General features: G+C 47.1%; 1 protein-coding gene across 1 annotated transcript; it reads left to right on the top strand.

The window, feature by feature from the left end:
* The first annotated feature begins 35,410 nt into the window (after window positions 1-35,410).
* Window positions 35,411-117,021, top strand: CRLF3 (cytokine receptor like factor 3). The gene is made up of 8 exons (XM_063960871.1): window positions 35,411-35,660; window positions 54,321-54,528; window positions 86,401-86,485; window positions 86,632-86,809; window positions 90,546-90,768; window positions 91,340-91,472; window positions 97,524-97,636; window positions 116,722-117,021. The coding sequence occupies exons 1-8, from the start codon at window positions 35,541-35,543 to the stop codon at window positions 116,976-116,978; spliced, it is 1,317 nt and encodes a 438-aa protein (XP_063816941.1). The 5' UTR covers window positions 35,411-35,540; the 3' UTR covers window positions 116,979-117,021.
* The last annotated feature ends 27,158 nt before the right edge of the window (window positions 117,022-144,179 follow it).

The following is a 144,179-nucleotide window of genomic DNA, read 5'->3' as shown; positions in this document are numbered from 1 at the left end:
CTGTATGGTATTGGCCTGGTGATGAGCGGTGCCCGGTTTCAAACATGACGCCTGGCATTCACGTCAAAGAGTTCATTCTTTGTCTCATCAGACCAGAGAATTTTGTTTCTCATGGTCTGATAGTCCTTCAGGTGCATTTTGGCAAACTCCAGGCAGGCTGCCATGTGCTTTTTACTAAGGACTGGCTTCCGTCTGGCCACTCTATCATACAGGCCTGATTGGTGGATTGCTGCAGAGATGGTTGTCCTTCTGGAAGGTTCTCCTCTCTCTACAGAGAAATGCTTTAGCTCTGACAGAGTGACCATCAGGTTCTTGGTCACCTCCCTGACTAGGACCCTTCTCCCCTGATTGCTCAGTTGAGACGGCTGGCCAGCTCTAGGAAGAGTCCTGGTGGTTCCGAACTTCTTCCATTTACGGATGATGGAGGCCACTGTGCTCATTGGGGCCTTCAAAGCAGCAGATATTTTTCTGTACCCTTCCCTAGATTTGTGCCTCAAGACAATCCTGCCTCGGAGGTCTACAGACAATTCCTTTGATTTCATGCTTGGTTTGTGCTCAGACATGCACTGTCAAATGTGGGACCTTATATAGACAGGTGTGTGCCTTTCCAAATCATGTCCTATCAACTGAATTTACCACAGGTGGACTCCAATTAAGCTGTAGGAACATCTCAAGGATGATCAGTGGAAACAAGATGCACCTGAGCTCAATTTTGAGCTTCATGGCAAAGGCTGTGAATACTTATGTACATGTGATTTCTTAGTTTTTTATTTGTAATAAATTAGCAAAAATCACATTGTTATTATGGGGTATTGTGTATAGAATCTTGAAGGGAAAAAATTAATTTATTCCAGTTTTAAATAAGGCTGTAACATAACAAAATGTGGAAAAAGTGAAGCGCTGTGAATACTTTCCGGATGCACTGTAATTAATACGTTTGAAACCTCACATTTGACAGGAAAAACATCAGGCATTTGAATCGCTAAATAGTATTAAACTTCACATAAAAATTAATACTTAGAGGTGTATCCAATTAGCAGCGATCATTTTTCGGGCGATAAACCAGCCTGACTAGTGGTCATTATCAGGCTATCTAATTATAGTATATTTTTATCGGCCGAAAAAGGATTATTGGTCGACATTTACATGGTTGACACAGGAAAAATGTCGACACATTAAAATGTCCGTCACAGGATAGGTTGACACATGAAAAAAAATGGTTGCAGGGTTTTCAGCTGTGAAAACCCTGTGGCACGTGAAAGAAAAAAGATATCTCTCCGGTGGTCTTCCCTACATCTTCTGCTGGGGAGGGGGCTACTGGGAGGCTCAAGGGCTGCAGGGAGAGGTAGTTCTCCCAGCTGCTGCCTTGGGAAGAGGGGGGGAGGGAAGACACTAGACGAGGGTGAGGGGGTCATACACTCACAGACACTCACATATCCATTATACTCACCGGATCCCAATGCTGGAGAAGACAAAGCTTTGGAAGGTGAGTAATTACAGACGAAATAAGTGATAATGTTGATATTATCTTAAACCATAAAGCTATACCTTTAAACACACCTTTACCATGGAGCTGCTGCGGTCACTAGCTCACGCTACGTACTTTGTACGCTATTTGCGCACAGAGTCCCGTACCGTATACGCACTCAGCGTACAAACGCCGCACTGTGGGTACAAAGCACACACAGCGTGCGCACACACAATTAATACACCTTTAAACCTTGTTAATGATACAATGTAATGATATGCTTACACTTTAAACCTTAGCAGCAAAGTACTGCAACGATGTAATACCTTTAAACCTTAAGTAGCGCTGGCGGTATAAAGTACACGCAGTGCGTACACCTTATCAATACCTGTACACCTTATACAGATAAATACACTTTAAACTCCCTTGCAGGAAATTGAAGACACCACACCGATTTGTAGTTGAAACCACAGGGTTCTAAGGCCACTGTGGATTGATTCCAAAAAGGTAAACAATACAATTCTTACACTACAGGCTAACAAGTAAATCTAAACAGAATAATGGCTACAGAGAATGTACGTACGTGAGAATATTCGCAAGCGCAACCTGAATCCGGTCCTCCGCTGGTCATACAGATAGCGTTTAGAGTCTTCTGACCGGCCAGGCAACAACCGTCTTTTTATACACAACATGCATACACAATACAATGGTCACTGTAATCTCATTGTTCATTGGACACAGGGTCATGTCTCTACATTACAGCAAAGGTCATAGGTGGATTTGAAAGGGTGGGCGATGTCTTTCCCCAACTGCTCTTGTGGGTGGTATCCTCTGGATTCCCGCCGCATGTGTAATTTACAGTAAATACAGTTAATGTTCATATTCTACTTTTGTACATAACTATATGCAGGAGCAAGCGATCTTTCTCTAACTAACACCGGAATGTTACCCTCAAAATACCCTACAGCTGGATACTAGACATCACCTTCCAACCTTTATCTGACCCTTCCTATCATGCAAAGGCGAATCCCTTTATCCAGGAACTGTTTAAACTAATAATACTCGCTGACATGGTCTAGGGGAACTATATCTAAAATGTACGCTATTTGGGTTAAATATGCAATGTTCTAATAACACGCTACACGCTCACAAACTCCGCCGTAAATACCCATATCATGCGCATGATCGCCGGAGCGATCCTACGCAAATAGCAGATATGTGCACGCACGGCGGACTGAGTGCACGAGCAGTGGGCATGTGCATGGGGTTAGTACAAGGCATATGCATTATGATATTTTTCGACTTTGACATAAGCTATTTGGAAATTTCCAATTGCTTAATTAGTCCCCAGGAGGTGCCGCTGGGGACCCAGAGCTAGTCCTGGTGATTGTTCCTAAAATTGCTGTTTTTAGGAAAAAATCAGACTTGCTCTGGAGGTGTGAGAAAAATTAAATCAATGCATCGCATTTTCAGTCCTCTAATTGCATAGCAAAACCTAAACCCCATGCTGCAGGGTTTTTTTTACATTTACCACTGGAAATTTAATTCCCTCTTAAGTGTTTAATCCAGCAATATATTGAATGAGAGAGATATGTTTTAAATCAAGTGTTTTGTGCTCTGACGGCCACTAGATGGCACCTAACGGAGCAATTCAAATATTGCTCCGTTTGGGCACGCACAGCCACCGCTGCTGACATTACTGTTAGGCAGTGATGTGCGGTGGGGTGAGGCAGGTGAGGCAGAGCCTTTCCTGTCATACTAACGTTTGGACCAGAGTTTTTACTGTATAAAGTATTTGAAAAATGTAAAGAACATGTTAGAAATATCTTCTTTGTACTATTCTAATAATTGTTATAGGCCCTCATTCCGAGTTGATTGCTCGCTAGCTGCTTTTAGCAGCAGTGCAAACGCTAAGCCGCCGCCCTCTGGGAGTGTATCTTAGCTTAGCAGAAGTGCGACCGAAAGGTTAGCAGAACAGTGCTGAATTTTTTTCGAGCAGGTTCTGAGTACCTCCAGACCTACTCCTTCCTTGCGATCACTTCAGACTGTTTGTTTCCTGGTTTGACGTCACAAACACGCCCTGCGTTCGGCCAGCCACTCCCTCGTTTCCCCAGGCACGCCTGCGTTTACACCTGTCACGCCTGCGTTTTTTAGCACACTCCGGAAAACGGTCAGTTACCACCAGTGGCGTAAGTTCGCCCCAGTCGCCCGGAGGCATGATAAAATGTTGGTGCCCCCACCCCCACCCCTATACATATAGGGAGATATATATATATATATATATATACATACATACATACATACATCATACATATACGCCATATGTAGATATCTGGTACACAGGGTGAACAGTAGCAGCATACTCAGGTGCCTTTCACAATAGTATAGATACACACACACCTTTCGCTTACACACACATTCCTCTTTTCCTTGCACACACATGCCTTTTTCACTGAAAACACACACCTCTTTCACTTGCACACGCACACACACACACACATCTTATTCACTAACTCACACGCCTCTTTCACTTACACACATGCCTCTTTCATTTACACACACGTCTTTTTCACTCACACACACACACACACAACCTCTTTCACTAACTCACACGCCTCTTTCACTTACACACATGCCTCTTTCATTTACACACACGACTTTTTCACTTACACACACACACACCTCTTTCACTAACTCACACGCCTCTTTCACTTACACACACACCCCTTTCACTTACACACACACACACGCCTTTTTCACTTACACGTGCCTTTTCTCTTACTCACAATTACACACCCACACCGCTTTCACTTACGCACGCCACTTTCGCACAATTACACACACACACTTCACTTACACACACAATTACACACATGCCTCTTTCACTTACACACACACACACACACAATTACACACACACATACACACCACTTTCACTTACACACACGCCACTTTCACTTGCACACAATTACACACACACACACACACACACACACACACACACACACACACACACACGTCACTTTCACACACAATTACACAAACACACACATGCCACTTTTACTTACACACAATTACACACACACAATTACACACACACATGCCTCTTTCACTTAAACACACAACTTTCCTTTAAAAAACAAAGACACACACCTCACTTAAAAACATTCACACACACAAAAAAAACATTCACACACATAAACGCAGTGCTGCCAACATTTATTAAAGATACACCCAGTAATCCCCCCCCCCCCCCCCCCCACACACACACACACACACACACACACACACACACACACACACACACACAATGCAGTAGCTTGAGGCAGGTGGTGCCAGTGCCTACCTGTTGTTATCCTCATGATGGAGGAAGAGAGAGCTTCAGCCGGCCAGCTCTATTGGAAGTCCTGTGAGCAGCTGTGCGCTGGAGCTCCCCCTAGCTGCAGCCAGCTGTCAGCTGAGCTCACTCTGCGCATACGAGGAGACAGCTGCTGCTGCCGTGTCACGATAGTGACACCGCTCCTTTGTCCACTCCAGTCAGATGCGGTGATGGATTGTCGGGTGGGAGGCAGGGGTGTCAGAACGTTTTTAGGTTGGGGGGGCAAGATATAATCTCAATTTGGCGCCCCTAAATTGCTGAATCGCTAAAGGCCAGATCAACACTAAATTCCCACAACCAGAAAAGCATACTATTGTTTTGGCTTCCTCATGTACAGATGTAGCCACACTCATCATCACGACATGGATGGCGTGCCTAGTGTGCCCGCATCTATGGCGTGCACTCCATAGGCTTCAATGGTGCAATCGCCGGCTGCGACTAGTTGCAGCACGGCGTATACTGCAGCTTGCGGCGATGCGTATATCCATGCATATGCATCGCGGCAACGATGAGTATGGCTATAACCGTAATTAGTGACCAGAATGTCTGATTGTATGATGTCACTTCAGCTCTCCCATGTCACTCTAGTTTTCTACCACGTGCCCAATGTAGCAGGGAGAGTATATCAAGCACTAGCAGTGACCAGTGCAGTGCTGGCGCCGAGGTGACTGATAGTAGTGGCCGTGGAGTTACAGGGAGGGCGAGGGCAGGGGTGCTGAGGGAGAGTTACAGGGAGGGCGAGGGCAGGGGTGCTGAGGGAGAGTTACAGGGAGGGCGAGGGCAGGGATGCTGAGGGAGAGTTACAGGGAGGGCGAGGGCAGGGGTGCTGAGGGAGAGTTACAGGGAGGGCGAGGGCAGGGGTGCTGAGGGAGAGTTACAGGGAGGGCGAGGGCAGGGGTGCTGAGGGAGAGTTTCAGGGAGGGCGAGGGCAGGGGTGCTGAGGGAGAGTTACAGGGAGGGCGAGGGCAGGGGTGCTGAGGGAGAGTTACAGGGAGGGCGAGGACATGGGATGCTTAACTGCTGTGGCAACCCCCCCAATGACTAATTAAGAAATTGGAATTTTCCAATTACCTTAATTAGTCTTTAATTACTCACCTTCCGCAGCACTGCCTCTCCTGCAGATCTCCTCTTCTTCTCACAAAGCGATCTTCCAGGGACCTGCCAGGCACAGGACAGGTACGTACTACCCCTGCACCCCCTCCACGCACACTACACTGCAGCCACTACCCTGAACCTCCCTCCCCCCCCCATACCCCCCATAATTGGCACTAGTAAAGGGACAAATATGTGCGCGGCGAAGGGGCGCGCCGCCAAAAAGGGGTGTGGCTTTGTTGAAATGGGTGTGGCTTCACATAAAGGGGCGTGGCATTGCAGGAAAAGACTACCTTATACCCCAGTTTTGCAACCTGCACGCCCAGACGTTAGCCTCCACAGGAAAGAAAAATAATCCTGATTCATGCCCCTTACATTATTTGCCATTTTTCCTCCTTATAGAAATGCCCAGTATACATTATGCCACATACTGCAATGGCCCTTAGACATTATGCCACACACAATAATGCCCATGACACAATATGCACACACTGTAATGCCCCCGACACATTATACCACACACCGTAATGCCTGTGACACATTATGACAGAAATCGCAATGCCCGTTATACATTATGCTACACACTGCAATGCCCCTGATACATTATAGCACATACAATGCCTGTGACACATTGACACACACCGCAATGACCCTGAGACATTATACCACATATCACAATGCCCGTGATATAGTATACCATACACCGTAATGCCTATGACACATACCGCAATGCCCGTTATACATTATGCCACACCGTAATGTCTGTGACACATTATGACAGGAATCGCAATGCCCGTTATACATTATGCTACACACTGCAATGCCCCTGATACATTATAGCACATACAATGTCTGTGACACAGTATGACACACACCGCAATGATCCTGAGACATTATACCACATACCACAATGCCCGTGATATAGTATACAACACACCGTAATGCCTGACACATTATGGCACACCGCAATGTCCGTGATACATTATGCCACACACCGTAATGCCCATTACACATTAAGTTCTACAGTAAGGCTTCTAATTACTTTTAAATTACCTGCTCGTTGCCAGGGGTTTCATGCTCTTGGTTCCATGCACGGTGCCAGGGATTTTCATGCTCAGGGTGTCATGCTCGTTGCCAGGGGTTTCATGCACTGGGTGTCATGCTCGTTGCTAGGGGGTAGTGCTTGTTGCTAGGGCCGTGCTCCCAGTGCCACATATGCCCCCAGTGCCAGATATTCCCCCACAGTGCCAGGTATATGCCCCCAGTGCCAGATATTCCCCCACAGTGCCAGGTATATGCCCCCAGTGACAAATATACCCCCCACCCAGTGCCACATATGCCCCCAGTGCCAGATATTCCCCCACAGTGCCAGGTATATGCCCCCAGTGCCAGATATTCCACCACAGTGCCAGGTACATGCCCCCAGTGCCAAATATACCCCCCCCCCAGTGCCACATATGCCCCCAGTGCCAGGTACATGCCTCCAGTGCCAAATATACCCCCCAGTGCCACATATGCCCCCAGTGCCAGATATTCCCCCACAGTGCCAGGTACATGCCCCCAGTGCCAAATATACCCCCCCCCCCCCCAGTGCCACATATGCTCCCAGGGCCAGATATTCCCCCGCAGTGCCACATATGCCCCCTCAGTGCCTGCTCCCCCCAGTGCCAGATATTCCCCCACAGTGCCAGGTATATGCCCCCAGTGCCAGATATAACCCCACAGTGCCTGCTCCCCCCCCCCTCTCCTTTGTGTTGGAGGGACACTGAGGGCACAGCGCGCGCCTCTCCCGTGTCCCTCCTGGCTCTCCGGACGGTCTAATAAAGGAAGTGCTGGTTCGTGAGCCAATCAGAGCTCACGAACGGCACTTCCTTTATTAGACTGGCCGGAGAGCCAGGAGGGACACGGGAGAGGCGCGCGCTGTGCCCTCAGTGCCCCTCCAACACAGCAGCGGGGGGAAGGAGACCGCAGATTGACATGCGGACGCTCGTCCGCATGTCAATCTGTGCAAAGTCAGTGGCGCCCCCGCAGCCCCCAAGCCACCGCGAGGACTGCGGGGGCAGTAGTTACGCCACTGAACTTGGAGGCAATGGAGAAGTGCCCCCTGCAGGTCAGGAGCCCGGCGGCAGCCGACTCCATTGCCTCCCACAGTTCCGCCCCTGGTTACCACCCAGAAACACCCACTTCCTGTCAATCACTCACCGATCAGCAGAGCGACAGAAAACTGTCGCTCGACCTTGTGTAAAGCTACATAGTTTTGTGTGAAAGTACTTTGCGCGTGCGTACTGCGGCCCGCAGAAGTGCCGATTTTTAGCCTGATCGCTATGCTGCGAACAACGGCAGCTAGCGATCAACTCGGAATGAGGGCCATAGTCCAAACTCTGTAAGTACAAATTTTATCCCCTGCTTATATTTTCCGCAATTTAAAACTCACCAAATTATAGGAGTTTATACGCTGCACTTTTGCATAATGGGGGTCATTCCGAGTTGTTCGCTCGTTGCCGATTTTCGCTATGCTGCGATTTGTTGCAAAATGCGCATGTGCATGGTACGCAGCGTGCATCCGCTTAGTTATTTAACTAAAAACTTAGCAGTTTTGCTGTTGTTCGTGCGGCGCTTTTCAGTCGCACTGCTGATCGGTGAGTGATTGACAGGGAAGGGTTGTTTCTGGGTGGTAACTGAGCGTTTTCCGGGAGTGTGCTAAAAAGTGTCAGGCAAAAACGCAGGAGTGGCTGGGGAAACGGGGGAGTGGCTGGCCAAACGCAGGGCGTGTTTGTGACATCAAACCAGGAACTAAACGGACTGAGGTGATCGCAATCTAGGAGTAGGTCTGGAGCTTCTCAGAAACTGCAAGGAATTATTTAGTAGCAATTCTGCTAACCATTCGTTCGCTATTCTGCTATAATAAGATACACTCCCAGAGGGCGGCGGCCTAGCGTTTGCAATGCTGCTAAAAGCAGCTAGCGAGCGAACAACTCGGAATGACCACCAATGTCCATATGAACCTTTTGGCTCATATATTGTGTGTAAAGTTGGCTCTGGTACTAGCCAGTGCCTCCTGAGCCATTTACCTCACTGCACATCCCTGCTGTTATGTTGTTCTGTCATTTTGATGGGCTGGTAACTATATAATACCGTATAGCTGCAAGCCATTCATTTACATCCTCCAAATCTATAACAACCATTAGGCTTTATGGGAATTTCTATGTGATATTTCTTTCTAGCCCTCGATTTAAATAGAGATATAACTTCATTTTGGCACCCCTAAATCACTGAATGCCGCCTCCTCAGAAGCAGCTGGACTTTTTTTTATCCACACCACCAACCTGATGATAGAGATAGTTATATATCATACCTCCCAACTTTTCAGAGGACAGGGTCAGGGCGTGGCTTCTGATGGGAGGGGCGTGACCTCGACTGAGTGGGCATGGCTGCGGGTCATGGACCCGTTGTCAGCATTTTGGGAGCGTGCCCAGCGCTCCCCTCCTAGCGCACAGCATCTATTCAGAGATCACTCGCTGCTTTGCAGAGCAGAGCAGCGTGTGATCGAAGCCTCCCCCAAGTTGCCTCCCCCTGATCGCGGACAATGCTGCCCACGGGTGGGACAGCGGGACAGTATCCGAATAGCGGGACTGACCCGTTGTAAACGGGACAGTTGATCGGTATGATATATCAATATCTTTATTTATATAGATCGATATATCTACCTATCTATTTATTTCTGTGGGGCTGCGATGTGCCCATATGTAACAAACTCTTTCCTGAGCTTGTGCCCGACTGCCAATGCCATCTATAAATAGCATCAGTGGCGGATTTTACCTATGGGTTGCAGGACTGCAGCTCCCCCAGGTAGACTCTTAGCACAGAGTCTGTGAAGCCAGATGCAGTCCATGAGGCTGCACTGGCCTCACTGTGACTGGCAGTGACTTCCTATTGGACTATCTGGGACTGCCAGACCGGACTGCGAATATCAGGGCTGGCTTCATGTAGGAAGCCAGTCTCTGCCTTTCGGTCAGCCCTAGGCGGCTTCTACGGGCTGCAGCTGATGCAGTCATAGAAGCCGGGAGTTTGCGCATGCGCAGTACCATCGCTGATACTGCTATCCATAGAGTGGAAATATGACCGCGGGTTTTGAATTCCATATAAAAAGCCGCGCCTTGCCGCCATTTTCACTCCGGACTTGGAGAGTGAGGGAGACAGGCAGACCTCTATCTCTGTGTGGGTGGTGGCGTTGGGTGGGGTCAGTGTGTGCTCTGTAGGGGTGCTGCTCCTGTCACTGTGGTGTACCTGTGCTGTCCTGGCTGCCACTGGTGTTTCATGTGCTGTTAGGGGTGCTGCAGCTGTACATGGGTGTTGCTGTCCTGGTTGTCACTGTGTTGTACAGGTGGCAGGGACACTGTCCTCCTGTATGCTGTAAAAATTCACGGGTGCATTTGTTAAAATAAAAGCACAATGATCCTGTATGATGTGAAAATACAGAGGTGCTGGCCCAGTCTTGTATGCTGTAAAAATTCAGGGGTGCTTCTGTTGTTCAAATAAAAGCACACTGGTCCTGCGTGCTGTAAAAATTCAGTTGTGCTGCTGTTAAAATAAGATTACACTGGCCCTGTATACTGTAAACATTTAGAGGTGCTTCTGTTATTCAAATAAAAGCACACTGGTCCTGTATGCTGTAAGAATTCAGGAGTGCAGTTGTTCAAATAAAAGCACACTGGTACTGTATGCTGTAAATATATAGGGGTGCAGCTGTTAAAATAATATTACACTGGCCCTGTATGCTGTAAAAATTCAGGGGTGCTTCTGTTTAAATAAAAGCACACTGGTCCTATATACTGTAAAAATATAGGGGGCTGCTGTTAAATTAATATTACACTAGCCCTGTTTGCTGTAAAAATTAAGGGGTGCAGTTGTTCAAATAAAAGCATACTGGTCCTGTCTGCTGTAAAAATGAAAGGGTGCTGCTGTTAAAATAATATTACACTGGCCCTGTATGCTGTCAAAATTATGGGGTGCAGTTGCTCAAATAAAAGCTCACAGGTCCTGTATGCTGTAAAAATATGGAGGTGCTGCTGTTAAAATAATATTACACTGGCTCTGTATGCTGTAAAAATTCAGGGGTGCTTCTGTTTAAATAAAAGCACACTGGTCCTGTATGCTGTAAAAAGTCAGGGGTGCAGTTCTTCAAATAAAAGCACACTGTTCCTGTATACTTTAAAAATATAGGGGTTCTGCTTTTAAATTATATTACACTGGCCATGCATGCTGTAAAAATTCAGCGGTGCTTCTATTGTTCAAATAAAAGCACACTGGCCCTGTATGCTGTAAAAATCAGCGGTGCAGTTGCTCAAATAAAAGCACACTGGTCCTGTATGATGTAAAAAAATATAGGGGTTGTGCTGTTAAAATAATTTTACACTGGCCCTGTATTGTCACAACTGAGGGTTTTGGCTGACAGGAGAAAGCCTCAGTTGTAGGGGCTGAGAGGAACTTAAACCGGGGAGGTTTAATCAGACCCCTGGACATGTAAGTGTTAAAAGGAAACCCGAAGGTGTGACCATGACAACCAGGTAAAAGTCAAAATAAAAGTTTATTAACAGACTCCGTTGTAAACAAACAGCATTCAAGGTAAATAATGGCAATGATAAATAATATGATTCCTGGAGCACTCTGACCATGAAATGGTTACACAGGACACTGGTAGGTAAGAACAGCTGTTACAGTCCTTAGATGGAATAACCTTACCAGGCCTGGCTGTAGTAGTGAAGATATCCAAGGAACATGCCAGTAGATGGAACAGATGAAGTTGGTAACTTGAATCAGCTGTTGTAATTGCTGGATGGAACCAGCCAGGTGGTAAGACACGGAGTGGATGCGGAATGGAATCAGCCAGATGATAAAGTCACTGAATGAATGCTGGGTGGAACCAGCCAGGTGATGAAACACGGAGTGAATATAGTAAGATGCTAGGGAGCGTGGAAACAGAGGAATTGAAGGATGATTACCGGTGGTAGTGGATACTGCTGGAAGCAGATGAAATAGCTGGAAGCTGGAAACTGGATCAGCCACGGAGGACTGCAGAGTCAGGCTGCACCGCAGGATGGTAGGCAGGTGCGGGTCTCTTTGGTGGATGCTGGAGACAGGAGCTGGAACCTGGACACACAACCACAGGAGAGAGACTGGAACAAGGTATGACAAACAAAGCACTGACGATTTCCTGGCCCAGGCACAGGATACTTATACCTGCAGCAATGCAGGTATTGGCTGGGCAATTATGCAGATTTCCAGGCAGTGGATTGGAGGAACTGAAGCATGTGATTAGATCCAACATGGCTGCGCCCATGTTAGAACTTGGAGGGAAAACTGGCTTGGGAAACCATGTGGAAACATAACTGTAATGGCGGCGCCGGCCACAGAGGACAGGAGACGCCAGACTGACAAATGTATGCTGAGACTCGTGGATGACAACGGAGGCCGCGGCAGGCATGGAACACCACACTGACAACCTGCACCTATAACACAGGAGCGGCGGCGGAGGCCGCGGAGAACAGAAGAGACGCCATGCAGGATTCAAACATGGCCCGCTGTGAAAGTATCTCAGCGTGACAGGAGGAATGTGCAGTATGTGGACACAGATGAGATCTGGCCTTGGAACGCTGAGCGAGCCTCAGGAGACATCTGAAAGGCAGGTAATGGCGTCCAGATACCCGGATCGTGACAGCACCCCCCCCTTTAGGAGTGGCCCCAGGACGCTTCTTAGGCTTTAGAGGAAACTTCGAGTGGAAATTCCGGACCAAGGCAGGAGCATGGACATCAGACGCATTGGTCCAAGAGCGTTCTTCAGGACCATAGCCCTTCCAGTCAATAAGATACTGCAACTGACCGTAACGGAAACGTGAGTCCAGAGTCTTGGCCACCTCATACTCGATTCCCCGTTGAGTCTGAACTTTAGGAGTTGGAGGAAGTGCAGAATGAAACCGATTCAGGATCAGCGGTTTTAACAGGGAAACATGGAATGTCCTGGGTATTTTCAAGAAGGGAGGTAACTGGAGTCTGTAAGCAACAGGATTGATGACTTGTTCAATTTTAAAAGGACCGATGTAACGAGGAGCAAATTTCATGCTGGGAACTCTCAACCTCAAATTCTTCGTGGACAACCATACTCGATCACCCACCTTGAGAGCAGGAACCGCTCTACGCTTCCTATCGGCAAACTTCTTGTACCTAAATGAGGCTTTAAGCAGGGCTGCGCGGACATTCTTCCAGTTGTTTGAAAACTGACACAAGGTGACATCCACTGCTGGAACAGAAGTTGCTGGAAGCGGTTGGAATTCTGGAACCTTAGGGTGAAATCCATAGTTGATGAAGAATGGTGTTGAGGAGGATGAGGAATGGTATTGATTGTTGTAGCTAAACTCGGCCCAAGGAAGGAGTTGAACCCAGTCATCTTGGGAGGAAGACACATAAATGCGGAGGAAGGCCTCCAAGTACTGATTCACCCTCTCGGTTTGACCATTGGTCTGAGGATGGTAAGCTGTAGAAAACTTTAACTTGACTTGGAGGGCTTGACACAAACTTCGCCAAAATTTGGCTACAAATTGTACTCCACGATCGGAGATGATCTCTTCAGGAAGACCGTGAAGTCGGAAGATCTCTTGGATAAACAATTGGGCCAACTTGGAAGCTGACGGGAGACCGGTGAGGTGTATGAAATGTGCCATCTTGGTGAACCGGTCAACTACCACCCAGATGGTATTAAACTTATTGCATATAGACAGATCTGTAACAAAGTCCATCGACAAATGGGTCCACGGTCGACTGGGAACAGATAATGGAACCAGTTGCCCCGCAGGAGACTGGCGGGGAACTTTGTGTTGGGCACACTTTGGGCAAGAGGCAATAAACTCCTTGACGTCCTTCTTCAGAGTTGGCCACCAGTAGGATCTAGAGATAAACTCGAGGGTTTTCTGAATGCCTGTATGTCCGGCAAAACGGGAAGCATGGGCCCAATGCATGAGCTTCTTCCTTAACACCGGCTTCACAAAACTTTTCCCTGGTGGGGGCGTAGAGTCCATCCCTACCGTGGAGAATGCCAACGGATTAATAATAGGATGCTTGTCTGAAGACTCTGACTCGTTTTCTTGCTCCCAAGAGCGGGAAAGGGCATCGGCCTTGCGATTCTGAGAGCCCGGAACGAACTGGAGTTTAAAGTCGAACCTGGAAAAGAAAAGTGCCCATCTGGCTTGACGGGGGTTAAGACATTGTGCGCCTTTCAGGTATAAAAGATTCTTGTGGTCGGTAAGTATCGTGATTGAATGAGAAGCTCCCTCCAACAGATATCTCCACTCCTCAAGAGCGAGCTTGATGGCTAGCAACTCCTGGTCGCCAATGGCATAGTTGCGCTCAGCTGGGGAGAACTTCTGGGAGAAGAAACTGCAGGGATGTAGATGACCATCTTTAGCCCTCTGGGATAACACCGCTCCTACTCCAACGGAGGAGGCATCCACCTCTAAGATGAAAGGAGAGTCGGTGTCGGGCTGTTTCAGAACTGGTGCAGAGATGAAACGTTGTTTTAGAAGATGAAAAGCTTGCGTAGCTTCTTCAGACCACTTGAACGGGTTAGCACCCTTCTTGGTTAATGCAGTGATAGGCGCCACAATGGTGGAAAAGTCTCGTATGAACTTTCTGTAATAATTGGCGAACCCTAAGAACCTCTGGACCCCTTTGAGGGTTAAGGGTATCGGCCAATTCTGGATTGCTTGTAGTTTCTCAGGATCTATCTCTAGTCCGGAACCGGACACAATGTAACCTAGGAACGGAATGGATTTAACTTCAAAGACACATTTCTTCAATTTGCAATAGAGATGATTGACACGGAGACGGGACAGAACCTCCTTTACCCAGAAACGATGTTCCTCTAGATTATTGGCAAAGATGGGGATATCATCTAGATAAACCACGACATGGCGGTATAAGATGTCTCTGAAGATCTCATTCACGAAATGCTGGAAGACAGCTGGAGCGTTGCTCAATCCGAAGGGCATGACGAGGTACTCATAATGTCCATCACGGGTGTTAAAAGCGGTCTTCCACTCGTCACCCTCACGGATCCGGATGAGATTGTAGGCACCCCTCAAATCCAACTTTGTAAAGATGGTTGCTCCGCTGACTCTATCGAAGAGCTCTGTAATCAAAGGTAAAGGATACCGGTTCTTGACGGTAATGTTGTTCAGACCTCTGTAATCGATGCACGGTCGCAGACCACCGTCCTTCTTCTTAACGAAGAAGAAGCCTGCGCCAGCTGGAAAAGAAGAAGGTCGGATAAAACCTTTCGCCAGGTACTCTTTGATGTACTCCTCCATGGAGTGCGTCTCAGGCAGAGACAACAGGTAAGTTCGGCCTCGAGGTGGAACCTTCCCTGGAATGAGATCAATTGGGCAGTCCCATTCTCTATGAGGAGGAAGGATATCAGCAGAAGCCTTACTGAACACGTCCGTGTAGTCTTGATATGGAGGAGGTGGAACATCAGACGACCTGGGGAAAGAAGAACAAACAGGAAGCACTTTGGACAAACAAGTCTTAGCACAGGAGGGACCCCATGCTAGTATTTGCGTAGTCGTCCAGTCAATCGACGGATTGTGGAGACGGAGCCATGGAAGGCCCAAAACCACTGGATGTGTGGCTCTTGGAATCACTAGGAAGGAAATAAATTCTACATGAAGGACTCCCACTCTCAGACAAACTGGTAGAGTCCTTAGAGAAATAACTGAATGTTATGCACACCAGTGCCTGCAGGAATGTACTGGTGTTTGAACTGTTATGCAAAACAAATGGACTCACAGACAGACAGACTGGGGAATATGACATAACGTACACAGAAGGTGATAGGGTAACAAAATACACTCAAAGTGAACAGAGAAGCCCAGAGGCTAAGGAACTGGGTGTCTCCCTTGTATTAGTAATGCTCAGATGAGAAAAGCAAGATGTTGTGTTTTAATACGTAGAGAACCCGAAATGCTGTTGCTAAGGGCAACAGCAAAACCCTAAAGGGTTACCAACGGGTGTGGCAGTAAACTCCTTGGTCAGAGATGGAATGATAGACACAAGGAGAGTCTCCACAATCCTAATTCTCACTTGCAGTGCACAGGTTCAGCTTACTGCCACTAAACTGACCCCTGACACCTAGCACAGTGAGACAGGATTAGACAGGCAAGTCTTAGAATACAGCCGCAAACTTGCTAAGTTCACAGAGTAGTAACAGAACCCCAGCAAGCTAAACGACTGACTCCAGTCTTACTGCTAGGTCTGGATTGGCAGAGTGTAATACCAAATCCCCAGGCCTATTTGCAGTAAGCAACAAACAAATACAAAGCTACACAGTACTGGCTAACTTTCAGGAACTGACTAACCAACAAAGATTCAGCAGCATCTGCTTACCCTAAGAAGAGGCCTTATAAAGCAGGTGCTGTCCACGCCCCACTCAGACCTCACAGACTGTGAGCACAAAAACCAGCACCGGATCCCCTACCGTGCACAGAGCCTGTAACCACTGCACAGCAAAAGACCCGAACCGGAGTATCAGCTGCGCTGAGGTTACTCTGCTAGCACTTGTCTCCCGGTTGCCATGACGACGTGGCAGCACAGGGCAGGAGACCCTAACACTGAATCAAAAATCTTGCTGCCATCTACTGCAGTTAAGGAGATGGACGAAGGAAGTCTCTCGGTGGGTAGGGACCACCGTTTAACATAAGCTTCGGTTATGAAATTCCCAGCTGCTCCGGAATCAAGGAGGGCAAATGACGTTCCTGTAACGTTGAGCAATTTGGAGCGAGACTGGGAGATTACAATCATGAGGAGATGGAGAGGAGATCATTACTCCTAGCCGGCCCTCTCCTTGGCGAGCTAGGATTTGGAGTTTCCCGGACGTTTGGGACAGGCATTGATAATGTGAGACAGAGCTGCACAATATAGACAGAGAGACTCAGAGAGACATCTTCGGCGCTCAGCGGGAGATAGACGGGAACGGCCAATTTGCATGAGCTCATCCTTGGATGGAGACGGTTGACAAAGAGGAGGAGCAGAATATTTTGGAGCAGACGATCTTCCTCGCTCGGTTGCTCTCTCTCTGAAACGTAGATCAACCTTCGTGCAAAGAGAAATTAGCTCATCCAACTTAGAGGGCAAGTCTCTGGTAGCTAACTCATCCTTGATGTGTTCTGATAAGCCATGCCAGAATGCAGCATACAGGGCCTCGTCGTTCCATGCCAGTTCGGATGCCAGGATTTTGAACTGTATGAGATACTGTCCCACAGTACGTGTTCCCTGGCATAAACGGAGAATCTCAGATGAAGCAGAGGTTACCCGGCCTGTCTCGTCGAAGATGCGCCTGAATGTTGCCACAAAGTCCGTATAGGAGGACAGCAGGGGATCAGACTTCTCCCATAAAGGTGATGCCCAGTCAAGGGCTGAGCCGCTGAGAAGGGAAATGATATAGGCAATTTTAGTACGGTCGCTGGGGAAATTGCCAGGCTGAAGCTCAAAGTGGATTTCCCATTGGTTAAGAAATCCCCTGCAGAACCTTGGAGATCCATCAAACTTTGCTGGCGTTGGGAGATGAAGACGTGGAATGGAAATGGGTAAGGTGGGTGGGTTACGGATGGTGTCACTGTAGTGGACGCACCGGACGTGCCAGGTCCACGGAGGGTCGTTTGAATCCCATACAGCCGCGTAGAGAGATCCTGGAGACAGCGGATGATGTGGCCTTGTGTAGCCTCCTGATGTTCGAGTCTGGCTGCCAGTTCTTGCATCGGCCTAGCCGCTTGATCCTGGTCTCCGGCTGGATTCATATGGTCAGTGCTTACTGTCACAACTGAGGGTTTTGGCTGACAGGAGAAAGCCTCAGTTGTAGGGGCTGAGAGGAACTTAAACCGGGGAGGTTTAATCAGACCCCTGGACATGTAAGTGTTAAAAGGAAACCCGAAGGTGTGACCATGACAACCAGGTAAAAGTCAAAATAAAAGTTTATTAACAGACTCCGTTGTAAACAAACAGCATTCAAGGTAAATAATGGCAATGATAAATAATATGATTCCTGGAGCACTCTGACCATGAAATGGTTACACAGGACACTGGTAGGTAAGAACAGCTGTTACAGTCCTTAGATGGAATAACCTTACCAGGCCTGGCTGTAGTAGTGAAGATATCCAAGGAACATGCCAGTAGATGGAACAGATGAAGTTGGTAACTTGAATCAGCTGTTGTAATTGCTGGATGGAACCAGCCAGGTGGTAAGACACGGAGTGGATGCGGAATGGAATCAGCCAGATGATAAAGTCACTGAATGAATGCTGGGTGGAACCAGCCAGGTGATGAAACACGGAGTGAATATAGTAAGATGCTAGGGAGCGTGGAAACAGAGGAATTGAAGGATGATTACCGGTGGTAGTGGATACTGCTGGAAGCAGATGAAATAGCTGGAAGCTGGAAACTGGATCAGCCACGGAGGACTGCAGAGTCAGGCTGCACCGCAGGATGGTAGGCAGGTGCGGGTCTCTTTGGTGGATGCTGGAGACAGGAGCTGGAACCTGGAAAAACAACCACAGGAGAGAGACTGGAACAAGGTATGACAAACAAAGCACTGACCATTTCCTGGCCCAGGCACAGGATACTTATACCTGCAGCAATGCAGGTATTGGCTGGGCAATTATGCAGATTTCCAGGCAGTGGATTGGAGGAACTGAAGCATGTGATTAGATCCTGCGCCCATGTTAGAACTTGGAGGGAAAACTGGCTTGGATAACCATGTGGAAACATAACTGTAATGGCGGCGCCGGCCACAGAGGACAGGAGACGCCAGACTGACAAATGTATGCTGAGACTCGTGGATGACAACGGAGGCCGCGGCAGGCATGGAACACCACACTGACAACCTGCACCTATAACACAGGAGCAGCGGCGGAGGCCGCGGAGAACGGGAGACGCCATGCAGGATTCAAATATGGCGCCGCTGTGACAGTATCTCAGCGTGACAGGAGGAATGTGCAGTATGTGGACACAGATGAGATCCGGACTTGGATAGCTGAGCGAGCCTCAGGAGACATCTGAAAGGCAGGTAATGGCGTCCAGATACCCGGATCGTGACATGTATGCTGTAAAAAATCTGGGGTGCTTCTGTTGTTCAAATAAAAGCACACTGGTCCTGTATGCTGTAAAAATATAGGGGTGCTGCTGTCAAACTAATATTACACTGGCCCTGTATGCTTTAATAATTCAGGGGTGCAGTTGTTCAAATAAAAGCACACTGGTCCTGTATGCTGTAAAAATTCAGGGGTGCTTCTGTTTAAATAAAAGCACACTGGTCCTGTATGCTCTAAAAATTCAGGGGTGCAGTTGTTCAAATAAAAGCACACTGGTCCTGTATGCTGTAAAAATATAGGGGGCTGCTGTTAAAATAATATTACACTGGCCCTGTATGCTGTAAAAATTCAGGGGTGCAGTTGTTCAAATAAATGCACACTGGTCCTGTATGCTGTAAAATTATAGGGGTGCTGCTGTTAAAATAATATTACACTGACCCTGTATGCTGTAAAAATTCAGGGATGCAGTTGTTCAAATAAAAGCACATTGGTCCTGTATGCTGACAAAATATGGGTGTGCTGCTGTTAAAATTATTTCGCTTACGTCCTAGAGGATGCTGGGGTCCACATTAGTACCATGGGGTATAGACGGGTCCACTAAGAGCCACTGGCTCTTTAAGAGTTTAATAGTGTGGGCTGGCTCCTCCCTCTATGCCCCTCCTACCAGACTCAGTTTAGAAAATGTGCCCGGAGGAGTCGGTCACAGCTAGAGGAGCTCCATAGGAGTTTTTTTAGTTTTATTATTTTCATTACAGTTTAGGCACAGGGAGGCTGCTGGCAACAGCCTCCCTGCTTAGTGGGACTTAGGGGGGGAGTAGTTTCCAACCCTGAGTGGTTAATGGCCACTATCTTCGCTGCCAGAACACTGTTAGGCTCCGGAGCCTTACCTCCGGCGGGAGCTCCCGTGGGTTACCGTCCCGCTGGTTGACGCGGCTGCGGGTCCTTCTGGACGGATGTGCAGCTGCCAAGGGCCAGGGGCCGAGGGTCTGGAGAGCCGAGCGCTGTGGCGGGGATCGCTGCAGTAAGGTCCTCTAGTGGTGACACAGTATAGTGTGTCAGAGACAGAAGCTGGCTAAAGCTGTGTGCTAACAGCTAAGTATGTCTCCTGTGCTGGGGGCAGCCATGTTGGAGACCAGAATATTACCAATGAAGTTCCCAATCTGTGTCCAGCCAATCCTGCATGTTCTCCCCTTACAAAAGGGGGCTGGCTCAGAGGGAGAGTGCCAGTGCTTCAATTTACCTCCTTGTGAAATGTATTTCAGCTCTGTGCTCCCAGGTTACTTCTGGTTCCCTGGTCCTGGTTGCTCTAATCCATCGGTTACATAAATGCTGCTGCAGTCCTGCTGTCTAAGTCCGTTGCCACTCGTGGAAGCGCTTACGGGGTCTCAGGTCATAGAGGAGCTCCAGGTGCTAACGGCAGTTCCCGCAGACGTCTTCATTTCTTCAGAGTCCAAGTTCTTCAGCCTCGTCTTTAAATCACAAACCACAGTCTTCATTTCTTCGAAGTCCAAGTTCTTCAACCTGGTCTTTCAGTCACAAACCACAGTCTTCATTTCTTCAAAGTCCAAGTTCTTCAGCCTTGTCTTTCAATCACAAACCACGTCTTCATTTCTTCAATGTCTAAGTACTACAGCCTCGTCTTTTAATCATAAAACACAGTCTTCAGTTCTTCTTTACCAGAGTTCTTCAGCTTCACTCTTCAAGTCATTTAACCATAGACTCTAATTCTTCCAGTTTCTTCAATTTCTCCAATATTCGTGTACAGCCTGATTATTCATTAAAACTACAGTTATCTTCTTACGAAGTCCTCCTTTTCTTTACGCCCTCCTGTCAACGTTAACACTTAGTTTGGCTTCCACCCCATGAGGAGGAATTACATTCAGCCACCTCATTTACTCTCCTCACAGGTAGCTGTCCCTTCAGCCAAAACTCGGTTGTCGGAACCCCAACTTATGCCAAGCGTGACAGACAGTGAGCTCCTGAATATGATTATCGTTAGCTGCCAGAGGCGACCGCTCACTCATGCAGCATGCCGCCACCCCTAACAGAGCAAGAAGATTCCGGTGGTGAGTCACCGGAGACCCGACAAGCGGGGAGCCAGTGTGAATGGTGGCTACAGGGTAGGAGTGCAGTATTAACTGCGCTCCGGAGAGCTCAGCTGTACACAGTACGGCGCTATGAGGTGGCGCCCTGAGCCAGCGCAGTTACCCTACACTGGTCACTCAAGGCTATCAGGGACCTCGGTAACGCTGCTAGCAAAATCCTCAGGCGTTCAGCGCCATTTTCCCCCTGCAGATATATCACCAGAGACGCTGACAGGGAGTGCTGTCCCTCCACACTACTCCAGCTATCCTGTGTGGTACAGGGGGTTGTAGAAGGTAGGGGGGGGGAGACTGTGTATTATCTGTGTGTCCTATTAAGGTACACAGTCAGCGCCAGGTTAGTTATACTACCTGATTGGGCGCTGTGTGTGTGCTGGCTCCAAGCTCTGTGTTTCTCTGAAGGTACTTGGGGGGGAAACTGTGTCTGACATTTTCCTGTGTGAGTGTGGTGTATGTTTTCTTACATAGCCATGTCCAGGGACTCTGTGTCTTATGCTGCAGAGGACGTTTCTCCCCCAGAGGAATCCATTCCATGTACACAGGAATGTAATGTATTGTCTCAGATTCCTATTACTGAGCCAGAATGGCTGACTTCTATTAAGGGGATGATCTCTCAGATCTCTACTAGGGTAGCTCATACTGAGAATGATATTCGGGTTTTAAAGAATTCTATGGCAGTTTGGTCAGGTTCTGTACCTATTCCTTCTAAGCCCCTAGCATAAACCCGAAGAAACGTGCACTTGCCCAGATTATGCAAGATGACACGGATACCGACTCTGACACTGCAGATGGTGACGGGATGTGCTGAGGGAGGCGGCATCCCTGGCTAAGGGGGAGCAGCTCATGATTGAGGCCATTAGAGATGTGTTAAACATTACTGACACACCACCTGAGATGGTTGAGGAAGCTTACTTCACAGACAATAAGAAAGCCTTGCTAACCTTCCCTGCGTCTGAAGAATTAAATGCTTTATTTGAAAAATCCTGGGAAACCCCGGAGAAAAAAATCCAGATCCCCAAGAGGGTTTTGGTTGCTTTTCCCTTCCCTGAGGAGGATAGAAAAAGATGGGAAAACCCACCCATAGTTGACGCATCTGTCTCCAGACTGTCAAAAAAGGTGGTTTTACCTGTCCCTGGATCTACCGCATTAAAAGAACCGGCTGATCGTAAGATTGACACTACGCTCAAATCCATATACACTGCTTCAGGGGTGGCGTTAAGGCCTACTATTGCCTGTGCATGGATCTCAAAAGCTATAGTAAAGTGGTCAGGCACGTTACTAGAGGACTTAGATTCAATGGATAGAAGTGACATTGAACTGTTTTTACGAAACATACAGGATTCTGCGGGATTCATGGTGGAATCCATGAAGGACCTGGGTACGCTGAGTGCAAGGATATCTTCCATGTCTGTCTCAGCTCACAGGGGACTCTGGCTACGCCATTGGTCGTCAGACGGGGAATCCAGGAGAAGTGTGTAGAACCTACCCTACACAGATCAAGCTCTATTTGGGGAAGCGTTGGATGCGTGGATTTCCGCGGCAACCGTGGGTAGGTCACCTTTTCTTCCCTCAGCTACACCTTCCATGAAGAAACCCTTTTCTTCATCTTACATAGAAACATAGAATTTGATGGCAGATAAGAACCACTTGGCCCATCTAGTTTGCCCCTTTTTTTTATCCTTTAGGTAATCTCAACCCTTCATCACATTCCTTTCGGAACGCTAAAACAAACAAGTCCAAGCCTCCTACCACCTTCTTTAGAGGTGGGCGTGCAAAATCCAAGAAGCCTGCTTCTGGTTCCTCAAAATCCTCAGTATGACGGTGGACCGCACAGCCTGCAGGACAGACTGGTGGGTGCGAGGCTCAGACGTTTCAGCCATGTCTGGTGTCGTCCGGCCTGGATCCCTGGGTACAGGATATTGTGTCTCAGCGGTACAGACTGGAGTTTCAAGAACTCCCGCCTCACCGATTCTTCAAATCAGGCTTGCCAGCTCTACTGACAGATAGGGCTATCCTACATGAAGCCATCTAAAAATTGGAAAAATCAGAGGTCATTATTCCAGTTACACCTCATATGCAACACATGGGTTACTATTCAAACCTTTTCGTGGTACCGAAACTGGATGGTTCGGTCAGACCGATTTTGAACTTGAAATCGTTAAACCCTTATCTGAGGGAGTTCAAGTTGAAAATGGAGTCTCTGAGAGCGGTGATCTCAGATCTGGAGGAGGGAGAGTTTCTGGTATCCCCGGATATCAAGGATGCTTACCTCCACATTCCGATTTGGCTGCCGCACCAGGCTTATCTCAGATTTGCACTGTTAGACAGTCACTATCAGTTTCAGGCACTACCATTCGGTCTCTCCACAGCTCCGAGGGTATTCACCAAGGTGATGGCAGAGATGATGGTTCTCCTTCGCAGACAGGGAGTGAACATAATTCCATATCTGGATGATCTACTGATAAAGGCATCAACCAGGGAGACGTTGTTGCAGTCCATTGCTCTCACGGCTTGTCTGCTCAGGGAACATGGTTGGATCCTGAACTTTCCAAAGTCACATTTGGAGCCGACAAGGAGATTGTCTTTCCTGGGGATGATCCTTGACACGGAAGTGCAGAGGGTGTTTCTACGGAAGGAGAAAGCGTTGGTTATACAAACAATGGTCCGGGATGTCCTAAAGCCAGCCCATGTTTTGGTTCATCAGTGCATTCGCCTTCTGGGGAAGATGGTTGCCTCCTATGAGGCTCTACAATATGGAAGATTTCATGCTCGATCCTTCCAACTGAAACTCCTAGACAAGTGGTCGGGTTCTCATCTACATATGCACCTGAGGATGCGATTGTCGCCGAAAGCAAGGATTTTACTCCTCTGGTGGCTGCAAATACCTCACCTTCTGGAGGGCTGCAGGTTCGGGATTCAGGACTGGATCCTTCTAACCACGGATGCAAGTCTCCGGGGATGGGGCACAGTCACTCAAGGGGAAACCTTCCAAGGAAGGTGGTCAAGTCTGGAATCCAGTCTTCCAATAAACATTCTGGAACTAAGAGCCATGTTCAATGGTCTTTCCAAGCAGCACATCTTCTGCAAGATCGAGCCATTCAAGTACAGTCGAACAATGTAACGACAGTGGCCTAAATAAACCGAGAGGGCGGAACGAAGAGCAGAGCTGCAATGTCAGAGGTAACAAGAATCATCCTCAGGCCAGAAAAACACATGCTGGAGCTGTCAGCAATCTTCATTACGGGAGTAGACATCTGGGAAGCGGACTTCCTCAGCAGACACGATCTCCATCCAGAGGTGTTCACGGAGGTAACAAATCTTTGGGGGTTCCTCAAATAATGGCCTCCCGCCTCAAGAAGACGCTTTGGAGGTATTTTTCCAGGTCAAGAGACCCGCAAGCAATGGTGGTGGAGGCCCTGGTGACTCCGTGGGTGTTCCAGTCTGTGTACATGTTTCCTCCACTACCACTCAGTCCAAAGATTCTAAAGCTCACAAGGAGAACAAGAGTTCAGGCAATCCTCATTGCTCTGGATTGGCCAAGAAGGGCTTGGTACGCGGCTCTTCTGGGTCTACTGCTGGAAGATCCAAGGCCTCTTCCTCTTTGGGAGGACCTGCTACTACAGGGGCCGGTCACTTATCAAGACTTACCGCGGCTACGTTTGACGGCATGGAGATTGAACACCAGATATTAGCTCGGAAGGGCATTCCGAACAAGGTTATTACTACCCTGATACAGGCTAGGAAAGGAGTAACGTCTAAACATTACCATCGCATCTGGAAAAAAGATGTCTCTTGGCGTGAATCCAAGAGGTTTTCTACGGTGGAGTTTCAACTGGGATGGTTTCTTCTCTTCCTGCAAGCAGGTGTGGATATGGGCCTGAGGTTGGGATCCGTAAGGGTCCAGATTTCGGCCTTATCCATTTTCTTCCAGTAACAGCTAGCTTCCCTCCCTGTGGTTCAGACTATTTTGAAAGGAGTTCCAGCCTCCCTTTGTGCCACCTACGGCACCCTGGGATCTTAATGTGGTGTTGCAGTTCCTTTAATCGGATTAGTTCGAACCTCTACAGGAGGTTGAGGTCAAGTTTCTCACGTGGAAGGCTGTCACTCTGTTGGCCTTAGCTTCTGCTAGACATGTGTCGGAGCTGGGGACTTTGTCTTGTAAAAGTCCCTACTTGATCTTCCATGAAGATAAAGCTGAGCTCCGGACATGTCTGCAGTTCCTTTCAAAGGTTGTGTCGGCTTTTCATATCAACCAACCTATTGTGGTGCCAGTTGCTACTGACTCCTCAATTCCATCAAAGTCCTTGGATGTTGTAAGGGCGCTTAAAATCTATGTGAAGAGGACTGCTCATCACAGAAAATCGGACTCCCTGTTTGTCCTGTATGATCCCAAGAAACTTGGGTGTCCTGCTTCTAAGCAGACAATCTCTCGCTGGATTAGGTTCACTATTCAGCATGCGTATTCTACGGCAGGATTGCTGTTTACAAAATCTGTTAAGGCCCACTCTACTTGTAAGGTGGGTTCTTCCTTGGCGGCTGCCTGGGGTGTCTCGGCTTTACAGCTTTGAGCGTGTCAGGATTCTGATTTAGTATGTCCCCGGAGGGGGCACTAGTGGGTCAGTGTAGGAGTGATAGAGGAAACGGACAAAAAGTTCCGCGCATGTGCGCTTGATATTTATTATCACACAGGGATAACCGATGACAGGAACAATGAATAATAACTTAATCCGATAAATGAATATTTCAAAAGTCACTGGTAACAAATAAGCAATGAAGATGAACTTGAAACTTGATATAAATGATAAGGCAATAATGAAATCAGATGCAGCAAACAAAACTCTGGTATATAACGAATAGCCATCAAGGCACACAGTCTCTGTAGAAGCATACGTCTTTAAGCCAAGCAAGGCCCTAGCAGGAGACAGTCCTAACACAGCAAGATGTTAAGTGCTAAAGGCAATGCACAGTGTGGAATGCTGGTAATTAGGTGAAGAGGCTGAGAACTGAGAACACACCTGAGGAAAGTCTCTTACTGCAGATTGGTGTAGCAGACTGTGGCTGGAGTTTGTAGCAAACTGGAACAATGAAGACTGGAGACTGGAACACAGGAACTTGCACACTGAATGTGACTCGCAGGAGAGCTGGAGTGGTTGCTGCTACTTGTAGTTCCACAGGAACACTGGAACAGGGAAACAACTTGGAGATGCCAGAAATAGGAGATTGCTGGAAACAAAGAATTGAAGACTGGAACCTGGAACTGGAACGGAACTGGAACTGCTGGGACCTGTAGTTCCACAGGTCCAATACACAGGGGTATCTCTGCAGACAGAGGACTGCAAACAGGAGACGCCTGTTCACAGAATGTGACGTGTTGTCCAAGGCTGGAACCTGGAACTGGAAACTGGAACGGAACTGGAACTGCTGGGACCTGTAGTTCCACAGGTCCAATACACAGGGGTATCTCTGCAGACAGAGGACTGCAAACAGGAGACGCCTGTTCACAGTGACGTGTTGTCCAAGGCGATGAGACTGAGCCAGGAACTGGAGTTTAAACACCTTGGTCTGTGATGATTGGATGATCTCTGTGAGAACACACCCTGCTGGATTAGGTGTTCAGATCAGCTGTGAGTTAGCTGAAGCACTGTGTACTCCAGGCTGCAGTAGACTGAAAACTAGAACTGGAACAGAAATGAACTGCTGGAACCTGTAGTTCCACAGTAGTGATGCGATGGAGAATGCAGATTCATGACAGAGCGGTTACTTGGTCTGGATTGAACACGTTTGCAAAATTCTACAAGTTCAATACTTTGGCCTCTGAGGACCTAAAGTTTGGTCAATCAGTTTTGCAGGAGCCTCTGCGCTCGCCCTTCTGTTTTGGGAGCTTTGGTACATCCCCATGGTACTAATGTGGACCCCAGCATCCTCTAGGACGTAAGAGAAAACAGGGTTTTAATTACCTACCGGTAAATCCTTTTCTCGTAGTCTGTAGAGGATGCTGGGCGCCTGCCCAGTGCTTCGTTATCCTGCAGTGGTTACTTGATTCAGTACTGCTTTGTTCTTAGTTAAGTACTGCGTTATTACGTGGTTCAGTAATGTTATTCAGCTGTTGCTGAGTTTTCAAGCTAGTTAGCTTGGTTTGCCTTGTTTGTGTGAGCTGGTGTGAATCTCACCACTATCTGTGTAAAATCCTTCTCTCGAAGTTGTCCGTCTCCTCGGGCAGTTTCTAGACTGAGTCTGGTAGGAGGGGCATAGAGGGAGGAGCCATCCCACACTATTAAACTCTTAAACTCCCAGTGGACCCGTCTATACCTCATGGTACTAATGTGGACCCCAGCATCCTCTACGGACTATGAGAAAAGGATTTACCAGTAGGTAATTAAAATCCAATTATTACGCTGGCCCTGTATGCTGTAAAAATTCAGGGGCGCGTCTGCTGTTTAAATAAAAGCACACTGGTCCTGTATGCTGTAAAAAATCAGGGGTGCTTCTGTTCAACTAAAAGCACACTGGTCCTGTATGCTGTAAAAGTTCAGGGGTGCAGTTGTTCAAATAAAAGCACACTGTTCCTGTATACTGTAAAAATATAGCGGTTCTGCTGTTAAAATAATATTACTCTGGCCCTGTATGCTGTAAAAAATCAGGGGTGCAGTTGTTCAAATAAAAGCACACTGGTCCTGTATGCTGTAAAAAATTCAAGGGTGCTGCTGTTAAAATAATATTACACTGGCCCTGTATGCTATAAAAATTCAGAGGTGTTTCTGTTTTAAATAAAAGCACACTGGTCCTGTATGCTGTAAAAATTCAGGGGTGCAGTTGTTCAAATAAAAGCACATTGGTCCTGTATGCTATAAAATTATAGGGTTGCTGCTGTTAAAATAATATTACACTGGCCCTGTATGCTGAAAAAATTCAGGGGTGCTTCTCTTGTTCAAATAAAAGCACACTGGTCCTGTATGCTTTAAAAAATCAGGGGTGCTTCTGTTGTTCAAATAAAGGATAAATTGGTTCATAGTGCAATAGAAGATAATAAAAGAACTAGTGTTAGGACTCAAGGTTTTCACAGGTGTGGGATATGTGTGATGTGCCGTAATGTGAAAGGGGTAAGTAAGATTAAGGAATTTGAGATTAATGGAGTGAAGTACCCAATACGGGATTTTGTCACATGCAACTCGAAAAATGTTGTGTATGTGATGGAATGTGTATGTGTCATGTTTTATGTGGGCAAAACCACAAGGCATCTGAAAACACGTCTCGCTGAGTACATCTATAATGTTAAGAAAGGTCTTGAGTCCCATACTTTTTCAATGCACTTTAAGCTTAAACATAATTATAACCCGAATGGAATAAAATCTTTTTGTGGGATACAAACTATTTCAAGAAATTGGAGAAATAGGGATCTTGAATCAAGGCTGGCTAAAGCGGAAATTAGATGGATTTTTAAGTTAAAAACATTGGTCCCTAATGGGTTAAACGGGGATTTTGAAATGAAATGGTTTTTATAATTTTTTATGGATGTACTTTTAATAGCATTTTATCTCTTTCTCTTTTTTATGTATATGTATGGACATTATATGGACTTTATGTGGACGATTTCTCTATTTATTTATTTATTTATGGGGTACACTGCACTTTGAAGGATCTGTCGGAACGCATTAGATTATTTCCGGCATAGACATTGTTCTGGCCGGAGAAGGTTAAACACTCCGCTGGAACGCAATGATTGAACTCTGCTGGAACGCAAAGATCATTTCCGGTTTCGCGTCATTTCCGCTGGAGAACGGGATCCGGAGAAGTAACGTCATTTCCGTTGGGAGCGCTGTTTGGTGGTTCCCAGTTATGGATTTTGGAGGAAAAGGAACTGATATGAAAGGACTTTGGGACAGGAAGTCCTTTTAATGTGACGGACTTTTAAGTGATGACATTTCCGCTGACGTCATGTATGACGCGGTGGCGGGAAAATTAAGAGTAATCTCACCCAATTAGAAGGGGTATAAATAGAGGAGGTTTAGTTTCACTCACCATGCTTCTGATGAAGGACCTGGCGTCCGAAAAGCTTTAGGCTGCTGGTGAAGATACGCAAAGGGAGAGCTCAATTTGTCCAAGATTTACCAGAGGATACTATTGTTTTATTTTTTGATTACTCTCGCTGTTTATTTTAAAATTGTGGTTTCTGTTGGACGTTGGGTCTTATGACCGCCTGTCCCTTTTGTCAATGTAATGTTTGCCCATTCTGTTTAACCACGTAAAAATAAAGAATTAAAAAAAAAAAAAGAATTACTAGAGGAGGTGAAGGAATCCCGGGCCTTCAGTCTCTCATCCCTATTCGATCTGGGATGGGTAATAAAGATGAACTTCGAGCTTCTGTGATCCCTAACCACTATGTGTGGTGATATGCTCGTTTATTGTTGTTTTATTGTGAGTCTAATGTAATAAAAATAATTTTGTCTTGTTTATCAGACAATATTGCACTAGATTCCTTTTTAATTTTATCTTTGAGATTGGGAAACCTGGTGGAAGTCTCATATGGAAATCTCCATGATGTATGATTGAGAACATCTCTACTTCATGATAAAAGAACTTGGAGTCCCTTATCTCTCAAATTAACTGGAGTAAGAACTCTTATATTTTTTATAAAGTGATGTGCACCATTGTGAGAATCATTTTTGGAGGTTCAAATAAAAGCACACTGGTCCTGTATGCTGTAAAAAATCAGGGGTGCAGTTGTTTAAATAAAAGCACACTGGTCCCGTATGCTGTAAAAATTCAGGGGTGCTGCTGTTAAAATAATATTACACTGGCCCTGTATGCTGCAAAAATTCAGGGGTGCTTCTCATTTTCAAATAAAAGCACACTGGTCCTGTATGCTGTAAAAATTCAGGGGTGCAGTTATTCAAATAAGAGCACACTGGTCATGTATGCTATAAAAATATGGGGGTGCTGCTGTTAAAATAATATTACACTGGCCCTGTATGCTGTAAAAATTCAGGGGTGCTTCTGTTTAAATAAAAGCACACTGGTCCTGTATGCTGTAAAAATTCAGGGGTGCAGTTGTTCAAATAAACACACTGTTTTGGTACATTGTAAAAATATAGGGGTTCTGCTATTAAAATAATATTGCACTGGCCCTGTATGCTTTAAAAAATTCAGGGGTGCAGTTGTTCAAATAAAATCACACTGGTCCTGTATGCTGTAAAATTCAGGGGTGCTGCTGTTAAATAATATTACACTGGCCCTGTATGCTGTAAAAATTCAGAGGTGCTTCTGTTGTTTAAATAAATGCACACTAGTCCTGTATGCTGTAAAAGATCCGGGGTGCAGTTGTTCAAATAGAAGCACACTGGTCCTGTATGCTGTAAAACATATAGGGGTGCTGCTTTTAAAATAATATTACACTGGCCCTGTATGCTGTAAAAATTCAGGGGTGTTTCTCTTGTTCAAATAAAAGCACGCTGGCCCTGTATGCTGTAAAAATTCAGGGGTGCTGTTCAAATAAAAGCACACTGGTTCCCGTATGCTGTAAGAATACAGGGGTACTGTGAAAATAAAGAGGCAATGTTCTGTCTGCTGTAATAATAAAGGAGTGCTATCCTGTGATAGGGAGAACAACAATTTGGAGGAAAAAAGTAGTGGAAGATCAAGCGTCACTTCCAGTTCCTAGTACTAGTGCTGAAGCTGCTGATGCCACCAGTCATGACATTGACGATAAAATTCCATCAAAGTCTGCTAAGACCAATGCCCAATGTCATAGAGGGCATGTAAAATCCAATAAGCAAACATTAATAATCGGAAGAAAAAAAGAAATTATCTGACGAGAAATGTAAACTTGGCAATATGCCATTCACTGACAAAGTGGCAAGGAAAGGCTAAGGCCTTAGCCTATGTTAATGACTGGTGGTTCAGTCATTGTCAAGTTCAGAAACTTTGGGTAAGAGCGTAAGCACCACTGACACATAAATCCCTTCTTCCTGTTGTACCCAAGCTCCTGCAATCCACACCACCAACTCCCTCAACGTCAATTTCCTCCTCAGTCAGGAACGTAAGTAGTCCTGCAGACCATGTCACTGGCATGACTGATGAGTCCTCTCCTAACCGGGATTCCTCCTGAGGAGCCTTGAGTGGTATGCCTACTGCTGCTGCCGCTGCTGATGCTGCTGGGAGTCGATCATCATCCCAGAGGGGATGTCGAAAGACCACTTGTACTACTTCAACTAAGGAATTGACTGTCCAACAGTCCTTTGCGAGGAAGATGAAATATGACAGCAGTCATCCTGTTGCAAAGCGGATTACTGAGGCCATAACAACTATGCTGATTGTTAGACGTGCGTCTGGTATCCGCCATTAGTGCAGTGGGATTTAGACAGTTGATGGACGTACTGTGTCCCCGGTACCAAATCCCATCTAGATTCCACTTCACTAGGCAAGCAATTCCCGGACTGTACAGGAATATTAAGAAAAGTTTCAGTGTCCTGAAAAATGTGATTGTACCCACTGTCCACTTAACCACGGACATGTGGACAAGTGGAACAGGGCAAACTAAGGACTACATGACTGTGACAGCCCACTGGCCTCCTGCAGCAACAGCATCAGCAGCACCAGTAGCAGCATCTCACAAACACCAACTCGCTCCTAGGCACGCTACGCTGTGTATCACCGGTTTACGTAAGAGGCACACCGCTGACAACCCTTTTACGGAAACTGAGGGATATCATCGCACAATGGCTTACCCCACTTAGACTCTCCTGGGGATTTGTGATATCAGACAACACCACCAATATTGTGCATGTATTACATCTGGGCAAATTCCACCACGTCCCATGTTTTGCACATACAATTAATTTGGTGGTGTAGAATTTTTTTAAAAATGACAGGGGTGTGCAGGAGATGCATGTTGGTCTCCCGAAAAATTGCGGCTTACTTTCGACATTCAGCGACTGCGTGCCAAAGACTGGAGCACCAGCAAACACTCCTGAACCTGCCCTGCTATCACCTGAAGCAAGAGGTGGTAACGAGGTGGAATTCAACACTCTATATGTTTCAGAGGATGAAGGAGCAGCAAAAGTCCTTTCAAGCCTATACATCCACCTATGATATAGGCAAAGGAGGGGGAATGCACCTGACTCAAGCGGCATGGAGAATTATTTCCGTGTTGTGCAAGGTTCTCCAACCCTTCGAACATGCCACACGTGAACTCAGTTCACACACTGCCAGCTTGAGTCAGGTCATTCCCCTCATCAGGCTTTTGCAGAAGCAGTGGAAGTAATTGAAGGGGGAGCTAAGATGGAGCGATTTCGCTAAGTATGTGGGACTTGTGGATGTAGCCCTTCATTCGCTTTGCCAGGATTCAAGGGTGGTCAATCTGTGGAAATCAGAGCACTACATTTTGGCCACCGTGCTCGATCCTAGGTTTAAAGCCTAAGTTGTATTTATCTTTCTGGCAGACAGAAGTCTGCAAAGGTGCAAAGACCTGATGGTGAGAAAATTGTTAACTCAAGCTGAACGTGACCCGTCAACACCCCCGCCTTCATTTTCTCCCGCAACTGGGGCTGCGAGGAAAAGGATAAAATTTCCTAGCCCACCCGCTGTCGGTGGTGCAGGGCAGTCAGGGGCAAGTGTTGACATTTGGTCCGGACTGAAGGAGCTACCAACGATTACTGACATGTCTACTGTCACTGCATATGATGCTGTCACCATTGAAAGAATGGTGGAGGATTATATCGGTGGCAGCATCCAAGTAGGCATGTCAGACAGTCCGTTTGTATACTGGCAGGATAAAGTGGCAATTTGGAGACCCTTGCACAAACTGGCTTTATTTTACCTAAATTGCCCCCCCTCCAGTATGTACTCCGAAAGAGTGTTTAGTGCAGCCGGTAACCTTGTCAGCGATCGGCGTAGGAAGTTGCTACCACAAAATATGGAGAAATACTGTACATCAAAATGAACTATAAATTCCTCCAGGAAGACCTTTACCAGCATTTGCCTCCAGAAAGTACACAGGGACCTGTGATGGTGCCTCTATAGAGCCAGTTTGTGCAAGGAGAGATTAATTGTTTCTTTTTTGGTGGGGGATTAATTGCTTCTTTTTTTTGGGGGGGGGCCTAAACAAACCAATCATTTCAGCCATACTTGTGTTGCAGACCCTGTCGCTGAAATGATTGCCCTGTTAAAGTGTGCATGTCCTGTTTATACAACAAAACTGTGGGTGGGGGGGGGGGGGGGGGGGCAAGGTCAATTCCATCTTGCACCTCTTTTTTTTTCTTTGCATTATGTGCTCTTTGGGGCCTAGTTTTTAAATCTGCCATCCTGTCTGCCACTGCAGTGCCACTCCTAGATGGGCCAGGTGTTTGTGCCGCCCACTTGTGTCGCTTAGCTTAGTCATCCAGCGACCTTGGTCCTTGGTGCAACCTTGTGGCCTATAAACAATATTGTGAGGTGTTCAGAATAGACTGGAAATGAGTGGAAATAAATGTCATTGAGTTTAATAATACAGTAGGATCAAAATTACTCTAAAATTCTATGATTTTAGCAGTTTTTATGTTTGTTTTTTTTTTTTAAATCATCAAGATCCAAAACCAAAACCCGAAAAAGTGGTTTTGGGGGTCATTCCAAGTTGATCGCTCGCTAGCAACTTTTGCTGTGCTGCGATAATATAGTCGCCACCCACGGGGGGGTGTATTTTCGCATTGCAAGTGTGCGAACGCTTTTGCAGCCGACGGCACAAAAAAGTTTTTTGCGGTTTCTGAGTAGCTCAGGACTTACTCAGCCGCTGCGATCACTTCAGTCTTTTTGGTCCCGGAATTGACGTCAGACACCCGCCCTGCAAACGCTTGGACACGTCTGCGTTTTTCCAAACACTCCCAGAAAACTCTCAGTTTACACCCACAAACGCCCTCTTTCTGTCAATCACCTTGCAATCGGCTGTGCGAATGGATTCTTCGTTAAATCTATTGCCCACGATCCTCTTTGTACCCGTACGACGCACCTGCGCATTGCGGTGCATACGCATGCACAGTTTTGCCGAGATTTAACCTGATCGCAGCGCTGTAAAAAGTTGCTAGTAAGCGATCAACTCAGAATGACCCTCTATCTCTGCTTCATAAATAAGCCCGTAACTAACGTAACACGCACAGTGGCGGTTTTAGGTGGGGGCTAGCAGGGTAAATTGCGTGAGCCAGCGCCAGTCGAATTGTGTGGGCCTGCCCGCACCGCGCTTGCCGCCTCCCGCTGCCCACATCCCTGCTACTCACTTCTGCCCAGCGTGTGGGTAAGAGAGCTGGAGGTGAGGGACCTACTACTACCGCCTGATGGTGAGTAACGGGGACACAGGCAGTGGGGCGGATGGCACACAGACACACACATATGCATACATAAACACACAGACACACACTCACTCTCTATAAAGAGAGGCACCACCTGGTGCAATGTGTATAAGATGCTCTGCCTGGCACAACGTGTATAAGGGTCTACCTGGTGCAATGTGTATAAGGGGCTCTATCTGGCGTGTATAAGGCATACTTGCCTACCTGACCCTCTCCATGAGGGAGAACATGCTCTGTTCCTGGACTTTCCTGGTAATGTATGATTGCCATCACCTGTGGTGAAACACCTTTCTTATCAATTAACTAGCTCACCACAGGTGATGGCAATCTCACATTACCAGGAAAGTCCAGGAACACAGCATTTTCTCCCTCGTGGAGGGGGTCAGGTAGGCAAGTACGGTATAAGGGGTACTACTGCGGGGTATAATGCGACTGACCGACACTACTGTACAGTGTAATGTGAATTGGTACTATTTTGTGATCACACCCCTTCCCCATTAAGCCACACCCCTATATTTTTGATGCACGCCCTTAGGGCGCACTGACCCTGTTTTGAATGGAGGGGCGCCAAAAGAAATGTTTGTCCTGGGCACCACAAGGTCTAGAACCAGCCCTGGCTAATTGGTGGGTACTTTATCTCTCTCCAAGTTTTGATAACCCCCCTCCCCGAGCTGTCCCCACCAGTATTATTTATACCAGCGTTAAACAAACCCACTAGAATGCTATCCAGTTGCAATGCACAATTTATCCTACCCAAGTATTAACAATGCCACTGGTTATTATTCATTAAGTAACTGAGCTTCTACTGTACTGTTCACAGAAGCCTGTCCTCACTCTCTTTCGTGTCAATGACTCAGTGTTCTTGCTAATAAAGTTTGTGAGTACAGAAATAATGACGGCTATACCGCAGGGCATGATGGGACTGGTAGTTCTAGGAGTTTCTGCTTCCGCCGTTGCTGAGAGCAGCTCAGGGCAGGCGGCAGAGCGGGTTGTTTCACACACGGCTTAGAGCTGGCGGCTGCAGTTTGTTCGCGGAGTTCGGAGGGAGCGATGGAGGAGGCCGAGCTGGATGACCTCCTCCTGGAGGCCAAGGAGAGCATGGAGGCAGCCAAGAACTACAAGAGAGAGTTGCAACAGAGACTGCAGGGGCTAACCCAGGCCAGGAGACAGGTGAGGCACCCAATGTGTAACACAGACTGCCTTTGCTGTACAATATCACATACTGTCAGGAAGTATTAGAGACCGTTCTAACAGAGACTACAGATGTGACAGTTTAGTAGCCAAGGCCGTTTCAGAGATTCACAATTTTATTGGAAGATCCTATTATCAAAATTCACCCTCCAAAACTACATGGCATGGCTTGACTCTTTTGGCGATATTGGAAAGATACCCTAATCTACTTAAAAGGCACATAGTGTTATTGGATAAATCCAGTACCACAGACCCGTACCCCGAAAAAAACACAGTTGCAGCAGAAGTTGCACTAAAATCTAGGTAAATCATCCTTTTTCTTCGTCAGAGAACCACAATATCAGAGCTCCCCAAAAACTAAGATACAGCTGAAGCACAGACTACAATGGAAACGCAGGAGTCAGGTGAGCGACTGCCATCCATGCCAGAGCCCCCTTTATTACAAAGATCCCTTCTCCAAAGGAGACTGTTAAGGGGGGTACTCCCAGAGCGATAATCTAAGCAATCTGACTAGATTGCTCAGATTTTAAGGGGTATATTCATGAAACAGTTAAAATGTGGAGAAGTGAGCCAGTGGAGAAGTTGCCCATGGCATTGATGTAACATTTATAATTTGCATACTATAAAATTATACAGAGCAGCTGATTGGTTGCCATGGGCAACTTCTCCACTGGCTCACTTCTCCACACTTTTCACTGCTTCATGAATAGACCCCCAAGCATGATCGCTCCGTGTGTACCCCCTACAGCGATAGCGATGCGCAGCCCCGCCTATCGCTGGTGCTAGATTGGCCTGCTATGCAATCTAGCAGGTCGCTCACTTCACCCGCTGGGTGAAATGAGCGCCGCCCCCGTCCCCCCCCCCCGCATGCTCAGCACACATCGCACTGATGAGCGGGGGGAGAGATGTGTGCTGAGCGGTTCGCTCAGCACACATCTCTCCCACATCGGCCCGTGAATTCGGGCCTTTACACCAGACACTGCGAGATGTACATGTGTAAGACCCTGAATATTAAAGGGTTTTCCCATTTCCACACGCCTGGGATGCAGTTGTCTGTATACTGACGGACGGCATCCTGACCGTCTGTAATTCATACTGATCCCTCCTGCAGCTGCCTTTTGTGATTTCAATATTGGAAGGTTAACTTCTTACATAGGGGATCTCTGACACAAACTGAGGTGCATCTGTCTCCTATTAGTTACTGAGGAGGAGATGGGGACCCCCAAGGCAGCTGCAGGAGGGATCAGTATGAATTGCAGACTGTCAGGATGCCATCCGTCAGTATACACACAACTGCATCCCAGTTGTCAGTATGCCGGCAGCGGGGCAAGTGCTAGAAAGCCCCTTGCAGGCTTGCTACGCTCGCCACAGGTTCTATTCACACTCTATGGGTATCGTGGACACCCACAAATGGGAATAACCGCTGTGAGCCCGGATTCCGGCTGGCACCATTGTCAGCAGTCGGGATTCTGGCGCGTCTGTATCATGACCGCCAAGATCCTGACTGCCGGCAATTTAACTGCATCCCATGAGGAACTCTCTGTGGTATGCGTAGTCCTGTCCTTGCTTTCTCAGTCCATTGACACTAACCTGCAAGCATATTTAATGCTGATGTTTGGTACTTGGACAAAGCTGGATAACCACCTGAATGAACTGGCAATGGGCCTATACGATGTAACGATGTATTGTATCCAACTAATCCGCTCTTGTAAATTCTGTATGGCCGTGCATACACACTACATTCATCACCTCCCATCTGATGTGCAGCACATGAGATGAGACGCTATAATGTCTGTTTTTTTTGTTTTTGTACAGTTTACTGATGTACATGGTGAATTGTTGATACCATGATGAAGATATTGGAAAGTGTATATGCCCATCTGTGTTACTTCCTAGATCAAATACCTTTTCTTAAATATGGAAATTGGTATGTTTGAATTTTACTATTTATTCCTTTTAGCTTAAATTGATGTGGTTTTACTGGTACATATTTATGAGCATTTGTAGACGGAAAAAATATATTCCAGCCATAAATGCTAGTCAGTATGTATCAGTAAAACAATGTTTAATTTAAAAAAAAAAAGGAATAAATATATTTGTATAATGCATTTGTCTTTATAATACATAGGATTTTTTATAGTATTCTAAGGGCATTCAAGTTGGATCACAGTAACCGCAAATTCTGAGACAAGGATGAGGGCGCATGCACAGCGCCCGTCTGTGGCCCCGCCGCAGAAAGTGCGATCGCCCCTTCCTGTCAATCAGGCAGAGACGGGCGGGGTTACGTGCAACGCTCCGTTTCCAGGGAGGAGACGGAGCGTTTCAGTGGGTGGTGCGGTGCGAACGGGGGGGTACACAGCTGCCGCGATCGGGAAGAGGCTTCCTTAGTTTCTGCTAACAACTAGAAATTGCGATGCGTTCGCAATTTCTGCTTGTTCAATGAAGGGAGGCTTCGGTCAACATGCTGGGATCCAAAGAATTGCAAATTCTGCTAATTAGCAGACTTTGCAATCCTTACTGAATTAGGCCCTAAATCTTTATTATTTTTCCTTTTGTAGTCATAAAAGACTGCTAGGACTGTGTGGCTTATCCACAAATTAGTCAGCAACAGCCTCATTTTTTTCTTTTAATGGGTGATTGTTACCATTATACATGATTCAGCTGAAAGTTAATTGCATTCTTAGCCATAGGCTCCAATAGGACACCGCCCCTTGTATTCAGTTTTGTATGGGAATGATAGAATTTTTGTCATTACCAAATAACTGTTTTCTCAAAGCTCTCAGACATGGTGAGTAAATCTTAGGTTATTATCTAGAAGAGCACGGTAAAATCTATGATGCAAGATTTTATCTTCCCTGGAGGTAGTTTGCCAGTAATTTCAAAAATGTCTTCCTTGCTATATAAACTTTAGCCTAACATCTGCGAGTTGAGAGCAGCCACAGGATTTTGGCGATTTAGTTGCTAGATTAAAAGTGGCAATTTAACAAAAAAAAAAAGGAGGCGGCATAACTAGCCTGGCTTTTGCTATTTAAAAAATTGCTGCTTCAAACCTCTTGGCTACATCGCTGAAATCTCATGGATGCCTTCAGGTTGCAGGCTTTTCCATTTGGCAGATCAGTAACTGACTTGAGGTTACAGACAGAGCCCCTTGTGTCAGAAAACTGTAACCAGATTTCTCTAACGTCCTAGTGGATGCTGGGGACTCCGTCAGGACCATGGGGAATAGCGGCTCCGCAGGAGACAGGGCACAAAAGCAAGCTTTTAGGATCACATGGTGTGTACTGGCTCCTCCCCCTATGACCCTCCTCCAAGCCTCAGTTAGGTTTTTGTGCCCGTCCGAGCAGGGTGCAATCTAGGTGGCTCTCTTAAAGAGTTGCTTAGAAAAAGTTTTTAGGTTCTTTATTTTCAGTGAGTCCTGCTGGCAACAGGCTCACTGCATCGAGGGACTTAGGGGAGAGAAGTGAACTCACCTGCGTGCAGGATGGATTGGCTTCTTAGGCTACTGGACACCATTAGCTCCAGAGGGAGTCGGAACACAGGTCTCGCCCTGGGGTTCGTCCCGGAGCCGCGCCGCCGACCCCCCTTGCAGATGCTGAAGATTGAAGAGGTCCGGAACCAGGCGGCAGAAGACTTTCAGTCTTCATCAGGTAGCGCACAGCACTGCAGCTGTGCGCCATTGTTGTCAGCACACTTCACACAGCGGTCACGGAGGGTGCAGGGCGCGGGGGGGGGCGCCCTGGGCAGCAATGTATAATACCTGTATGGCGAAAAATACATCACATATAGCCCTTGAGGCTATATGGATGTATTTAACCCCTGCCAGATATCACAAACTCCGGAGAAGAAGCCCGCCGAAAAGGGGGCGGGGCCTATTCTCCTCAGCACACAGCGCCATTTTCCCTCACAGAAATGCTGGAGGGAAGGCTCCCATGCTCTCCCCTGCACTGCACTACAGAAACAGGGTTAAAACAGAGAGGGGGGGGCACTGATTTGGCGATATGAATATATATTAAATGCTATAAGGGAGGAACACTTATATAAAGGTTGTCCCTATATAATTATAGCGTTTTGGTGTGTGCTGGCAAACTCTCCCTCTGTCTCCCCAAAGGGCTAGTGGGTCCTGTCCTCTATCAGAGCATTCCCTATGTGTGTGCTGTATGTCGGTACGTGTGTGTCGACATGTATGAGGAAAATGTTGGTGAGGAGGCGGAGCAAATTGCCTGTAATGGTGATGTCACTCTCTAGGGAGTCGACACCGGAATGGATGGCTTATTTATGGAATTACGTGATAATGTCAACACGCTGCAAGCCGGTTGACGACATGAGACGGCCGGCGAACAAATTAGTACCTGCCCAGGCGTCTCAAACACTGTCAGGGGCTGTAAAACGCCCATTTACCTCTGTCGGTCGACACAGACCCAGACACGGACACTGATTTCAGTGTCGACGGTGAAGAAACAAACGTATTTTCCTTTAGGGCCACACGTTAAGGGCAATGAAGGAGGTGTTACATATTTCTGATACTACAAGTGCCACAAAAAAGGGTATTATGTGGGATGTGAAAAAACTACCTGTAGTTTTTCCTGAATCAGATAAATTAAATGAAGTGTGTGATGATGCGTGGGTTTCCCCCGATAGAAAATTATTGGCGGTATACCCTTTCCCGCCAGAAGTTAGGGCGCGTTGGGAAACACCCCTTAGGGTGGATAAGGCGCTCACATGCTTATCAGAACAAGTGGCGGTACCATCTACAGATAGGGCCGTACTTAAGGAGCCAGCTGATAGGAGGCTGGAAAATATCCTAAAAAGTATACACACACATGCTGGTGTTATACTGCGACCAGCGATCGCCTCAGCCTGGATGTGCAGAGCTGAGGTGGCTTGGTCGGATTCCCTGACTAAAAATATTGATACCCTTGACAGGGACAGTATTTTATTGACTATAGAGCATTTAAAGGATGCATTTCTATATATGCGAGATGCGCAGAGGGATATTTGCACTCTGGCATCAAGAGTAAATGCGATGTCCATATCTGCAAGAAGATGTTTATGGACACGACAGTGGTCAGGTGATGCAGATTCCAAACGGCACAAAGATGTATTGCCGTATAAAGGGGAGGAGTTATTTGGGGTCGGTCCATGGGACCTGGTGGTCACGGCAACTGCTGGAAAATCCACCGTTTTTTACCCTAAGTCACATCTCTGCAGAAAAAGACACCGTCTTTTCAGCCTCAGTCCTTTCGTCCCTATAAGAGTCATATCTGCCCAGGGATAGAGGAAAGGGAAGAAGACTGCAGCAGGCAGCCCATTCCCAGGAACAGAAGCCCTCCAACGCTTCTACCAAGTTCTCAGCATGACGCTGGGACCGTACAGGACCCCTGGATCCTACAAGTAGTATCCAAGGGGTACAGATTGGAATGTCGAGACGTTTCCCCCTCGCAGGTTCCTGTAGTCTGCTGTACCAATGTCTCCCTCCGACAGGGAGGCAGTATTGAAAACAATTCACAAGCTGTATTCCCAGCAGGTGATAATCAAAGTACCCCTCCTACAACAAGGAAAGGGGTATTATTCCACACTATATGGTGGTACTGAAGCCAGAAGGCTAGGTGAGACCTATTCTAAATCTGAAATATTTGAACACTTACAAAAGTTCAAATCCAGATGGAGTCACTCAGAGCAGTGATAGCGAACCGGGAAGAAGGGGACTATATGGTGTCCCGGGACATCAGGGATGCTTACCTCCATGTCCCAAAAATTTGCCTTTCTCACCGAGGGTACCTCAGGTTCGTGGTACAGAACTGTCACTATCAGTTTCAGACGATGCCGTTGGATTGTCCAAGGCACCCCGGGTCCTTACCAAGGTAATGACCGAAATGAGGATTCGTCTTCAAAGAAAATGGACGACTTCCTGATAAGAACAAGGTCCAGAGAACAGTTGGAGGTCGGAGTAGCACTATCTCAAGTAGTTCTACGACAACACGGGTGGATTCTAAATATTCCAAAACCGCAGTTGTTCCGACGACACGTCTGCTGGTCCTAGGGATGATTCTGGACACAGTCCAGAAAAAGGTGTTTCTCCCAGAGGAGAAAGCCAGGGAGTTATCCGAGCTAATCGGGATCCTCCTAAAACCAGGAAAAGTGTCAGTGCATCATTGCACAAGAGTCCTGGTAAAAATGGTGGCTTATTACGAAGCGATTCCATTCGGCAGATTTCACGCAAGAACTCTTCAGTGGGATCTGCTGGACAAATGGTCCGGATCGCATCTTCAGATGCATCAGCGGATAACCCTATATCCAAGAACAAGGGTGTCTCTCCTGTGGTGATTACAGAGTGCTCATCTTCTAGAGGGCCGCAGATTCGGCATTCAGGATTGGGTGCTGGTGACCACGGAGGCCAGCCTGAGAGGCTGGAGAGCAGTCACACAGGGAAAAAATTTCCAGGGAGTGTGATCAAGTCTGGAGAATTCTCTCCACATAAATATACTGGAGCTAAGAGCAAATTTATAATGCTCTAAGCTTAGCAAGACCTCTGCTTCAAGGTCAGCCGGTATTGATCCAGTGGGATAACATCACGGCAGTCGCCCACGTAAACAGAAAGGGCGGCACAAGAAGCAGGAGGGCAGTGGCAAAACTGCAAGGATTTTTCGCTAGGCGGAAAATCATGTGATAGCACTGTCAGCAGTGTTCATTCCGGGAGTGGACGACTGGGAAGCAGACTTCCTCAGCAGGCACGACCTCCACCCGGGAGAGTGGGAACTTCATCGGGAAGTTTTCCGCATGATTGTGAACCGTTGGGAAAGACCAAAGGTGGACATGATGGCATCCCGCCCGAACAAAAAACGGGACAGGTATTGCGCCAGGTCACGAGACCTTCAGGCGATAGCTGTGGATGTCCTGGTAACACCGCGGGTGTAACAGTCGGTGTATGTGTTCCCTCCTCTGCTTCTCATAACCAAGGTATTGAGAATTATAAGACGTAGAGGAGTAAGAACTATACTCGTGGCTCCGGATTGGCCAAGAGGGACTTGGTACCCGGAATTTCAAGAGATGCTCACAGAGGACTAATGGCCTCGGGAGCTAAGAAGGGACTTGCTTCAGCAAGTACCATGTCTGTTCCAAGACTTACCGCGGCTGCGTTTGACGGCATGGCGGTTGAACGCCGGATCCTAAGGGAAAAGGCATTCCGGAAGAGGTCATACCTACCCTGGTCAAAGCCAGGAAGGAGGTGACCGCACAACGTTATCACCACATGTGGTGAAAATATGTTGCGTGGGTGAGGCCAGGAAGACCCCACGAAGAAATTTCAACTAGGTCGATTTCTGCACTTCCTGCAAACAGGAGTGTCTATGAGCCTCAAATTGGGGTCCATTAAGGTTCAAGTTTCGGCCCTGTAGATTTTCTTCCAGAAAGAATTGGCTTCAGTTCCTGAAGTCCAGACATTTGTCAAGGGAGTATTGCATATACAGCCCCTTTTGTGCCTCCAGTGGCACCGTGGGATCTCAACGTAGTGTTGGGATTCCTCAAATCATATTGGTTTGAACCGCTCAAATCTGTGGATTTGAAATATCTCACATGGAAAGTGACCATGCTGTTGGCCCTGGCCTCGGCCAGGCGAGTGTTAGAATTGGCGGCTTTGTCTTACAAAAGCCCATATTTGATTTTCCATTCGGACAGGGCAGAACTGCGGACTCGTCCCCAGTTTCTTCCTAAGGTGGTGTCAGCGTTTCACCTGAAACAACCTATTGTGGTGCCTGCGGCTACTAGGGACTTGGAGGACTCCAAGTTGCTAGACGTTGTCAGGGCCCTGAAAATATATATATATATATTTAATTCCAGGACGGCTGGAGTCAGAAAGTCTGACTTGCTGTTTATATTGTATGCACCCAAAAAGCTGGGTGCTCCTGCTTCTAAGCAGACTATTGCTCGTTGGATTTGTAGTACAATTCAGCTTGCACATTCTGTGGCAGGCCTGCCACAGCCAAAATCTGTAAATGCCCATTCCACAAGGAAGGTGGGCTCATCTTGGGCGGCTGCCCGAGGGGTCTCGGCTTTACAACTTTGCCGAGCAGCTACGTGGTCAGGGGGGAACACGTTTGTAAAATTCTACAAATTTGATACCCTGGCTGAGGAGGACCTGGAGTTCTCTCATTCGGTGCTGCAGAGTCATCCGCACTCTCCCGCCCGTTTGGGAGCTTTGGTATAATCCCCATGGTCCTGACGGAGTCCCCAGCATCCACTAGGACGTTAGAGAAAATAAGATTTTACTTACCGATAAATCTATTTCTCATAGTCCGTAGTGGATGCTGGGCGCCCATCCCAAGTGCGGATTGTCTGCATTACTTGTACATAGTTATTGTTACAAAAATCGGGTTATTATTGTTGTGAGCCATTTTTTTTTAGAGGCTACTTCTTTGTTATCATACTGTTAACTGGGTTCAGATCACAAGTTGTACGGTGTGATTGGTGTGGCTGGTATGAGTCTTACCCGGGATTCAAGATCCTTCCTTATTGTGTACGCTCGTCCGGGCACAGTACCTAACTGAGGCTTGGAGGAGGGTCATAGGGGGAGGAGCCAGTACACACCATGTGATCCTAAAAGCTTGCTTTTGTGCCCTGTCTCCTGCGGAGCCGCTATTCCCCATGGTCCTGACGGAGTCCCCAGCATCCACTACGGACTATGAGAAATAGATTTATCGGTAAGTAAAATCTTATTTAATCCATGAAATAATCAACATTAATGAATCATAGGTTTACCTACAGTCACAATCTTAATAGATCTATCTTTATCTTATCATCCAGTGTTTCTGTTGCCCTTATGTACAGGGATTTAGTTATAACAGATGCAGTCAGTCGTGTTTCTACAAGCGCTCTCCGTTACAGCATGATAAAAGCATGATTGTGCAAGGTTAGAAAGATTTTATAGTATCTGCTTTATATTACATGGTTATGGAAGAATGTACCGTTTGACTGTCTCATTCCAGGTGCTTTGGTTGTTAAAATCTATCTAATCTAATCTATCTATCTATCTATCTATCTATCTATCTATCTATCTATCTATCTATCTATCTATCTATCTATCTATCTATCTATCTATCTATCTATCTATCTCTCATAAACTCACTTGGATAAAAATACCCCATTCCTAACTAATCGCTGTGTTTTGGTTTTGATACACACGTTCAAGTAAACTAGTCTATATATAGTTCAGCCAGTGTAGGTTGAGAGATGTTGAATAACCACGTAATTCACTCAGCTTGCTTCCTGTCTACTGGTGTCACTCTGAATTGTTTAGACAAACTTCTCTTTGTGTTTTCCTGTCAGTTGCTTCTGAATACTTTATCTCACCATGCGCACACTATATAAATGAGCAGTGTATGGATCCCGCTGTGTTCTGTTATCACACTGCTTCTGCTAAGAGCCACAAAACACAACCCCCAGTGTAATAGTATCAGGACTTGTCACTCCTGTCAAGCTGGTGGGTTCTCTGCAGAATTAACAGATCCACATACAGTAAAGGTCCATACACACTGGGCGTTTTTGCCCAGCATGTATGCATTGCGATGATCGCTGACGTAGTTGGCCTGAAAAGCGTTCAGTGCATACACACTGAGCGCTTCCTTCCCCCCCCCCTCTGCCCTGTGCTATGGAAATCCGCTCACCTCGCTGTTCATCTACTGGTAATAGCAGGATGCTATGGTAAGCCGCTCACCCCGCCGTTCATCTACTGGTAATAGCAGGACGCTATGGAAAGCCGCTCACCCCGCCGTTCATCTACTGGTAATAGCAGGACGCTATGGAAAGCTGCTCACCCCGCTGTTCATCTACTGGTAATAGCAGGATGCTATGGAAAGCCGCTCACCCTGCTGTTCATCTACTGGTAATAGCAGGACGCTATGGAAAGCCGCTCACCCCGCTGTTCATCTACTGGTAATAGCAGGACGATATGAAAAGCCGCTCACCCCGCTGTTCATCTACTGGTAATAGCAGGACGATATGAAAAGCCGCTCACCCCGCTGTTCATCTACTGGTAATAGCAGGACGCTATGAAAAGCCGCTCACCCCGCTGTTCATCTACTGGTAATAGCAGGACGCTATGGAAAGCCGCTCACCCCGCTGTTCATCTACTGGTAATAGCAGGACGCTATGGAAAGCCGCTCATCCCGCCGTTCATCTACTGGTAATAGCAGGATGCTATGGAAAGCCGCTCACCCCGCTGTTCATCTACTGGTAATAGCAGGATGCTATGGAAAGCCGCTCACCCCGCTGTTCATCTACTGGTAATAGCAGGACGCTATGGAAAGGCGCTCACCCCGCCGTTCATCTACTGGTAATAGCAGGATGCTATGGAAAGCCGCTCACCCCGCTGTTCATCTACTGGTAATAGCAGGATGCTATGGAAAGCCGCCCCCGCCGTTCATCTACTGGTAATACCAGCAGGTGAACGGCAGCCACTGGCGATGAAGTGGGAGCGCGCATCAGCGCTCACCGCTCATCGCTTGTACATACACACTGGGTGGCTTTGAGCTGAAAGCAGCTCAACACACAAAAAGTGACCTGCTTTCAGCTCAAAATCGCCCAGTGTGTATGGGGCTTAAGTAAGAAGGAGAAAAGTGCTGAAGAAAATGAGCCTCAAACTATGTAGCTGGTTACAGAATATTATATACTAGGTGATTCTTTGCGTGCTACGTGCGCTCTTCACACCGTCGTAAGGGGCTACACCCCTTTAACCCTTGCACGCCCTTGTGGTGTGTAATATTTTTATTATATGGAGTATTGCCTCCAATCATAGTTGTGTGAGTGGTTAAATATTGCACGGACAAAGGGCGTGCGATGGTTATGGGGTCGAAGCCCCTTGCAATGGCATGAACAGCGCACGCAGAGCCTGATGAATCACCTAGTAGGTGCTGTGGTTGGGTGAGTGGCGGGTGCAGGGGAGACGCAGATGGGGTGCTGCGGGTGGGGGAGGGGCTGGTGTGGTGGTGCTGCAGGTGGGGGAGGGGTGGGTGTGGTGGTGCCGCTGGTGGGGGAGGTGGTGGTGGTGGGGGGTCCGGAGTCTTCGCGGGTGTTGGGGGGGTCGTGGATTGGGGCCTGGAGGTACTGCGAGTGAGGGAGGGGTGGGTAATGCTTCTCCTGGAAGCAGCTAAGCTACTGTCCTCCCTTTGGCAGTGGCTCTCTGGGAAACTCGCACAGCAGCCAAGCAGCTAGTCACTATTGTCAGCGCTGGTCTCCCAACGTGCCGCATTACAGGGAAGAAGATGCACTCAATAAACTACAGCTCCCAGCAGCCCTTAGCGCCGGAATGCTTCGGCGCTAAGGGCTGCTGGGAGCTGTAGTTTATTTAGTGCGTCTACTACCCTATAATGTGGCACGTTGGGACACCGGCGCTAACAATAGTGACTGGCTGGCAGAACTGACTGACTCGCTGAATCAATGTACTGTACTGTACTGTACTGTACTGTACTGCACAGCTCTGTCACCTTTTACATTGATTCAACGTCCAGACTTTACCCTCCGCGATATCACCCACTCTATCCATTACATTAGCCATCTCGGGGCTTCCAGGCCGCAGGCCAGGTGCTGTGTTGCGGAGTCAGGGCCTCTGGGGATCTGGGCGCAGCTGTGACAGGGAGGCACTTCTGTGACATCACGCGCAAAGGAGGCTTCGGGGCTCGGAGAGTATGCGGCGCAGGGAGGACTATGAAAGCCTTCCGCTGCGCCGCTTTCATACACACATATGCCAGTGGCCGCAGCAGCTTTTGTTCCACCTGCGCCGCGTCTAGGGAGTGGGGATTGTTGATGCTGGAGGGGGCAGGCGGACTGGCAGCAGGACATAGGACGCTGCAGTAAAAGGATTTTTTTTCCCCTATCTACAGTGCAGAGACTTGCTGCAGATGCAGTGGCATACCCTCCAGCTGTACCTTTTTGGCAGGTACAGTACCCTTTTTTTTTTTTTTTTTTTAATGGTCTGTACCGATTTTTGGCTCTCTAAACTTCCATTGAAAGTATAGGAAAAGTGGCGTGGCCACGTCCCCTTTTTAAAATTTGTTACGATTTTTATGTGTAAATTGTTGGAGGGTATGTTGCTGCAGATGCAGTGTGGGCCTATTTTGGGGTGTGGACCTAGAGCTGCAGCTCCATCAGCCCCATTATAATCCTGGTCTGGGAACACACAGCAGCCAAAAGGCAGAGCCTCCCATTGGATGTAACCTGTGTGGGAGGGCTTTTCTCGACCAATCAGCTGTGGGCTAGGTGTGATAGACCTGCTGCTAACCCAATGAGAGCTCATAGGCACGCCCAGCGTTATACACACAGGCACAGAGTCACAGATCTGGGCTATTATATAGGAGATTTTTAAAGGGGACCTAAGCATTTGACGTTATATGGATCACCCCCATCCTCAACTGCTGAAAATGTGTGCGGTCAGCTGTGGTGCTCTAGTCTAGTAGTAGCATCACATGACTTAGCACTTGGACAGTAAACACTGCTTTTGTGACAAATGTCCTTCCTTCTTTTTAAATGTATCCTGGAATTGGTAGCAGCATCATTTTCTGCTTTGAGCTAAATCAAGAGTACCATGAGAAGGCTAAATTCGCCATTGATTCACACAAACAACATGATTAATGGTTGAGGATGCAATTAAGTTCATTATTGTAGCAGAATTCAATCCCACTGATTGTCAGATAAGTGTGTCCATTTAATGATGTCATTGCCAAGAATGTATTCTCTTTCATGTAAGTGATGCCTGCGTCTCCTCGGTGGCTATGATAGCAGACTACCCCAGAATCGTGTTTTGTTTTACTATCTGTTCAGTGATTGAATTTTCAGGCAGCTTGTTTTTCGACCTTATACTTATTTCATTATTAATTTTTCTGATCTATTACCATGGGCTGTGGAGGCTGGCTCAGGAGCTGGACACTTTGGAGTCCACTATTAAATAAACTGGAAGTTGAGTGGTCTGCCACTGGACTGCTTTAGACAGCCATATTTAAGACTTATTTCATCTCTTTACTAGGATGGAGCTGGATAAGTTGCTCTCTGTCCTGAGCTGAGATGCTACTGTGGCTTTCTATGTATTGCAAGAAGAGAAGGAGGTTTTATACCTCTATACCCTTCCCCGTGCTGCTAGGGGAAGGCTCTGGGGGGACCGACTGCTTACAACTTCCTTAATAGTGAAGTAGGGTCCTGAAATAGACGAGCAGCAAAAGGTGCTGGTTTCCAAATGGGCGGTCATGCTCCAGTGCTGTAGGCAACTATGGAAAAGATCATCCACTCAATAAGAGAAAGTAGGAGGATGTTTGAAGCGGGCAGACCTGGCTTCTAAATAAGAATGGGCCAGGACTACTGTGACAGAACATGATTCAAAGAACACCCTGCATTGAGTTGGAATAAGATTAGATTTTTTGAAAGTTTGATCCACACCTGTTATCTGGAGGTGGCACTTTATAGCAAAGGGAATCACAATCATTCCATACTTAGATGATCATCTAATAGTGCTTTTAAAGGGGAAATTAAAAGGCAGGGGCTGGCACTCATAAGATTTACATACCACTGAAAATATCTAGAATTACTATATTTTAAAATTTTTGTAATGTTTGCAACATATTTTTCCTGGCAGCTCTGATGTATGGTTAAACATTGGTCAGCTGAGCACTGTCTGGAAAAGCGAACACCAGCTGGTATGTATATATTGTGATTCCTACTTCCATCCTTTTTCCTGCCTCTTCAGCTAAGCAAGGCAGACAGTCAGCCCAAGGAGAGTTTGGGAGCAAACTTATCAAGCGTAGAGGATCCGAATGGTTATGGTGTCCAGTTATTTTGCCCACCAGCACAAGTATTGGCTACCTGGGACTGTTCTCGCCTCCTAGAGGTAGTAGGCACAGTAAGCAGGCCTCTTGAAATTTTGAAAAGCCAGTGCAGTAATGTGGTGAGGCAGATCTTGGCACTGACTGGCGTCATAAGGATGACTCTGCGTATAATAAAGAGCATCTTGACATTCTTTAGGCCTGCAGCATTGCAGAGTACTACTACAGCCTGCAGTATGGAGCTGGAATCTATCTCTGAGAAGTATATTGGGAGAGATGTACTAAGCAGTGATTAGAGTGGAAGCGTGAGCGAGTGGAGAAGTTGCCCATGGCAACCAATCAGCTGCTCTGTATACTTTTATAGTATGCAATTTCTAAATGTTATGTCAATGCTGATTGGTTGGCATGGGCAACTTCTCCACCTGCTCACTTCTACACTGTTTTCACTGCTTAGTACATCTCCCCCATTGTTCCAGAGGCAGTTTGGGAAGTCACTCAAAACAAAGTCACACTGTATACTTTCCAGATGTGTGTTTTTTTTTTTTTTTGTCTCAGCTGACCAAGGATACAACATGGCTGCCATGGAGTGCTAAAAAAAAGAAAAAGAAATGATCAGGTAAACATAATTCAACAAGTTTTGCTACCTTAACCACATGTAACCTGTGCAAAATAGCTGTAACAAATTATTCCCAGTTACAGTACATTAGACCCATAATTGAAATTGTCAGTAAACTTATTTCAGTTGGGGCTTAATGGAAAATGATCTGTTCAATTGTTCATGGTGACTTTGACATTCTTCTTCAGCTTTTTTTGAAGTAGTATAATATATTAATGCATTCTCCTATGCATTACTAATGGGAACGGCTACAAGTTAAAAAAAAAAAAAAAGAAGAAAAGAAAAAAAAAGTTGACACTGCTGTAAGTTAAGGTACTGCGACATCTCTGCTGCCACCGCATGTACCTCTGCAGAGCTGTCACTTAATCATAGTATCTGAGGTTGAAAAAAGACAATTGTCCATCGAGTTCAACCTATTTGTGGTGTCCTATGCATGATGATTTGACTAAAATTTCTGACTGATGCTGCTGTCAGCCATTGCATTTTATCCCTATTTATAGTAACTATAATGCATGACTATGCACCATACCCCTGGATATCCTTATCCATTAGGAATTTATCTAACCCATTCTTAAAGGTGTTGACAGATTCCGCCATTACAACTCCCTCAGGCAGGGAATTCCAAACACGTATTGTCCTTACCGTGAAAAAGCCTTTACGCCGTATTGTGCGGAATCTCCTCTCCTCTAACCTGAGCGAGTGTCCACGAGTCCTCTGTGTTGATCTAACCAAAAACAGGTCCCGCGCAAGCTCTGTATATTGTCCCCTTATATATTTGTAGATGTTGATCATATCCCCTCTTAGTCTCCGCTTTTCCAATGTAAACATGCCTAGTCTTTCAAGCCTTTCCTTGTATTGCATCGTCTCCATGCCCTTAATTAGTTTGGTCGCCCTCCTCTGTACCTTTTCAAGCTCCAGGATATCCTTTTTGTAGTACGGTGCCCAGAATTGTACACAGTATTCAAGGTGTGGCCTCACTAGTGATTTATATAACTGGAGTATAATACTCTCGTCCCTAGCATCAATACCCCGTTTTATGCACGCTAATATCTTATTAGCCTTCTTTGCTGCAGTCCTACTTTGGGTACTACTGCTTAGCTTGCTATCTATGAGGACACCTAAGTCCTTTTCCAGTACAGAATCCCCTAATTTGACCCCATTTAGTAGGTAGGTGTAATTTTTGTTCTTGTTACCACAGTGCATTACCTTACACTTGTCTGTGTTGAAGCGCATTCTCCATTTGGCTGCCCATGCTTCTAATTTAACTAAGTCGTTCTGAAGAGACTCGGCATCCTCCTCTGTATTTATAGCCTTACACAATTTGGTATCATCTGCAAAAATTGACACCATGCTCTCTAGACCTTCTGTTAGGTCGTTAATGAAAATATTGAACAATAGCGGTCCTAATACTGAGCCTTGCGGCACACCACTTAGCACTTCAGTCCAAGTTGAAAAAGATCCATTAACTACAACGCGCTGCTTCCTATTATCTAACCAGTTTTTGACCCAAGTGCATATTGTGCTTCCTAGCCCTGATTCTTGTAGCTTGTAGATAAGTCTCATGTGTGGTACAGTATCGAACGCTTTGGCAAAGTCTAAAAAGATTACATCCACGTCTTTACCCTGATCTAGGTTTGCGCTGGCTGTTTCATAAAAGCCAAGTAAGTTGGTTTGACAGGATCTGTCCTTCATAAACCCATGTTGATTCCTTTTAATGACCTTATTGGTTTCAAGGAACTTCTGAATACTATCTCTTAGAATACCTTCCAATACTTTCCCCACTATAGATGTAAGACTAACTGGTCTATAATTACCTGGTTCAGCTTTACTTCCCTTTTTGAATATAGGCACTACTTCCGCTATACGCCAGTCTTTGGGAACCATACCTGATATAACTGAATCCTCAAAGATCAAAGATAGCGGTTTTGCCAGTTCAGAGTGAAGCTCCATTAGAACCCTTGGATGAATACCATCGGGCCCTGGTGATTTATTAATCTTTAAATGTTTTAATCGGTCACAGACTACTTCCTCGCTTAAATAAGTACCTATCAGTATGATATTCTCATTATTGAGATTGTGTGTCAGTCCCTGAATTGGGTCCTCTCTAGTGAATACTGTTGAAAAAAACTCATTTAGTGTGTCCGCTATGTCATTATCTGTCCGCTATGTCATTATCATGTCCGCTATGTCATTATCTTCTGCATAGAGAGCCACCTCCCGTATAACATTGCATCCTGCTCCAGAATTGTGATAGAGCACATTGGATATACCTATTTAGTATAATCATTTCAGTTATTTAATGTGACCTATTGAGTATAATGCAACCTATCATATATATTAATGTCAGATTGTGGTTGTTTTCCCTGTTTAATTTTACCCAGCACCCTTTGTGCTAATGTGTATAGCGACTATCTTGTGTGCAGAGACGTAACTTCTGATTCTTACCGCGCCGGCACAAACTCCTATACAGTTACCAACCCCCCAGGAAGAAACTTTGCTTAACCATACTCTTTCCTGTGTGAGTTTAACTAAAATCATGAAAGTTCTGAGCGACTTTCATCATTTCCTGTGAGCAGCTTATCTCAGAGGCTGATGTTTTACACAACACGTTTCAAGGAGAGACAATTGTTTTCAGGAAATTAACATGACATTTTCTTTGTTTTAAGTGGTTAAATTGAGGTTGCAAAATAACTAATTAGGTTCATGCTGCATTGTGTCTTAAAATATTTTGCATGTTAAAATAGTGAAAAGTGAAATTTTTATATTTGGTCATGTGCTTTGATTTTGGGAATGAGAGATGTTTCTCACTCTAAGTGAGTTTCTGGAATTGAAAACGGTAATCAAAGCTACATTGTATGAGGTCATTCTTATTTTGGAGATGGCAGATGTGGAGTTACGCTTGCAACATATATTATTTGAAAGTTCCAAAGTTATAACGATTGGGACTGGGCATTAGGATTACAAATAACAAGGCCCTGCAGTTTTCACCACTCTGCCTAGCTTTACATATAGGCTATTTCTTTACAGTTTGCAAACATTGTCAGGGCTACCCCCGGTTTAGAAGTAGGTAGTTTCAGAAGATGAATGAAGGAGATGCATTGTGTTTAGTAACAGACATGACAAAATGTGAACACATACTGTAGTTAAAGCAGGGCTCTACAAATCCCAGGGGCCAGGTAGCCATGACCCCTAGATTTTGCTGCATGGCTACCAGATTATGCAGGGAGGGAAGAATCATCTCCTCTTCAGCCCCAATGGAGATTCATGAGCGTTTCTGTATTGCTGCAGCCATTTCATGCACAGGACTGCATGTGCTGTGTGTCCGTCCAAGCCTGCACGGACTATTATGCCTGTCCGTACTAGCCTACGCTGCCTGCATAGAGCTCTCTGATAAGAGGGTCTATGCGTGGCCAGTGATTGCGGCTTCAGAGGGGATAGAAATGTGGCCACAGAGTGGGGGGACTGTTTGTCTGGAGGATTGCTGTGGTGGGCTGGTTTGCCTGGGGGGGCCCCCTTAGTTGAGTGGGCGTGAGGTGGGTTTGCCTGGGGGCCCACCTTAGTTGGGTGGCTGAGGGGTGCGGGAAAGCTGCTCAGTGCTGTGGGTGGAGGGGGGGTGGAGGTTGGGGGTGCGGACAACAGTGGTCTGGCTACTACGCTTTCATACTGGCTCCTAGGTTTTTAGAAAAATTTGTCAAGCCCTTCGTTAAAGTATCAGCTATCAAAGTACAAAAAGATGGTAGCGCATAGTATGGCAGTCAGTCTTCTGTATGTGATAATCCAGAATTTTAGTGTTATTTATAGCTGCTGTATTATCCCAGTTCTATATTTCATGTTCACGGGTAAAAAGTTGAATTTATTGAAGATTTAGGTCCGGTTAGATCAAAATAGACGCAAACTTAAAACCTTTATATTGAGCTGCGTCTCAGAATACCAGTTTATATGTTATCTAAGAAACCTGGGTGCCCATTTATCAACAATTTTTAGTTATATAAAACTCATTGTGTATGGTAAGTGGTGCTCCAGCCCATCAGCTTCTAAATATCATTTTTCAAACACATGACAGGAACCGATTGACTGGCGCACCATTTATAATACACAACAAGTTTTTGATGGCTACAACTCCTTGATAAATGGGCCCCTTGAATCATAATAGTAATAATATACAATTTAATTTACTTGTGTTAGTACTTCCTAGGTCCAGTTTATAACATTGTCTTCTAGATAAATGAGAGCGCAGCTCAGACACGGGAGACTCTGCAGCAACATTTCCAGGACATGAAGAGTGGGGTGTCCAAGATGCTGGATGAAAGGCTGCTCATGCTCATGCAACAAGTGGATGCCATTGAGCGCGAGAATATTAAACCATTAGAGGATTGTCAGAAACTTCTGGAACATGGTGTCAGCACAGCAGAGGATCTGCTGAAAGAAGGTGGGTTGGGAATTTTATAATTTTTTTACTGCCTGAACTTTATTGAGAAGCTTTTAGTATTTATAAATCTATCCTTTCAGTGCCTCAACACTTCCTATTTGGTGCTACATGCCGACTGATAAATGTGCATATTGCGGCACATGGATAACGTAATATATGTTGAACATGAGGGGATATACCATACAAATGCTATGGAATATGATGGATTCAAATGCTTTGGAGGCCCCAACCCTCCCTCTAAATACAGATTGTTGGATCTCCCTAATAATGGGCTTGTCAGAGAAACCAGTGGATATTCCTGATGTGTGCTCTCTATGGCCAGAGGCAGTCATTTGAATCAACTTGACTGTATCACACTAGCGTTAGGACAACGATAGAACAGATCCCCACATGCGGGTGCAGTGAGGGCAGAGGCGAATATAATACACTGAATATTCTAGCTCTCTGCCTGTGTGACTATAAACCTCTCTGTAGTTACAAAGGGCCACAGGTCCCCAAACACTATCACAATTGCGCAGGCTCTGAGACACACACTACCACGCAGTTATGTCTCCACATGCAGCTAGCGGTTAATAAGTTATAGCAATACCTTAGCGATCTAATTGATTCCTCAAAGACTGGCTCTGGGGCAAATATGGAATAAATTTATGAAGTACAATTTATTAACAAAAAAAAGTGCAGTGTTTAACTACAGAAGTGGCATAAATAAAAGATTACAGGTCACCTAGACAAACGTGTTGCAATTTCAAAATAAAAAGGGGAAAGTTACAGACTATATCATGCAGCTTATTCTGACTAATAAGGAAAGGCAGGAAATGCAGGTATAGGCTTTTTTCTTTTACGTTCTAGAGGATGCTGGTGTCCACATTAGTACCATGGGGTATAGACTGGTCCACTAGGAGCTATTGGCACTTTAAGAGTTTGAAAGTGTGGGCTGGCTCCTCCCTCTATGCCCCTCCTACCAGACTCAGTTTAGAAAATGTGCCCGGAGGAGCCGGTCACAGCTAGGGGAGCTCTGCAGAGTTTCTTTAGTAAAAGTTTATTTTAGAGTTTAATATTTTACAGGGAGGCTGCTGGCAACAGCCTCCCTGCTTCGAGGGACTAAGAAAGGGGGAATAGTGTCTGCCCTGTGGGGTCTGAGCCGCTATCTCCGCTGACAGGACACTGAGCTCCTGAGGGGATCGAATGTTCCCCGCCACAGTGGATCGCTCACCCCAGCAGCATGCCGCCACCTCCTTGCAGAGCTGAAGATTGTGGCGAGTGAGACACCGACCCCCCTAGCAAGCGGGGGGCTGGTGTGAAGATGGCACCACAGGGGATCGCTCACCCCGGCAGCATGCCGCCACCCCCTTACAGAGCCAGAAGATCAGAAGAGGCGAGATATGGCGGCACAAGGGTAGGAGTGCAGCTCTGAGCGGCTGCGCTCCGGGAAGGCTCAGCGGCACACAGTGTTGGCGCTTTGAGGGGCGTCCTGAGCCAGCGTTTTAATACCCTACACTGGTCACAGACACTAACCGGAGACTGGATCCCCAGGCTAGCGTCACAATCCTCCGTACTCAGACGCTCCACAGGGGACGGAATACCCCGCCTTGCGACGGAGTCCTCAGGCCAGTATAAAGAATTTGTGCGGGAAGATGCGCCATCTCCAAGGGGCGGAGCTTCTCAGAGCGGACCCAGCAGCGTTCAGCGCCATTTTCCTGCCTGCAGTTCCTGTACACAGATGCTGACAGAGCTGTCCCTCCAAGCAACTCCAGCTAACCTGTGCGGTACCAGGGGTTTGTAGAAGGGGGGGGGGGGGGGGGAATGCGGTGAATTAGATCTGTGTAACTATTTTTCTCTGACGTCCTAGTGGATGCTGGGGACTCCGTCAGGACCATGCTGGGGACTCCGTCAGGACCATGGGGATTAGCGGCTCCGCAGGAGACAGGGCACAAAAATAAAGCTTTAGGATCAGGTGGTGTGCACTGGCTCCTCCCCCTATGACCCTCCTCCAAGCCTCAGTTAGGTTTTCGTGCCCGTCCGAGCAGGGTGCAATCTAGGTGGCTCTCCTAAAGAGCTGCTTAGAAAAAGTTTTTAGGTTTTTTATTTTACAGTGAGTCCTGCTGGCAACAGGCTCACTGCAACGAGGGACTTAGGGGAGAAGAAGTGAACTCACCTGCGTGCAGGATGGATTGGCTTCTTAGGCTACTGGACACCATTAGCTCCAGAGGGATCGAACACAGGCCCAGCCATGGAGTCCGGTCCCGGAGCCGCGCCGCCGACCCCCTTGCAGATGCCGAAAAGTGAAGAGGTCCAGAAACCGGCGGCAGAAGACTTTTCAGTCTTCATGAGGTAGCGCACAGCACTGCAGCTGTGCGCCATTGTTGTCACACACTTCACACCAACGGTCACGGAGGGTGCAGGGCGCTGCAGGGGGCGCCCTGGGCAGCAATGAGAATACCTTGTTCTGGCTAAAAAATACATCACATATAGCCTCTGGGGCTATATGGATGTATTTAACCCCTGCCAGGTCTCACAAACTCCGGAGAAGAGCCCGCCGAAATAGGGGGCGGGGCCTATCTCCTCAGCACACAGCGCCATTTTCCTGCTCAGCTCCGCTGCGAGGAAGGCTCCCAGGACTCTCCCCTGCACTGCACTACAGAAACAGGGTAAAACAGAGAGGGGGGGGCACTTTTTTGGCGTTTTTTGATATATATTAAGCTGCTATAAGGGAGACAACACTTCTATAGGGTTGTTCCTATATATTTATAGCGCTTGGGTGTGTGCTGGCAAACTCTCCCTCTGTCTCCCCAAAGGGCTAGTGGGGTCCTGTCTTCGATAAGAGCATTCCCTGTGTGTCTGCTGTGTGTCGGTACGTGTGTGTCGACATGTATGAGGACGATGTTGGTGTGGAGGCGGCGCAATTGCCGGTAATGGTGATGTCACCCCCTAGGGAGTCGACACCGGAATGGATGGCTTTGTTTATGGAATTACGTGATAATGTCAGCACATTACAAAAATCAGTTGACGACATGAGACGGCCGGCAAACCAGTTAGTACCTGTACAGGCGTCTCAGACACCGTCAGGGGCTGTAAAACGCCCTTTACCTCAGTCGGTCGACACAGACCCAGACACGGACACCGAATCTAGTGTCGACGGTGAAGAAACAAACGTATTTTCCAGTAGGGCCACACGTTATATGATCACGGCAATGAAGGAGGCTTTGCATATCTCTGATACTGCATGTACCACAAAAAGGGGTATTATGTGGGGTCTGAAAAAACTACCTGTAGTTTTTCCTGAATCAGAGGAATTGAATGAAGTGTGTGATGGAGCGTGGGTTAACCCCGATAGAAAACTGCTAATTTCAAAGAAGTTATTGGCATTATATCCTTTCCCGCCAGAGGTTAGGGCGCGCTGGGAAACACCCCCTAGGGTGGATAAGGCGCTCACACGCTTATCTAAACAAGTGGCGTTACCGTCTCCTGAAACGGCCGCCCTCAAGGATCCAGCGGATAGGAGGCTGGAAACTACCCTGAAAAGTATATACACTCATACTGGTGTTATACTGCGACCAGCCATAGCCTCTGCATGGATGTGCAGTGCTGGGGTGGTTTGGTCGGATTCCCTGACTGAAAATATTGATACCCTGGATAGGGACAGTATTTTATTGACTTTAGAGCAATTAAAGGATGCTTTTCTTTATATGCGAGATGCTCAGAGGGATATTTGCACTCTGGCATCGAGAGTAAGTGCGATGTCCATATCTGCCAGAAGAAGTTTATGGACGCGACAATGGTCAGGTGATGCGGATTCCAAACGGCATATGGAAGTATTGCAGTATAAGGGGGAGGAATTATTTGGGGTCGGTCTATCGGATTTGGTGGCCACGGCAACAGCCGGGAAATCAACCTTTTTACCTCAGGTCCCCTCCCAACAGAAAAAGACACCGTCTTTTCAACCGCAGTCCTTTCGTTCCTATAGGAACAAGCGGGCGAAAGGACAGTCATATTTGCCCCGAGGCAAAGGAAAGGGTAAGAGAGTGCACCAAGCAGCTTCTTCCCAGGAGCAGAAGCCCCCCCCCCGGCTTCTGCAAAGCCCTCAGCATGACGTTGGGGCTTTACAAGCGGATTCAGGGGCGGTGGGGGGTCGACTCAAGAATTTCAGCGCACAGTGGGCTCACTCACAGGTGGACCCCTGGATCCTGCAGATAGTATCTCAGGGTTACAGGTTAGAATTCGAGAAGTCTCCCCCTCGCCGGTTCCTAAAGTCTGCTCTGCCAACGTCTCCCTCAGACAGGGCGACTGTATTGGAAGCCATTCACAAGCTGTATTCTCAGCAGGTGATAGTCAAGGTACCCCTCCTACAACAGGGAAAGGGGTATTATTCCACACTATTTGTGGTACCGAAGCCGGACGGCTCGGTAAGACCTATTCTAAATCTGAAATCTTTGAACCTGTACATACAAAAATTCAAGTTCAAGATGGAGTCACTCAGAGCAGTGATAGCGAATCTGGAAGAAGGGGACTTTATGGTGTCCCTGGACATCAAGGATGCTTACCTGCATGTCCCAATTTGCCCTTCACATCAAGGGTACCTCAGGTTCGTGGTGCAAAACTGTCATTATCAGTTTCAGACGCTGCCGTTTGGATTGTCCACGGCACCTCGGGTCTTTACCAAGGTAATGGCCGAAATGATGTTTCTTCTGCGAAGAAAAGGCGTATTAATTATCCCTTACTTGGACGATCTCCTGATAAGGGCAAGGTCCAGGGAACAGCTGGGGGACGTAGTAGCACTAACCCAAGTAGTGCTGCAACAGCACGGGTGGATTCTGAATTTTCCAAAATCTCAATTGACCCCGACGACACGTCTGCTGTTCCTGGGAATGATTCTGGACACGGTTCAGAAAAAGGTGTTTCTTCCGGAGGAGAAAGCCAGGGAGTTATTCGAACTTGTCAGGAACCTCCTAAAACCAGGGAAAGTGTCTGTGCATCAATGCACAAGAGTCCTGGGAAAGATGGTGGCTTCTTACGAAGCGATTCCATTCGGCAGATTCCACGCAAGAACTTTTCAGTGGGATCTGCTGGACAAATGGTCCGGATCACATCTGCAGATGCATCTGTGGTGGTTGCAAAGTGCTCATCTGTTAGAGGGCCGCAGATTCGGCATACAGGACTGGGTCCTGGTGACCACGGATGCCAATCTGAGAGGCTGGGGAGCGGTCACACAGGGAAGAAACTTCCAGGGAGTATGGTCAAGCCTGGAGATGTCTCTTCACATAAATATACTGGAGCTAAGAGCGATTTACAATGCTCTAAGCCTGGCAAAACCCCTGCTTCGGGGTCAGCCGGTGTTGATCCAGTCGGACAACATCACGGCAGTCGCCCACGTAAACAGACAGGGCGGCACAAGAAGCAGGAGAGCAATGGCAGAAGCTGCAAGGATTCTTCGCTGGGCGGAAGATCATGTGATGGCACTGTCAGCAGTGTTCATTCCGGGAGTGGACAACTGGGAAGCAGACTTCCTCAGACTTCCTCAGCAGACACGATCTACACCCGGGAGAGTGGGGACTTCATCCAGAAGTTTTCCACATGATTGTGAACCGTTGGGAAAAACCAAAGGTGGACATGATGGCGTCTCGCCTCAACAAATAACTGGACAGGTATTGCGCCAGGTCAAGAGACCCTCAGGCAATAGCTGTGGACGCTCTGGTAACACCGTGGGTGTTCCAGTCAGTGTATGTGTTTCCTCCTCTGCCTCTCATACCAAAAGTACTGAGAATTATACGGCAAAGGGGAGTAAGAACGATACTCGTGGCTCCGGATTGGCCAAGAAGAACTTGGTACCCGGAACTTCAGGAGATGCTCACGGAAGATCCGTGGCCTCTACCTCCTAAGACGGGACCTGCTTCAGCAGGGACCGTGTCTATTCCAAGACTTACCGCGGCTGCGTTTGACGGCATGGCGGTTGAACGCCGAATTCTAAGGGAAAAAGGCATTCCGGAAGAGGTCATTCCTACACTGGTAAAAGCCAGGAAGGAGGTGACTGCACAACATTATCACCGCATTTGGAGAAAATATGTTGCGTGGTGTGAGGCCAGGAAGGCCCCCACGGAGGAATTTCAATTGGGTCGATTCCTACATTTCCTGCAAACAGGATTGTCTATGGGCCTCAAATTGGGGTCCATTAAGGTTCAAATTTCGGCCCTGTCGATTTTCTTCCAGAAAGAATTGGCTTCAGTTCCTGAAGTCCAGACTTTTGTAAAAGGAGTACTACATATACAGCCCCCGGTTGTGCCCCCAGTGGCTCCGTGGGACCTTAATGTAGTTTTGGATTTTCTCAAATCCCATTGGTTTGAGCCACTCAAATCGGTGGATTTGAAATATCTTACATGGAAAGTAACCATGCTACTGGCCCTGGCTTCAGCCAGGAGAGTGTCAGAATTGGCGGCTTTATCGTATAAAAGCCCATATCTGATTTTCCATTCGGACAGGGCAGAACTGGACGCGTCCTCATTTTCTGCCTAAGGTGGTGTCAGCGTTTCACCTGAACCAGCCTATTGTGGTGCCTGCGGCTACTAGCGATTTGGAGGATTCCAAGTTGCTGGACGTTGTCAGGGCATTGAAAATATATATTTCAAGGACGGCTGGAGTCAGAAAATCTGACTCGCTGTTTATACTGTATGCACCCAACAAGCTGGGTGCTCCTGCTTCTAAGCAGACGATTGCTCGTTGGATTTGTAGCACAATTCAACTTGCACATTCTGTGGCAGGCCTGCCACAGCCTAAATCTGTCGAGGCCCATTCCACAAGGAAGGTGGGCTCATCCTGGGCGGCTGCCCGAGGGGTCTCGGCATTACAACTCTGCCGAGCAGCTACGTGGTCGGGGGAGAACACGTTTGTAAAATTCTACAAATTTGATACCCTGGCTAAAAGAGGACCTGGAGTTCTCTCATTCGGTGCTGCAGAGTCATCCGCACTCTCCCGCCCGTTTGGGAGCTTTGGTATAATCCCCATGGTCCTGACGGAGTCCCCAGCATCCACTAGGACGTCAGAGAAAATAAGATTTTACTTACCGATAAATCTATTTCTCGTAGTCCGTAGTGGATGCTGGGCGCCCATCCCAAGTGCGGATTGTCTGCAATACTTGTACATAGTTATTGTTACAAAAAAAAATCGGGTTGTTATTGTTGTGAGCCGTCTGTTCAGAGGCTCTTACGTTTGTCATACTGTTAACTGGGTTCAGATCACAAGTTGTACGGTGTGATTGGTGTGGCTGGTATGAGTCTTACCCGGGATTCAAAATCCTTCCTTATTGTGTACGCTCGTCCGGGCACAGTATCCTAACTGAGGCTTGGAGGAGGGTCATAGGGGGAGGAGCCAGTGCACACCACCTGATCCTAAAGCTTTATTTTTGTGCCCTGTCTCCTGCGGAGCCGCTAATCCCCATGGTCCTGACGGAGTCCCCAGCATGGTCCTGACGGAGTCCCCAGCATCCACTACGGACTACGAGAAATAGATTTATCGGTAAGTAAAATCTTATTTTAATATATATGTATGTGTATAACCCCTGAGGAAGTCCCAGAATGAATTAAAGGGACGAAACGCGTTGGGAATCTACTGGCACTCCGCTCCTATTTGAGGAATAACAGACAAGCTCATATGTATTTCTCTAACGTCCTAGTGGATGCTGGGGACTCCGTAAGGACCATAGGGGATTAGCGGGCTCCGCATGAGACTGGGCACTCTAAAGAAAGATTTAGTACTATCTGGTGTGCACTGGCTCCTCCCTCTATGCCCCTCCTCCAGACCTCAGTTAGAATCTGTGCCCGGCCAGAGCTGGGTGCTCCTAGTGGGCTCTCCTGAGCTTGCTAGAAAAGAAAGTATTTTGTCAGGTTTTTTATTTTCAGAGAGCTTCTGCTGGCAACAGACTCTCTACTACGAGGGACTGAGGGGAGAGAAGCAAACCTACTCACGGCAGCTAGGTAGCGCTTCTTAGGCTACTGGACACCATTAGCTCCAGAGGGATCGAACACAGGTACCTAACCTTGATCGTCCGTTCCCGGAGCCGCGCCGCCGCCCCCCTCGCAGAGCCAGAAGAACAGAAGCAGCAGAAGCATGAAGACATCGAAATCGGCGGCTGAAGACTCCTGTCTTCACTTAAGGTAGCGCACAGCACCGCAGCTGTGCGCCATTGCTCCCACAGCACACCGCACACTCCGGTCACTGTAGGGTGCAGGGCGCAGGGGAAGGGCGCCCTGGGCGGCAATTAATTACCTTTTTGGCAAAAATAGACATATATACAGTCTGGGACTGTATATATGCCCGAGCCCCCGCCATTTTTTTCACACAGAAGCGGGACAGAAGCCCGCCGCTGAGGGGGCGGGGCCTTCTTCCTCAGCACACCAGCGCCATTTTCTCTTCACAGCTCCGCTGGAAGGACGCTCCCCAGGCTCTCCCCTGCAGTATACAGGTGCAATAGAGGGTAAAAAAGAGAGGGGGGGGCACATAAATTTAGGCGCAGAAATATATTTAACAGCAACCACGGGGTAAACACTAAGGTACAGTGTAATCCCTGGGTTATATAGCGCTGGGGTGTGTGCTGGCATACTCTCTCTCTGTCTCCCCAAAAGCCTTTGTGGGGTCCTGTCCTCAGTCAGAGCATTCCCTGTGTGTGTACTGTGTGTCGACATGTTTGATGAGGAAGGATACGTGGAGGCAGAACAAGTGCAGCTGAGTGTGGTGTCGCCGCTGACGGTGCCGACACCTGATTGGATGGATATGTGGAAGGTGTTAAATGATAATGTAAACTCCTTGCATAACAGATTGGATAAAACTGTAACCTTGGGACAGTCAGGGTCTCAACCCATGCCTGATCCTACAGTGCAGAGGCCGTCGGGGTCTCAAAAGAGCACACTATCCCAGATAGTTGACACAGATGTCGACACGGAATCTGACTCCAGTGTCGATGACGATGAGGCAAAGTTGCAGCCTAAAATGACTAAAGCCATCCGCTACATGATTGTAGCAATGAAGGCTGTATTACATATTTCTGAGGAAAATCCTGTCCCTGACGAGGATTTATATGTATGGGGAGAAAAAGCATGAAGTGACACTTCCCCCTTCACATGAATTAAATGAATTATGTGAAAAAGCGTGGGATTCCCCTGACAGGAAGGTGATAATTTCCAAGAGATTACTTATGGCGTATCCTTTCCCGCCAAACGGACAGGTTACGCTGGGAATCCTCCCCTAGGGTAGACAAGGCATTGACACGCTTGTCTAAGAAGGTGGCCCTGCCGTCTCAGGATACGGCCGCCCTTAAGGATCCTGCGGATAGAAAGCAGGAAGCTATCCTGAAGTCTGTTTATACACATTCTGCACACTGCTGAGGCCAGCAATTGCTTCGGCCTGGATGTGTAGTGCGGTAGCTGCATGGACGGATACTCTGTCTGAGGAGATAGATTCCCTGGACAGGGACACTGTTCTACTGACCCTGGCACATATCAAGGACGCGGTCCTATATATGCGGGATGCCCAGAGGGACATTTGCCTGCTGGGCTCTAGAGTAAACGCAATGTCCATTTCTGCCAGAAGGGTCTTATGGACTCGGCAATGGACAGGGGATACCGACTCTAAAAAACACATGGAGGTTTTACCTTTATAAGGGTGAGGAATTGTTTGGGGACGGTCTCTCGGACCTAGTTTCCACAGCTACGGCTGGGAAGTCAAATTTCTTGCCTTATGTCCCTCCACAGCCTAAGAAAGCACCGTATTACCAAATGCAGTCCTTTCGTTCTCAGAAGAGCAAGAAGGTCAGAGGTGCGTCCTTTCTTGCCAGAGGCAGGGGTAGAGGAAAAAAGCTGCACCATGCAGCTAGTTCCCAGGAACAAAAGTCTTCCCCAGCTTCCACTAAATCCACCGCATTACGCTGGGGCTCCACAGGCGGAGCCAGGAGCCGTGGAGGCGCGTCTCCGACATTTCAGCCACCAGTGGGTTCGCTCACAGGTGGATCCTTGGGCTATACAAGTTGTGTCTCAGGGATACAAGCTGGAATTCGAGGTGACGCCCCCTCACCGTTACCTAAAATCGGCCTTACCAACTTCCCCCATGGAAAGGGAGATAGTGTTGGCGGCAATTCACAAACTTTTTCTCCAGCAGGTGGTGGTAGAGTTTCCCCCCCCCTTCAACGGGGAAGGGGCTACTATTCCACTATGTTTGTGGTACCGAAACCGGACGGTTCGGTCAGACCCATTTTAAACTTAAAATCCCTGAACATTTATCTGAAGTAATTCAAGTTCAAAATGGAATCGCTCAGAGCGGTCATTGCAAGCCTGGAAGAGGGGGATTTTATGGTGTCTCTGGACATCAAGGATGCTTACTTGCATGTCCCCATTTATCCGCCTCAGGAGTACCTCAGGTTTGTGGTACGGGACTGTCATTACCAATTCCAGACGTTGCCGTTTGGCCTGTCCACGGCACCGAGAGTTTTTACCAAGGTGATGGCGGAAATGATGGTGCTCCTTCGGAAGCAAGGGGTTACAATTATCCATACTTGGACGATCTCCTCATAAAGGCGAGGTCCAGGGAGCAGTTGCTGATCAGCGTAGCACGCTCTCAGGAAGTGTTGCGTCAGCACGGCTGGATTCTGAACATTTCAAAGTCGCAGCTGATTCCTGCGACGTGTCTGCCCTTCCTGGGCATGATTCTGGACACAGACCAGAAGAAGGTGTTTCTCCCGGAGGAGAAGGCTCAGGAGCTCGTGACTCTGGTCAGAGACCTCCTAAAGCCAAAACAGGTGTCGGTGCATCACTGCACACGAGTCCTGGGAAAGATGGTGGCGTCATACGAAGCCATTCCCTTCGGCAGGTTCCATGCGAGGATCTTTCAGTGGGATCTGCTGGACAAGTGGTCCGGATCGCATCTTCAGATGCATCGGATGATCACCCTGTCCCCCAGGGCCAGGGTGTCTCTTTTGTGGTGGCTACAAGGTGCTCACCTCCTCGAGGGCCGCAGATTCGGCATACAGGACTGGGTCCTGGTGACCACGGATGCAAGCCTCCTAGGGTGGGGGGCAGTCACTCAAGGAAGAAACTTCCAAGGGCTGTGGTCAAGTCAGGAGACTTGTCTGCACATAAATATCCTGGAGCTACGGGCCATATACAACGCCCTGAGTCAAGCGGAGCCTCTGCTTCGAGACCAACCAGTGCTGATTCAGTCAGACCACATCACGGCAGTCGCTCATGTAAACCGCCAGGGCGGCACAAGAAGCAGGGTGGCAATGGCGGAAGCCTCCAGGATTCTTCGTTGGGCGGAGAATCACGTGCAAGCACTGTCAGCAGTGTTCATTCCGGGAGTGGACAACTGGGATGCAGACTTCCTCAGCAGACACGACCTCCACTCGGGAGAGTGGGGACTTCATCAAGAAGTCTTCACGCAGATTGTAAATCGATGGGAACTGCCACAGGTGGACATGATGGCGTCCCGCCTCAACAAAAAATTAAAGAGGTATTGCGCCAGGTCAAGGGACCCTCAGGCGATGGCTGTGGACGCACTGGTGACACCGTGGGTATTCCAGTCGGTCTATGTGTTTCCTCCTCTTCCTCTCATACCCAGGGTGCTGAGAATCGTAAGAAAAAGAGGAGTGAGAACAATACTCATTGTTCCGGATTGGCCAAGAAGGACTTGGTACCCGGAACTGCAAGAAATGCTCACAGAGGACCCATGGCCTCTGCCTCTCAGACAGGACCTGTTGCAACAGGGGCCCTGTCTGTTCCAAGACTTACCGCGGCTGCGTTTGACGGCATGGCGGTTGAACGCCGGATCCTAGCAGAAAAAGGCATTCCGGATGCAGTTATTCCTACGCTGATAAAGGCTAGGAAGGACGTGACAGCAAGATATTATCACCTGTCAAAGTCAGAAAAATATCACTATGCACACTGCCATATTTGCACCTCATATGTGTCCCTGCTGCGCATGCGTGCGCTCTCCCGTGCGTGCGCATACTCGCTGTTGCGGGCACCCGCAGGCGCACGGTATGCGCATTTACGGTAGAGATTGTATGCGTCTAGCGGGCGACTCTTTCGTTACATATTTTCACTTTATAATGTATTTTATAGATCATGGTCCCTTTGATAGAATCTGAAAGTATGGTTAATGTAGAATGTTCATGTACAGAGAAATCCCTCTTTTTTTTGATACGAAGGGTCAGACAGGAGTAATACAGTGGTGTTTAGTATCCATCGGAAGAGTATTTAATTAGCAATATTCCGGTGTTGGTTTGAAGCAAATTAATCGCTTGTGCGAATAGTTATGGACATAAGAAGTTTATGTCCATTTACTATTATTTGCACTTACTTATCCATGCGGCGGGAAACCTAGTTTCCCACCCACCTGAGCAGTTGGAAATTGTCACAGCCCACCTGTATGAATCAACCTATGACCTTTTGTTATAATGCGAGGAGGAATTCCTGTGTCCAATGAACAATGAGATTGTAGGGACCATTGAATTGTATTGTGTGTAGGGCATAAATAGACAAGCCGATCACATCCAGCTCACTCTTCAACGGTTCTCATTGCTGATAATCGGGAGCTGGATGTCCAGAGGCGCATGCGATTGTTCCCCTTTGTGCGTAAGTTTTTCTCCGCAATCATATTGTCTTCCTTGTTATTCTGAGCCATATCCCTCCATATCTCTCTCTCTCTCTCTCTCTCTCTCTCTCTCTCTCTCTCTCTCTCTCTCTCTCTCTCTCTCTCTCTCTCTCTCTCTCTCTCTCTCTCGTATTCTCTTAAACGTAATAGTATTGTATTGTATTTCCTGTGTAGTTATCTGGTTAGTTGGTCTATGTTATATTGTAGTGTATGACTTGTATTGTATTAATTCTTTTGCAAGTATAACATTCATAATATATATATAAGGGGTTGGACCCTAAGCCCAGGTATCTGTGTATTTCTTATAGTGTTAAGTATTTTCAGAGCGTCGGTGACGCTCGAACAGCTTTTAAGTTAATAAGGTTACACTGTGTTGCATCTACACCCTATCTCTACACTAAGGTTTTACTGCATATTACGTTGTTTATGGTTTAGATATAAAGGTTTAACATTGTGAGCGTCTGCGCCGCTGGTGATCTCCTCGTGGTCCCGAGCGTCCGCTACGCTATAGCGAATCATTACGTTAGTCGGCAGCCAATAGCGTGCCTGCCTGTGATCTCTTGGCCGTGAGCGAACGTGACGCTTGAGCGTCTCGACCACGGCTAAGCAATTGTTACGCAACGTGCGTACCCTTACGGTACTCCATACGTAAATAGCGTACAGTGTTCTTAGACCTCATAAAGGGTTTTATATAAGATAAATATTTAGCTTTATCAATTGGCGGCTCGTCCTGTCCTTCACATATCTCTGCTAGGTAATTTCAGCAGACATTATCCATCAGCAAAGGGCGGGAAATCATATTCTTCGCAGTGCTGACGGGATAAGCGTCTGCTTCGCTTAGTAAAGGGTGCTGAGGGAATCCGGAACCGGAGGTAAGAACAACACGCTAGTGTCTTTTAAAACTGTTTATTTCTGTCTTGCGTACGCACACACGCATATCTGCATTTCTTTTTCGTGTATTTTCATATATCACTCTCCTGTTAGCACGTTTTATCAATTTATAAAATGGCAAAGAGAGATTTGTCGCTATTTCATAGTTAAAGTGTAAAAGTAATGCATTAAGGGATAAAGTGTAAAGCACACACGCAGCTCTACCTAAAGGTACAAGGAGAGATTGGTGTGGGGTTCAGTAGAGGATCGAGGATCATCTACATTGATAAACGTGTACATTGTGTTACGGTGGACATTGGTTTTGTGTACACGTGTCTCTAACAAAGGGCTGAGACTCGCGTTCGCAAAGGCCGACGCACGCAGCGTAAATTACGCAACGGAGCGTCTGGGTACGCCCACGTAACTCAAGTCACACGATAGTGTTGATTTTTAACAAGCGAAAAGGTGGCAAGGCGATAAATAGCGCAATAGGCGATAAATAGCGCAAGTTTATTTTAGTATTTGAAATTTAAATTAACAGATCCTTCTCCAAATTTACAACACATCTGGTCTAAAGAAAATTTCTGCGCAGAAATAGAAATAGAAACAAAAGTGTATATGTGGTGAGTGTTTGTTTTTACAATTTTGGGGATTGAACCACAGAAATCATCGAGTTCTCGTGAAGGTACATACGTGTAAGTGACATGCACGGTGGCTAGGGAGGCATCTCTGGTTAAACATAAAATTTGAGCATTAGAGTGTAGCGGACCAGGAGGTCGTATAACAGACCAGGAGGTCGTATAACAGACCAGGAGGTCTAGGTACAAAGAAGTCCGCTATAGAGACAAGGCACAACACCAAGAAGGGTTGGTGCAACACCCATATAGGCCAATAAAGCTCAGGCTGAAGGAATTTGCAGCTGCCGAATGTCGATTCCACTGGTCGCTCCGTACATAAGATTAGTTGCTTATGTGCTGAACGACTGTACCGCACGTAATTGTGTGCATTAGTTAGTAACCTGACCAGTACCATTTGTGTACAAACCCGGTCACAAACGCTATTTGTACATTCTAACGTGATTTGTGTAATTTTTTATTTTTTCAAAAAGGGAAGTTCGCTGGTCACTCTAGAACTATCCGACAACCCCACCTTTACTGGAAAGGGTTAATGCTCTTCGGATCACACTCGCATGTTCCAGTAAACGAAGGTTAATAGGGGCCCTGGGTCGAGTACGCCAGCACTATATCAGTGTGTGGGCATATTGGTCGGCGTGGGCGAGTGAGTGAGGTGCTCGGTAAACTTCACCGTCAACCTATCTTTGAATATTTTGGTTTTTTGTAAGGGTTCGCTGAAGACCCTGATATAAAGGTCAGAGGTAGAGCAAGCAACACCTGCAAATTATGGGGGCCAGTTGTTCAGGAAGGGGGCGATCAACCTCGGTTCGGGTTGATTCTGTAAACCGACCAGTCGGGTCGGCAAGGTATGTAATGTGTGAAAAATACGGAAGACACACAGAAATTTTATGTGATGAATGGGAGAAAATGACTGTACATGACGGGGAGAAATTCCCAAGAGTAGGCAGCTTCAGCCCAGAAGTGTTGCAAAATTTAAGGAGAAGGATATGTCTCATTAAATCAGCAAAGAGACGAATCAAACATTATGATTATTTGCAGCTATGGCAACAGGAGGGTGAAATACAGAGAGGATTGGCTCAGGCGGCGGGATCTGGCCCTATCAGGAAACTGATAGCCACGGCCCCGCCGCCACCATACATATCAGGAGAGAAATTGGTTGCGGAGAATGACGCATCAGGGGGTAACAAACAGGCACTTAGCAACTGTATAAATGTTATAGATAATGTTAATAAGTTAACCCATGCAAGTATTAACCCGTGCAAGTTGTACCCTGTTTTGAACTTTCCCCAGGAGTGTAATCAAGAGGACGAATCGGCAACAATATCGGCGCTCTCTCTAGCAGCCACCATATCGGAAACAACAGTAGGCACGGCCCAACCCATAAGATTAGTAACAAAGCCCCCTAGCGGAGGGACAGGTGAGGTCGTATCAACGGGTAAGTACGGCACCATACACTATGCTGAAACCATTTCACCACAGACTGTAGAATCTACACAGAATGATGTTGTTAAACTTGCTCCCGTGAGGGTAATAGCAGTTCCAAATGGGAAAACGGACACTACAGGAGTCACTCCTATCAGGAACATTGCCATGTACAGCCCGTTTTCCCGAATGGAATTAAGGACCATAGTGTCTGAATTCCCTGACCCCAGGAAAGACTTAGTTGCTAGCCAAAAATACATCAGAGACCTAGGAAACACTTTAGAGCCCAACAACAAAGATTGGCAGATATTGCTGAGGGCTTGTTTACCCTCCAATGTCGACGCAGCTCAATTTTTAGCTGACTGTGGACTGGATCAGGATGTACCTCTTACAGATGTGTACAACAAAGACAATGTAAAAAGAATAAATTTACAGTTAAAGGAGTATTTTCCAGCTGTGGCCAAATGGAATAGAATTTTTTCCATTAAACAAAAAGAGACAGAAACAGCTGCTGATTATTTTCACCGGGCACTATTAGAAATGGCAAAGTACACTGGCATAGAGGACATTAGGACCAATGCAAATCATCAAGAAGTAGCAGTATCTGTGCTAATGGATGGTTTAAAAGAGGCATTAAAGACCAGGGTACAGACCACACAACCATGTTGGCGAGGTCTGTCGGTGGCTACTTTGAGAGAGGCTGCTATTGATCACGACCGGAATATCACCAGACACAGGGAGTCACAAGGTGATAAGTTAATGTCAGTAAGTATACAGGCCCTGACCACAAAACAGCCTGTGTTTATATCACCAAACCCTGTGGGTAAGTCAAATGTGGTAACATGTTATTTTTGTCATAAACAGGGACACACAGCACGAGACTGTAGAGCGAAAAATTCGCAAAGATCATACCAACCCCCTAGACAACGACACGACACACGACATTGGGATCAGGGTCCACAGAGACGGAGTTATGAGCCACATACAGGGGAAACAAAAAGATACCCCCCGAACAGAGACTGGCACGCCTCTGGTAGTTCCCAGCTAACTCCCTCACAAGTAGTTGCTGCCAGCGGGATTCAGGGAGGTCACCATACCCAATAGGGGTGTGGCCATACCTGTAATCTGCAGCCAGTAAAATTGATTGCAAATCTTGGAAGTGAACCCGAGATTGCAATAAATGTAGCTGGTAAATCATTAAACTTTCTTGTAGATACGGGGGCGGCCAAATCAGTGATAAATTCGACAGTGGGCATGAGAACCACTGGTAAGACAATTCCAGCCATGGGAGTAACAGGAGTAGTCCAGCACTACCCTGTTAGCAAACCAGCCGAGATTACAATAGGGCCTTTACATACCAAGCATTCCTTTTTGCTGGCTGCATCGGCACCGACTAATCTCCTGGAAAGAGATTTATTGTGTAAAATGGGGTGCGTCATTTATTGTACTCCTGAAGGTGTATTCTTGGACATACCTGAGAATCACGCTCAGGAAGTGCGAGACATGCTAGACTCCCCATCAAAATTAATGTCACATACCATTATGACAAATAGGACTCCATCTCAAGTAGAAGAAATGACATCCCAGATACCAGAGTCACTTTGGACTAAAGATGGACAGGACACTGGATTAATGGCAAACGTAGCTCCGGTAGTTGTAAAAGTAAAAGATGGTAGGATAGCTCCAAAAATCCCACAATACCCTCTGAAGCCAGAGGTGGAGTTAGGAGTGTATCCCGTAATAGAGCGCTTGCTACAACAGGGCATTCTGGTAAGAACGTCCAGCACTGCCAATAGTCCCATCTTCCCTGTGAAAAAGAGTGGGGGGAGGGGTTACCGGCTAGTGCAGGATCTAAGGGGGATTAACAAAATAGTTGAGAGTCAGTTCCCCGTAGTGCCAAATCCAGCTGTCATCCTTATGCAAATCCCTCCCACTGCGAAATTTTTCACTGTTATTGACCTCTGCTCCGCTTTCTTTTCGGTACCCCTACACCCTGACAGCCAATATTTGTTTGCATTTACATACAGAGGAGTCCAATACACATGGACTCGATTACCACAAGGTTTCATAGACAGTCCAAGTATATTTTCTCAGGCTTTGCATGATTGTTTACAGTCTTTCCAACCAGAGAGTGGATCAGTATTAATACAGTACGTGGATGATCTACTACTGTGTTCTGATTCAGTGGAAGCATCCCTGAAGGATACGAAACAGCTCCTGTTTCATCTTTCAGACACAGGACACAAGGTTTCCAAAGACAAGTTGCAATTATGCCAAACTAAAGTAAAATATTTGGGACACTGTCTAACACAAGGACTGAGACACCTGACCGCTGATAGAATTCAAGCAATTAGAGACATGACTCTGCCACAAACCCAGCAACAGATCAGAACATTTTTAGGAATGTGTGGGTATTGCCGTAACTGGATCCCAGGATTTTCCATTCTAGCGTTACCTTTGCAGGAGATGGTCTCCTCAAACAAACCTGATCGGATTTCGCATACAGACGAGTCCGAGATGGCATTTGAGAGACTTAAACAGTGCCTAACGCAGGCACCAGCATTAGGTATGCCAGACTATGGGAAACCCTTTGAGCTGTACGGAACAGAAAGTGCTGGTTGCGCGGCAGGCGTCAACCCAAAAGCACGGTGATGCCAGCAGGCCAGTAGCATACTATAGCGCTCAGCTAGATACGGTAGCGCGATCCCTCCCCACATGCTTGCGAAGCGTTGCTGCGAAAGCATTGCTAGTAACGAAAAGCGAAGATGTAGTGCTAGGTCACAACCTCACAATTCATACACCACATGCAGTGTCAGCCTTGCTAAATTCTGCCCAAACCAGGCACGTCTCATCAGCGCGGTTTACAAGATGGGAATTGGCACTAATGGCCCCCGTAAACATCACCATAAGGAGATGCAGTGCATTAAATCCTGCAACATATCTCCCAGGTGTGCCTGGACAGGCACAACGGGTGGAGGATGAGAGTGGTGGGGAAGGAGGATTTAATACAAAGGAGGACACACATGATTGTATGGAATATTTGACCCAAAATTTTACCGCAAGGCCTGACATCAGTGACAACCCACTGGAAGATGTAGAGCTCACGTTCTACACGGATGGTAGTTGCCATAGACAGTCAGACTCGGGAGACTTGTGTACTGGATACGCAGTCGTAGATGACCAAGGCACCATAGAAGCAGAACCGCTAGGCCCACCTCACTCAGCCCAGGTTGCTGAACTGGTCGCCCTAACCAGAGCATGTGAATTGGCTAAGGGCAAATCAGCCAATATCTACACCGACTCTAGATACGCATTCGGGGTAGTCCATGATTTCGGAGCCCTATGGCGCCTCAGAAATTTCATGACGGCAGCTGGTACACCGGTAGCGCATGCAGCTCACATAAAAAGGCTTCTAACAGCGATACAGGAACCAGACAGAGTGGCTGTTATCAAGTGTAAAGCACACACATATAGCCAGGACCCAGTATCACTTGGTAACAGCCGAGCAGACGAAGCTGCTAAGTTAGCAGCTGGTACCCCCAGACAGACAAACACCACACAATTGATGGTATTTAATACCATCAACACACACAAGTTGTGTGAAATGCAAAATTTGTGTTCCACACAGGAAAAGGCAGTCTGGAAGGCAAAGGGATATGGCCAGGAGTCCTCAGGACTCTGGACGGATGGACATGGTAAACCGGTGGCCCCCAGAGCGTACCTTCCATGTTTAGCTGAGGCAGCTCACGGGCTGACTCATCTGGGCAAGGAAGGAATGTGCAAGTTGGTAAGAGCATATTGGTGCGCCCCAGGATTTTCATCTCATGCGAGTAAGAGAGCAATGTCATGCCTTACCTGTTTGAGAAAGAACATCGGAAAGGCAATACCAACAGAACCATCTCATTATCCCACCTACAGGCGGCCCTTTCCAGGTAATACAGATTGACTTCATTCAATTACCCCCTTGTCGAAATTTGAAATATGTACTTGTTTGTATAGATGTATTCTCAAATTGGGTCGAAGCATTTCCTGCGGCCACAAATACCGCTATGTTTACTGCTAAGAAAATTGTGCAGGAATTTGTATGTAGATATGGTATCCCTAGAATAATCGAAAGTGATAGGGGTACACATTTTACAGGTGATGTCTTTAAAGGAATGTGTAAGTTGATGGGAATTGATAGCAAGCTGCACACTCCATACCGTCCACAGGCGAGTGCGAAGGTGGAAAGAGTGAACAGCACTATTAAAAATAAACTGAGCAAAGTTATGGCAGAGACAGGATTGACATGGCCAGAAGCTTTACCCATTGTACTGTACAGCATCAGAACCACTCCCAGGTCCCCTCTTAATCTGTCTCCCTTTGAAATCTTGTTTGGTCGACAACCGCATGTTATGATTAACCCTCAGGATGATTTGAAGTGTAACAATGAAGTGACTGTAAAATACCTGATTAACATGAGTAAACAGTTAAGGAATCAAAATGATAATTTGAAGTTGGTGATTCCTGATTTACCAGATAGTAATTGTCATGACATTGAACCTGGGGATTATGTAATGATACGGAATTTTCTACGCTCAGGTTGCCTTATTGACAGATGGGAAGGACCATACCAAGTCTTATTGACTAGCACTACAGCATTGAAAGTTGCCGAGAGAGAGACTTGGGTTCATTCGTCCCATTGTAAGAAGGTTGCTGATCCAGAGAGGTCCCGTGATAAGGAACAGACGGTAGAGGAAGTTGTATCACTGGAGTGTCTGTTCCAGGAGGACTGAGGCGGCACCTGAGCATTGAGAATCACAAGATCAAAAGCAGTTGTCGATCCCCCGTTTCCCTTTTATTGTTTTTCTCCACTTCCCATCCCCTCTCCCTCAAATTATTTTTTCCCCCTTCTCATTCTTCTTCGTTTCCTCCTATAAGATGGACTTGCCTCAAGAGACTGTGATCCGGATTTTCCTGTTGACCATGATGTTGACCAGAGCAGTCTGTTCCGGCGAGAGTACCATGGAGGTCGAGAAAGGTTCTGGAATGGGTTCTGATGACAAAGATGGAGGCGTAGTTTTCCAAGAACAACTTAATCAACAAGTAAAGGCGAGTATCAGAAAACGATCCGATAGCATTGACAATAGAAGGAATTGTGAAGGATTGTTAGCTGAAGAAAACTGTATCTGTAGGCTCTGTGACAACGTAGTTGAGGATGGGTGCATTAAGAAATGCCAATCCAGTTTTAATATCCACATGGACCGGCATCCATTGAGTGACTATCACTCCTTAGTGGGTAGTGTGTTAAATCAAACAGATTGTTGGGTATGCTCTCAAGTACCTCAAGGTCATAGCAAATCAGGACTAGTACCATTTCCTTTAACGATAGGGGAGGTACTTGAGCTAAAGGGTGGGAGACCGGTGGACAGGAGGTTTAATATCTCCAGTCCTCCTAGTTTGAAGCTCCACCAATATCATGTGGATAGATCCCTAATATGTTTTAACATTACCAATCCCCGAAAGCCGGGAAGTTGGGAAGTGTCATGGAGCAACCAAACCATGACCTTTTCATATAGAGCAGATAGAATGCCTACAGATACAGAGCTTATACGCCACATAGCCAGTAGAGAAAAATCTTTCCGATATAGGTATACCCTAGGAAGTAGGATTACGAGAGTTGGAGAGGTATCACCAGGATACTGCGCACATATCGTACAAACTGATACGTGTACTAAACAGATGGGAGCATTAGGGTTAGGAGATTTCACATGGAAGATGTGTAATATGGTTATGTCCTACTCCGTCCCATATGTTCTCCCCGATGATGCATATTTCATATGCGGGAGGAAGGCGTATAAGTGGCTTGCCCCAAACTCTGAAGGATTGTGTTATATTGGAAAAGTACTGCCTGAAGTAATGACTGTATCACATGCCAAAATGAAAGATATACACCGTGTTGCCCAAGCTCCTTATACTCACACCCATTACGAGCACGTAGTTAAACGGCACCTGATAGAAAGAACAGAGCATCCGGCCTCTGACATGATCCATGAATCCACCGGGATTCAGTTTCTAATCGCGTTAGATTTCACTCGCACCGCCAGAGGAGTGTTGAATTATAAATACATATCTGCGCTCGCAAATTTGTTAGACAATATCACAGAAATGTATGATGACACGTTCAGGTATACTGGAAGAGAACTTCAAGCTTATAAAACAGAACTGGTCCAGCATAGAATGGTTCTCAATTATCTCACAGCAGTGACAGGCGGATATTGTGTCACACTGGCAACGCAGTACGGCGTGAAATGCTGCACATATATAACGAATAGTACAGAGGATCCGGTCGAGGTCATAGACCAAAAGATGGACGATATTCTCCAATTGAAGTGGGAATTTCGCAGGAGACACAATCTCACTCTTGCTGCTGTGAGTAATAAGCTGACTGGTTGGGTGTCATGGTTGAACCCGCGAAATTGGTTCTCTGGTTTAGGAGAATGGGCTCAAGGAGTCATAATGGATGTTGGGAAGTTTCTTCTATGTATCTTAGGTGTTGTCATAGCCATTGGCTTGATATTTAGATGCGGTCAGGCTTTAATGAAGTGCAAACGTCGTACCAGGGTAATGAGTTTAAGGAGTGAGGAAACTGTAATTCCAATGGATTTAATTTATGACCCAAATGTAGAAACAATGATGTGATGAAAATGCGATTTCTACGGTTCGTTTCTTTCACTTGTTTTTCTGGTTTTTCCCAAGGTAAAAAGACCCACTTTTGACGAGGAATTTGATGATCCTGTATACAGACAACTGATGGATTAAAGAAGAAGTTTTGACAACCTTATACACAGAGATTTGATGAACAATGCCATAGACCCCCAGTTTCCCTAGAAATTTTAAAATTACGCTAGCCCAACACTTTTGTAAGCCTATGGACATTGACAAAGCTTTTTGCCCACACGCCTTTTGGCAAAAGCACAAAGAAGACTGCATTCAACAGACACCGAACAAGACTTCAACCGACAAATGTTCATTAACCTGACATAGAATACCACTGCATTTACCGTAATTATGTCTTTTCTTCATCTCTACAACCTTCAGGTAATTACACACATAGTCGATAGGGAATACAGGCACAGATATCAGCAATCACATATTCCCCCATTCATGTATCATCAACTAAAATGTGCTCCCCCCATTTTGTTGCAACCAAAACCCGAAAAGAGCTCGGTAAAGTTTGACAGCCCATCCACAGACCCGTACCACGGGATAAGAAGGAATTCAAATGTATACTTCGCAATACCTCGAAGCTTGATTTAAAACACGTACGGCACGATGATACATGACCCCCCAAACATGGATTCATACACACATGCTTCTACTATCCCACTAGGTCATACCCTCTTCACACCTTCTCCTCTCTCCTCCCTTACCCAACCATGGAAATGTATTAACCCCTGACATATATTTTTCTCTTTTTGAAATGTTTTAGGAAGTGGCAGTTATTGTCGACTGCCAAAGGGTGGACTGTCAGTCAGAAAAATATCACTATGCACACTGCCATATTTGCACCTCATATGTGTCCCTGCTGCGCATGCGTGCGCTCTCCCGTGCGTGCGCATACTCGCTGTTGCGGGCACCCGCAGGCGCACGGTATGCGCATTTACGGTAGAGATTGTATGCGTCTAGCGGGCGACTCTTTCGTTACATATTTTCACTTTATAATGTATTTTATAGATCATGGTCCCTTTGATAGAATCTGAAAGTATGGTTAATGTAGAATGTTCATGTACAGAGAAATCCCTCTTTGTTTGATACGAAGGGTCAGACAGGAGTAATACAGTGGTGTTTAGTATCCATCGGAAGAGTATTTAATTAGCAATATTCCGGTGTTGGTTTGAAGCAAATTAATCGCTTGTGCGAATAGTTATGGACATAAGAAGTTTATGTCCATTTACTATTATTTGCACTTACTTATCCATGCGGCGGGAAACCTAGTTTCCCACCCACCTGAGCAGTTGGAAATTGTCACAGCCCACCTGTATGAATCAACCTATGACCTTTTGTTATAATGCGAGGAGGAATTCCTGTGTCCAATGAACAATGAGATTGTAGGGACCATTGAATTGTATTGTGTGTGGGGCATAAATAGACAAGCCGATCACATCCAGCTCACTCTTCAACGGTTCTCATTGCTGATAATCGGGAGCTGGATGTCCAGAGGCGCATGCGATCGTTCCCCTTTGTGCGTAAGTTTTTCTCCGCAATCATATTGTCTTCCTTGTTATTCTGAGCCATATCTCTCCATATCTCTCTCTCTCTCTCTCTCTCTCTCTCTCTCTCGTATTCTCTTAAACGTAATAGTATTGTATTGTATTTCCTGTGTAGTTATCTGGTTAGTTAGTCTATGTTATATTGTAGTGTATGACTTGTATTGTATTAATTCTTTTGCAAGTATAACATTCATAATATATATATAAGGCGTTGGACCCTAAGCCCAGGTATCTGTGTATTTCTTATAGTGTTAAGTATTTTCAGAGCGTCGGTGACGCTCGAACAGCTTTTAAGTTAATAAGGTTACACTGTGTTGCATCTACACCCTATCTCTTCACTAAGGTTTTACTGCATATTACGTTGTTTATGGTTTAGATATAAAGGTTTAACATTGTGAGCGTCTGCGCCGCTGGTGATCTCCTCGTGGTCCCGAGCGTCCGCTACGCTATAGCGAATCATTACGTTAGTCGGCAGCCAATAGCGTGCCTGCCTGTGATCTCTTGGCCGTGAGCGAACGTGACGCTTGAGCGTCTCGACCACGGCTAAGCGATTGTTACGCAACGTGCGTACCCTTACGGTACTCCATACGTAAATAGCGTACAGTGTTCTTAGACCTCATAAAGGATTTTATATAAGATAAATATTTAGCTTTATCACACCGTATATGGCGAAAATATGTTGCTTGGTGTGAGGCCAGGAAGGCCCCTACAGAGGAATTCCAGCTGGGTCGATTCCTGCACTTCCTACAGTCAGGTGTGACTATGGGCCTAAAATTAGGGTCCATAAAGGTCCAGATTTCGGCCCTATCCATTTTCTTTCAAAAAGAACTGGCTTCACTGCCTGAGGTTCAGACGTTTGTTAAGGGAGTGCTGCATATTCAGCCTCCTTTTGTGCCACCAGTGGCACCTTGGGATCTTAACGTGGTCTTGGCTTTCCTGAAATCCCACTGGTTTGAGCCACTTAAGACAGTGGAGCTAAAGTATCTCACGTGGAAAGTGGTCATGCTGTTGGCCCTAGCCTCAGCTAGACGTGTGTCAGAATTGGCGGCTTTGTCATGTAAAAGCCCCTATCTGGTTTTCCATATGGATAGGGCAGAATTGCGAACTCGTCCGCAGTTTCTGCCAAAGGTGGTGTCATCTTTTCATTTGAACCAACCCATTGTGGTGCCTGCGGCTACTCGTGACTTGGAGGATTCCAAGTTGCTTGATGTAGTCAGGGCTTTGAAGATCTATGTTGCCAGGACGGCTGGAGTCAGGAAAACTGGCTCGCTGTTTATCCTGTATGCATCCAACAAGCTGGGTGCTCTTGCTTCAAAGCAAACCATTGCTCGCTGGATCTGTAACACGATTCAGCAGGCTCATTCTGCGGCTGGATTGCCGCATCCAAAATCAGTGAAAGCCCATTCCACAAGGAAGGTGGGCTCTTCTTGGGCGGCTGCCCGAGGGGTCTCGGCTTTACAGCTTTGCCGAGCTGCTACTGGTCGGGTTCAAACACATTTGCAAAGTTCTACAAGTTTGATACCCTGGCTGAGGAGGACCTGGTGTTTGCCCATTCGGTGCTGCAGAGTCATCCGCACTCTCCCGCCCGTTTGGGAGCTTTGGTATAATCCCCATGGTCCTTACGGAGTCCCCAGCATCCACTAGGACGTTAGAGAAAATAAGAATTTACTCACCGGTAATTCTATTTCTCGTAGTCCGTAGTGGATGCTGGGCGCCCGTCCCAAGTGCGGACTTTCTGCTATACGTGTATATAGTTATTGCTTAACAAAGGGTTATGGTTATGTAGCATCGGTTGAGTGATGCTCAGTTGTTGTTCATACTGTTAACTGGGTAAGTTTATCACAAGTTATACGGTGTGATTGGTGTGGCTGGTATGAGTCTTACCCTGGATTCCAAAATCCTTTCCTTGTAATGTCAGCTCTTCCGGGCACAGTTTCCTTAACTGAGGTCTGGAGGAGGGGCATAGAGGGAGGAGCCAGTGCACACCAGATAGTACTAAATCTTTCTTTAGAGTGCCCAGTCTCCTGCGGAGCCCGTCTATTCCCCATGGTCCTTACGGAGTCCCCAGCATCCACTACGGACTACGAGAAATAGAATTACCGGTGAGTAAATTCTTATTTTTTAAATTGTACGAGTCCATCTATATGATTTTTTGTCACTTTTATGTATGATTAAATATTTTTTAGCGATACTACACTATCAGAGGCTTTTCCTTCCCATGTGGGAGTTTTGATTCTTTTAAGGCACTTGAGTCTGATGATGGAATGACGAAAGGATCATTCAACTTCGTGCAATTTTATATGTAAGTGCTTTGTACGAACATATATATAATATATATTCTTTCTTGATACCTTCTGAATCACTTAGTAAAAAGGTGTTGCACCCTTAATAAATGGTACTTAAGCACACTACCTAAGAAAAAAGGAATAGCACACTTCCAGCAATATACTTGCATATGAATTTACTATTTTTTCAAAAAGCACGTCAGCACTTTTTTGCACATATTAATTTTTGTAAATTTTTGCACAAAGCAGCACTTTGTCACTTTTAAGAGCAGCTTACTGATATATTGTCTTGCATATACGTACAAACTCCACACCAACACCGGGACGGATTGAAATGGAGAATTGGTACGAGTAAGGGACATCCCGATGCAAAGACATCCCATTTAAGGCGACTGTTCTGCGTGTGTCTGGTACGCATATTTTAGATTGTCATCTAAGGATTGGTTATGAGTTATTCACAAACACTGAAGGCGCAACTGATTTACCACTAGAAATAAATATATATATATATATATATATATATATATATATATATATATATATATGTGTATATATATATATATATATATATATATATATATATATATATATATATATATATATATATATATATATATATATATACATACATACATACAGCGCTGTGAGTGGGTTGGCTCTGATCTCTGTGTCTCTTGCCATTCTCAGGGGGGACAACTCTGTCTAACCTACCCTGTGTGTGTGGAGTGTTTGGGGTCTCCAGTTAGCTATGTCCAGAGACTCTGTCATATGCAGCTGAGGACATGTACTCAGGATTGCACTGTTGTAGCGCAGATACCAGCAAGGAAGCTGGAGAGGTTATCCTCTATCAAAACTATGATTTCTCAGATTTCTGCTAGGGTTGCTTAGAATAAATCTGCAACTCGGGTTTTCCAGAATTCTATGGCAGTTTGGTCTTGTTCTGTTACCTCAGGCCCCCCTCTGTGGTTTCCCACAAACGTGCTCTTGCCCAGATCATGCAAGACGACAGTGATACCGACTCTAACACGGCAGACGGTGATGGGGATGTGCTCAGGGGGGCGGCATCCCTTGCAAAAGGGGTGCCGTTGATGATAGAGGCTATTAGAGAGGCTATTAGAGACGTGTTGAATATTACTGACATAACACCTGAACAGGTTGAGGAGGCTTACTTCACTGACCATAAGAAAGCCTCGATAACCTTTCCTGCATCTGAAGAATTAAACGCTATATTTGAAAAATCCTGTGAAAACCCAGAGAAAAAATTCCAGATCCCAAAAAGGGTTGTGGTTGCTTTTCCCTTCCCTGAAGAGGATAGGAAAAAATGGGAAAACCCACCCATTGTTGACTCATCTGTCTCTAGACTGTCTAAAAAGGTGGTTTTACCTGACCCTGAATCTACCGCGTTAAAAAATCCGGCTGATCGTAAGATTGACACTACGCTCAAATCCATTGACACTGCTTCAGGAGTGGCGTTAAGGCCCACTATTGCCTGTGCATGGATTTCTAAAGCTATAGTAAAGTGGTCAGGCACATTACTAGAGGATTTGGATACAATGGATAGAAGTGACATTGAATTGTTTTTACGTAACATACAGGATTCTGCGGGTTCATGGTGGAATCCATGAAGGACCTGGGTATGCTGGCTGCACGGATATCTTCCATGTCGGTCTCAGCCCGCAGGGGACACTGGCTACGCCAATGGTCTTCAGACGCGGAATCCAGGAGAAGTGTGGAGAACCTACCCTACACAGGTCAGGCTCTATTTGGGGAAGCGTTTGATGCGTGGATTTCCACTGCAACCACGGGTAAGTCACCTTTCCTTCCCTCTGCTACACCTTCCATGAAGAAACCTTTTTCTTCAGCTGTGCCGCAGTCCTTTCGGACCGCTAAGACGAAAAAAGTCCAAGCCTCCTACCACTTTCTTTACAGGTGGTCGTGCAAAATCCAAAAAGCCTGCACCCGCAGGCTCCCAGGACCAGAGACCTGCTCCTGGTTCCTCAAAATCCTCAGCATGACGGTGGACCGCAAAACCTGGAGGAGGGGCTGGTGGGTGCGAGACTCAGAGGTTTCAGACATGTCTGGGTGTAGTCTGGCCTGGATCCCTGGGTACAGGATATTGGGTCCCAGGGGTACAGACTGGAGTTTCAAGAACTCCCGCCTCACAGATTCTTCAAATCAGGCTTGCCAGCTTTGCTGACAGACAGGGCTATCCTACAGGAAGCCATCCTAAAATTGGAAAAGTCACAGGTCATTGTCCCAGTTCCACCTCATATGCAAAACAAGGGTTATTATTCAAACCTTTTCGTGGTACCGAAACCAGATGTTTCCGTCAGACAATTTTGAACTTGAAACCGTTGAACCCTTACCTGAGGGTGTTCAAATTCAAAATGGAGTCTCTCAGAACAGTGATTTCAGGTCTGGAGGAGGGAGAGTTTCTGGTATCCCTGGATATCAAGGATGCGTACCTCAACATTCCGATTTGTCTGCTGCACCAGGCTTATCTCAGATTTCCACTGTTAGACAGTCACTATCCATTTCAGGCACTGCCATTCGGCCTCTCCACAGCACCGAGGGTGTTCACGAAGGTGATGGCAGAGATGATGATTCTTCTCCACAGAAAGGGGGTGAACATAATCCCATATCTGGACGATCTGCTGATAAAGGCTTCGTCCAGGGAGACGACGTTGCGGTCCTTTGTTCTCATGACTCATCTGCTCTGGGAACACGGTTGGATCGTGAACCTTCCAAAATCACATTTGGAACAGACAAGGAGATTGTCTTTTCTGGGAATGATCCTCTACACGAAAGTGCAGAGGGTGTTTCTGCCAGAGGAGAAAGCGTTGGTGATTCAAACAATGGTCCGGGACGTCCTGAAGCCAGCCCGGGTATCGGTTCGTCAGTGCATTCGCCTTCTGGGGAAGATGGTGGCCTCTTACGAGGCTCTACAGTACAGAAGGTTTCATGCTCTGTCCTTCCAACTGGATCTCCTGGACAAGTGGTCGGGATCTCATCTACACATGCACCAGAGAATACGTCTGTCGCCGAAAGCCAGGATTTCACTCCTCTGGTGGCTGCAACTACCTCACCTTATGGAGGACTGCAGGTTCGGGATTCAGGACTGGATCCTTCTAACCACGGATGCAAGTCTCCGGGGCTGGGGCGCAGTCACTCAGGGGGAAACCTTCCAAGGAAGGTGGTCAAGCCTGGAATCCAGCCTTTCATTAAACATTCTGGAACTAAGAGCCGTCTACAACTGTCTTCTCCAAGCGGCCCATCTTCTGCGAGATCGAGCCATTCAAGTGCAGTCGGACAATGTAACAACGGTGGCCTACATAAACCGACAATGCGGAACGAAGAGCAGAGCTGCAATGTCAGAGGTAACCAGAATAATTCTCTGAGCAGAAAAGCACGCTTTGCCGCTGTCAGCAATCTTCATTCCGGGAGTAGACAACTGGGAAGCGGACTTCCTCAGCAGACACGATCTCCATCCAGGATAGTGGGGACTCCATCCGGAGGTAATAGATCTTTGGGGTGTACCTCAAATAGACATGATGGCCTAGGATGCTTCGGAGGTATTGTTCCAGGTCAAGGGACCCGCAAGCCGCGGCGGTGGACGCCCTAGTGACTCCGTGGGTGTTCCAGTCGGTGTACGTGTTGCCTCCAATGCCACTCATTCCAAGAGTTCTAAAACTCATAAGGAGAACAAGAGTTCAGGCAATCCTTATTGCTCCAAACTGGCCAAGAAGGGCTTGGTACGCGGATCTTCTGGATCTACTGCTGAAAGAGCCGAGGCCTCTTCCTCTTCTGGAGGACCTGCTGCAGCATGGGCCGTTCGCTTATCAGGACTTACCGCGGCTACGTTTGACGGCATGGAGGTTGATCGCCAGATATTAGCTCGGAAGGGCATTCCGGACAAGGTTACTCCTACCCTGATACAGGCTAGGAAAGGAGTAACGTCTAAACATTACCATTGTATTTGGAAAAAAGATGTATCTTGGTGTGAGTCCAAGAAGTTTCTTACGGTGGAGTTCCAACTTGGATGGTTTCTCCTTTTCCTGCAAGCAGGTGTGGATATGGGCCTGAGGTTGGGATCCGTAAAGGTCCAGATTTCGGCCCTATCCATTTTCTTCCAGAAACAATTGGCTTCCCTTCCTGAGGTTCAGACTTTCTTGAAAGGGGTTCTGCACATCCAGCCTCCCTTTGTGCCACCTACGGCGCCCTGGGATCTTAACATGGTGTTACAGTACCTCCAGTCAGATTGGTTCGAACCTCTACCGGAGGTTGAGGTCAAGTTTTTCACGTGGAAGGCTGTCACTTTGTTGGCCTTCGCTTCTGGTAGACGTGTCTCGGAGTTGGGGGCTTTGTCTTGTAAGAGCCCCTACTCAATCTTCCATGAAGATGGAGCTGAGCACCGGACACATCAGCAGTTCCTTCCTAAGGTTGTGTCGGCATTTCATATATACCAACCTATTGTGTTGCCAGTTGCTACTGACTCCTCAATTTCATCAAAGTCCTTGGATGTTGTAAGGGCTCTGAAAATCTATGTGAAGAGGACTGCTCGTGTCAGAAAATCAGACTCTCTGTTTGTCCTGTATTATCCCAAGAAAATTGGGTGTCCTGCTTCTAAGGAGACGATCTCTCGCTGGATCAGGTTCACTATCCAGCATGCGTATTCTACGACAGGCTTGCCGTGTCCTACGTCTGTTAAGGCCCACTCTACTCATAAGGTGGGTTCTTGCTGGGCGGCTGCCCGGGGTGTCTCGGCTTTACAGCTTTGCAGAGCGGCTACTTGGTCTGGGTCGAACACGTTTGCAAAGTTCTACAAGTTCGATACTTTGACCAAACTTTAGGTCCCTAGAGGCCAATCCGCTCTGCAGGAGCCGCCGCACTCTCCCTCCCGTTCTGGGAGCTATGGTACTAATGTGGTCCCCAGCATCCTCTAGAACGTAAGAGAAAATTGGATTTTAATTACCTACCGGTAAATCCTTTTCTCGTAGTCCTTAGAGGATGCTGGGCGCCCGTCTAGCGCTTCGTGATCCTGCAGTTGTTATCTAGTTCAGTGGTACTGCTAAGTTCTTGGTTAAGTACTGTTTTGTTACTTGGATACGTAATATTGTTCAGCCGTTGCTGATTTTTTTTCAAGCTGGTTAGCTTGGTTTGCCTTGTATGTGTGGGCTTGTGTGAATTTCGCCACTATCTGTGTAAAATCCTTCTCTCGAAGTTGTCCATCTCCTCGGGCACAGTTTCTAGACTGAGTCTGGTAGGAGGGGCATAGAGGGAGGAGCCAGCTCACACTCTCAAGCTCTTAAAGTGCCAGTGGCTCTTAGTGGACCCATCTATACCCCATGGTACTAATGTGGACCCCAGCATCCTCTACGGACTATGAGAAAAGGATTTACCGGTAGGTAATTAAAATCCTATTTGTACCCGTACGACGCGCCTGCGCATTGCTGTGCATGCGCAGTTTTGCCAGGTTTTGACCTGATCGCAGCGCTGCAAAAAATAACGTGCGATCAGGTCGTAATGATCCCCACAATCTGTTATTTCTGTGTGAGGTGTATTCATGGTGTGGTAAGGTAGCCCCTCATTCCATCACTCCTACTTATTATAGATCAAAGTTCTTTGAGCGTGACATTCTAGTTTAGACTATATATATATATATATATATATATATATATATATATATATATATATATATATATAGATCAGAGTTTATGAAGAAACTGTGGCTTTGTTCAGGATATGATGTTAATTTTGTGCGATTCATTTTATCTCCAGGAGAGGTTGCTGTGTCCTGCAAAATTGGGGAACATGAGAACCTGTGTAATTTTACTAACAAAGCTCTTCACATCCAGTTGGACAGGTGAGACTTGAGGCAGAAAATGTAGATCCTCACAGGGGTAGACTTCAGATTGAGTGACACAGCTTCCCTAAAAACTAGACTAGGGGAGGGTGAGGCTTAAGGTGTTATGTCAAATTTGTGCTATAACAAACATTGTTTCTATTTAGTTTGCCAGAGGTCCCCTTGCTGGTGGAAGTCCCCTGTCTCTCCGCTCAAATGGACGACTCGTTCCTCTCTATAGCTAGAGATCACATCTCCAAACATGGCACAGTGGCATCTAGGCCTCCGGTACAAATAGAAGAGCTGATTGAGAGACCTGGGGGTATTTTGGTGAAATGGTGCAAGGTATGTAACTTATAAATAATTTCCTGTAACTCTCATCTCAAAGATTAACTATAAATTAGTTATCACTGCCTTTATGGTCTCCAAAATGGGTAAATAGAGTAAAATGACATTAAAATTGCTAAGTCTACACAAACCATTGGTGTATCTATAATGGGTGTAGGGTGTGTGGCCCACACCACACAACCTGCACCCATGTGGTCGCAGTCACCTATATGGAGTCCCGTGATAACCGTTTTCCTGGTGATTTGCGCATGCGCAATAGAGGTGACCCCCAGGGTAGCTAGAGTCTACATTGTTATGAGCGATGCGGCCACTGCCAGAGATGGGGTGGGCACTGAGCCTGCACACGGGCCCCCTCCTCTCTTAACCCGCCCCTGACCAGAACATTTATGAAAGATAGTGATCCTTTAAGAATGATATCACACACTAAAAATGTGGGCTTTACCTGCGAGGGATAGCTAATTAGGACTTGCTGTATGCATGTGAGAGAGATTGGCTGTATGAGGCACCTAGCTGTTTTGAAATCAGACTAACAGAGCACAGCTCACCGTTTCACTGACTGCCTTTAACATTCAGCAACATTGAATAAGGTGATTGAAAACGGATACAGTGCATCATATATATTCACTGTCTCATTCCTATAAAGTGTATTGAGGCAGCTGTGAACAGAACAAATATTTAATGCATTCTGTAAGCAGCCTAATAAAAGATATTAAAAGAAAAATCCTAACCTATTTTATCTAAAAATCAAGTTAATGTTACATAGTGTTAGCATCATGATCACTGAGATGTGGTCAGCATCTTTGCGGTGTAAATGTCGTCCGTCGGGCATTCCATTAGGGTTAGGCACTACAGAGGGGTTAAGCCATAGCTGGCACTCCTCTGAGTTTTAGCCCTAGCCTCCACCCCCTGTGATTAGCCCTAGCTGCAATCCCTGGCGGGTTTTGGTTAGGGTAGGTGGCAGGGGAGGGGTAAATTAATTTACCCTGTCAGCATTTGAAAAATCAGGATGCCGCAGTCGGTCATGTGACCATCGGCGTCCCAAACAACATATCACACACCTCACTGAAAAGTTGCAGAATACGGAATATCAATCTGTAAATGGTGTTCCAAAACATCGGCAACACACTAGCAGCAGTGAAACTACTGTATCTATTGCTGGGATATACAGTGGGGATTGAAAGTTTGGGCACCCCAGGCAAAAATTCATTTTAATGTGCAAAAAGAAGCCAAGGAAAGATGGAAAAATTTCCAAAAGGCATCAAATTACAGATTAGACATTCTTATAACATGTCAAAAAAAGTTTGATTTTATTTCCATCATTTACACTTTCAAAAGAACAAAAATAAAAAAATGGCGTCTGCAAAAGTTTGGGCACCCTGCAGAGTTAATACCTTGTACTGCCCCCTTTGGCAAGTATCACAGCTTTTAAACGCTTTTTGTAGCCAGCCAAAAGTCTTTCAATTCTTGTTTGAGGTATCTGCGCCCATTCTTCCTTACAAAAGTCTTCCAGTTCTTTGAGATTCCTGGGCTGTCTGTGATGCACTGCTCTTTTAAGGTCTATCCATAGATTTTCAATTATGTTGAGGTCAGGAGATTATGAAGGCCATGGCAAAACCTTCAGTTTACGCCTCTTGCGTGGATTTTGAGGTGTGTTTAGGATCATTATCCATTTGTAGAAGCCAGCCTCTCTTTAACTTCAGCTTTTTCACTGATGGCATCAAGTTAGCGTCCAAAATTTGCTGGAATCTTATTGAATCCATTTTTCCTTCTACTCGTGAAATGTTCCCTGTGCCATTGGCTGCAATACAACCCCAAAGCATGATTGATCCACCCCCATGCTTAACAGTTGGACAGAGGTTCTTTTCATTAAATTCTATGCCCTTCCTTCTCCAAACGTACCTTTGCTCATTCCTGCCAAAAAGTTCGATTTTTAACCTCATCGGTCCACAGAACTTTATTCCAAAATGCATCAGGCTTGTCTATATGTTCATTTGCAAACTTCAAACACTGATTTTTGTGGTGAGGACGTAGAAGAGGTTTTCTTCTGATTGACTCTTCCATGAAGACCATATATGTACAAGTATCTCTTTATAGTGGAATAGTGTACCACAACTCCAGTGTCTGCCAGATCTTCCTGGAGAGATCGTGCAGTCAAACGTGGATTTTGACTTGCTTTTCTCACAATCCTGCGAGCTGTTCTGTCTGATATTTTTCTTGGTCTTCCAGATCTTGCTTTAACTTCCACTGTTCCTGATGACTGCCATTTCTTAATTACATTCCGAACAGAGGATATGGGCATCTGATAACGCTTTGCTATCTTCTTATAGCCTTCTCCTACTTTGTGAGCGTCAACTATTCTCAGTTTCAGTGTTCTACACAACTGCTTAGAGGAACCCATGGTGCTGATTGTTGGAGCAAGCTCAGATGAGTCTGGGCTTTTAAAACCTTTGAGATTGACATCACCTGGTCTTTCCAGACGATTGAGAACAATCCATGACACTGCCAGGTCTCAGCTGTCCAAAGGGGGCAGTACAAGGTATTAACTCTGCAGGGTGCCCAAACTTTTGCAGATGCCATGTTTTGTTTTCTGTTCTTTTGAAAGTGTAAATGATGGAAATAAAATCAAACTTTTTTTGACATGTTATAAGAATGTCTAATCTGTAATTTGATGCCTTTTGGAGATTTTTCCATCTTTCCTTGGCTTCTTTTTGCATATTAAAATTAATTTTTGTCTGGGGTGCCCAAACTTTCAATCCCCACTGTAACTAAAGCTGGGTACACACTTAACGATGTGTGTACCTGGCCGACGGGATGGCCGATATAACAATACATCGGTCGTTACATACACACTAACCGACATTCACAGCCACATTTCAATGCATGCCATCATTTGCCGGGTGTTCTATCCTACAAATATCCGTGATACAGTAACTGTAGCTAATATGAGGCACCAATCTGCTGCATTGAGACTTGTCATCAAAAAATGGTGTAGTTTCTAGCTTGATGGCTTTCTATAGTTTTATTGGGTTTCCAACATTTCATATTCTTGTCTCTAAAATTTCTATGTACATACACTGTAATTTGATAAGCCTGCTCATGTTATCAGTCAGTTATGTCAGTTTATATAAAACGTACTGCTTGTTTTTATACGGCGCGTATTAAGATCTCTATAATCATAATACAATGTTTCCAAGAGGACTCAAATTGCCTTGTGTTTGCAGGAAAGAATATTTATTACAAAGGAGGCAGACAAATTTGCACACTACAATGGTTACAGTGGATGTCTACAAAATATGCAATATTAGTATAAGATACACAATGCCCAGAGAATCATTGTTCTGCCAATAACTCAACCTACCATTAAAGCGGAAAACCACCGTTATGACTGTTTATAGACCAGCGGCGGGATGTACCAAACTCTTGCTATACATCCTGCCAAACATCACGCCGTATCTATGCGGTTAGTAACGCAAAGGGCAACTCTCCCTGTGAGAGCTGCCCTTTCCGATGTGCTCTGGTCCCTGGACTTCTGGGTTAATGACCCGGAAGTCCATCTGCGCATGCGCAGGGGTGAGCTGGCTCTGACAGCAGTGATAAGCTCATAGGCTTCTACAGCTGGAGTTACCCTCTGCATCGGAAACCCAGCGGCAGGGCTTTAGTACATATGGAAAATGCTGTAAAACATTACAGGTCATTATCAATTTATTAAGTTTCTGCATTCTGCTTATTTCAGGTGGACGACGACTTTTTGGCCCAGGATTACCGACTGCAGTATCGCAAAAATTCCTCTGCCCATTTTGAGGACGCATATGTGGGCTCTGAGTGCGAATTCATAGTGCTACAAATCGACCCCAATGTAGACTATCAGTTCAGGGTATGTGCCCGAGGAGATGGGCGCCAGGAATGGAGCCCATGGAGTGTGCCACAGCTTGGCCATACCTGTCTCATTCCACATGGTACGTTCCTAAAAGCTACGGACACTGGACCTACTAGTTTCACAGCTAGGATGACACTACTTTGTTATTTTTGAAGACGATTGTTCTGGTCGGTGCTGGGAAACAGTTCATATTTTTTATTCAGGACAAGTGTCAGTGTAAAGGCATTCTAAGCTCGGTAATGCAAAACTAGTGATGCAGTTATTAAATCCTTACTCAATTGTTTCTGGAACAGATGAACTAAACTTTGAAAAGTGATAAAGATGAAAGTGCTAAAGTACCAGCCAATTAGCGCCTAACTGCCGTGTTACAGGCTGTGCTTGAAAAATGACAGGAGCTGGTTGGTTGGTACTTTCTATGTTTTACTCTTCACTTTATCCCTTTTCAAGGCTTTAGTACATCTGCCCAACACTCTGAAAGTCAACCAATAGTCTGGAGAGGTGGATGGGGACTGTAGGTTATTGACGCTGGTTGGAGGGGGGTGTTGATGATCATAAAAAGTATGCTGCTGTCTACACTCCCTGCCACACACTTTTATTATTATTATTATTATTATTATTATTATTATTACTGTCTGGTATTTCTCCGGTAGAGTGGAATCCTGGATTAGAAGGCTACAGTCTGAGTAGCAGGAGAAACATTGCTCTGAGAAATGATACATTTTGCCATGGTGTCCTCTACTCCAAAACAGCCACATATTTTCCTGGTCAGACACTGACATTTAGGTAAGAGAAGATGGATCCTTACCTCCTGGCCAATAGGCAATATATAGTACTCCATTGTTTCAGACATTCCTGTTTTACCTAAATCAGGTACTGTTCTAATTGACCACTAGGTTTCTCTTTCAAATATTCTTTTCTCTATCGTCCTAGTGGATGCTGGGGTTCCTGAAAGGACCATGGGGAATAGCGGCTCCGCAGGAGACAGGGCACAAAAAGTAAAGCTTTTTCCGATCAGGTGGTGTGCACTGGCTCCTCCCCCCATGACCCTCCTCCAGACTCCAGTTAGATTTTTGTGCCCGGCCGAGAAGGGTGCAATCTAGGTGGCTCTCCTAAAGAGCTGCTTAGAAAAAGTTTAGCTAGGTTTTTTATTTTACAGTGATTCCTGCTGGCAACAGGATCACTGCAGCGAGGGACTGAGGGGAGAAGGAGTCAACTCACCTGCGTGCAGGATGGATTGGCTTCTTGGCTACTGGACATCAAGCTCCAGAGGGACGATCACGGGTACAGCCTGGATGGTCACCGGAGCCACGCCGCCGGCCCCCTTGCAGATGCTGAAGACAGAAGAGGTCCAGAATCGGCGGCTGAAGACTCCTGCAGTCTTCAAAAGGTAGCGCACAGCACTGCAGCTGTGCGCCATTTTCCTCTCGGCACACTTCACACGGCAGTCACTGAGGGTGCAGGGCGCTGGGAGGGGGGCGCCCTGGGAGGCAAAATGATTACTTATAAAGGCTAAAAATACCTCACATATAGCCCTAGAGGCTATATGGAGATATTTAACCCCTGCCTGATTTCTCTAAATAGCGGGAGACGAGCCCGCCAGAAAAGGGGCGGGGCCTATCTCCTCAGCACACGGCGCCATTTCCTCTCACAGTTCCGCTGGTCAGGACGGCTCCCAAGTCTCTCCCCTGCACTGCACTACAGAAACAGGGTAAAACAGAGAGGGGGGGGCACATTTATGGCGATAATTTGATATAACAAAGCAGCTATAAGGGAGCACTTATTATAAGGCTATCCCTGATATATATATAGCGCTTTTGGTGTGTGCTGGCAAACTCTCCCTCTGTCTCCCCAAAGGGCTAGTGGGTCCTGTCTTCGTTAGGAGCATTCCCTGTGTGTCTGCTGTGTGTCGGTACGTGTGTGTCGACATGTATGAGGACGATATTGGTGTGGAGGCGGAGCAATTGCCAAATATGAGGATGTCACCCCCTAGGGAGTCGACACCGGAATGGATGCCTTTATTTATGGAACTACGGGATAATGTCAACACGCTAAAGCAGTCGTTTGACGACATGAGGCGGCCGGACAATCAATTAGTGCCTGTCCAGGCGACTCAAACACCGTCAGGGGCTGTGAAACGCCCTTTGCCTCAGTCGGTCGACACAGACCCAGACACAGGCGATGACTCCAGTGGTGACGGTGACGAATCAACCGTATTTTCCAGTAGGGCCACACGTTATATGATTTTGGCAATGAAGGAGGCGTTACATTTAGCTGATACTACAGGTACCACTAAACAGGGTATTATGTGGGGTATGAAAAAACTACCTATAGTTTTTCCTGAATCAGAAGAATTAAATGACGTGTGTAATGAAGCGTGGGTTGCCCCTGATAAAAAACTGATAATTTCAAAGAAATTATTGGCATTATACCCTTTCCCGCCAGAGGTTAGGGAGCGCTGGGAAACACCTCCTAGGGTGGACAAGGCGCTAACACGCTTATCTAAACAAGTGGCGTTACCCTCTCCTGAGACGGCCGCACTTAAAGATCCATCAGATAGGAGGATGGAAAATATCCAAAAAAGTATATACACACATGCAGGTGTTATACTACGACCAGCTGTAGCGACTGCCTGGATGGGCAGTGCTGGGGTAGTTTGGTCAGAGTCCCTGATTGAAAATATTGATACCCTGGACAGGGACAATATTTTACTGTCGTTAGAACAAATAAAGGATGCATTTCTTTATATGCGTGATGCACAGAGGGATATCTGCACACTGGCATCACGGGTAAGTGCTATGTCCATTTCGGCCAGAAGAGCTTTATGGACGCGACAGTGGTCAGGTGATGCGGATTCAAAACGGCATATGGAAGTTTTGCCGTATAAAGGGGAGGAGTTATTTGGAGTCGGTCTATCAGATTTGGTGGCCACGGCTACAGCCGGGAAATCCACCTTTCTACCTCAAGTCACTCCCCCACAGAAAAAGGCACCGACTTTTCAACCGCAGCCCTTTCGTTCCTTTAAAAATAAGAGAGCAAAGGGCTATTCATATCTGCCACGAGGCAAAGGTCGAGGGAAGAGACAGCAACACGCAGCTCCTTCCCAGGAACAGAAGCCCTCCCCGGCTTCTACAAAAGCCTCAGCATGACGCTGGGGCTTCTCAAGCGGACTCGGGGATGGTGGGCGGTCGTCTCAAAAATTACAGCGCGCAGTGGGCTCACTCGCAGGTAGATCCCTGGATCCTGCAGATAATATCTCAAGGGTACAGGTTGGAATTAGAGACGGATCCACCTCGCCGTTTCCTGAAGTCTGCTTTACCAACGTCCCCCTCCGAAAGGGAGACGGTTTTGGAAGCCATTCACAAGCTGTACGCTCAGCAGGTGATAGTCAAGGTACCTCTTCTACAACAAGGGAAGGGGTATTATTCCACTCTTTTTGTGGTACCGAAGCCGGATGGCTCGGTAAGGCCTATTCTAAATCTGAAGTCCTTGAACCTGTACATAAAGAAGTTCAAGTTCAAAATGGAGTCACTCAGAGCAGTGATAGCGAACCTGGAAGAGGGGGACTTTATGGTATCCTTGGACATCAAGGATGCGTATCTCCACGTTCCAATTTACCCCTCACACCAGGGGTACCTCAGGTTCGTTGTACAAAACTGTCACTATCAGTTTCAGACGCTGCCGTTCGGATTGTCCACGGCACCTCGGATCTTTACAAAGGTAATGGCCGAGATGATGATTCTTCTTCGAAGAAAAGGCGTATTAATTATCCCATACTTGGACGATCTCCTAATAAGGGCGAGGTCCAGAGAACAGCTAGAGATGGGATTAGCACTGTCTCAAGAAGTGCTAAAACAGCACGGGTGGATTCTGAATATTCCAAAATCCCAGTTAATGCCGACAACTCGTCTGCTGTTCCTAGGGATGATTCTGGACACGGTTCAGAAAAAGGTTTTTCTCCCGGAGGAAAAAGCCAAGGAGTTATCCGAGCTTGTCAGGAACCTCCTAAAACCAGGAAAGGTGTCTGTACATCAATGCACAAGAGTCCTGGGAAAAATGGTGGCTTCTTACGAAGCAATTCCATTCGGCAGATTCCACGCAAGAATTTTCCAAAGGGATCTGTTGGACAAATGGTCAGGGTCGCATCTTCAGATGCACCTACGGATAACCCTGTCTCCAAGGACAAGGGTGTCTCTTCTGTGGTGGTTGCAGAGTCCTCATCTATTGGAGGGCCGCAGATTCGGCATACAGGATTGGATCCTGGTGACCACGGACGCCAGCCTGAGAGGCTGGGGAGCAGTCACACAAGGAAGAAACTTCCAGGGAGTATGGACGAGCCTGGAAACGTCTCTTCACATAAACATTCTGGAACTAAGAGCAATATACAATGCTCTAAGCCAGGCAGAACCTCTGCTTCAGGGAAAACCGGTGTTGATCCAGTCGGACAACATCACGGCAGTCGCCCATGTGAACAGACAGGGCGGCACAAGAAGCAGGAGTGCAATGGCAGAAGCTGCAAGGATTCTTCGCTGGGCAGAGAATCATGTGATAGCGCTATCAGCAGTGTTCATCCCGGGAGTGGACAACTGGGAAGCAGACTTCCTCAGCAGACACGATCTTCACCCGGGAGAGTGGGGACTTCATCCAGAAGTCTTCCACATGCTGGTAACCCGTTGGGAAAGACCAATGGTGGACATGATGGCGTCTCGCCTCAACAAAAAACTGGACAGGTATTGCGCCAGGTCAAGAGATCCGCAGGCAATAGCTGTGGACGCGCTGGTAACGCCTTGGGTGTACCAGTCGGTGTATGTGTTTCCTCCTCTGCCTCTCATACCAAAAGTATTGAGAATTATACGGCAAAGAGGCGTAAGAACGATACTAGTGGTTCCGGATTGGCCAAGAAGGACTTGGTACCCGGAACTTCAAGAGATGATCACGGAAGATCCGTGGCCTCTACCTCTAAGGAGGGACTTGCTTCAGCAGGGTCCCTGTCTGTTTCAAGACTTACCGCGGCTGCGTTTGACGGCATGGCGGTTGAACGCCGGATCCTAATGGAAAAAGGCATGCCGGAAGAAGTCATTCCTACTTTGATTAAAGCAAGGAAAGAAGTAACCGTGCAACATTATCACCGAATTTGGCGAAAATATGTTGCGTGGTGCGAAGATCGGAGTGCTCCGACGGAGGAATTTCAACTGGGTCGATTCCTACATTTCCTGCAATCAGGATTGTCTATGGGTCTCAAATTGGGATCTATTAAGGTTCAAATTTCGGCCCTGTCGATTTTCTTTCAAAAAGAATTGGCTTCAGTCCCTGAAGTCCAGACCTTTGTGAAGGGAGTGCTGCATATACAGCCTCCTGTGGTGCCTCCAGTGGCACCGTGGGATCTCAATGTAGTTTTGGATTTTCTAAAATCTCATTGGTTTGAACCACTAAATAAGGTGGATTTGAAATATCTCACTTGGAAAGTGACCATGCTTCTAGCCCTGGCTTCTGCCAGGAGAGTGTCAGAATTGGCAGCTTTATCTTACAAAAGCCCATATCTGATTTTCCATTCGGACAGGGCAGAACTGCGGACTCGTCCGCATTTTCTCCCTAAGGTGGTGTCAGCATTTCATCTGAACCAGCCTATTGTAGTGCCTGCGGCTACAAGTGACTTGGAGGACTCCAAGTTACTGGACGTTTTCAGAGCATTAAAAATATATATTGCAAGAACAGCTGGAGTCAGAAAATCTGACTCGTTGTTTATATTGTATGCACCCAACAAGATGGGTGCTCCTGCGTCTAAGCAGACGATTGCTCGTTGGATCTGTAGCACAATCCAACTGGCACATTCTGTGGCAGGCCTGCCACAGCCTAAATCTGTAAAGGCCCACTCCACAAGGAAGGTGGGCTCATCTTGGGCGGCTGCCCGAGGGGTCTCGGCATTACAACTTTGCCGAGCAGCTACGTGGTCAGGGGAGAACACGTTTGTAAAATTTTACAAATTTGATACTCTGGCTAAGGAGGACCTGGAGTTCTCTCATTCGGTGCTGCAGAGTCATCCGCACTCTCCCGCCCGTTTGGGAGCTTTGGTATAATCCCCATGGTCCTTTCAGGAACCCCAGCATCCACTAGGACGATAGAGAAAATAAGATTTTACTTACCGATAAATCTATTTCTCGGAGTCCGTAGTGGATGCTGGGCGCCCATCCCAAGTGCGGATTATCTGCATAAATTGTACATAGTTATTGTTAACTTATTCGGGTTATTGTTGTTGGAAGCCATCTTTCAGAGGCTCCGCTGTTATCATACTGTTAACTGGGTTTAGATCACAAGTTGTACGGTGTGATTGGTGTGGCTGGTATGAGTCTTACCCGGGATTCAAAATCCTCCCTTATTGTGTACGCTCGTCCGGGCACAGTACCTAACTGGAGTCTGGAGGAGGGTCATGGGGGGAGGAGCCAGTGCACACCACCTGATCGGAAAAAGCTTTACTTTTTGTGCCCTGTCTCCTGCGGAGCCGCTATTCCCCATGGTCCTTTCAGGAACCCCAGCATCCACTACGGACTCCGAGAAATAGATTTATCGGTAAGTAAAATCTTATTATTTCCTGTAATTAAAGTGATTACATGTTAGTCCTGTATTGGATACTTTCATTTATAAAGTATGCCCACATGTAAATGTATCCTATAATTTCATAGTGGAGATTGTACAATTGGCAACACGTAGGTATTGAGATCATAGTGTTGTATCCTGGACCATTGTTCTGTTTTAAGCTTCTGGTGGAAACAAAAACGGATTGCTAGAAACAATGTGGTCTTAATTACTGATTTCAAATAATGATATTTGGCACCGCAGGGTGGAGACTGCCGGACAGCCAGATAAGAGGGACAGTATTGGAATTTGTGTGGAGAAAGAGAGTGGATATGAATCCTTACAGAGAGACAAGGCTGTATGTATTAGCACAAGTGGTAAGTACTTTTGGGCAGATCTACCAATCATGTTTGTTATACACTTTACATTATTTTATTTAGTTTGCATCAGCAGAGTAAAATGTATTTATAAAAATAATGAACATTATTGTACAGTTGTGGGGTACAGATTTGTGTTTCACACTGAAGAGGCAGTGCACTAGGGAAAAATTAGACACTGTTTAGAGCATAACCTTGTTCTAATAGCGGGTTGGGTACGGGATGCTGGCGGTCACATGATGACCGTGGCATCCTGACGCTTAGAAGTCCTACACCTGGTGGGTAAGTATGCTAACCCTCTTCACCTTACTCCTTTTTTGCAGCCTCCCTGCATATTTACATTCATGATGTTGACTGTCGGGATTCCGGTGCCGGTCTTCTGACCGCTGGCAATCTAAGCATTGGGATGCCAACTGCATCCCTTAAAGCTATAGTGGGCACTCTATTAGGAGTCCCTTGGTTTGGTTCTCCAGGGTGTGCTCACTTGGAAGGATTCCCTTTGACATGTTTTTTTTTCTGAGCCTGTAGGAGGACACAATACAACCCATGAAGAATGCTCTCTTATCAGCTCCAGGGCAGTCATAGCGAATGTGTTAACTCTAGTCAGGTAAAAGAAAACTGTATTGAATGTGTCCAAACTGATACAAAGTATACCTGCAAAACTGCGGGAATTACTTTGTATCAGTTTGGACACATTCAATACAGTCGACAGTAAAGTCCAGCTTGGATATTGGTTTTTATAGGTTTGAGCATGATCCACCTCTTTGAATTTATTGTGTTATGCAATTTGTTAGATGTCATTTTTACTATTTTATGTGAGATCAGTCACCATTGATTAAAAATTGATTATAATAAATCTTATAATTGTTGGATCAAGTTTATTCATGTCCTATTGCTTAATTTTAGTTAAATAGCACAGGGAGAAAAAAAAGTTGTTTTACATGTTGCACACCTGATTGTTTCAGGTGCATTGATTTGGCTTCTTCCACAAGCCAATTACTTCACTGCTGCTATATGTGTAATATATATTGGTGTTTTGAAGAATTACTATTATCACATATATACATATGTGTGTGTGTGTGTGTGTATGTGTATATATATATATATATATATATATATGTGTGTATGTATGTATGTGTATATATATATATATGTATATATATATATATATATATGTAATGTGTGTGTGTGTGTGTATATATTTTTTAATTTGGCGCCAGGCATTGGTGGTTGTGTGATCTCTTCTGCTGATACTCAATTTAACGCTACTCATTTAAAAAATGTCCTACTTGTCTGTATTTATGCTTCTATTGTGTCTGCACTTCCCAGTCATTATGGCTGTCATGGAACTGATAAGTAAATGAGAGAATTGTTACCATTACTTCGTTTTTTAATTGAAATACTCTACGGCAGCCAAATGTTCTCACCTGTTTTTTTCTTTTCTTTTCCCTCTTACGTCCTAGAGGATGCTGGGGACTCTAAAAGGACCATGGGGTATAGACGGGATCCGCAGGAGCTTGGGCACACTGAAAAGACTTAAGACTGGGTGTAAACTGGCTCCTCCCTCTATGCCCCTCCTCCAGAACTCAGTTAGACTTTGTGCCCAGGACTGACTGGACACTCACTAGGGGAGCTCTACTGAGTTTCTCTGGAAAAGACTTTTGTTAGGTTTTTTATTTTCAGGAAGACCTGCTGGCTACAGGCTCCCTGCAGCGTGGGAGTGAGGGGAGAGAAGCAGACCTACTTCTTCTTAGTTTAAGGGCTCTGCTTCTCGGCTACTGGACACCATTAGCTCCAGAGGGTTTGATCACTTGGTGCGCTTAGCTGCTTGTTCCCGGAGCCACGCCGTCACCCCCTCACAGAATCCAGAAGAAAGAAGTCGGGTGAGTATGAGAAGATCAGAAGACTTAAGGACGGCAGAAGACTTCGGTGACCAGGTACAGCGCAGCGGTAACGCTGCGCTCCATGCTCCCACACACATCACTGACGGCACTCACAGGGTACGGGAAGGGGCGGAGCTTAGCGCGCGGCTCACAGCGCCATCTTTTTCTCCTCCACGCGGCTGAAGTAGATGCTGGGCCGGACCTCCATCACTCCTCGCAAGTTACAGGGAGATATCCGGGGGGGGGGCTTGCACAGTGTGGTGCATTATTCTGGTTATTTAAAGCAGCGCTGGTCATATATATCCCTTATAGGGATATATGGGCGCTGGGGTATGAGCTGGCATACTCCCTCTGGGTCTCTCTGGGCTTCACGGTGGGCCTGTCCCCTAGCTGAGACATTGAGGGTGTGTCGATTAAATGTGTCGGCATGTCTGAGGCTGAATGTGATTCACCGGAGGAGGTTGTTGGGGGTGTGGTTGTGGGTCTGGATTTAGGTCTGTCGGCACAGCCGACACTAGATTTACTCACATTACTAAGTACAATCAATACGAATGTAGCTTCTTTATCAAAGAGGTTAGATAAGTCTGAGTCACAGATGCAGGTGTGGAAGAAGTCCATAGAGGAGGCTTTGTCTCAGGTACAGACCCCATTGGGCTCGCAAAAGCGGCCGTTTACTCAAGTGGTAGATACTGATACCGACACAGACTCTGATTCTGAGGTCGATTTTTCTGAGGCTGCTTTGCATCCACGTTTAGTAAAGTGTATTCAGTACATGATTGTGGCTATAAAGGATGTTTTACACATTTCTGATGAACCTGCGGTGCAGGAAACAAGGATTTGTTTGTTCAAAGGTAAAAAACCTGAAGTGAAGTTTCCCCCCTCTCATGAAATGAATACTCTTTGTGAAAAAGCTTGGGAGTCGCCAAATAAGAGGTGGCAGATTCCCAAGAGGATTTACATGGCGTATCCTTTCTCCTCTGAGGACAGGGAAAAATGGGAGTCGTCTCCAAATGTTGACAAAGCTCTATCTCGTTTGTCTAAGAAGTTGGCGCTTCCGTCTCTGACACGGCAGCTCTCAAGCTCGCAAGCTGGAGACGTCTCTGAAGTCCATTTTCGCTAATACAGGTGCATTGCTCAGGCCTGCAAGTGGCGTTGGTGTGGGTGAGTAGTGCTATTGCTAAATGGGCTGAGAATTTAGCTGCTGATATGGATACCCTTGATAAAGATAATGTTCTTCTGACTCTTGGTTATATCAAGGACGCTGCAGATTACCTGAGGGATGCGGCGAGGGATGTTGGTCTCTTGGGGTCAAGAGCCAATGCCATGTCAATATCGGCAAGGAGGGCGTTGTGGATCCATCAATGGAATGCGGATGCCGACTCCAAGAGAGTTATGGAAGCTTTACCCTTCAAAGGTAATGTCTTGTTTGGGGATGGCTTGGCGGACCTGGTCTCTACCGCGACGGCGGGTAAGTACTCTTTTCTTCCCTTTGTTCCCACACAACACAAAAAGGCACCACATCAGCAGATGCAGTCCTTTCGTCCCAATAAATACAGGCGTGGGAAAGGTTCGTCCTTCCTCGCTTCAAAAGGTAAAGGAAGGGGTAGGAAGTCGCCTGCCGTGTCGGGCGCCCAGGACCAAAAGTCCTCCCCCGCCTCTACAAAGTCCACCGCATGACGTTAGGGCTTCCCTGGGGGAGTCCGGACCGGTGGGGGGCCGTCTCCGAGTCTTCAGTTAGGTCTGGATTCAATCAGGCCTCGATCCTTGGGTCCTAGAGATTGTATCTCAGGGATACAAGCTGGAGTTTCAAGAGGTGCCCCTTCACCGTTTTTTTGTTTCGCCCTTACCAGCGTCTCTTCCGGAACAGGGAGCTGGTGCTGGCTGCAATACAAAAATTGTGTCAACAGAGGGTCATTGTTCCTGTTCCCCCATCACAACGGGGGGAGGGGTTCTACTCGAGCCTATTTGTTGTGCCGAAACCGGACGGTTCGGTCAGACCGATTCTGAATCTAAAATCCCTCAATCCATACTTGAAAGTTTTCAAGTTCAAGATGGAATCTCTTCGAGCGGTGATTACCAGCCTGGAAGGGGGGGATTTTATGGCGTCAGTCAACATAAAGGATGCCTACTTACACGTCCCGATATTTCCTTCGCATCAGGCCTTCCTCAGGTTTGCGATACAGGATTCTCATTACCAATTTCAGACGTTGCCGTTTGGCCTTTCCACGGCCCAGAGGGTTTTCACCAAGGTCATGGCAGAAATAATAGTTCTCCTTTGTAAGCAAGGGGTTACAATTATCCCGTACTTGGACGATCTCCTGATAAAGGCGAGGTCCAAGGAAAGGTTGCTAAGGAGTGTAGATTTGGTGCTGGCGGTGCTACGACAGCACGGTTGGGTGCTAAATTTGCCAAAATCTCAGTTGATTCCGACCACCCGGCTGTCTTTTCTGGGCATGATTCTGGACACGGAGTTAGAGAGTTTTTCTTCCACAGGAAAAGGCTCTAGAACTGCAGTCGATAGTCAGGGAACTTCTGCGGCCGAAGACTGTGTCCATCCATCAATGTACGCGGGTTCTGGGGAAGATGGTTGCGGCGTACGAAGCCATTCCGTTCGGCAGGTTTCATGCCCGGGTGTTTCAGTGGGACTTGCTGAGCAAATGGTCCGGGTCTCACCTGCACATGCACCGGAAGATAAGTCTATCTCCCAGAGCCATAATTTCCCTCCTGTGGTGGCTACAAGGGTCTCACCTCCTAGAGGGACGCCGGTTCGGTATCCTGGACTGGGTACTTCTGACAACAGATGCAAGTCTCCGGGGCTGGGGTGCAGTCACCCAAGGCAGGAACTTCCAGGGGAGATGGTCGCTCCAGGAAGCGGGACTCCACATAAATGTTCTCGAGTTAAAAGCCATTTACAACGGCCTGCTAAAGGCAAGAAGCCTTCTTCAGGGTCGATCTGTCCTGGTACAGTCGGACAACATCACAGCGGTGGCAAATATCAACCGTCAAGGCGGCACAAGGAGCAGAGCGGCAATGGCGGAGGCCACAAGAATCCTTCGCTGGGCGGAACAACACGTGAGCCCCCTGTCAGCAGTCTTCCTTCCGGGAGTAGACAACTGGGAAGCAGACTTCCTCAGCAGACACGATCTTCATCCGGGAGAGTGGGCTCTTCATCAAGAGGTGTTTGCAGAAGTGACAAAGCGTTGGGGACTCCCTCTGATAGACATGATGGCGTCTCGTCTCAACAAGAAGCTCCCGAGGTATTGTTTTAGGTCAAGGGACCCCCAAGCCAGTGCGGTGGACGCCCTGGTGTCTCCGTGGGTGTTCAAGTCGGTGTATGTGTTCCCTCCACTTCCTCTCATTCCAAAGGTACTGGGGATCATTCGGCGAGCAAGGGTTCAGGCGATTCTCGTAGTTCCAGATTAGCCAAGAAGGGCCTGGTATCCGGACCTTCAGGAATTACTTGCGGAAGATCCTTGGCCGCTTCCTCTAAGAGAGGACCTGTTGTTGCAGGGTCCATGTGTGTTTCCAGACTTACCGCGGCTGCGTTTGACAGCATGGAAGTTGAGCGCCAGATCTTAGCTCGTAAAGGTATTCCCGGGGAGGTCATTCCTACTCTCCTCAAGGCTAGGAAGGAGGTTACGGCGAAGCATTATCACCGTATTTGGAAGAAGTATGTTTCCTGGTGTGAGATTAAAAGGGCTCCTGCGTAAGAATTTAATTTGGGGCGTTTTCTCCACTGTTTGCAGGCTGGTGTGGATGCAGGCCTGAAGTTGGGCTCCATCAAGGTGCAGATTTCGGCATTGTCTATTTTCTTTCAAAGGGAATTGGCTGCCCTCCCAGAGGTTCAGACATTTGTGAAAGGAGTTTTGCATATCAATCCCCCGTTTGTGCCTCCTGTGGCCCCATGGGATCTTGATGTGGTCTTACAGTTTCTCATGTCTTCCTGGTTTGAGCCTTTGCGTAAGGTTGAGTTGAAGTTTCTCACCTGGAAGGTAGTCGTGCTGTTGGCGCTGGCATCTGCCAGGCGAGTGTCTGAGTTGGCGGCCTTATCTCATAAGAGCCCGTACTTGATCTTTCATTCAGATAGGGCAGAATTGAGGACTCGTGAACAATTTTTACCAAAGGTGGTCTCTTCGTTTCACATTAACCAACCTATTGTGGTACCGGTGGCTGGGGATGCTGTGGCAGTTCCAAAGGCCTCTGGATGTAGTGAGGGCTTTGAAGATCTATGTCGCCCGTACGGCTGTTGCCAGGAAAACTGAGGCGCTGTTTGTCCTGTATGCTTCCAACAAGATTGGTCATCCTGCTTCAAAACAGACTATTGCACGCTGGATTTGTAGTACGATTCAGCAGGCTCATTCTTCGGCCGGGTTACCGGTGCCGAAGTCAGTGAAAGCCCATTCTACCAGGAAAGTGGTCTCGTCTTGGGCGGCTGCCCGGGGCGTCTCGGCTTTATAGCTCTGCCGAGCGGCTACCTGGTCGGGTTCAAACACTTTTGCAAAGTAAAATAAGTTTAATACCCTGGCTGATGAGGACCTTGCGTTTGCTCAGTCGGTGCTGCAGAGTTGTCCGCACTCTCCTGCCCGGTCTGGAGCTTTGGTATAAACCCCATGGTCCTTTTGGAGTCCTCAGCATCCTCTAGGACGTAAGAGAAAATAGGATTTTGGTACTTACCAGTAAATCCTTTTCTCCTAGTCCGTAGAGGATGCTGGGCGCCCGTCCCAGTGCGGACTGTTTCTTGCAGTGTTCCCTTGTAGGGTCACTTAGTTTATACATGGGTTGTGTATTTCTGTTTTCAGCTTGTTGCTGTAGTTTTTCATACTGTTATCTGGTTTACTGTTACTCCGGTTGTACGGTATGGTTGTGGTGTGGGCTGGTATGTTTGTAGCCCTTAGTTTACACAAAAATCCTTTCCTCGAAATGTCCGTCTCTCCTGGGCACAATTCCTATAACTGAGGTCTGGAGGAGGGGCATAGAGGGAGGAGCCAGTTCACACCCAGTCTTAAGTCTTTTCAGTGTGCCCAAGCTCCTGCGGATCCCGTCTATACCCCATGGTCCTTTTGGAGTCCCCAGCATCCTCTACGGACTAGGAGAAAAGGATTTACCGGTAAGTACTAAAATCCTATTTTTATTTTTTTCCCATTAAACCCTTGTGAAGTTCTGAAAGACACAATTGAAAAGTTGACACACTATAGACCTTCTGTGGGTGTATTTTACCTGTATCTGCTCAGCTGACTCTGGAGTTTACCCTATAGTTATGGCAGCTATAGAGTATTTCAAGGAAATGAAAGTAACTGTAATAATTATCATTTCTTTGCAAATACATATTGACCGGTTTTCCTTGTTAGACTAGCGGTGAACAGAGGAAAAAGAAGGTTATAGGGGAGAAGAAGTCATAATCATGTTTATTTCTCTTTCATCCACTAGGGGACACTGGAGTCCTATACAGTAGGGGTGTGAAGCCTTGAACCGGAGGTGTGGCACAATCTTAAATTAGCATTGTCTGCACAGCCGGCTCCTCCCCCTTCACATCCCTCCTCCCTCAGTTTGAAAAATTGTGCTGGAGGCACAACACGTGGAGCACTTGAGCTCCTGACTAAGAATCTAAAAGGGGCTGCGTAACCCTAATACAGGGGGGACAAGGCTACCTAATTTCAGAGAGACAAAGATCCCTATTGAAGGGACCTGCATCTCTCCACAGGAGATCCTCCAAAATAGTGAGTACTGGTCGTATAAGCTTAGGCTTGGGTCTTCCAGTAGTAAAAGTTTTTTTTTGTTTTTCTCTTCTTCTCTCTCTCTCTTTTATAGCTTGCTATAATAAAACTCCCCTTTATACAAACTAATCAGGGAAGGGCAGAGCGACGGTGGCCGGCGCGTGGGAGCCTTAGTGTGGCGCGGGACTCAGCCTGTCTTCCCTGTAAGCAGGGGGGGACGGCAAAGCGGCAAGTACAAGACCCACGGCCGGAGCGGAGCACAGGCGCCGCTACGGGAGACGGACCCGTCGCGCTCGCCAGCCGGCGGCTCCAGGGCGAGCTGCACACTACAGAGACCCAGGGGCGGAGCACAGGCGCCGCTACAAGAGACTGACCCGTCGCACGCTGTATAGCGGCCAGAGGGGGAAATCAGTTAAAGCACTTAAATGTTAAATAACAGTGCGGCAGGCCACATTTTTTTTTTATATGAACTTACATTAGTGGGGGCCATGTTTCTTCGTTTTGGCGCCAGGCTGAGGTGAGGGATGGGTCCTCCCCCTCCCCCACCAGTAGTGTACATAGGGGAAAGTTTATTAATAAAGGAATTAACTCCCCCTGCTGCACGGCCTGGATAGTGCATGCATTAAGATAGTAGAGAGAGAGTTAGGCAACAGCTCCCTCTGCTGGTGTAATGTATATAGACAATATACGAGGATCTCCTGAAAAGTAATCAAACTTTACAAATTATATTTTCAAGGGACGTCTGTTTCAAAGATCCCGGAGAAAATACACAGAAGCAAGCCAACTCTAACATCGTAGCTGATTTACAGTTGGGGTGCGAGTCGGCTGGTGTTTATGTTTTTTGGCCTGTTCCTTTTATAGAGAAAAAGGGGAAAGGTAATTCCAGCCGGATCCAATATCTACGCTTCCGTCATCTCCCAGTCTTTCTCTTCCTAGTTTAAAGGGTGAAAGCGCTGCGTAATACCCTGGTAAGGGTTTTTAAAAAAGAAAAACATCATGTCTAAGGCTACCAAGACCTCAAAGACCTGCTATGTTTGTACGAAATGTAACAAGAAGAGCACGCGGGTTGGCAGCTCCGGGGTGTGCGACTCCTGCTTAGACAAGGACGCTCCACCTGGGAGCAGTGCTCTGGCTAAGGCATGGGAAGACAACCTTGCTAATAGAATCTCCAAGGAAATGGCAGAATCCCGCAAGCAGCAATCGGAATGGGCTGCGGGATTCTCAAAGACAATGGAGGAATTTCTCATCAAGTTAACGCCGCCCGCACACGCTGAGACGAGTGTGCGCAAGGCTGTTAAAAGAACTCTTCCTGTTATACCAGAATCTGAGGAGGAAGAGGGTTTTCTTCTGGATACGGAAGAAGGTGAGTTAATTGAACCTAACCTAGACGCCGATTTTCCTGAAGAAGACTCTGCGATCTCTGGTCTGGATTCCTTAATTGACGCGGTAAAGGACATCCTAAGCTTTAAGGAAGAGGAAGTCCGGGAGCCGGAAGATTTCGATTTGTTCGAATCCCAGAATCCGCGTTCAGCAGCGTTTCCCATTCCTAAATCCCTCCAATCTCAGATGGAGGAGGCTTGGAAACAACCTGACAAACGTTTTCAATTTCCGAAACGTTTTCAGGTAACTTACCCCCTACCTAAGGGTGTAATGGACAAGTGGGAGTCTCCGCCGGTAGTGGATGCTTCACTAGGAAGATTGTCAAAGAAGACAATCTTGCCAATTCCTAACGTAACTACTTTAAAGGATGCGTCCGACTGTAAAGTTGACACGGCGTTAAAATCAATGTTTGTAGCAGCAGGTGCAGCGCAGAGACCTGCGATCGTCTGTGCTTGGGTCAACAAGGCCATGGGTGCATGGTCCGGCCGTATTGTACAAGCTATTGAGGAGGAAAATAGCTTAGAAGAGATTACACAGCTGGCGGAACACATTCGAGAATCTGCTTCATACTTGTGTCAAGCTTCTAAGGATATTAGCAGAATAGCATCGCGCATATCTGCATCGGCCATATCGGCTAGAAGGATTTTATGGCTCAGAGAATGGCAAGGTGACTCTGACACCAAGAAGGCGGTAGAATCCATTCCCTTTGGGGGTGAAATGCTGTTCGGACCAGAGTTGAACAAGTGGATTTCGCAGGCTACAGCGGGGAAGTCCACTTTTCTGCCTACTCCTTATACGAGAACCGCTCCACAAACTAGGATAGGTTATTCGGGACCATCGTTTACTTCATTTAGATCGGTCCTTTCGAGCCCGAGATAGGGGTTTCGGTACACAAGCACGCGGGGGCAGAGGTAGAGGCCGCTCGCAAGCAACAGCCAGAAAGCAGGATAAACCTGCTGACAAGACCGTGGCATGACGGCCTCCCAGCTCACCTGGGGTCCCCCTTGGTGGACGGCCGACTGGAAGGTTTTCAGAACATCTGGGCCAAAACCTCACCAGAACTTTGGGTGAACAACTTAATCTCTCAGGGATACAAACTGGAATTTCAACAGAGGCCTCACAGTCAGTTTTCTCTGACGTCCTAGTGGATGCTGGGGACTCCGTAAGGACCATGGGGAATAGCGGCTCCGCAGGAGTCTGGGCACAAAAGTAAAGCTTTAGGACTACCTGGTGTGCACTGGCTCCTCCCCCTATGACCCTCCTCCAAGCCTCAGTTAGATTTTTGTGCCCGAACGAGAAGGGTGCACACTAGGTGGCTCTCCTGAGCTGCTTAGTGAAAAGTTTAGTTTTTAGGTTTTTTATTTTCAGTGAGACCTGCTGGCAACAGGCTCACTGCATCGAGGGACTAAGGGGAGAAGAAGCGAACTCACCTGCGTGCAGAGTGGATTGGGCTTCTTAGGCTACTGGACATTAGCTCCAGAGGGACCGATCACAGGCCCAGCCATGGATGGGTCCCAGAGCCGCGCCGCCGGCCCCCTTACAGAGCCAGAAGACAGAAGAGGTCCGGGAAATCGGCGGCAGAAGACGTCCTGTCTTCAATAAGGTAGCGCACAGCACCGCAGCTGTGCGCCATTGCTCTCAGCACACTTCACACTCCGGTCACTGAGGGTGCAGGGCGCTGGGGGGGGGGCGCCCTGAGACGCAATAAAAACACCTTAGATGGCAAAAAAAATACATCACATATAGCTCCTGGGCTATATGGATGCATTTAACCCCTGCCAGAATACACAGAAAAACGGGAGATAGGCTCCGCCCCCTTCTCGGCGGCCTTATCTCCTCAGCACACTGGCGCCATTTTCCCTCACAGCTCCGTTGGAGGGAAGCTCCCTGGCTCTCCCCTGCAGTCACTACACTACAGAAAGGGTTAAAAAAGAGAGGGGGGCACTAATTAGGCGCAGTATTAAAAATACAGCAGCTATAAGGGGAAAAACACTTATATAAGGTTATCCCTGTATATATATAGCGCTCTGGTGTGTGCTGGCAAACTCTCCCTCGGTCTCCCCAAAGGGCTAGTGGGGTCCTGTCCTCTATCAGAGCATTCCCTGTGTGTGTGCTGTGTGTTGGTACGTTTGTGTCGACATGTATGAGGAGGAAAATGATGTGGAGACGGAGCAAATTGCCTGTAATAGTGATGTCACCCCCTAGGGGGTCGACACCTGAGTGGATGAACTGTTGGAAGGAATTACGTGACAGTGTCAGCTCTGTATAAAAGACAGTGGTTGACATGAGACAGCCGGCTACTCAGCTTGTGCCTGTCCAGACGTCTCATAGGCCGTCAGGGGCTCTAAAGCGCCCGTTACCTCAGATGGCAGATACAAACGCCGACACGGATACTGACTCCAGTGTCGACGGTGAAGAGACAAATGTGACTTCCAGTAGGGCCACACGTTACATGATTGAGGCAATGAAAAATATTTTACACATTTCTGATAATACGAGTACCACCAAAAAGGGGTATTATGTTCGGTGAGGAAAAACTACCTGTAGTTTTCCTGAATCTGAGAAATTAAATGAGGTGTGTGATGATGCGTGGTTTTCCCCCGATAACAACTGATAATTTCTAAAATGTTATTGGCATTATATCCTTTCCCGCCAGAGGTTAGGGTGCGTTGGGAAACACCCCCTAGGGTGGGTAAAGCGCTCACACGCTTGTAAGAACAAGGGCTCTACCCTCTCCTGAGATGGCCGCCCTTAAGGATCCTGCTGATAGAAAGCAGGAGGGTATCCTAAAATGTATTTACACACATACTGGTGTTATACTGCGACCAGCAATCGCCTCAGCCTGGATGTGCAGTGCTGGGTTGGCGTGGTCGGATTCCCTGACTGAAAATATTGATACCCTAGATAGGGACAGTATATTATTGCCTATAGAGCATTTAAAAGATGCATTTCTATATATGCGTGATGCACAGCGGAATATTTGCCGACTGGCATCAAGTGTAAGTGCGTTGTCCATTTCTGCCAGAAGAGGGTTATGGACACGACAGTGGTCAGGTGATGCGGATTCCAAACGGCATTTGGAAGTATTGCCGTATAAAGGGGAGGAGTTATTTGGGGTCAGTCTTTCAGACCTGGTGGCCACGGCAACAGCTGGGAAATCCACGTTTGTACCCCAGGTCGCCTCTCAACATAAGAAGACGCCGTATTATCAGGCGCAGTCCTTTCGTTCCCAGAAGGGCAAGCGGGCAAAAGGTTCCTCATTTCTGCCCCGTGACAGAGGGAGAGGAAAAAGGCTGCAGAAATCAGCCAGTTCCCAGGAACAGAAGCCCTCTCCCGCCTCTGCCAAGCCCTCAGCATGACGCTGGGGCTTTACAAGCAGACTCGGGCACGGTGGGGGCCCGTCTCAATGAATTTCAGCGCGCAGTGGGCTCACTCGCAAGTAGACCCCTGGATCCTTCAGGTGATATCTCAGGGGTACATATTGGAATTCGAGACGTCTCCCCCTCGCCGTTTTCCTAAAGTCGGCTTTACCGACGTCTCCCTCTGACAGGGAGGCAGTTTTGGAAGCCATTCACAAGCTGTATTCCCAGCAGGTGATAATCAAGGTACCCCTCCTGCAACAGGGAACGGGGTATTATTCCACACTGTTGTGGTACCGAAGCCGGACGGCTCGGTGAGACCGATTCTAAATCTAAAATCTTTGAACACTTACATACAGAGGTTCAAATTCAAGATTGAGTCACTCAGAGCAGTGATTGCGAACCTGGAAGAAGGGGACTACATGATGTCTCGGGACATCAAGGATGCTTACCTTCATGTCCCAATTTACCCTTCTCACCAAGGGTACCTCAGGTTTTTGGTACAGAACTGTCACTATCAGTTTCAGACGCTGCCGTTTGGATGGTCCACGGCACCCCGGGTCTTTACCAAGGTAACGGCCGAAATGATGATACTCCTTCGAAGGAAGGGAGTTTTAGTTATCCCTTACTTGGACGATCTCCTGATAAGGGTAAGATCCAGAGAACAGTTGGAGGTCGGTGTAGCACTATCTCAGGTAGTGTTGCGGCAGCACGGTTGGATTCTCAATATTCCAAAATCGCAGCTGGTTCCGACGACTCGTCTTCTGTTCCTAGGGATGATCCTGGACACAGTCCAGAAAAAGGTGTTTCTCCCGGAGGAGAAAGCCAGGGAGTTATCCGAGCTAGTCAGGAACCTCCTAAAACCGAGCCAAGTCTCAGTGCATCAATGCACAAGGGTTCTGGGAAAAATGGTGGCTTCCTACGAAGCAATCCCATTCGGCAGATTCCACGCAAGAACTTTCCAGTGGGACCTGCTGGACAAATGGTCCGGGTCGCATCTTCAGATGCATCAGCGGATAACCCTGTCACCAAGGACAAGGGTGTCCCTCCTGTGGTGGTTGCAGAGTACTCATCTTCTAGAGGGCCGCAGATTCGGCATTCGGGACTGGGTCCTGGTGACCACGGATGCCAGCCTGCGAGGCTGGGGAGCAGTCACACAGGGAAGGAATTTCCAGGGCTTATGGTCAAGCCTGGAGACATCACTTCACATACATATCCTGAAGTTAAGGGCCATTTACAATGCTCTAAGCTTAGCAAGACCTCTGCTTCAAGGTCAGCCGGTGTTGATCCAGTCGGACAACATCACGGCAGTCACCCAAGTAAACAGACAGGGTGGCACAAGAAGCAGGAGGGCAATGGCAGAAGCTGCAAGGATTCTTCGCTGGGCGGAAAATCATGTGATAGCACTGTCAGCAGTGTTCATTCCGGGAATGGACAACTGGGAAGCAGACTTCCTCAGCAGACGCTCTGGTAACACCGTGGGTGTACCGGTCAGTGTATGTGTTCCATCCTCTGCCTCTCATACACAAGGTACTGAGAATTATAAGATGGAGAGGAGAAAGCACTATATTCGTGGCTCCGGATTGGCCAAGAAGGACTTGGTAACCGGAACTTCAAGAGATGCTCACGGAGGATCCGTGGCCTCTACCTCTAAGAAGGGACCTGCTCCAGCAAGGACCCTGTCTGTTCCAAGACTTACCGCGGCTGCGTTTGACGGCATGGCGGTTGAACGCCGGATCCTGAAGGAAAAAGGCATTCCGGATGAAGTCATCCCTATACTGATCAAAGCCAGGAAGGATGTAACCGCAAAACATTATCACCGCAATTGGCGAAAATATGTTGCGTGGTGCGAGGCCAGTAAGGCCCGACGGAGGAATTTCAACTGGATCGATTCCTACATTTCCTGCAAACAGGAGTGTCTATGGGCCTGAAATTGGGGTCCATTATGGTTCAAATTTCGGTCCTGTCAATTTTCTTCCAAAAAGAACTAGCTTCAGTCCCTGAAGTTCAGACATTTGTAAAAGGGGTACTGTATATACAGCCTCCTTTTGTGCCTCCAGTGGCACCTTGGGATCTCAATGTAGTTTTTGGGTTCCAAAAGTCACATTGGTTTGAACCACTTAAATCTGTGGAGTTAAAATATCTCACATGGAAGGTGGTCATGCTGTTGGCCCTGGCCTGGGCCAGGCGCGTGTCAGAATTGGCGGCTTTATCCTGTAAAAGCCCTTATCTGATTTTCCATTCGGACAGGGCGGAATTGAGGACTCGTCCTCAGTTTCTCCCTAAGGTGGTTTCAGCGTTTCACCTGAACCAACCTATGGTGGTGCCTGCGGCTACTAGGGACTTGGAGGACCCCAAGTTGCTAGACGTTGTCAGGGCCCTGAAAATATATGTTTCCAGGACGGCTGGAGTCAGAAAATCTGACTCGCTGTTTATCCTGTATGCACCCAACAAGCTGGGTGCTCCTGCTTCTAAGCAGACTATTGCTCGTTGGATTTGTAGTACAACTCAGCTTGCACATTCTGTGGCAGGCCTGCCACAGCCAAAAATCTGTATATGCCCACTCCACAAGGGAGGTGGGCTCATCTTGGGCGGCTGCCCGAGGGGTCTCGGCTTTACAACTTTGCCGAGCAGCTACTTGGTCAGGAGCAAATACGTTTGTAAAATTCTACAAATTTGATACCCTGGCTGAGGAGGACCTGGAGTTCTCTCATTTGGTGCTGCAGAGTCATCCGCACTCTCCCGCCCGTTTGGGAGCTTTGGTATAATCCCCATGGTCCTTACGGAGTCCCCAGCATCCACTAGGACGTCAGAGAAAATAAGATTTTACTTACCGATAATTCTATTTCTCGTAGTCCGTAGTGGATGCTGGGCGCCCATCCCAAGTGCGGATTGTCTGCAATACTGGTACATAGTTATTGTTACCAAAAATCGGGTTATTGCTGTAGTGAGCCATCTTTTCTAGAGGCTCCTCTGTTATCATGCTGTTAACTGGGTTTAGATCACAAGTTATACGGTGTGATTGGTGTGGCTGGTATGAGTCTTACCCGGGATTCAAAATCCTTCCTTATTGTGTACGCTCGTCCGGGCACAGTATCCTAACTGAGGCTTGGAGGAGGGTCATAGGGGGAGCAGCCAGTGCACACCAGGTAGTCCTAAAGCTTTACTTTTGTGCCCAGACTCCTGCGGAGCCGCTATTCCCCATGGTCCTTACGGAGTCCCCAGCATCCACTACGGACTACGAGAAATAGAATTATCGGTAAGTAAATTCTTATTTTTTACAACAGGATTGCCTCAGTGCCCTCAAAAAGCAAGGGGACTACGGGCAGCAATTCAAAAATTACTACAAGCAGAGGTCATTATTCCGGTTCCCGCTTCTCAGAGAGGAACGGGGTTCTATTCCAATCTTTTTGTCGTGCCAAAACCAGACGGGACGGTCAGACCAATACTCAATTTAAAAGTTTTCAACCAGTTTTTAAGAGTCTACAGATTCAAGATGGAATCAATCCAATCAGTCATTGCAGGCTTAGAACCAAGCGAGTTCATGGTATCCATGGACATAAAGGATGCATATCTGCATATCCCAATCTGGACTCCTCACCAGGCTTACTTACGGTTCGCACTGGTGGCGGAGCACTACCAATTCCGGGCCTTGCCGTTCGGTCTAGCGTCAGCCCCAAGAATTTTCACAAAGATCATGGCGATCATGGTGGCAGGACTGAGACTGTTGGGGGTCACGATTATACCTTATCTGGACGATTTACTGATCAAAGCTCCATCTCAGAATCGACTGCTCAAGGATGTTCAGACATCACATCAATTTCTAATTCAACATGGATGTATTGTCAATTTCCAAAAGTCCAACCTCATACCGACTCAACGGATTCAATTCCTCTGTCTCATCTTGGACACGGTCCTATTACGTGTGTTCCTACCAGAAAACAAGGTACAGGACCTACAGAGATTAGTGGCTCAGGTACTGAGGACGCAGACCGTTTCTCTGCATCTCTGTGTACAACTTCTCAGGAAGATGGTGGCGTCGTTCGAAGCTCTCCAGTACGGCAGACTTCATTCCCGACCATTCCAAATGAACCTCATTGCTCAGGGAGCAGGCTCGCACTGGCTTCTCCATCGGAGAATCCGACTTCAACCACAAGTACGGGTCTCCTTGATATGGTGGTCGTTACACAAGAACCTTACAGCCGGCAAGAAATGCGGCATTTGGGATTGGAAGATCTTGAAGACGGACGCCAGTCTCAGAGGTTGGGGAGCCGTCCTAGAGGACCATCAGTTTCAAGGACGGTGGACGCTACAGGAAAGCAAATTACCCATAAATATCCTCGAACTAAGAGCAGTCTACAATGCCCTTCTCTTAGCAGAAGACCTAGTCATGAATCAACACATCGGGATTCAGTCAGACAATGTCACGACGACGGCTTACATAAACCGTCAAGGAGGAACAAAGAGCAGGATGGCGTTAAAGGAGGCCACAAAGATCTTGTTGTGGGCAGAAAGAAGAGACATCATTCTCTCCGCAGTGTTCATTCCAGGTGTGGAGAACTGGGAAGCAGATTACCTCAGTCGCCAGGACATGCATCCGGGGGAGTGGTGCCTTCATCCACGGATTTTCAACATGATTGTGAGAAGATGGGGTCTGCCTCAGGTGGACCTAATGGCGTCTCGACAAAACCATCAACTGCCCAGATATGTGTCAAGAACTCGAGATCCAGCAGCAGAAGGAGTGGACGCATTAACACTTCCGTGGTGTTACAGGAGGGTTTACATATTTCCACCATTCCCACTCATACCCAGGGTTCTGAAAAGAGTTAAGCGGGAACGAGTGTGGGTCATTCTAATCGCACCAGATTGGCCCCGCAGGAGTTGGTACACAGACCTGCGAGGGTTACTTGCGGAAGATCCTTGGAGGTTACCTTAGAGAGAAGACCTGCTATCTCAGGGACCGTTCCTACACCCCGACCTGAACAGGCTGCGTTTGACAGCGTGGCTATTGAAACCCGGATCTTAAGAAACAGAGGGATCCCACAAACGGCCATTCCTACAATGATTGCCGCTAGGAAGCCGGTCACAGCCAGGCACTACTACAGGATTTGGAGACGGTACATGGCTAGGTGTCAGGAACGGGGATGGAATTCATCTAACTTCCATTTATCGCGACTACTACTTTTCCTTCAGGCCGGTCTAGAGGGAGGACTCAGAGTGGGCTCTTTGAAGGTTAAAATTTCGGCTCTCTCCATCCTTTTTCAACAGCGGCTAGCATCCTTGCCAGAGATTCAAACCTTTTTACAGGGGGTTCTGAGGATTCAACCCCCTTTTCGTCCTCCCACGGCACCATGGGACTTTGGTTTGGTGTTAGAATATTTGAAGTCACCGACTTTTGAGCCGTTGACAAGTACAGACCTGAAATATCTTTCTTGGAAGGTCACGTTATTACTTGCCTTGGTTTCGGCTAGGCGGGTTTCTGAGTTGGGAGCCTTATCCTGTAAGAGTCCTTTCTTAGTTTTTCATGAGGATAGGGCGGAACTCCGTACAAGAGCAGACTTCCTTCCGAAGGTGGTGTCGGGGTTTCATGTAAACCAGCCAATAGTGGTCCCATCTTTCCAGGGTCTCACAGATGAGGACGTGTCATTGGATGTTGTCCCAGCTTTACGGGTATACGTACAGGTTACGTCATCTTTCAGAAAGTCGGACCATTTGTTTGTTCTTTATGATGGGCCAAAGAAGGGTTGGCCGGCCTCTAAGCAGACTTTGTCCAGATGGATTAGACTTGCCATTCGGCAGGCTTATATTTCCTGTGGAAAACAGGTTCCGGTTCAGACAGGTGCTCATACTACCCGATCAGTGGGTGCCTCGTGGGCGGCTGCCAGGGGTGCTTCCACTACTCAACTGTGCAGAGCGGCGGCGTGGTCTTCAGCCCACACGTTTGCGAGATTTTACAAGTTTGATACTTTTGCGTCTGGAGAATCTAAGTTCGGACGTTTAGTTTTGCAGGCCACCGACAGCACTCCCTCCCTGGGGGGAAACTTTGGGACGTCCCCTACTGTATAGGACTCCAGTGTCCCCTAGTGGATGAAAGAGAAAAGAGGATTTTGGTACTTACCGATAAATCCATTTCTCTGAATCCTCTAGGGGACACTGGACGCCCGCCTCGGTGCTGTCAACCTGCTGTGTACAAAGTTCTTGTTTTAATCAGTTCGTGCAAACAGCGTTAGTTATTCGGTTAAGAGTTCTGGGCCGCTGTTTGATATGTCGTACGGTTCGGTTCCTCGCCATGGGCTATAGTGTCATGTCCTATTCTCTCAGTCACATTTTTCAAACTGAGGGAGGAGGGATGTGAAGGGGGAGGAGCCGGCTGTGCAGACAATGCTAATTTAAGATTGTGCCACACCTCCGGTTCAAGGCTTCACACCCCTACTGTATAAATCCTCCAGTGTCCCCTAGAGGATTCAGAGAAATGGATTTATCGGTAAGTACCAAAATCCTCTTTTTTTTTTTGGTTCCATGCCTCCAAGGATTCTCTTTATAACTCAAGAGTCTTTGTCTGCCTTTAGCATACAAGAAAATAATTATTGGGAACTATAAAAATTTAAGAAACAAACCCCACACATTTGACAATGTGATTTGTTTTTTTTGCTGTTATTTATTCTTATCTTATGTACCTTCCAGTGATTTTAATTTTTTCTTTTTACTTGTGCTGTTCAAGTCAATATTTATCACTTTGTTTCCTACAGGGGCTGTGTTTGTGAATGGTAAGGAGATGACCAACCAGTTGCCTCCTGTCTCGCCCGGGTCCACAATCACATTTGATATGGAGATTGTCAATTTAGGACCCACAAACAACAATGATGTTCTGTACCACAGACACAGGGTGACTATTGGTTCCAACAACAGGGAGGTGGTCTTTGATTGGTTGTTGGAGCAATCTTGTGACTCTCTGTATTTTGGATGCTCGTTTTTCCACCCCTGTTGGAAGGTTTTGGTGTTTTAATTAATCAGTATTTCAAAAAGACTGATCAATGCTGTCCTGAGAACTTTGTCTTTATTTTGCTGGTCTGAGCAATTGTGCAAAGTTGCACATATCCATTTCTAAGTAGTGACTAATAATTTCTCAACTTGTCAACTGTGATTCTGGTCAGCACATAGTCTTGCAGATCATTTCATCTCTATTACACAGGTGTTTATTGATTGCACCAAAACGGACGACTGTAGTGTTACATGATAAGTTGTAGTATCTAGAATGGATTGATACAGTGTGTTGTACAATTCTGGTGCCTTTTGTAGACCAGCGCATTATTCATCATCTGATTTTAAACCACAGTCTAGAAATGTTCTTATTACCATAGAATAACTTATTAGATGGAACCCAGCACTTGTATTTATACAGTAGATACAGCGCCTTAACTGGTGGTTTTCACTGACATAGCCGGGGTTGGGAACGGGAGACCAGCAGTCAGAATACAGACACTGGCATCTCAACAGAGGTGACAAACTAAACCCTAACACAGGGATGGGGAACCTTCGGCACTCCAGCTGTTGTTGAACTACACATCCCACCATGCCCTGCAACTGTTTTAGCATGGCCAAATAGCAAAACTGTAGCAAGGCATGCTGGTATGTGTAGTTCAACAGCAGTTGGAGGGCCGAAGGTTCCCTATCCCTGCCCTAACACTTCCTTTAAGCAGCCTAACCCTCCCCGACATACTTTGGGATCCCCGTTAAGTTAGTGAAGATATGAATACTGACTTAATACCATAACCGTGATCAATTTTATGTAGATAGAAGCAACTCCTTAGGGTGTACTTCATTTCTTTAAAGACTATCAATTTAAATGACTATGGGGCAGATTCATCTAGGCTTGCTACCCTGTGTGTCAAGCCCCAGAGAGTGCACTTAATGCAGCCTCTTGAGGTATGAGGAAAAGTTTTCATTAAATGCTCTCGCTTAGGCTTAACGTAGGGGGTAACCCATAGGCTGAAAATCGTAATAGCTCTGGCCATTAATCCCGGAGCTTTACCCACTCTGTAAACCAATCTGCCCCCTTGTGTTTTATTTAGAGAATCTTTACTTTCTCTATCGTCCTAGTGGATGCTGGGGTTCCTGAAAGGACCATGGGGAATAGCGGCTCCGCAGGAGACAGGGCACAAAAGTAAAGCTTTCCGATCAGGTGGTGTGCACTGGCTCCTCCCCCTATGACCCTCCTCCAAGCCAGTTAGATTTTTGTGCCCGGCCGAGAAGGGTGCAATCTAGGTGGCTCTCCTAAAGAGCTGCTTAGAAAAGTTTAGCTTAGGTTTTTTATTTTACAGTGAGTCCTGCTGGCAACAGGATCACTGCAACGAGGGACTTAGGGGAGAAGAAGTGAACTCACCTGCGTGCAGGATGGATTGGCTTCTTGGCTACTGGACATCAGCTCCAGAGGGACGATCACAGGTACAGCCTGGATGGTCACCGGAGCCTTGCCGCCGGCCCCCTTGCAGATGCTGAAGTAAGAAGAGGTCCAGAATCGGCGGCAGAAGACTCCTCAGTCTTCTAAAGGTAGCGCACAGCACTGCAGCTGTGCGCCATTTTCCTCTCAGCACACTTCACACGGCAGTCACTGAGGGTGCAGGGCGCTGGGAGGGGGGCGCCCTGGGAGGCAAATGAATACCTATTTTGGCTAAAAATACCTCACATATAGCCTCCGGAGGCTATATGGAGATATTTAACCCCTGCCAGAATCCGTTAAGAGCGGGAGACGAGGCCGCCGAAAAAGGGGCGGGGCCTATCTCCTCAGCACACAGCGCCATTTTCCCTCACAGAAAGGCTGGAGGGAAGGCTCCCAGGCTCTCCCCTGCACTGCACTACAGAAACAGGGTTAAAACAGAGAGGGGGGGCACTAATTTGGCGTTAGAAATATATAAAAAAGATGCTATAAGGGAAAACACTTATATAAGGTTGTCCCTATATAATTATAGCGTTTTTGGTGTGTGCTGGCAAACTCTCCCTCTGTCTCTCCAAAGGGCTAGTGGGTCCTGTCCTCTATCAGAGCATTCCCTGTGTGTGTGCTGTGTGTCGGTACGTGTGTGTCGACATGTAGGAGGACGATGTTGGTGAGGAGGCGGAGCAATTGCCTGTAATGGTGATGTCACTCTCTAGGGAGTCGACACCGGAATGGATGGCTTATTTAGGGAATTACGTGATAATGTCAACACGCTGCAAGGTCGGTTGACGACATGAGACGGCCGACAAACAATTAGTACCGGTCCAGACGTCTCAAAAACACCGTCAGGGGTTTTTAAAACGCCCGTTTACTTTAGTCAGTCGACACAGATACAGACAGGGACACTGAATCCAGTGTCGACGGTGAATAAACAAACGTATTCCTTATTAGGGCCACACGTTAAAGGCAATGAAGGAGGTGTTACATATTTCTGATACTACAAGTACCACAAAAGAGGGTATTATGTGGGATGTGAAAAAACTACCATAGTTTTTCCTGAATCAGATAAATTAAATAAAGTGTGTGATGATGCGTGGGTTCCCCCCGATAGAAAATTATGGGCGGTATACCCTTTCCCGCCAGAAGTTAGGGCGCGTTGGGAAACACCCCTTAGGGTGGATAAGGCGCTCACACGCTTATCAAAACAAGTGGCGGTACCGTCTATAGATAGGGCCGTCCTCAAGGACCAGCTGACAGGAGGCTGGAAAATATCATAAAAAGTATATACACACATACTGGTGTTATACTGCGACCAGCGATCGCCTCAGCCTGGATGTGCAGAGCTGGGGTGGCTTGGTCGGATTCCCTGACTAAAAATATTGATACCCTTGACAGGGACAGTATTTTATTGACTATAGAGCATTTAAAGGATGCATTTCTATATATGCGAGATGCACAGAGGGATATTTGCACTCTGGCATCAAGAGTAAATGCGATGTCCATAACTGCCAGAAGATGTTATGGACACGACAGTGGTCAGGTGATGCAGATTCCAAACGGCACAAAGGTGTATTGCCGTATAAAGGAAGAGGAGTTATTTGGGGGTCGGTCCATCGGACCTGGTGGCCACGGCAACTGCTGGAAAATCCACCGTTTTTACCCTAAGTCACATCTCTGCAGAAAAAGACACCGTCTTTTCAGCCTCAGTCCTTTCGTCCCTATAAGATCATATCTGCCCAGGGATAGAGGAAAGGGAAGAAGACTGCAGCAGGCAGCCCATTCCCAGGAACAGAAGCGTTCCACCGCTTCTGACAAGTTCTCAGCATGGCGCTGAGACCGTACAGGACCCCTGGATCCTACAAGTAGTATCCCAGGGGTACGGATTGGAATGTCGAGACGTTTCCCCTTCGCAGGCTCCTGAAGTCTGCTTTACCAAGGTCTCCCTCCGACAAGGAGGCAGTATGGGAAAAAATTCACAAGCTGTATTCCCAGCAGGTGATAATTAAATTACCCCTCCTACTACAAGAAAAGGGGTATTATTCCACACTATATTGTGGTACTGAAGCCAGAAGGCTAGGTGAGACTTATTCTAAAAAAATTTTTTTGAACACTTACAAAGGTTCAAATCAAGATGGCGTCACTCAGAGCAGTGATAACGAACCAGGAAGAAGGGGACTATATAGTGTCCCGGGACATCAGGGATGCTTACCTCTATGTCCCAAATTTGCCCTTCTCACTAAGGGTACCTCAGGTTCGTGGTGCAGAACTGTCACTATCAGTTTCAGACGCTGCCGTTTGGATTGTCCACGGCACCCCGGGTCTTTACCAAGGTAATGGCCGAAATGATGATTCTTCTTCGAAGAAAAGGCGTCTTAATTATCCCTTACTTGGACGATCTCCTGATAAGGGCATAGTCCAGGGAACAGTTGGAGGTCGGAGTAGCACTATCTAGGATACTGCTACAACAGCACGGGTGGATTCTAAATATTCCAAAATCGCAGCTGATCCCGACGACACGTCTGCTGTGCCTAGGGATGATTCTGGACACAGTCCAGAAAAAGGTGTTTCTCCCGGAAGAGAAAGCCAGGGAGTTATCCGAGCTAGTCAGGAACCTCCTAAAAACAGTGCATCATTGCACAAGGGTCCTGGTAAAAATGGTGGCTTCCTACGAAGCAATTCCATTCGGCAGATTTCACGCAAGAACTTTTCAGTGGGATCTGCTGGACAAATGGTCCGGATCGCATCTTCAGATGCATCAGCGGATAACCCTATATCCAAGGACAAGGGTGTCTCTCCTGTGGTGGTTATAGAGTGCTCATCTTCTAGAGGGCCGCAGATTCGGCATTCAGGATTGGATGCTGGTGACCACGGAGCCCAACCCGAGAGGCTGGGGAGCAGTCACACAAGGAAAAAATTTCCAGGGAGTGTGATCAAGTCTGGAGACTTTTCTCCACATAAATATACTGGAGCTAAGGGTAAATTTATAATGCTCTAAGCTTAGCAAGACCTCTGCTTCAAGGTCAGCCGGTATTGATCCAGTGGGAAAAAATAAGAATTTACTCACCGGTAATTCTATTTCTCGTAGTCCGTAGTGGATGCTGGGAACTCCGTAAGGACCATGGGGAATAGCGGGCTCCGAAGGAGGCTGGGCACTCTAGAAAGATCTTAGACTACCTGGTGTGCACTGGCTCCTCCCACTATGACCCTCCTCCAAGCCTCAGTTAGGTACTGTGCCCGGACGAGCGTACACAATAAGGAAGGATTTTGAATCCCGGGTAAGACTCATACCAGCCACACCAATCACACCGTACAACTCGTGATATGAAACACAGTTAACAGTATGAAACAATAGAGCCTCTCAACAGATGGCTCAACAATAACCCGATTTAGTTAACCATAACTATGTACAAGTATTGCAGATAAACCGCACTTGGGATGGGCGCCCAGCATCCACTACGGACTACGAGAAATAGAATTACCGGTGAGTAAATTCTTATTTTCTCTAACGTCCTAGTGGATGCTGGGAACTCCGTAAGGACCATGGGGATTATACCAAAGCTCCCAAACGGGCGGGAGAGTGCGGATGACTCTGCAGCACTGAATGAGAGAACTCCAGGTCCTCCTCAGCCAGGGTATCAAATTTGTAGAATTTTTGCAAACGTGTTTGCCCCTGACCAAGTAGCTGCTCGGCAAAATTGTAAAGCCGAGACCTCTCGGGCAGCCGCCCAAGATGAGCCCACCTTCCTTGTGGAATGGGCATTGACAGATTTTGGCTGTGGCAGGCCTGCCACAGTATGTGCAAGCTGAATTGTACTACAAATCCAACGAGCAATAGTCTGCTTAGAAGCAGGAGCACCCAGCTTGTTAGGTGCATATAGGATAAACAGCGAGTCAGATTTTCTGACTCTAGCCGTTCTGGAAACATATATTTTCAGTGCCCTGACAACGTCTAGCAACTTGGAGTCCTCCAAGTCCCTAGTAGCCTAGGCACCACAATAGGCTGGTTCAGGTGAAACGCTGACACCACCTTTGGGAGAAACTGGGGACGAGTCCTCAATTCTGCCCTATCCATATGGAAAATCAAATAAGGGCTTTTACAAGACAAAGCCGCCAACTTTGATACTCGCCTGGCAGAAGCCAAGGCCAATAACATAACCACCTTCCACGTGAGATATTTCAGATCCACGGTTTTTAGTGGTTCAAACCAATGTGATTTTAAGAAACTCAACACCACGTTGAGATCCCAAGGTGCCACAGGAGGCACAAACGGGGGCTGACTCTGCAGCACTCCTTTTATAAATGTCTGAACTTCAGGTACTGAAGCTAGTTCTTTTTGAAAGAAAATCGACAGAGCCGAGATCTGTACCTTAATGGAACCCAATTTAAGGCCCATAGTCACTCCTGCTTGCAGGAAATGCAGAAATCGACCTAGTTGAAATTCCTCTGTTGGGGCCCTTTCGGCCTCACACCATGCAACATATTTTCGCCATATGCGGTGATAATGAGTTGCTGTAACCTCTTTCCTGGCTTTAGTAAGCGTAGGAATGACTTCCTCCGGAATGCCCTTTTCCTTCAGGATCCGGCGTTCAACCGCCATGCCGACAAACGCAGCCGCGGTAAGTCTTGGAACAGACAGGGCCCCTGCTGCCGCAGGTCCTGTCTGAGTGGCAGAGGCCATGGGTCCTCTGATATAAATTCTTGAAGTTGTGGGTACCAAGCTCTTCTTGGCCATCCACGAGTATCGTTCTTACTCCTCGCCTTCTTATTATTCTCAGTACCTTTGGTATGAGAGGCAGAGGGGAGAACACATAAACCGACTGGTACACCCACGGTGTTACCAGAGCGTCCATAGCTATCGCCTGAGGGTCCCTTGACCCGGTGCAATATCTTTTATAGCTTTTTGTTGAGGCGGGACGCCATCATGTCCACCTGTGGCCTTTCCCAATGGTGTACAATCCTATTGGAAGACTTCTGGAGGAAGTCCCCATTCTCCCGGGTGGAGGTCGTGTCTGTTGAGAAGATCTGCTTCCCAGTTGTCCACTCCGGGAATGAACACTGCTGACAGTGCTAACACATGATTTTCCGCCTATCGGAGAATCCTTGTGGCTTCTGCCATCGCCATCCTGCTTCTTGTGCCGCCCTGTTGGTTTACATGGGCGACTGCCGTGATGTTGTCTGATTGGATCAGTACCGGCTGGTTTTGAAGCAGAGGCCTTGCCGGCCTCAGGGCATTGTAAATGGCCCTCAGGTCCAGAATATTTATGTGTAGGGAAATAACCTGACTTGACCAAAGTCCCTGGAAATTTCTTCCCTGTGTGACTGCCTCCCAGCCTCAAAGGCTGGAATCCATGGTCACTAGGACCTAGTCCTGTATGCCGAACCTGCGGCCCTCTTGAAGATGGGCACTCTGCAGCCACCACAGTAGAGATACCCTGGTCCTTGGAGACAGGGTTATCAGCCTATGCATCGGAAGATGCGATCCGGACCACTTCTCCAACAGGTCCCTCTGAAAAGTTCTTGTATGGAACCTGCCTAATGGGATTGCTTCGTAGGAAGCTACCATTTTTCCCAGGACTCGCGTGCAATGATGCACCGCTACCTATTTTGGCTTCAGGAGGTCTCTGACTAGAGATGACAACTCCTTGGCTTTCTCCTCCGGGAGAAACACTATTTCTGGTTTATGTCCAGAACCATCCCCAGGAACAGTAGACGTGTCATAGGAACCAGCTGTGACTTTGGACTGTTTAGAATCCAACCATGCTGTTGTAGCACTTTCCAAAATAGTGCTACCCCGACTACCAACTGCTCCTTGGACCTCGCCCTTATAACGAGATTGTCCAAGTACGGGATAATTACAACTCCCTTTTTTTGAAGGAGTATCAACATTTCGGCCATTACCTTGATAAAACACCCTCGGTGCCATGTACAGTCCAAACGGCAGTGTCTGGACTTGGTAATGGTAATCCTGTACCACAAATCTGAGGTACTCCTGGCGAGGATGGTAAATGGGGACATGCAGGTAAGCATCCTTGATGTCCCAGGATACCATGTAATCCCCCTCGTCCAGGCTTGGAATAACCGCCCTGAGCGATTCCATCTTGAACTTGAATTTTTGTGTTCAAGGATTTTAAATATAAAATGGGTCACACCGAACCATGCGGTTTCGGTACCCCAACCCGTGTGGAATAGTAACCCCGTCCTTGTTGAAGTAGGGGCACCTTGAGTATTACCCGCTGGGAATACCGCTTATTAATTGCCTCTAGCACAGCCTCCCTGCCTGAGGGAGTTGTCAGCAAGGCATATTTTAGGAAACGGCTGGGGGGAGACATCTCGAATTCCAGCTTGTACCCCTGAAATACTACTTGAAAGAAACAGGGATCCACCTGTGAGCGAGCCCACTAATTGCTGAAATTTTTGAGACGGCCCCCCACCGTACCTGGCTACACCTGTGGAGCACCCGCATCATGGTGTGGCCTCACAGGAGGCGGGGGAAGAATCTTGATTCTGGGAACAGGCTGACTGGTGCAGCTTTTTTCCCTCTACCCTTGTCTCTGTACAGAAAGGAAGCGCCATTTGACCCGCTTGCTTTTCTGAAGCCGAAAGGATTGTACCTTTGTCTGTGAGGAAACCTGAGGTAAAATTATTTCTTCCCAGCAGTTGCTGTGGATACGAGGTCCCAGAGACCATCCCCAAATAATTCCTCACCCTTATAAGGCTCTCTATGCGCTTTTTAAGTCAGCATCACCTGTCCAGTGACAGGTCTCTAATACCCTCCTGACAGAATGGACATTACATTTATTTTGGATGCCAGCCGGCAAAATATCCCTCTGTGCATCCCCCATATATAAGACGACGTCTTTAATATGTTTTTATGTTTTCCAACTAGTATCCCTGTTTGACAGGGTCACCGACTACGCTGCAGCAGCACTATCTGCAGGTCTCAGTCTAGTACCTGAGTGTGTAAATACAGACTTCAGGATAGCCTCCTGTTTTTTATCAACAGGCACCTATTAAAGTGGCCGTATCCTAAGACGGCAGTGCCACCTTTTTTGACAAACGTGTGAGCGCCTTATCCACCCTAGGGGATATCTCCCAGCGTAACTTATCCACCTGGCGGGAAAGGGTACGCCATCAGTAACTTTTTATAAATTACCAGTTTCTTAACGGGGGAACCCACGCTTTCACACACTTCGTTTATTCATCTGATGGGGGAACAAAACACTGCCTGTTTTTTCTCCCCAAACCTAAAACCCATTTTTAGAGGTGCTTGGGTTAAAGTCAGAAATGTATAACACATTTTTTATTGCCGGGATCACGTCACGGATGTTCCTAGTGGATTGTGTATATGTCTCCACCTTGTCGACACTGGAGTCAGACTCCGTGTCGACATCTGTGTCTGCCATCTGAGAGAGCGGGCGTTTTTGAGCCCCTGATGGCCTTTGAGACGCCTGGGTAAGCGCGGGCTGCGAAGCCGGCTGTCCCACAGCTGTTACGTCATCCACCCTTTTATGTAAGGAGTTGACACTGTCGGTTAATACCTTTCACCTATCCATCCACTCTGGTGTCGGCCCCACAGGGGGCGACATCACATATATCGGCCTCTGTTCTGTCACCATATAAGCCTCCTCATTCAACATGTCGACACAGCCGTACCGACACACCGCAGACACACAGGGAATGCTCTAAACGAGGACAGGACCCACAAAAGCCCTTTGGGGGGACAGAGTAAGAGTATGCCAGCACACACCAGAGCGCTATATATATACAGGGACTAACTGAGTTATGTCCCTAATAGCTTTTATATAATATACTGTATACAGTGCCAATTTTAATGCCCCCCCTCTCTTTTCCCTCTTACTGTACTGTAGAATTGCAGGGAAGAGCCAGGGAGCTTCCCTCCAGCCGAGCTGTGAGGGAAAAATGGCGCCAGTGTGCTGAGGAGATAGGCTCCGCCCCTTTTTCGCGGCCTATTCTCCCGTTTTTTATGGAATTCTGGCAGGGGTATTTACCTCATATATAGCCCCTGGGGCCATATATTGAGGTATTTTAGCCAGCCAAGGTGTTTTTATTGCTGCCTCAGGGCGCCCCCCCCAGCGCCCTGCACCCTCAGTGACCGGAGTGTGAAGTGTGTGAGAGGAGCAATGGCGCACAGCTGCAGTGCTGTGCGCTACCTTGGTGAAGACAGAGTCTTCATGCCGCCGATTTTCCGGACCATCTTCTTGCTTCTGGCTCTGTAAGGGGGACGGCGGCGCGGCTCCGGGACCGAACATCAAGGCTGGGCCTGCGGTCGATCCCTCTGGAGCTAATGGTGTCCAGTAGCCTAAGAAGCCCAATCCGGCTGCAAGCAGGCGAGTTCGCTTCTTCTCCCCTTAGTCCCTCGCTGCAGTGAGCCTGTTGCCTGTCACTGAAAATAACAAATTCTAAGACTATAACTTTCTAAGAGCTCAGGAGAGCCCCTAGTGTGCATCCAACCTCGGCCGGGCACGAAATCTAACTGAGGCTTGGAGGAGGGTCATAGTGGGAGGAGCCAGTGCACACCAGGTAGTCTAAGATCTTTCTAGAGTGCCCAGCCTCCTTCGGAGCCCGCTATTCCCCATGGTCCTTACGGAGTTCCCAGCATCCACTAGGACGTTAGAGAAACATCACGGCAGTCGCCCACGTAAACAGACAGGGCGACACAAGAAGCAGGAGGGCAATGGCAAAAACTGCAAGGACTTTTCGCTGGGCGGAAAATCATGTGATAGCACTGTCAGCAGTGTTTCATCCCGGGAATGGAAACTGGGAAGCAGACTTCCTCAGCAGGCACGGCCTCCACCCGGGAGAGTGGAAACTTCATCGGGAAGTTTTTTCCACATGATTGTAAACCGTTGGGAAATACCAAAGGTGGACATGATGGCGTCCCGTCTGAACAAAAAAAACGGGACAGGTATTGCGCCAGGTCAAGAGACCCTCAGGCAATAGCTGTGGACGTTCTGGTAACACCGTGGGTGTACCAGTCGGTGTATGTGTTCCCTCCTCTGCTTCTCATACCTAAGGTGCTGAGAATTATAAGACGTAGAGGAGTAAGAACTATACTCATGGCTCCGGATTGGCCAAGAAGGACTTGGTACCCGGAACTTCAAGAGATGCTTACAGAGGTCTTATGGCCTCTGCCGCTAAGAAGGGACTTGCTTCAGCAAGTACCATGTCTGTTCCAAGACTTACCGCAGCTGCGTTTGTCGGCATGGCGGTGGAAAGCCGGATCCTAAGGGAAAAAGGCATTCCGGAAGAGGTCATTCCTACCCTGGTCAAAGCCAGAAAGGAGGTGACCGCACAACATTATCACCACATGTGGCGAAAATATGTTGCGTGGTGTGAGGCCAGGAAGGCCCCACAAAGAAATTTCAACTCGGTCGTTTCCTGCATTTCCTGCAAACAGGAGTGTCTATGGGCCTAAAATTGGGGTCCATTAAGGTTCAAATTTCGGCCCTGTCGATTTTCTTCCAGAAAGAATTGGCTTCAGTTCCTGAAGTCCAGAAGTTTGTCAAGGGGAGTATTGCATATACAAACCCCTTTTGTGCCTCCAGTGGCACTGTGGGATCTCAACGTAGTTCTGGGATTCCTCAAATCACATTGGTTTACAACCAGTCAAATCTGTGGATTTGAAGCATCTCACATGAAAAGTGACCATGCTCTTGGCCCTGGCCTGGACCAGGCGAGTGTCAAATTGGTGGTTTTTTTCTCAAAAAAGCCCATATCTGTTTGTCCATTCGGACAGGGCTGAGCTGCGGACTCGTCCCCAGTTCTCTCCCTAAGGTGGTGTCAGTGTTTCACCTGAACCAGCTTATTGTGGTGCCTTGCACCTACTAGGGACTTGGAGGACTCCAAGTTGCTAGATGTTGTCAGGGCCCTGAAAATATGTTCCAGGACGGCTGGAGTCAGGAAAACTGACTTGCTGTTATCCTGTATGCACCCAACAAACTGGGTGCTCTTGCTTCTAAGCAGACTATTGCTAGTTGGATGTGTAATACAATTCAGCTTGCACATTCTGTGGCAGGCCTGCCACAGCCAAAATATGTAAATGCCCATTCCACAAGGAAGGTGGGCTCATCTTGGGCGGCTGCCCGAGGGGTCTCGGCTTTACAACTTTGCCGAGCAGCTACTTGGTCAGGGGCAAAACACGTTTGCTAAATTCTACAAATTTGATACCCTGGCTAAGGAGGACCTGGAGTTCTCTCATTCGGTGCTGCAGAGTCATCCGCACTCTCCCGCCCGTTTGGGAGCTTTGGTATAATCCCCATGGTCCTTTCAGGAACCCCAGCATCCACTAGGACGATAGAGAAAATAAGAATTTACTTACCAATAATTCTATTTCTCGGAGTCCGTAGTGGATGCTGGGCGCCCATCCCAAGTGCGGATTATCTGCAATACTTGTACATAGTTACAAAAATCGGGTTATTATTGTTGTGAGCCATCTTTTCAGAGGCTCCGCTGTTATCATACTGTTAACTGGGTTTAGATCACAGGTTGTACGGTGTGATTGGTGTGGCTGGTATGAGTCTTACCCGGGATTCAAAATTCCTCCCTTATTGTGTACGCTCGTCCGGGCACAGTATCTAACTGGCTTGGAGGAGGGTCATAGGGGGAGGAGCCAGTGCACACCACCTGATCGGAAAGCTTTACTTTTGTGCCCTGTCTCCTGCGGAGCCGCTATTCCCCATGGTCCTTTCAGGAACCCCAGCATCCACTACGGACTCCGAGAAATAGAATTATCGGTAAGTAAATTCTTATTTTTTTTTTTACATTGTAAGTGTTTGTGTTCTGAGGCTTCTCAACATCATTTTATAAACTTACATAACACCAACACATTCCATAGTGCTGTACAATCAAGAAACCGTATCCCCATGGCAGGACCTGAAAAAATTCATGCAAACTTAGAAATAAGAGCAGGGCCAGTGCTGCTGTTCAGCATTGCTGACCAGTGTGATTCTCTGTGTGGAGATAAGTTTTAGTTAGTGATTACATCTCTATAAATCACAGTACCAGCACAGACAGACCTAACCACAAACTGCAGAACGGCATCAGAACAACCTGCTAACTGTAATGCAACTATACTGTATATAGAAATAAATGGGAAAACGTCAGCTTTATTTACATTTACACAAATATATTAAAGGATAGAGGTGAAATTATGTGATGATCAGATTTTACGATAAGCATTTCCTGAGGTTCAGTAATGCTCTTATATTCCGGATTGTTTGAGACTGAAATCTTCCAATTCATCCAAGCTTGTAAGCTATGCAAGCAGATGAGGATTTCCTGCCAGGTCGGAGGTTCAACATATTCTTTGAATGTGCCTACAGAAGTCCATCAAAAACGCTTTATTGGTGGAGGAATCCTAGAATTTAATTTTATTGTGCATATACATTTATTTGTAATCATTTTAGCATGAATATCTGTTAAGCCAACAACACTGCTGCCTCCCCAGTGTGTCGGCGACGGATGACGTAATATGATCCACTTTCCCCAAAGGATAATGTACATGATACGATACAAGTGCCTTGCCACACTCTTACCTCCAGTATTAACAGCTCTTGGCGCTTCTGCGTAGCCTCCAGACTTCAGCTCAGGGCTTTTTATATCTATTATAATGAGAACAACTCTATTTTTTTATAGATAAGAAAGACAAAGCTTTATTTTACATACAGTGTATTTGCTCTAGTTATTGTCTTGTCAGTTTCTGTGTGTTACCTCATCTGTGGCACTGTATAATTCTATAGTCTCCAAGTAGATGGGTTACGTACCTCCCTGAGGGGGACATGTACTAAGCAGTGATAAAAGCGGGGAAGTGAGCCAGTGGAGAAGTTGCCCGTGGCAACCAATCGGCATAGACGTTATATTTATAATTTGCATACTATAAAAGTATACAGAGCAGCTGATTGGGCAACTTCTCCACTTTTATCACTGCTTAGTACATCTCCCCCTTAGTTACCAGTACAGTGACAAGGGTAGGCACATTCTCTCAGTATAACTGTATTTCTCCTTCATCCACTAGGGGACACGGGAAGGCTAAAGACCGTGGGGTATAGATGGTGGTAGATGGAGCCGGCACTTCAAGAATTTAAACGTGACTGGCTCCTCCCCCTCTATGCCCCCCCTCCAGACCAGTTTTAAAAAAACATCTCTCTGCTCCTCCCGAAGAATTTTTTTTTTCTTTTTTCTCGGAGGACAGACAGGCAGCTTACTGCCCCTGCCTGTCTGAACCGAGGAAGCTACCGGTGGGACCCTGTCACAGCTGCATAAGCTGGAGCCAGGGTCCCAGGCTACAGAGACCTCTGTCTCTGTGAGTATTGCTACTACAGCTAACACTGACTGCAATTAGAGTCCCCCAGCCATGTGCTGACAACCGGTCAGCATGGCAGTATCTGAGAGTATAACTCAGCATTCTGACTAGCAGAGCGCTGGGTACATCAGGCACAGTGTGTATTCTATACACAGACCGTAGCATGAATGCTAGATTTAGTGTGTGTCACTTAGCCTCCTAATGTGTATAACTAAGGATACAGGAGGAACTCGGGTGCTGGCGGTCACATAGACAATATGGGCAAAGGCTCTAATACTGCCCAATGAGCTCTCGCTATACACGGGCATCTTTGAATTTAGGCGTCGTGGCATGAGGGAGCGGTGCTTAGCTCTGTGCGGGGAGTCCCAGCTTTCATCGCGGCCACAGGACTTCCTGTCAGCGGGGCTCACGCCACACACACACACACACACTCTCTCTCTCTCTCTCTCTCCGTGCAGCGGACAGAGGCCAGATACAGCGCCATCAAGTGGTCCTGGAGTGGGGAGCGGAGGTTGTCGAAGGGTCGGTGCGTAGACACTAACCTATTGTTGGAAAGTGTATTATCTGTGCCTGCGCATATATACATATATATCACAGCGCTAATTAAGGCAAATGTGACTTTCCTCCCCTTCTAGACTTTTCCTTTTCTCTCTACTCTTGCTACATCCTATATATTGTGGACCTATATGGTATGGCAGGAAAAAGCACCTCATCTAAAGCTTCCCAGAAGCTTTTTACTTGCAAAAAGTGTAATAATAACTTTACACAGGGACAGTCAGAGGTATCTTTATTTTGTGATGCATGTGAACAGGCTCCTATTTCTGATCCTGGTCCTTCCTTCAGAACAGGGTTCAGCTCCTGTCTGGTTAACTCAGTTTACAGGGTTCATGGATGATCTCTCAGCAGAACTGGTTGCTTCTCGGAGTGAGAGGGAGAGTACAAGACCTCAGAGTCCAGATATAACTGAACCAGCATGGGCACAGGCCTTGGCTAAGTCAGTAGAAGGACTTACCAAGGCCATGCGTGGACATGGACAAAACGGAACTCATCATCTTCCCCCCATCCAGAGCAACACCCCCGACCAATATCTCCATCATTGTTGACAACACCACCATCTCCCCCGTTCCCCAACTCTGCTGCCTGGGCGTCACTCTTGACTCCTCCCTCTCCTTTGCACCCCACATCCAAGCTCTGGCACAATCCTGTCGTTTCCAGCTACGCAACATTGCTCGTATCAGGCCATATCTCTCCCAGAGTGCAACTAAACTCATCATCCACTCACTGGTCATCTCACGACTTGACTACTGCAATGTCCTCCTCACTGGCCTCGCTTGCTCCCATCTTGCTCCCCTCCAATCTGTCCTGAACTCCGCAGCTAGGCTCATCTTTCTCTCACGCCGCACCACATCTGCCACTCCCCTTCAACAAAATCTACACTGGCTCCCATTCCCCTACAGAATCCTCTTCAAACTCCTCACCCTCACATACAAGGCCATCTCTAATTCCACTGCTCCCTACATCTCCAACCTCCTTTCCCTTCATACTCCCTCCCACCCCCTACGGTCGACTAATGACCGTCGCCTCTCCACCGCCCTGGTTACTGCTTCCCATGCACGAGTTCAGGATTTTGCCCGTGCTGCACCCCTTCAGTGGAACGCACTCCCCCGCTCCATTAGACTCTCCCCAACTTTGCAAAGCTTCAAACGGGCACTAAAAACCCACCTATTCATCAAAGCGTACCCTTCTGATGCATAACCCAGAGCTGAAGCCGCGCCTCCACCCCCCTTGCCTCATGCCGTGAACATCTCGGCTTTGCTTGCATACTGCCATCAGGCTACCTCCCACTTGCCTGCACCTCTTGTCATCTGTCTGTCGCCCCTCCCCAATAGATTGTTCGCTCTTCAGAGCAGGGCCCTCTTTCCTCTTGTTATCTAAGCCCTCGTCTCAACACATTTCACTCACAGCTCTCCCCTACTCCACGACCATCTTTATCCTGCTAGTAAAGGCTCATCTCCATCTATGACCACCAGCCTCTAGTAGTACAATGATCACTCCCTCAATACTTACATCTTAGCTGTACTATGTCTTGAGAATGTGTGGTGCTCTGTTACCTGTACTCTATTTATGTTATTTATTTACTGTAATGCAATGTTTTGTCCCCTGTACTGTCCTTTGTACGGCGCTGCGAAACACATGTGGCGCCTTATAAATAAAATGTAATAATAATAATAATAATGCGTCCACTAAAACCTTCCGCTACAACTAACACTACGGTTTCCAAAAAGAGATTTTTACATGCGGTGTTACAGTCCGACGAGTCAGAATCGGAGGACATGCCTAAGCTGAAGGAAGGGAGGAAGGTCAGGATTCGGAACTTGACAACCCTATTGATGATTCAGAAATAGTTTCTGAGGGCCTTGAAGCCTTATTTTAGTGGTCCGCCAGGTCCTACAAATTACTGACTCAGATTCGGGTACAGCTCAGCCTTTTTTCTTCAATAAGAAACAAAGGTCAGCTATTACATTCCCAGTTTCCGCAGAATTTGACAGTCACCTGGCATTAGCATGGAAACACCCTGATAAAAAAATTCAGGTTGCTCGCGGTTTTCTGGCTTCTTATCCTTTTCCAGCAGATAATAGAGCGAAGTGGGAGACTCCTCCGTTGGTGGATCCCTCGCTTTCCTGACTATCCAAGAAGACTATCCTCCCGGTGGAAGGGGCAACGGCTTTAAAGGAATCTGCAGACCGTCGCCTGGAGACCACCTTAAATGCAATTTATACCTCAGCAGGAGTACTAATCCATCCTACACTGGTAGATTCTTGGGTTAATAAAGCTGTAGAAGCCTGGGCTGAGCAGTTGGCTTCGGGGTTACAGTCAGGGGTTTCAACGGAAGATCTGTTTATGTTAGCAGAACATATCCAAGAGTCTGCAATTTACTTAGGAGATGCATCTAGAGACACATGTACAGTAGCCTCTAAAATTTCAGCATTGGCTATTTCTGCATGCAGAGAACTTTGGCTCCGACAATGGCAAGCAGACGCAGAGTCCAAGAAAGCTGTTGAAGCCATACCTTTTACGGGTGAATTTTTGTTTGGTCCTTAATTGGACAAACTAATATCCAAGGCAACTGGAGGAAAATGTACATTCCTTCCATCAGCCACTCCAAATCCCCGCAAAGCATACTCCGTTCCACCTTTTCGTTCCTTTCGTGTTTCTTCTAAATTTAGAGGAAGAACTAGAGGTGGAGCTACATGCTCCAGATGCAATAGAGGACGAGGTTTTGCTATCGTGGCATCTCCTACAAACAAGGAAGCCAAGTCTACAACTAAGCCCACTGCTTGACGAGCTTCTCTCCCACTTGGGGGATCCCATGGTGGGAGCCAGACTAAGAAATTTCAGGGACATTTGGAAGAAAAATTGCTCAGACGCCTGGGTTCGGGATGTAGTCACACAAGGATACAAAATCGAGTTCCAATTTCCACCTCCCCCCACATTTTTTCACCATGGGTTTGCCAGTTTCTGTAGACAAGACTGGTTCTACAGGAGGCGATCCAAAGACTACTGTTAACAGGTGTTATCCTACCAGTACCAAATCACCAACTACGACGGGTTTTACTCCAGCATGTTCGTGGTTCCGAAACCGGACGGATCGGTCAGACCCATCCTGAACTTGAAATCTCTCAATCCGTTTTTACGAGTGTTCAAGTTCAAGATGGAATTCCTGCGATCATTTATTGCTGGACTGGAGGCGGGTGAGTTCATGGTGACTTTAGACATCTAGGACGCCTATCTTCACATTCCCATATGGGCTCCTCACCAGGAATATCTCAGGTTCGCAGTTCAGAATGCACATTATCAATTCCAGGCCTTGCCCTTCGGACTGTCCTCTGCTCCACGAGTCTTCACGAAGGTGATGGCAGTAATGATGGCTCTATTACGCACTCAGGGAGTAAATATAATACCTTATCTCGACTTACTACTCAAGGCTCAGTCCAAGGAGATTCTACTGCGGGACATTGGACTGTCTTAACAATTACTCGTCCAACACAGTTGGATCTTGAACTTCCAAAAATCTCATCTTTCAACCTACACAGACACTCCACTTTTTGGGGATTTTAGACACTGTTCAACAAAGGATTTTTCTACCTCAGGACATGATTCACTCCATTCAGACAATGGTGAGACAGGTCCTATTACATTCTCGAGTTTCCGTTTACTTATGCATCCGGCTACTGGGGAAGATGGTAGCCGCCTTCGAGGCTCTGCCATTCGGAAGACCTTTTAATTAGATCTACTATCCCAGTGGTCAGGATCTCATCTGTTCCTCCATCAGCGGGTACAGCTGACTGCCAGGGCAAGGACGTCTCTTCTGTAGTGGACGAAATCGTCTGACCTATCTCAAGGGAGGAGACTCGCGATATCCGAATGGACTCTTCTCACCACAGATGCCAGTCTCTGAGGTTGGGGAGCGGTGACATCGAATCATCAGTTTCAGGGACGATGATCTGCTCAGGAAGCTACTTTACCCATCAACACCCTCGAATTAAGAGCAATTTACAATGCTCTGAGATTGGCTTTACACTTGTTACAACACCAAGCGATATGTGTACAATCGCACAATGCCACGGCTGTGGCCTACTTAATTCGGCAAGGGGGCACTCGCAGCTATGCGGGAGGTATCCCGCATTCTTCAGTGGGCAGAGGTCTTTGCGGAGGCAATATCATCTGAGTCGACAACTGGGAGGCAGATTACCTCAGTCAACAAGATCTACACCCGGGAGAGTGGGAACTTCAACCTCCAGGTTTTTCAGCAACTGGTAACTCTGTGGGGCCTTCCACAGATAGACCTCATGGCGTCCAGACACACATCACAAACTGCCGCGTTACTGCTCCCGTTCAAGGGACCCACTAGCGGAGGCAGTAGATGCCCTGACAACTCCCTGGCATTAAAGTTTTGTATACCTATTCCCTCCGTTTCCACTGCTACCTCGTCTTCTCAAACGGACCAAGGAGGAGAGGATCGAGGTACTACTGGTGGCACCAGACTGGCCTCGCCGAGCTACACAAATGGTTAATCACCGATCCGTGGCTTCTACCACTTCGAGAGGATCTTCTACGACAAGGCCCTTTCGTTTATCCAGACTTGAAGCGGCTGCGTTTGACGGCTTGGTATTTGAGAGGATCATTGTGATGAAGAGAGGTATTCCATCAGCTGTCTTCCCTATTATGATACGAGCTAGAAAGGAGATTACCTCGCAACATTATTACAGAATATGGAAAGCTTATGTCATTTGGTGTGAGTATCATGGTGCTTCAGCTACAACTTTTAAGATGTCAGGACTTTTGCTTTTTCTTCACTCTGGTTTGAGGCAGGCCTCAGCTTGGGATCTTTTAAAAGTACAAATATCAGCGTTTTCTATTTTCTTCCAACAGAAGTTGGCATTGATTCCGGAGGTTCAGACCTTTTTCCATGGTGTACTTAGACTGCGACCACCTAGGGTTACGCCTCTGGCTCCGTGGGATTTTGAATTGGTTATATCTTTTCTTCAGTCCTCTGTTTTTGAGCCTTTGGAGTCCATGGATTTAAAATATCTCATGTGGAAGGTGGTTTTGCTCTTAGCACTGGCTTCGGCCAGAAGAGTCTAGGAACTGGGAGCTCTCTCCTGTAAACCACCGTATCTTGGGCCTAATTCAGACTTGATCGCAGCAGCAAATTTGTTAGCAGTTGGGCAAAACCATGTGCACTGCAGGGGGGGCAGATATAACATTTGCAGAGAGTTATATTTGGGTGGGGTGTGTTCAAACTGAAATCTTATTTGCAGTATAAAAATAAAGCAGCCAGTATTTACCCTGCAAAGAAACAAAATATCCCACCCAACTCTAACTCTCTCTACAAATGTTATATCTCCCACACCTGCAGTGCACATGGTTTTGCCCAACTGCTAACAAATTTTCTGCAGCGATCAACTCTGAATTACCCCCCTTGTCTTTTCATTCTGACAGAGCAGAATTACGCACCGGTTGGTCTTTCTTACCAAAGGTAGTTTCGGCGTTCCATATTAATCAACCGATAGTGGTTCCGGCTCTGACTGACTGATACCTTCCCTACAACACGGTCTCTGTATGTTCCCAGAGCCCTGAAGATGTACGTGGACAGGACAGCTTCTCTCCGCAAGACTGATGCCCTGTTTATTCTTTAGGACTCTTCTCGTCCTAGTTGGTCTGCTTCCAAACAGACTTTATTTAGGTGGATTTGCTTTACAATCCGTCAAGCTTATCTGGCATCATCCAGACAGCCTCCACAGGCTATTTCAGCGCACTCGACTCAGTTGGTTAGCTCCTCCTGGGCGGCTGCAAGGGGGGTCTCACTGACACAATGGTGTAGGGCAGCTACTTGGTCAGGCCGGCATACCTTCCTTAAGTTTTACCGGTTTGATACATTTGCTGCTTCGGCCTCTCAGTTTGGCCAAGCGGGGCTGCAGGGTTCTCAGTGCTCTCCCGCCCAACAAGGGAGCTCTGGGACGTCCCCACGGTCTTAAGCCTTCCAGTGTCCCCTAGTGGATGAAGGAGAAAACAGGATTTTGGTACTTACTGGTAAATCCCTTCCTCCGATTTCACAGGGGACACTGGACGTCCACCCAGTGCTTCTTTCCCTGCCATGCTGTTTAGGTTTTACAGCTACTTGTGACTGCAGTTTGTCATACATATATCGATCTTAGGTTTTGAATTCTTGGTTTTCATGTTCTTTCACTGTTCTGTTGCTATTGTTTCACCTCCTCCTCTGTTATCAGGTCTTCCTTCTCTCCTTGGGCTCAGTTTCTCTAATTGTTCTGGAAGGGGTGGGGGGGCATAGAGGGGGAGGAGCCAGTCACATGTTTAAATTCTTAGTTTCGGCTCCATCTACCACCATCTGTACCCCACGGTCTTAAGCCTTCCAGTGTACCCTGTGGAATCGGAGAAAGGGATTTACCGGTAAGTACCAAATTCTTGTTGTTACATGGCAGGGTGCTACTAGAATCCTGAACATTTATAGAACATGCAGCATGTAGTTATCTCCTTATGTAATACTGCCTGCTCACTCAGGGTAAGCAGACTAATGGAGTTATTACAGATCCCTAGGTAGAATATTTGTTACACAATTTAGACTCCTGATTTATCATGGTGGACAGAGTTATGAGGATAAGCGTTTGTACAGGAATGAAGCAAGGGTATCCTGGTTTCAGTTTCATAATTTACTGTATAAAGAGACCTATTGTTTTTTTTTTTATATTTTGTTTCAACATGATGTCTCTTTAAATGGAAAGATTCTGCAAACCCTGTATATAAAATAATATGCGTATGTTTTAATATGGATTACTTTGGTTTAGAGGTGGTTTTAAAACCTGTGTTGATCTCAAGTGTCCAATATCCGTGCTCTTATTATTATTATTATTATTTTTTTTAATAACTGCAATATATGTACACATCCCATATTTGTGTTCTAATGTAATGCTTTTGTAACCATGGAAACACAGGTTTCTGACCTCCCCTGTAGTTGTTTTTTTTTTTTAAATTTAACTCTATCTATCCCCTGGATATAGGGGATGAAATCCTGTTTGTTGTTTTTAATAATTTTAAAGTGAAAGCCAGGGGGGCACTGTGCAATTCTGTTTACTTTGTTTTAATATTGTTTGTCCTGCTCATTTTACACCTGAAGCTATAAAGAAGTTGACCACGTTTGGGCAATCCTCCACTTTCTGTACTTGTCCACATCCACAGGGAGTTGAGACACAGATTAAAGAAATGTGCCAAGTTTACACCACAATGTGAATATATAATTTAATGCCACTGTACCACAGTCTGGCAATGTTCTTATGACCTCAGCTAGTTTTCAGACTGTTTTGTATTACTTGTATTAATAAAGTATTTTACATTTAAATACATCTTGGATCGCCTGTTGTGTGTTAGAAATGAAAGTTCTTTATAATATCATGTAACATAGTTTTGTGAAATATTGGGATTTTGGTTTTTAACCTGATCAATTATTTTCTTCTTCAGGCATAGGGAACATAGGGATATTATTGGGTATAGGCTGTACCCTATATCCCGCCGCCAGCCACAGGTATCCCGTTTCAGTTTGGTGCCTCACGGAGAAGGACACTGTTTTTACAGGGACTGCTTTTAAGCAGCTTTTTCAAAGTTTCTTTATTTTTCATTTACGTCAGTAGGCAGGGAGTCAGCGCCAGAGGTGCCCTCACTGCTGCGCAGGCGGTCGCAGTACTGGCAACTGGGTCAGTGACCTCTGCCAGACTCCAGCACACAGTACGGGAGAGGCAGACGTACCCATCGGGGACAGGTAAGGTGGAGCCACACACATCGCAGCTGTCACTGCTGTGAGGGAGACCACCGTCTCTGCTAGCAGTGGAGGCCCAGGTTGTCTCCACACTCCCACTTGATCACATGGTGATTCTTATGGTAACAGGACATATACAGTGTAGCGGCCATTACCCTGAGGTCCAGGCCAGAAGGGGGATGTAGACTTCCCCACACCCTTGGCATAATTCATCACGCAGGCATCCCGCCACTGTGTATTCTCCTGCCTTCGAGACACTAAGCAGCCATTTTAGCACATTGCCTGCCTCAGTCCCTAAGCAGAGAGAAGTACGGGCTCTTGTCTCCCTGTATACCCCACTCTAGCTTGTCAGGTTATACATTTAGTTCTTTCTTCTTTTGGGGTTGGATTGTTGAGCACTATTTGCCCATTGTTCCTTTGCATTGAATGTTTTATTGTGTGCATATTTCTGCAGCAGGGTACACAGGTTTCCACAGGGAAACATCGGGGTGTAGAGTGAATCTGTATCCAGAGGCACCAACAGGTAAAGCTTTAGCTGCCCCAGGATGCTGGTCACTAAACAGGAGGGCTGCTCTGGCAACCCTGAAAACTTACTTTTTGCTAAAAATTTAACTTTTTTTTTTCTTCAGCGCTGGCAGCTCTATCACTTCCCAAGCCGTGCCGCATACTCTCGCTGGCCTGGTTCCCGGGTACTTGCAGCGGGGAAGTCCGCGGACGTAGGCACAGTACCGGATCACTTTCCAGGATCGCATGGCTGCTACCGGGAGGCAGGTAGGAGGGTCTCCTAGCAGGACCTGCCATTAAATCGTGTTCCGTCCGCGGCCTAGGGAGACTGGCCGCGGTGCTGGCTTGGACACTGTCACTGGGCAGGGACCCCACTTGACCACCAGGGCAATAGGAGCACAAGTCAGGTGTACTAACGCCTAATCTAATAAGGCTCCATAGTACCTGGGGTGGAAGACCAGCGTAGGGGAGGCGGCGCTTGACCTGTAGCCCCTTCCCCAGCTCAGGGCACCATCTACCGCAGATTTCCCGCCCAAAAGCTGTCTCACTTCCCTCACAAAGACACTGGGTGCCATCTTAACAGCATAGCAGCAGCAGGTCTCCGGGATTGCTGGGCAAGGTCTGCCATGTAAAGCCGCCTGTATACAGTGCTGTGTCTTTATATTACACTTAAGTATCCTACCTGGCTTCTCAGACAGCGTTAGATCAGAATTTTATATATTACAGATTATATTGTACAAGTATTCTGCTATATCCTCCAGTCTTCGGACCATGCTGTGATATACTAGTCCAGTGTATCTTTATTGTGATATAATTTCTGCATTGCATGTGGCTTTGTGTGCCTGTACAGCTGTGCGTTTTCACTTTCAGTGTTTCAGAGCTATACTTATCACTATATTCTATACCCTGGGCTAGGTGCGTTTGGGTCAAGAAATATAGTTTAACACAGATTTCTCTAGCATCCATAAGGGATATTGTGGAGACTTAGTACGATGGGGTGTAGATGGGGTCCAAAGGAGCCGGTGAACTTTAAATTTCTTCATCTGGGTGTGCTGGTTCCTCTTCTCTATGCCCCCTCCCACAGGCAGTATAGAAAAAGTGCCCTCAGGAGAGGATGCACACTCTAGGAGTTCCAGAGAGTTTTCAGTTTCTTTTATAACTTTTTATTATTTTCGGTATGCTGTTTAGGCAACGGCATACCTGCACCGTGGGAGTTAGGGGGAGGGGGGGGGGGGGGGTCACCGGCCTTGCGAGGTGTCAGCCGCTTCCCCACTGCAGGACCACCATCCTGAGAGGTTGTTGCACCACGGGGCACTGCGCCTTTGCTGTCACAATCGCTGCACCTGCACACCCCTAACAGTAGCCTGAAGGTGACGACAGTTGTGAGTACAGACCGGGGCACTGCTAGGGGGGGTCCCCCGGTTCAAGGTGCGGCTGACACGCAGGGGAGGTATATGGGACCTGCTGTAGCCCCCCTGGGTACACAGGCTAGCGGTGGCTTAAGCTAGCACTTCTGTGATGTTTTTAAACTGTTTGGGAGACATTGCCAGTCTAAAGAACACAGTTACAGGGGGTGGAGCTTCCTCAGAGCGGGACTAGCAGCATTTTGGCACCTTCCTCTGCTTACAGCTGCAGACACACACAGCTCCTCCACACAGGCAGAATATCGCTCAAAACTGGTACAGGGGTGTAGCAAAGGGGGGAGTGCCACTATTGTACACAATCTGTGTCCTAAACAGGACGGAATACCAGTGTTATGCTGTGATATATCCGCTTGCAGCCTCATTAGGGATGTTTAGCTTGGGTGTGCTGGTCTCCCCCCTCTCTGTCTCTGTGTGTGTGTGTGTGTGTGTGTGTGTGTGTGTGTGTGTGTGTGTGTGTGTCTCTCTCTCTCTCTCTCTCTCTCTCTCTCTCTCTCTCATATAACGTAGGTTACCTGCATTACTATCTGATTCAGATGAAGAAATACTGGAGGAATTGTAACCTATTACTGGGGATTCCCCTTCTACACAAGGTATTGAACCCCTCATTTTGGCTATAAGGGATGTGTTAAAGCTCCCTCTAGAGGACGCTGTGGCACAGCAGTAATTTTTCTTCACACGAAACAAGCCCAGTGTCACTTTCCCTGATGCTGCAGAGTTAGATGACTTGTTTAAGTTAGCCTTAAAAAATAAAAGTTAAAAAAACAGCAAGCGTCAAAACGGTTTTGACACACTTTCCCATTTGCTCCTGAAGGCAGAAAATTCTGGGAAGAACCCCCGGCTGTGGACATATCAGTCTTGCGCCTATCCATAAAGGCGGCGCTGCCGGCCTCGGGCTCCTTCACTATGAAGGACCCAGGGGATAGGAAGATAGAGACTACACTAAAGTCTATCTACACAGCAGCGGGTCTGTCTCGAAGGCCGGTCATGGCGGGTTGCTGGATGACTCATGCCATTCATTCCTGGGCTACTCAGATTCAGGAGGACCTCTCGGGGAATATGTCCCTGGTCACTACAGTGTCTCTCTCCTGAAGCACATTCAGGACACTGCACGCGTCCTGTGTGACTCTCTCAAGGAGATAGGCAATGTTAATGCTAGGACCACTGCTATGGCAGTGTCAGCGCGAAGGGCCTTGTGGTTGCGTCTGTGGATAGCGGACGCAGAATTCAAGTACAGTGTAGAGTGTCTCCCCTTTTCAGGGGAATGGCTCATTGGGGTGGAATTGGATACGTGAATTTCCCCGCAGTAACTTTAGAAATCCACGTTTCCAAGTTACTGCGGGGAAATCCACGTTTCTCTCCTCTGGGGCCCCGCCGGCTAGGTGTTCCTACCCGGGGACGTCTACCCAGTTCTTTCGGTCTAACAGGTTTAGTTCTAGGACCAGAGGTGCTTCCAACGCGACTAGAGGCACCAGAGGTAAGACAAGAAAACCAACGATCACCAGTTCTCAGGAGTGCACTTCCACTAAGGCCTCAGCATGACGGTGCCCACTCACCCCAAGGGGATCTCGAGGTGGGGGCTCGGCTGCATCGCTTCAGCCGCATCTGGGAAAGTTCCTGCCAGGATACCTGGGTCAAGGACTCATTTCTCAGGGCTACAAGCTGGAGTTCGACAGTGCTCATCCCCCAACGATTTTTCAAATGAAGCTTACCAGCTTTGGAGGATACGCATGTTACGCTGCAACAGTAAAGGAAAAGAGGCACTCCAAAAACACATTTGAGCTAAAGGACATCTCCTGCTGGACCCCGCACCAGGAAACCCCAGTGAGTGAGGGCACTATCCTTGCCTTTTCCAACTGGCATCAGCAGACTTCTGGGATTCGTGTACGGCGGGATTTCCAGCTGGAAGCACCATTTATTTGGTGTTATATGCTTCATTTGTTATGTAAAATGTGAGTGCAATCCTTGTTTAGTTCAAGACTCCATTGCACTTTATATCTATTTCTCTAAGTTTCAGCCTTCCGGGGAAGGATTCTGAAGTGAGAAACAGCATCATATGTGGATGATATGCACAATATACTCATAGCTATGTGAGTGGTACCAATAAATGGATTTATTAGGCCGAATATCATCTGGTGTTGCACTATTGTTTTCTGTTTATAATTTTTTAGATTATGTGGAGGAATTGATCTCTCTCTCAACAAAAGGATGTATTTTTATGCTGCAACAGGCCATCCTAAAATTGGTCCAATCCCAAGTCATTGTTCCATTGCCGATACAACAACAGGAACAGGGTTACTACTCCAACCTGTTCATGGTACCGAAACTGGACGGTTTGGTAAGGCCCGTTTTGAATCTAAAGTCCTTGAACCCTTATCTAAAGGTTTCAAAGTTCAAGATGGAATCCTTGCGAGCAGTGATTGCGGGTCTGGAAGAACAGGAGTTCATGTTATTCCTCACATAAAAGACTCCTATCTCCATATCCCGATTTGGCCACCTCATCAGGCCTACCTGAGGTTTGCTCTCCTGAACGATCACTACCAGTTCCAGGCGCTACCCTTAGGCCTGTCTACAGCTCCAAGCGTGTTCGCGAAGGTGATGGCGGAGATGATGTTCCAGCTCCGGTTCCAGGGGGGTCAATATTGTCCCTTACCGGGACGATCTTCTGATAAAAACAAGGTCAAGGGAGCTTTTATTGCTTCATATAGACCACACTGTCCAGCTTCTGTCACACCATGGGTGAATCCTCAATTTGCAGAAGTCCCACCTGGAGCCATCTCGGAGGCTCCTGTTCCTGGGAATGTTGCTGGATACTGTGGCCCAATGGGTGTTTCTCCCAGAGGACAAGGTGAGAACACTTCAGGAGATGGTCCACATGGTTCTCCGGCCTACTCGGGTATCCATCCATCTTTGCATCAGATTGTTGGAAAAAATGTTTGCCTCGTACGAAGCGATCCAGTATGGAAGGTTCCATGCCAGGACTTTTCAGCTGGACCCCCTGAGCAAGTGGTCCGGATCATATCTTCAGATGCACTGGATGATACGGCTGTCACCTCAGGCCAGGATTTCTCTCCTGTGGTGGCTGCAGTCCTCCAACCTACTGGAGGCCACAGTTTCGGGATTCAGGATTGGATACTCCTCATGACGGATGCAAGTCTGCGAGGATGGGGAGCGGTCACCCAGGGGGCTCAGTT

The sequence above is a fragment of the Pseudophryne corroboree genome, chromosome 3 (genome assembly GCF_028390025.1).
Source record: "Pseudophryne corroboree isolate aPseCor3 chromosome 3, aPseCor3.hap2, whole genome shotgun sequence".
Classification (NCBI taxonomy): Eukaryota; Metazoa; Chordata; class Amphibia; order Anura; family Myobatrachidae; genus Pseudophryne; species Pseudophryne corroboree.
This window is presented reverse-complemented; position numbering and strand designations above follow the sequence as displayed.

Coding starts and splice junctions, on each gene's coding strand:
- CRLF3 (XM_063960871.1), top strand. CDS start 35,541: ATGGAGGAGGCCGAGCTGGATGACCTCCTCCTGGAGGCCAAGGAGAGC. Junction 90,769..91,339: donor TACCTGTCTCATTCCACATG/GTACGTTCCTAA, acceptor TTTCTCCGGTAG/AGTGGAATCCTGGATTAGAA. Junction 91,473..97,523: donor GGTCAGACACTGACATTTAG/GTAAGAGAAGAT, acceptor TTGGCACCGCAG/GGTGGAGACTGCCGGACAGC.